Source organism: Perca flavescens, chromosome 12 (genome assembly GCF_004354835.1).
Source record: "Perca flavescens isolate YP-PL-M2 chromosome 12, PFLA_1.0, whole genome shotgun sequence".
In the NCBI taxonomy this organism is placed as follows: Eukaryota; Metazoa; Chordata; class Actinopteri; order Perciformes; family Percidae; genus Perca; species Perca flavescens.
In genome coordinates, this window is record NC_041342.1 from 8,452,999 (window position 1) to 8,578,975 (window position 125,977).

General features: G+C 41.6%; 2 protein-coding genes across 4 annotated transcripts; both read right to left on the reverse strand.

Annotated features, from left to right (window-relative positions):
- Positions 1-2,057: 2,057 nt before the first annotated feature.
- LOC114565806 (choline transporter-like protein 5-A) lies at positions 2,058-46,107 on the reverse strand. 2 transcript variants are annotated; one of them, XM_028594057.1, is made up of 22 exons: positions 45,717-46,107; positions 36,060-36,108; positions 33,969-34,042; positions 30,848-30,932; positions 29,245-29,329; positions 28,811-28,939; positions 27,804-27,864; positions 27,360-27,483; positions 25,522-25,605; positions 24,406-24,518; positions 23,143-23,274; positions 22,644-22,743; positions 22,467-22,559; positions 22,250-22,337; positions 15,914-16,182; positions 15,728-15,822; positions 11,615-11,718; positions 11,440-11,513; positions 4,972-5,042; positions 4,708-4,796; positions 4,406-4,490; positions 2,058-2,694 (listed from the first exon to the last, which is right to left on the reverse strand). In XM_028594057.1, exons 1-22 carry the CDS (start codon positions 45,802-45,804, stop codon positions 2,597-2,599), a joined length of 2,190 nt encoding a protein of 729 aa, XP_028449858.1. In that variant the 5' UTR covers positions 45,805-46,107; the 3' UTR covers positions 2,058-2,596. The 2 variants fall into 2 exon arrangements, with proteins under 2 accessions (XP_028449858.1, XP_028449859.1); XM_028594058.1 differs by lacking the exons at positions 30,848-30,932; positions 33,969-34,042; positions 36,060-36,108; positions 45,717-46,107 and adding an exon at positions 29,814-29,959.
- Positions 46,108-51,576: 5,469 nt separating this feature from the next.
- On the reverse strand, positions 51,577-88,692 carry LOC114565360 (epidermal retinol dehydrogenase 2). 2 transcript variants are annotated; one of them, XM_028593363.1, is made up of 8 exons: positions 88,522-88,691; positions 88,281-88,341; positions 86,604-86,931; positions 81,862-81,993; positions 79,992-80,091; positions 70,988-71,132; positions 66,975-67,100; positions 51,577-51,961 (listed from the first exon to the last, which is right to left on the reverse strand). In XM_028593363.1, the coding sequence occupies exons 3-8, from the start codon at positions 86,922-86,924 to the stop codon at positions 51,865-51,867; spliced, it is 921 nt and encodes a 306-aa protein (XP_028449164.1). In that variant the 5' UTR covers positions 86,925-86,931; positions 88,281-88,341; positions 88,522-88,691; the 3' UTR covers positions 51,577-51,864. The 2 variants fall into 2 exon arrangements, with proteins under 2 accessions (XP_028449164.1, XP_028449163.1); XM_028593362.1 differs by lacking the exon at positions 51,577-51,961 and adding an exon at positions 58,375-58,688 and having other exon boundaries at positions 88,522-88,692.
- Between the last annotated feature and the right edge of the window lie 37,285 nt (positions 88,693-125,977).

Here is a 125,977-nt window from a genome sequence, read left to right on the forward strand (position 1 = left end):
GCACAACAGCTGATCTATACTCAAAAATGCACTGATGCAAGCAGAACACTTGATACACATCTCAGGATCAACTTGTACATTTGTGTCACTCATTAAGCGTTACAGTACGGATCACTATTTTATTTATTTATTGAGCATAAACCATGATTCCATTCCAACAGAAAGAAGTGCTCTTGTTTAATGCATGCATAGTTCTGCCTGACTTTGTAAATCGATTAGATTCGGGTGGCAGTAGCTCAGTCTGTCTGGAGTTGGGTTGGGAACTGGTTCGCTGGTTCAAGTCCCCATACGGACCAAAGTATGGTGGTGGACTGGTAGCTGGAGAGGTGCCATTTCACCTCCTGGGCACTGCCAAGGTGCTCTTGAGCAAGGCACTGAACCTCCACCTGGGCGCCTGTCAATCGACAGCAGCAGCACCCTCACTCTGACATCTCTCCATTAGTGCATGTAGAGGTACTGAGCACGTGTGTGCATTTCAGGCCTGTGTGTAATGTGTATTCTAACAGAGTGAAAACGTAATTTCCCTTGCAGGTTTAATAAAGATATAAATTGAATTAAATTATTATTATAAAATGGGTTTGTATTGTCATGGTTCCCCTGAAAGTGAATACATAATCATCTTTTTCAACTTCAATACCAATACGTACAATATGTTGATATAGGGGTATTCTACTTCTCCTTTGATTGTCAGTGTAGAAACAGTTTTCTGTCAGCTCTGCTGGTTGTTAGACTTCACGTCACTTATTCTGGAACATGTTTAGTGTACATAGCAGCAGTCTATATCCTTGACGTTCCACTTCCGGGATTGCTCCGGTGGTGCAGGAAATACCGCCGGATATCCGTTTCCTTCCGCTTTCTTTGTGTTGGAAATTGTGTTAAATTATGGTGGATTTATGAGGACTGTGGTTAACTGCTCCTCAGATCTCTGCAGGGTAAATTGAGACCGCTGGCTAGACTATCTGTCCAATCTGAGTTTTCTCTCGCACGACTATTTTAAAGCGGCTCCGTGCGAAGATTGTGATTGGTTTAAAGAAATGCCAAAAAACCAGAGCAGGTTTTTCTCCCATCCAGGAATGCTGTGTGGACTAGCCAGACCCTACTTCTCTCCGCAGCATGTGGATGGTCTGGCAAAGTGAGACTAACAGTGAGTGAGAGCTGGATAGGGCTCTATCTTTCTGGGATTAGATCTTAAGAAGTGTAGCGCCTGCTGTGGGTTAGATGTTTACATGCTGAGAGAGATGAGGGTTTGTGGGTGTAGGGTTCAAACTGTGCAGCTGAGAGAAGTTTAGAAAATGTTTCTCTGGTCTAGAAAAGTCCCGTTCCACACTCCAGCAGCTAGTAACATGAATTACTAAACAGCGACTACAAATACTTTTCAGTTAAATTGCTTAGAACTGTAACAGCTGGATTCCAGCTGCAATGATGTCAGAGCAGCAGGCTTTCAGAGTTTAAAAAGGTATGAACTGAGAAATCAGTCCTCTCACAGACTTCTATTATACTCCTGTGATTTTAAAAACTTCATGTAAACTACCAGGAATAACATTTTTTTATACCAAAACATTATAGCCCCCATCTGCTCAATGAGCTGCCCAATTTGATTTTCATTAGAATTTTGTCGTGTGTAGTTTGACGCCAAAGAATAACTAGAAAATGCATTTTCTGCAGGAATTGCGTGTGGATGCTGAAATGAATCACAAGCATTGCTGAAAACGCAGAAATGTGAAATGAATTATATCTGAAAATATCATTCTAAACATTTTGGAAGAAAAAAGGGATTGCTTTAACACTAGCAGCGCCAGGCATTAACCGCCAAGTCTGACGCCTATCTTTGAAGCTGCGTAGTTTGTTTCCTGACACCAAACTGCTCCTGATGATGTTTTTTTTTTTCTTTTACATGTTACAAGATACAATCCAACATGACTATTCACAAATCATCACCACTAAATTCTGGAACTACAAATTATTTTTATCATCATTTATTTCAGTTTACCTTTTAGTTTGACATTGGTGCTGAAGAAAAAGACATGTTTAATATTTTTTTTTACTGTATTTTAATTGAATCAGCTTTACGAATAAAAAAAACAAAGACCCAATACAAAATCAATCCATCTTATAAAAGGAACAGGCTGTATAAATGATTTGAAACTTGAGGTGGAGCATTTGGTACAAAGTGATTTTCACACATTTTAAACATTCATCCAAAAACACACAACACATTAAAAGGTACAATTACAAGTTCATAGCAGGCTTTTTCAAACACATGAACTGAATCTTAATACAAAAGAAGGTTCTTCTCACTGACTCATTTCGGGGCTTAAACATGACTTCAGACCAATGACGGCGCTCAAGCGCTAAACACTGCAGCGGCCTCGCTGGAAGGGAACTTTGAGAAGTCTTTGATTCTGACTTTACTATTGGTTCCATACATGTCTGACATGTGCCTGTCACTGTTGCTGAGTGGTAATCATGAGGAATGCTGCTCCTGCTGCTCCACATGTTGCCTAGCAGCCAGACCTGTCGGCCCTGTGCGGTGTTACAGAGAGCGTGGTCCACTCAGCACACTGGCTGCTCAGGGACGGGACAGGAGGATTGTATATCAACGCGACTGGCTGGATTTCCCCAAAATTCTGTGCAGCTCTGGGGACATGAGGAAAGGTTTTTCTGAACTCCCATCATGCCTCTCCAAGTCATCGCCTTGTTGGACCGATGCATGGATCGCATGGAAGCATGGCAGAAAAAGCAGGGATGGATGGATGATGGTGAACGGGTGGATGGGTGGGTTTGACGGAGGTGGAGGAAGTCAAGGGAGTTAAAGTTTGAGGACAAAGGTCAAATGAAGATGTATGGATGGGAAGTAGATAGCAGGGTGATTTAAAATGAAATAGAGACAAAAAGGGTAAGTTAGTGTTGGTAGAGAGACACATGCATGCAAAGAGCACAGGATTCACGCCAACGATTACAGTTCTACCTGGTGGAAACATTTAACCAAAATATAAACTGAACATGTAGATTGGCAATATTTGGAGAAGAAAAAGGCATTTTAATACATGGTGTTGGATGAGAGAGTGAACCCATTTAAACCCATCACAGTGCATCAGTATATGATTTTTATTGGAGTAATAGTAATGTTGTAGGGGAACAGCAGTGAACGGGAGGGTCCGGCCCTGCAGAGAGAGGTTGGCTGGGCCGAGCATGCCTGAAGGATATCTACACCAGGTGCTGCATCAGTACGGCTCGGGTAATCCCAGCAGCCGGCAGTATGTGTCTAAGGCTCTGTGATCTGATCTGTTAGAAGAAGGGCTCATATCTGGTATTGATTGTTTAAAGCTATAGCGCGTAGTTTCTGTCTCCCCCATGAGGAATTCTCATGTAATGACAACAAAACTGTCAGCGCGTCCACATGATACAGCCTCCTCCACACAGTTGCTAGTAGCCAAGGAGGACACGGAGGATTAACATGATGGACTCTTCAGAAGAGGTCATTATCTTCACTTGAGTTTCTGCGCGGGAAAGTCACCGGACAACACAATTGTCTGAACATAGCCATACTGAGAAATACAGAGAGTTGTGTGGTCTTAATTAACTTTGTAGCAACTCATTTGGCAATAGCTTGAATGTAACGTTTATTAATATCAAAATGTTCCGCACTAAAGCTTTAACTAGATTCATACATAACATAGTCTGGGTCAACGACAGTACCCTTCCAGGATAAAGCCTGACATCCTTCTCTTTCCTCTCTCTGTGGGTTTCCGTTATCAAACTTCATTCTCTTCGGGAAACAACAACAAACTTTGAGCTAGCAAGCTACTCGCTGAAAATGTCAACTTTTAAAGAAAATTTGGATGGTGCAACAAGGCAAGCCTGCTTGGTTCTTTCGGGGAATGATTGTAAAGATTTACAGAGAATATGTTTAGGGCATTTCCTCTCTAACTGGGACATTTTGTGACTGACTGGTGGGATTGCTGTGGACGAAGTACACACATCGATACATTGGTAAGAGCCAAAGAGGTTTAACCATGGCGGGTGCGGGGTGCAAATGTTCCACCAAAACACGTTCCATCCCAAGACTATTTAGCAGTCCACAACGCTGGAGATAGAGCTAATGCAAGACCATAAATGACATACAATTGCTCGTGTCGTGAAATGCTCCACAGTTCGCTTGCTCACTATGCTGTATGTTAACAACTGTCATTCTCACTAAGTGAACACTACAAACCTTGTGGTCCTGATGTGAAGGCATTATATATCTAGAGTATTTTAAGGTAAAACCAAATAATTTCTATGTTTAAATAATGCCTGACCATAGAAGCCTGAACCTGTTTCAGTGCAGAGCATCCCATTCTGAATCACTGTACCTGCACTACTTTATTTCTGTCTAAAAACAGTAATGATGGTGTTCACTTACAGAAGCAGAGGAAGAGCGTGTCAACACACATGGCATAGACGCTGAAGAAACCATGAGCGATCAGGTAGGCACCCATCACCACCGTCTGACAGGGACAACAACACATCATCATTTCCAATTCTTAGTGTTGTTGGCTTATAACATTCTTCTAAAAACTAAAACTGGAATGTCTTAACAATGCACTTTATATATTTAATTATGCTGTATTTCCATGTCCAGGTCATTGCTTGTTCGTATATCATTTATATTCCCGCAGAATACTGGCGTGTTTGTTTTTGTGTGTGTGTGTGTGTGAATCTGACCAGCAGGGGGACCCAGTAGTAGTTGAGGTTGGGCTCCTCCTCCTGGATAACAGGGATCTTCCTAGTGAAGAAGAAGAATGCAACCACACCTGAAACACACACACACACACACACACACACACACACACACACACACACACACACACACACACACACACACACACACACACACACACACACAGACACCCAAAATATAACTATATTTAGAAATGATCTGCAGGTGAAACACTGGTGTGAAACATAGAACATGGCAGGAGAACTTACCAACTCCTCCTGCTATCAGCACTTTGCCCAGAAACAACAGGAAGTCTGTCACTCGGTCCAAAACTGCAACCCTATAGAGACAGAGTCACCATTTCTCTCATTTCAAACAATGGTTTGCCTCCTATCTGTGACAATAGGAAATTGCTCCTCATCCCCTGCTCCCTTTAAATGTTGAATCCCCCAAGTTTCAATATTAGGTCCTCATTTATTTTCCTTGTATATGCTTCCCCTTGGCTCTATTTTTTAGAAAAATAACGCTTTGTATCATTATTACGCAGACGATACACAATTTTACATTACGGTTACTCCTAATGACACCTGCTCTCTAAAAAACCTTTCTGATTGTCTAAGTGACATAAAATGTGGGATAGCTGCAATCTTCCTTCAATTGAATGGAAACAAAACTGAAGTGATTATGTTTAGCTCGCCGTGCTCTGTTGCCAGCTCAACCAAAGTGCTTGGTCCCCTCTCTGCAAACTTAAATTACGTACTTAAACATATTGTTGTCTTCATGGACACTTCACTGAACTTTGACAAACAAGTCAGTTGTGTAGTGAAAGGCAGCTTTTACCAGCTTAGAACCCTAACCAAATGAAAACCACTTGTATCCCGCCAAGACCTGGAAATACTAATTCATGCTTTTATCATCTCTCGGATTGATTATTGTATTTCGCTGTATTTTGGTTTGCCCCACCAGGGTGGACCCTTTCCAGGCTCCAAATGGTCCAAAACACAGCCGCTAGACTTCTAAGTGGTACAAGGAAAAGACAACACATCATAGTACAGGCATTATGCAACATGACCCAATACAAATTGCAACAGAAACTCTTTCAACTGATCTAGTCTCATAGAAGTCTCCCCTATAACTTCTAAAAAGTCCTAAGAAATCCAAGTGGTGGGAAGTATTGAAAAATACTGAATTTCCCATTGCAGCCCTTGTTAAGGGGAGACACTACAGGTGAATATAGAAATATTGAGTATGATATAATGAGAAAATATTTAAACTAACAGATATCTCCATGAAACTTTCCCAGTTGATTACTTACATTAAAGGACAATTCCGGTGCAAAACGAAGCTAGGGGTTATTAACTGATGTGTACCTACTTTGTCACTCTCTGGGACATGTTTCCATGCTAATCGAATGAGTTTGGAGCTTTGACGAGGCTACCGCGGACCGCTGGTTAGCTTACAATGCTAGTATTTGGGGCATGGGGACACTCAAATTAAATTGTTATTTAATACCACTAAAAAGGCTCGAAATTTCACCACACCATAACGTTAGCATAATGAGGGTCCCTAAATGTTAACCGAAGCATTGACAACATTGTAAGTGTACAGATAGTTTATTAAAAAGATAGATTATAAAGACAGTCGCGTTCATGTTTACTTGCGGGAGCCATCTTGGAAACCAGTCATAACTAGTCGAAAAACGAGCGCCGTGCAAATGAGTCTGAGATTGTATGTTGATGTATTGTATTGTCGTATGGTTCTCGGAGGGCAACTGCTCTGCTTAATTGAATGGCGCAGTATGTATCTATCAGTTGTCTGAGCTGACTATAGACAGACTACGGAGCGGACATAAAAAAACAGCTCAAACATTGTACAGCACTGAACACTTTAAAAACAGGCTACTTTTTACTAAAGTCTATCAATAACTTTGTTTGTTGTTGTTCTATGTTTTGCTTTGGCTGGGTGATCAAAAATAAAAATATTACAATGTGAAATAGTATTATGATATGATCTGCTTGCGCGCTTTCATTTCACGCACGAGCAGATTAGTTTCTTCTTCTCATAATAGCAATGTGCCAAGGTACAAACGCGCCTGGCTTTTAAAGGGAATGGGAGATGACACTGATTGGTTTATTGAATGTTACGCCCAAAACACACCTATAATTAATTAAGACACTAAGTAAAACCCTTTTGAACCATGCGGCCGGCGCACAGACCCTTTTTTCCGGCGTCAAACTAGCAAAAGTGGAATTGGACACGCCCTAAACGCACTTGCACCAGCTGCTTCACGTCGTGCACTTAGATCGTTAAAATAGGGTCTGGGGTCTCTGTTTTTGTGTCGCTTTTGTACCAAGCACATTACAAAAGCACTACAGCATTACATTGATTTGTATGAAATGTGCTATACAAAATAAAGTTTGATTGATTGATTGATTTATTGCCATTTCCCTCAAGATCTGGGCACCATGATACCTTTCGTTCAGCACCACTGGGGGAATGCTGTAACCATCAGCCACTAGTTAGTGGCTGATGGTTACAGCGGGCTGCAATGTAACCCTATAGGGCAAAGATTATTCTTCTATTATTATTGTTCTAAGTGTCTGAAAACATTATATAAAGGATCCCTACAGAGAGTAAAGAGTAAGATCCTTTTTGTTTTGTTTTAAACAGAGAAACAGCTCCAAAATCACCATCACCAAACCCACCAGACTACATGTAAATAAACAGTACTTTTAGCGTTTATAGATCCAGCATATTTTCGCGCTAGCATGTCATCTGAAAGTTACAGACCATTACACCATAGACATAAGGGGACACATCCACCATCAGTCTACACAAAACCTGCTTCAATTGAAACCAGTGTGTAGTTTACAGTAGGGCTGTGCAATTAATCAAAACTTTAATTGTGATTACGATTCAGCTCCTTATGATCACAAAAACAGAATTAGAGAAAAACGATTATTTTACACTTAACGTTTTGCAAGTAAACTTTTATTTCGCCTTGTGTTCTGAATGAAAAAGAATGGGAAAAGTATTAAGGAAAATGTTACAGTTTACCATCACCTTATCGTGGTGGAGAGGTTTGTGTGTCTCTGTGAACCTGAGGGCTGTGTTGTCTGGAGCTTTGTGCTCCTGGTAGGGTCTCCCAAGGCAAAGTGGTCTCAGGTGAGGGGCCAGACAAAGAATGGTTCAAAAACCCGAATGCAAAAGCTAAGCAGAGATGGAGTGACCCTGCCCGGAGGAAGCCCGGGGCCCCCGTCTGGAGCCAGGCCCAGACGGCGGGCTAGTCGGCGAGCGCCTGGTGGCCGGGTTTGCCACGGAGCCCGGCCGGGCACAGCCCGAACAAGCTACGTGGCAACTCCCTCTCCATCCCATGGGCCCACCACCTGTGGGAGGAACCGTTGGGGTCGGTTGCGATGCCACATGGGTGGCAGTGAAGGTCAGGGGCCTCGGCGGACCAGACCCGGGCGGCAGACGCTGGCTCTGGGGGCGTGGAACGTCACCTCTCTGTGGGGAAGGAGCCGGAACTGGTGCGGGAGGTGGAGCGCTACCGGTTAGATCTGGTGGGGCTTACCTCTACGCACAGTCTTGGTTCTGGAACCATACTCCTGGATAGGGGTGGACTCTTTTCTTCTCCGGAGTTGCCCAAGGTGTGAGGCGCCGGGCGGGTGTGGGGATACTCACAAGCCCCGGCTGGCGCCGCTGTGTTGGAGTTTACCCGGTGGGCGAGAAGGTCGCCTCCCCACGCCTGCGGGTTGTGGGGGAAAACTCTGACTGTTGTTTGTGCATATGCACCAAACAGGAGTTCGGAGTATTCGGCCTTCTTGGAGACCTTGACTGGAGTCCTGCATGGGGCTCCAGTGGGGACTCCATTGTTCTGCTGGGGGACTTCAACGCACACGTGGGCAATGATGGAGACACCTGGAGGCGTGATTGGGAGGAACGGCCTCCTGATCTAAACCAGAGTGGGTGTTTGTTGTTGGACTTCTGTGCTAGTCATGGATTGTCTATAACGAACACCATGTTCGAACATAGGGATGCTCATAAGTGTACCTGGTACCAGAGCACCCTAGGCCGAAGGTCAATGATCGATTTCATAATCGTTTCATCTGATCTGAGGCCGTATGTTTTGGACACTCGGGTGAAGAGAGGGGCAGAGCTGTCAACCGATCACCATCTGGTGATGAGTTGGGTCAGAGGGTGGGGAAGACTCTGGACAGACCTGGTAAGCCCAAACGTGTAGTGCGGGTAAATTGGGAACGTCTGGAGGAGGCCCCTGTCCAACAGACTTTCAACTCACACCTCCGGGCGGAGCTTTTCGTGCATCCCTGTGGAGGCTGGGGCATTGAACCCGAGTGGACAATGTTCAAAGTTTCCATTGCTGAAGCTGCGGCGAGGAGCTGTGGTCTTAGGGTCTTAGGTGCCTCAAGGGGCGGTAACCCACGAACACCGTGGTGGACACCGGTGGTCAGGGAAGCCGTCCGACTGAAGAAGGAGTCTTTCCGGGATATGTTATCCCGGAGGACTCGGAGGCAGTTGCAGGGTACCGAAGGGCCCGAAGGGCTGCAGCCTCTGCCGTGAAAGAGGCAAAGCAGCGGGTGTGGGAGAAGTTTGGAGAAGACATGGAGAAGGACTTTCGGTCGGCACCAAAGTGCTTCTGGAAAACTGTTCGCCACCTCAGGAGGGGGGGGGAACCATCCAAGCTGTGTACAGTAAGGATGGGACACTGTTGACCTCAACTGAGGAGGTAATAGGGCGGTGGAAGGAGCACTTTGAGGAACTCCTGAATCCGACTAATCGCCCTCTGTATGTATGTTAGAGGCAGAGCTGGAGGATAATGGGGGATTGTCGTCGATTTCCCAGGCGGAAGTCACTGATGTAGTCAAACAACTACACAGTGGCAAAGCCCCGGGATTGATGAGATCCGTCCAGAAATGCTCAAGGCTCTGGGTGTGGAGGGGCTGTCCTGGTTGACACGCCTTTTCAACATTGCGTGGAAGTCTGGGACGGTGCCAAAGGAGTGGCAGACTGGGGTGGTGGTTCCCCTTTTTAAAAGGGGACCAGAGGGTGTGTGCCAATTATAGGGGTATCACACTTCTCAGCCTCCCTGGTAAAGTCTACTCCAAGGTGCTGGAAAGGAGGGTTCGGCCGATAGTCGAATCTCGGGTTGAGGAGGAACAATGCGGATTCCGTCCTGGTCGTGGAACAACGGACCAGCTCTTCACTCTCGCAAGGATCCTGGAGGGAGCCTGGGAGTATGCCCAACCGGTCTACATGTGTTTTGTGGATTTGGAGAAGGCGTATGACCGGGTCTCCCGGGAGATACTGTGGGAGGTGCTGCGGGAGTATGGGGTGAGGGGGTCTCTTCTCAGGGCCATCCAATCTCTGTACAACCAAAGCGAGAGCTGTGTCCGGGTTCTCGGTAGTAAGTCGGACTCGTTTCAGGTGAGGGTTGGCCTCCGCCAGGGCTGCGCTTTGTCACCAATCCTGTTTGTAGTATTTATGGACAGGATATCGAGGCGTAGTCGGGGTGGGGAGGGGTTGCAGTTTGGTGGGCTGGGGATCTCATCGCTGCTCTTTGCAGATGATGTGGTCCTGATGGCATCATCGGCCTGCGACCTTCAGCACTCACTGGATCGGTTCGCAACCGAGTGTGAAGCGGTTGGGATGAGGATCAGCACCTCTAAATCTGAGGCCATGGTTCTCAGCAGGAAACCGATGGAATGCCTTCTCCAGGTAGGGAATGAGTCCTTACCCCAAGTGAAGGAGTTCAAGTACCTTGGGGTTGTGTTCGCGAGTGAGGGGACAATGGAGCGGGAGATTGGTCGGAGAATCGGCGCAGCGGGTGCGGTATTGCATTCAATCTATCGCACCGTTGTGACGAAAAGAGAGCTTAGCCAGAAGGCAAAGCTCTCGATCTACCGGTCAGTTTTCGTTCCTACCCTCACCTATGGTCATGAAGGCTGGGTCATGACCGAAAGAACGAGATCCAGGGTACAAGCGGCTGAAATGGGTTTCCTCAGGAGGGTGGCTGGCATCTCCCTTAAAGATAGGGTGAGAAGCTCAGTCATCCGTGAGGAGCTCGGAGTAGAGCCGCTGCTCCTTTGCGTCGAAAGGAGCCAGTTGAGGTGGTTCGGGCATCTGGTAAGGATGCCCCCTGGGCGCCTCCCTAGGGAGGTGTTCCAGGCACGTCCAGCTGGGAGGAGGCCTCGGGGAAGACCCAGGACTAGGTGGAGGGATTATATCTCCAACCTGGCCTGGGAACGCTCGATCCCCAGTCGGAGCTGGTGAATGTTGCTCGGGAAAGGGAAGTTTGGGGTCCCCTGCTGGAACTGCTCCCCCCGCGACCCGACACCGGATAAGCGGACGAAGATGGATGGATGGATGGTTACAGTTTAAGGTGTTTTCACTGTTGATTTCTTTAACTTTTCCACTGTTTGTTAAGATTAATAATTGCAACATCTTTCCAAAAGTCAGTGAGTAATCGTGTTAAATAATCGTGATTTCAATATTGACCAATATAATTGTGACTATGATTTTTTCCATAATGGAGCAGCCCTAGCCTACAGTCGCAGCCAGAGCCATGTCTATGGGGCCTGTCTCACACACATGTGTGTGTTTACAGAGTTTCATTATCATAAACAGCCTCTCTTATAAAGACCATAATAACTTCACAGAAATGTATCACTAAGAAGCTGTGATCAGAGAGAAGGAGCAAAGGCAGCCAGCCTCCTTACCTGACCACATTCCTCATCAGCAGGAAGAAGGCTTCTCTGGCTGAGCTGCAGAAGTTTTTCCCATAGATGGCCACCTGGTGGAGAAGAGACAGAGGACAGCTGCAGCTGCTGTTCATCAGTGGACAGCTGCTGTTCATACTACTCAGGCTAAAAGGCACTACCTTCACCAACTCACCATGATATAAGCATTACGGTTCATGTAGCGTATGACCTTCTCCAAACACCAGAAACAGCATTTCAGACAGTGCATGATGAACCTGGACAGGCTGTTGTCAATGCCTACATGGAGAAACATGTACAAGATCAGCAGTCGTAGTAGTATTAACCGGTACTTCGGTACCAAAATTCTGAAAACGTGACCGTACTTATTTTTCTACATTACTATAGGTACGGGCAGTATATAAATGCTGAAGAACACCGACCAGCAAGGAAAAACAGCGAATAGCCCTTCATCTTCGTGCACGGTGCTCACTGACGGCTTGGCCGCATTCAGCTTCTGGTTTTACTGTACATCTACAGTGGCAGCATTCCCAAATACACCTGGAACTCCCAAACCACTATGGGTCTGTTTTTCTCTGCTGTTGTCTGTCACAGCTTAGTCTTGCTTTGCCAGACCTTCCACCACAGCGCTGCGGAGGAGGGTCTGGCTAGTCCACACAGCATTCTGGGATGGGATAAAAACGTGAAAATAACATCAGTTCGGTTAACTTTAACCAGCCCAGTTCTGTATGAAAAAACAACGGCAGAGAGAAACAGACTAGCTGAACTTGCTGTCTGGGAGTTCTGGGTGAACTTAACTCCATAAGACTGGTGTTTTCTCCAGATTACATGTAAATGAGGCTCTCCTTGCCCCCTCTACTCCACACCAAAACAGAAAGTTCAAAGTAGGTTGCCTGGTTAGCTCACCTGGTAGAGCAGGTGCCCATATATATAGGTTTACTCCTTGACGCAGCGGCGGAGGGTTCAAATCTGACCTGCAGGCCTTTGCTGCATGTCATTGCCCTTCTCTCTCCCCTTTCAAGTATTATTAGTATTTCTTCTTTTTTTTGTACACGCCATGGTATCGACTTTAGTATTGTGTACTTTTGGTGTTATCGGTAACACAACTAGATTTTTGGTATGGTGACATCCCTAGTAGCAGTGTGTATGTGTCAGACCTCTGACTGAACAATCACTGCTATCTTTATATCCAACTGGGGCTGCAACTACCCATTATTTTCATTATGGATTCATGTGTGGATTATTTTCTAGATTAATGGATTTGTTGTTTGTTCTAAAAAATTTCATAAAATGGTGAAAAATGTCAATCAGTGGGCCAGGCAATATATCCATATTATATCGAAATCATAATATGAGACTAGATATTGTCTTCAATTTTGGATATCGTAATATGGCATTATTGTCTTCCTGGTTTTACAGTACAGGCTGCAATACAGTAAAGTGATGTCATTTTCTAAACTTTGAGACTGTTCTCGCTGTTCTATTATTTGCCTTTACCAACTTAGTCATTGTATCCACATTATTAATAATTATTTATCAACAATCTCATTGTATTAATATTTTGTGAAAGCACCAATAGTCAAGCCTACAATATTGCCTTGTTTTGTCCCTAACTCAAAGATATTCAGTTTACTGTCACAGTAGTCTCGCTTTGCCAGACCTTCCTCCACAGCAGTGTGGAAGAGGGTCTAGCTAGTCCACACAGCATTCTGTGATAGGAGAAAAATGTGCTCTGGTTTACTGGCATTTCTTTAAACCAATCACAATCGTCATCGGACGGAGCCCCGATGCCTCTGCAAAATAGCCTCGGGAAGGAACTTCTTTTGGTGGAAATTGTGTACGGTACGTTCAGAAGTTGTTTTAGTTGTGCAACAGAAAACTCAGATTGGACAGATAGTCTAGCTAACTGTCTGGATTTACACTGCAGAGCGCTGAGGAGCAGTTAACCATAGTCCTCAGAAATCCACCGGAGTTTAGAACGCCAACACAAAGAAAGAGGAAGGTAACGTACATCCGGAAGAAAAGAGTGTCATCCATGGCCATTTTTAGGCCTTTATTTCAACAGGACAGATGAAGACATTAAAGGGGAGAGAGAGGGGGAAAGACATGCAGCAAAGGGCCACAGATCGGAGTAGAACCCGCGGCAGCTGCGTCGAGGCGTAAACCTCTATATATGTGCGCCTGCTCTACTAACTGTGGTAACCCGGTGTGTATGTGTATCTCTCTTTGTGTGTGTGTGTATGTATGTGTGTGTGTGTCTTTCTGTGTGTGTCTGTCTTTGTGTGTGTGTGTGTCTGTGTCCATCTTTGTGTGTGTGTGTGTCTGTGTCCATCTTTGTGTGTCTGTGTCCATCTTTGTGTGTGTGTGTGTGTGTGTGTTTGTGCGTGTTTTTATTATTTTTTGGCCATTTTCAGGCCTTTATTTCAACAGGACAGATGAAGACATTAAAGTGCCCATATTATGCTCATTTTCATGTTCATAATTGTATTTTAAGGTTGTACCAGAATAGGTTTACATGGTTTAATTTTCAAAAAACACCATATTTTTGTTGTACTGCACAGCTCTCTCTCACTGCTGCAGATCCTCTTTTCACCTGGTCTCTGTTTTAGCTACAGAGTGAGACCTCTTTTCTTCTTCTTCTGTACTATCTTTGATTGCACTCGCACATGCACAGTATCTCAGATGTAGATCATGTCAGCTAGCTCCATAGACAGTAAAAGAAAGGCTGTTTCTCCTACTTCGGTCAGTTACAAGGCAGGATTAGCTGGGAGACTTCTAAATGAGGGCACACATGTAAATAGTTCTTTTGTAGATTATGGTGAACTTGTGTGTGTTGTAGCAGTGCTTTGCTATTGAGAATGAGGTAGCATGCTAGCGTTAGCATTAGCGTCAGCATGCTAACGCTATGAGCTAACGGTTGCGGTTAGCCAGCTCGTTTGGGCTTGTGATGTCACAAGCCATGCCGATTTTGAACAGCTCACCGGGAGACTGAAGGCAGGACACATTCAGAAACCGTATATCACTCAAAACAGCATGGATGGATTTTTTTCAGAGTTTGTATGCGTGTGGAAGCACCAGAGACACAAAAGAATACCTCAAATCCCAGAAAAAGTGTTTTTTTCATAATATGGACCAGACAGGTCTCACGGCAGGTCGTTATATAGTTACGTTATTTTAATCTATTAAGTCGTGGACAGGTTACGTAAATACCTTTTTTTTCGTGTGCTGATTACGAAATTGAAAGCAATGCATTTTAATGGGAAGCATATTTCGTGATCCCAGAACGCTGACGGTAGCGAGTAATATTGATAAGGCGAAAGTCCGCATAGGGACGTTGGTCGGGGTGGTGGAGGGTCAGAAAACACAGGACTTTCACCCCGGAGACCAGGGATCGCGTCCCGCGTGTTGCAGTTCCTTTGTCGGTGTGTCCCGCGTGTGATGGTTCCTTTCCCCATTCTTTTTTTTCCTAACCACAACCGTCCAGTTATTGTGGCATTTCATTTCCCCGCTGTGGCATTTCATTTCCCCGTTGTTGTGTGCCCCTTCGCCCGTGGATCGCGTCCTGCGAGTGGCGGCCCACGAGTGGCGGCCCGTTCCGTTGTTGTGGCCGGCGTGTGGCGCCTCATTTCCCTGTTGTTGTGTGCCCCTGGCGGCCCGCGAGTGGCGGCCCGTTCCGTTGTTGTGGCCGGCGTGTTGCGCCTCCTTTCCTCGTTGTCGCATCCCCCAGAGCACAATCGCGTCCTGCGAGTGGCGGCCCGCGAGTGGCGGCCCGTCCCGTTGTTTTGGCCGGCGTGTGGCGCTTCATTTCCCCGTTGTCGCGTCCCCCAGAGCAGGTTCGAAAAGCGTCACCTGTACACGTTCAAAAGTCGTCAAAAAAACCCCGTCAAAATAAGTCGTTGCATATACACGAAAAAAACGTTGAATTCGTAACCTGTACACAAATTTATGAATCAAAATAACGTGACTATTACACGACCTGGCGTGAGACCGGGTTGTATGGACACTTTAAAGGGGCGAGAGAGGGGGAAAGACATGCAGCAAAGGGCCGCAGGTCGGAGTAGAACCCGCGGCCGCTGCGTCGAGGCGTAAACCTCTACATATGTGTGCCTGCTCTACCAACTGAGCTAACCAGGTGTGTGTGTGTGTGTTTGTGTGTCTGTGTCCATCTTTGTGTGTGTGTGTGTGTGTGTGTGTGTGTGTGTGTGTGTGTGTGTGTGTGTGTGTGTGTGTGTGTGCGTGTGTCTGTGTCCATCTTTGTGTGTGTGTGTGTGTGTGTGTGTGTGAGAACCTTTTAGTTTGTTCTCCAGGTATTCCAGTATGATCCGGACCAGTTGTGCGACTGAGAGAATGAGAGCTCCGAAGGCCAGCGAGCCTGTGTGATACCTGCAGACAGACAGAGCAGAGCTGCGCTCATTGGGACTCTATTACTAACTTTGAATAAAAGATGCAGGCTGGGTGTGGAGTGTGTGCTGACCTGATAGCCCTGCTGAAAGATGAGAAGAGTGGGCATGCTGGGATATCCTGAGGCTTTCTCCTGGCCCAGTAGTAGCTAGCAAAGGTCCCAGCCAGGGTGCACTGCTCAAGGGCCAAGCTGAAGTTGAGCAGCCAGAGGAAGATCAGCAGGTTGTAGAGCTGCAGCAGGAAGAGGTGGCGGTGATAGGACGTCTCGCCGCCGTAGAAGGCAAACAGACACTGAGAAGCCTGGCACAGCGCTGACTGGGAGATGTTGCTCCTGTTGAATGTCTGCCAGAGAGGAGAGCAGAGTTATTAGATGAAGATATCAGTAGAGCTGTAACAATTCAAAATGTTGCTGTACAATTAACTGTCTCAGAAATAATTGAGATTATCAATATAATTGTCTCTTTCAGTCAAAGTCAAAAATACTTATTTATTTATTACTTTTTCAAACAAATTAATGTTTTGAATGAATCGTAGATCCATCTTTTAGTAATAACACTTTTATGTGAGCCACATAATGTAATAACACGTGCACGGCCTATGAAGTAAACCATACATATTTTTTCTTAAAGGCACAATATGTAACATTTCTGCTTTAAAATGTCTAAAAACGACCATACCTATGTTATATATTTTTATGAGTTGTGTTCTTACACTATCCCAAATGTTTCCACCAAATGTCAAACCCAGAGAAATCTGTTATTTTATTTTCAGACACGGCACGTTTCCTTTAGTCGCCCGTCAGTGGCGTCATATAACCTTTCACCCTCCAGTTACTCTACCTTCCGTCAGAACACTGGCACCAAGATGATACGTTCAGGAGTAATTGTAAATCATACAATGTCACAGAAAAAAAAATACAGCATCATTTTGTGATTAATTACATCCCACTTTTTATCACAGTAATACAACAGAGACCTTATCTATTTTGTAAGTTCAATATCGATACCAGCTTAACGTTACTACAATGTGCTAACGTTGATGCTAATGCTCTGTGGGTAACATTATGAGGTTACAACATCGTTCAACACGCTAATAGTTATTTTTAGTATGACTGTTTCGACCACTGCTAACAGGACTGAGCTAACCCACAAATAACTTCACTAGTAACGTTAACGTTAGCTGTATAGATAGATGATTAATCTAATGCTAATTTCGCCAGCTAGCACACCCCGGTTTGTCTGCCTCACTCCCCCGGTGCAGAGAGACTCCGTCGGGAGGATGACAGCTGACAACAGTCCCGGGACATATAGCTAGCTAGTTACCGTTAGCCCCCAGTCAGCTATCAGCCAGCTACTTTCATTACAGCAACCCCCCCGGCCAGAACTTATCTCCAGTGCCTGGTGCTTACGACGCTAACGGCAGTTTAGTTAAACGTCGGGAAACAGACTATATCAGACCCAGCACCGAGTCACAACAGCGGCCATCCATAGCGGTAGCTACATGTCCGTAGCGCTACGGTGTATGTGCCGAAAATCTCCTCCCTGCCGAATTTCTCCCCCCTTCGCGTTTAGCTGTCTTTACGGTTAGCTAAATTAACCCGACAAAAGGTGGGTTAAGCACCAAAACGAAAAGTTAAGATTACTGAAAAGAAAAGGGGAGATCCGGCAGCTGGGAGATGTTCTGCTGCTGCACAACAGGCACTGACAATTGCACCTAACTGCAGTACGCAGATCGGGGTTCGGCCAAATGTGGGCGGAGCTAAACGTTTGACTCCGTGGGCGCGCCATCTGGTGGCGGACATCAGGCAGCACATTCTCAAATGTCAATGCAACACATTTATAATATAATATATATTATATATAGATTATAATAAATAATGATATTTGAATTGTAAAAAGGAAAAAAGAGAAGAGTGGCAATCGGGAAAGTCTGGACGGACTAACCTGCCGGCTGCCTGCCCGCGAACGGACGCTGGCTGCCCGCGGACGGACGCTGGCTACCCGCGGACGGACGCTGCCATCCAAAAGGTGACATTGATATGTGAAATATTTTGTGTTTTAGCTGCTGGCTACTGTTAGCTTGCTGGCTCACTAGCTAACTGGTCAGCTACAAATAAAAATTTAATCAAGAAAAACGTAATTATGTTGGGGAAACCAACATTTTATTACAATAACATGAATAAACGTAACGTGAATAAACTTGAATGGGTAAACTCGTCCATGAACTGAAGCATTCTAACCGTAACTCCCATAATTCCACACAACTTCACAACGTCATCAAAAGTCCAGTTTTACTGTCCATTGTTTTGGTTGAGAGACCCCTAGCGGCAGAAAGTTACATATTGTACGTTTAAATGAACATAAAATTGACAATAGTACAGTAATATACAGACCCTTTCCAAAAAATTAGAATATCATGGAAAAGTTTATTTATTTCCATAATTCCATTCAAAACGTTAAACTTCCATAGATTATAGATTCAGGGCCCACAACTTAAACGATTTCAAGTATTTAGTTGTTTATTTGTACAAAATTTGGGCTTCCAGCTCATAAAACCCACGAAAACAGGATTTCAAAAAATTAGAATACTGTGAAAAAATCACCATAAGAAGGACTGGACTGTTGGCCAGTGGTCCAAGATCCTCTTTTCCGATGAAAGTAAAGTGTGCCTTTCATTCGGGAATCAAAGTCCAAGGGTTTGGAGGAAGACGGGTGAGGAACAGAACCCAAGCTGCTTGAGGTCCAGTGTGAAATATCCACAGTCAGTCATGATTTGGGGTGCAATGTCCAGTGCAGGTGTTGGTAAACTCTGCTTTCTTAAATCCAAGGTCACCGCATCAGTCTACCATAAAGTTTTAGAGGACTTCATGATTCCTTCTGCTGAGGATCTGTATGGAGATGCAGATTTCATCTTCCAGCAGGACCTGGCCCCTGCCCATACTGCAAGAAGCACCAAAACCTGGTTTGATGCCCATGCTATCACAGTGCTTGACTGGCCAGCCAACTCACCGGACCTAAACCCCATTGATAATCTATGGGGTATTATCAAGAGGAAAATGAGGGGCACCAGACCCAAAAACAAAGAAGAGCTGACAGCAAGCATCAAGGAAATCTGGGCTTCCATAACTCCCAGGCAATGCCACAGGCTGATTGCCTCAATGCCACGGCGCATCGAGGCAGTGATTAAGGCAAAGGGATTCCCTACCAAGTATTGAAGATTGACGTATCGTTTAAAGTACCATATTTTGATTGATTTGATGTGATCCTAATTTCTTTTTTTTTCTGCAAAAACTGAGAAGTAAATGGTGATTTCTTCACAGTATTCTAATTTTTTGAAATCCTGTTTTCGTGGGTTTTATGAGCTGGAAGCCCAAATTATGTACAAATAAACAACTAAATACTTGAAAGTGAGAGCTGTGTCCGGGTTCTCGGTAGTAAGTCGGACTCGTTTCAGGTGAGGGTTGGCCTCCGCCAGGGCTGCGCTTTGTCACCAATCCTGTTTGTAATATTTATGGACAGGATATCGAGGCGTAGTCGGGGTGGGGAGGGGTTGCAGTTTGGTGGGCTGGGGATCTCATCGCTGCTCTTTGCAGATGATGTGGTCCTGATGGCATCATCGGCCTGCGACCTTCAGCACTCACTGGATCGGTTCGCAACCGAGTGTGAAGCGGTTGGGATGAGGATCAGCACCTCTAAATCTGAGGCCATGGTTCTCAGCAGGAAACTGATGGAATGCCTTCTCCAGGTAGGGAATGAGTCCTTACCCCAAGTGAAGGAGTTCAAGTACCTTGGGGTTTTGTTCGTGAGTGAGGGGACAATGGAGCAGGAGAATGGGTCGAAAATCGGGCGCAGCGGGTGCGGTATTGCATTCAATCTATCGCACCGTTGTGACGAAAAGAGAGCTTAGCCAGAAGGCAAAGCTCTCAATCTACCGGTCAGTTTTCGTTCCTACCCTCACCTATGGTCATGAAGGCTGGGTCATGACCGAAAGAACGAGATCCAGGGTACAAGCGGCTGAAATGGGTTTCCTCAGGAGGGTGGCTGGCGTCTCCCTTAGAGATAGGGTGAGAAGCTCAGTCATCCGTGAGGAGCTCGGAGTAGAGCCGCTGCTCCTTTGCGTCGAAAGGAGCCAGTTGAGGTGGTTCGGGCATCTGGTAAGGATGCCCCCTGGGCGCCTCCCTAGGGAGGTGTTCCAGGCACGTCCAGCTGGGAGGAGGCCTCGGGGAAGACCCAGGACTAGGTGGAGGGATTACATCTCCAACCTGGCCTGGGAACGCCTCGGGATCCCCCAGTCGGAGCTGGTTAATGTTGCTCGGGAAAGGGAAGTTTGGGGTCCCCTGCTGGAGCTGCTCCCCCCGCGACCCGACACCGGATAAGCGGACGAAGATGGATGGATGGATACTTGAAATCGTTTAAGTTCTGGGCCCTGAATCTATAATCTATGGAAGTTTAACGTTTTGAATGGAATTATGGAAATAAATAAACTTTTCCATGATATTCTAATTTTTTGGAAAGGGTCTGTATAGTCCTCCGAAGGGAAATGTGGGGGGTAGTGACGGTGGTTATTTAATTAGAGGGGGTTTGTCAGGCAGATTTTGGGCGAGAAACACGAACATGTTCAATTTCTCTGGCTTGAGACATTAGCAGGTAATTGCGGTTAAACAAAGAAACTGCAATTATGTAAAAAAAAATTGCGATTAGACGATTATGTAATAATTGTTACCAGCTTAGATATCAGCTGACTGGGCTCTGACTGCCTCCGCCCCAATGTTACCTAGCTTAATTATGTCTAATAAAATTTAAAATGAATAAATATAGTTGTCTTCCGTTTGTTTTATAAACATACATTTACATTGAGTCAAATATAGATTTCTTTCTTTTTATACTAAGAATTAAACATGACATGAACGTGACCTGTAAACTCTCTGTGCATCAGGTTCATGCTCTGTTACAGCTCACGTTCACCTTGTTTGATTCTTAGTATAAAAAGAAAGAAATCTATATTTGACTCAATGTAAATGTATGTTTATCTAACAAAACAGAAGACAATATTTATTCATTTTTTAATTTTATTAGACATAATTAATATATTGAAAACGTATACACTGTATAAATGCAACCCTTCACATCAACATACCACACAACCTCAAATGAAGCTCAAATTGCACAAACTGTTAAGGTATGTGTTTGGAACTGTGTAAAACTGCATCATCCCAACCAAATCAAATCAAGTTCAATAAAGTATAATTGTTCAGGAGCACCTAGTCTATATCGATGACATTCCACTTACGGGATCGTTCAGGTGCTGCCGGAAATTCTGCCGCATTATTGTGTGTAAATTAGGTAAATGTCAATGTCTCTCTTCCATATGATACCAAATTACATAGGACAAATATAGTAATACCATCGTTAATTTGCACCATGCTGTCAAAAAAGTTCTAACACTGCTTTAGAAATGAATGAAGTTTGAAGTTAGCCATGGCTTATGTTAGCGTTAGCTTTTTCGCTAGCACTCCATGTACCTAAATACTTGTGATCTTACCATAGTCATATGGCTTTTGGTCACCGAGTCCAGGTGTCTTTATTGTTTATAATAATATTGGAGGGAAAGTGAAACACAGGTTGGATGGGGATGCTGTGCGGCTTTTCACAAGTTTAGACAGCTAACTAACGCTACGCAGACGTTTGCTAACGTTAGCACAACAGCGTTACCCTAGCCTGCTAGGTAAATATTACGACTGCCTTCGGAGTTTCCTATATCTGCGTCCACGTTGTCACCATAAGACCTGTGGTGTTAGTGCTCCTTTTGTACCATAATTTTATTGAATGAAATCGTGAGCTTCGCTCCTCTGAGATGGGTGGGTTTGTGTTACGTTACACACAAAGCTAGCTATAGTTAGCCTGTATGCTAGCGGACATTAGAAAGGTAAACACTGCTCAGAGACTTATTAGGCGACGTGGTCACTCACTACAATGGGCATTTTTTAGAAGCCCATTTACGATATAGAAGGTATACACTGGAACATTTCCGTAAGGGCCTTTTACATATTGAAAAACGTTGATAATAACGTGTATATGCCTGTTTATGGTGAAAATTAAAGATAGCATATTCGCCTCATAGGGTTACACTGTAGAGTCATCTGACGTTGGTATCCAATATGGCGCATCGCTGTGGAGGAAGGTCTGGCAATGCAAGACAAATGACCACCTAACTTTGGGGATATTTACTGAAGACTGAAGATGCTAATGCAACATCCAGCATGCAGACCTCTAGTAAATATCAGCAAATGCAGTTGGACTGTTCAGCATCCTGAAAGGCCATAAAACTCAGTCAACACACTTACTGTACTACAGCATCACTACTTTAGGACTGTCATGAATTCAAAAAGGAGAAAGAAAATCTTTGGTACCTCAGGGTTGCAGGTGCTGTTGGCATAGGGACAGCTGACATCAGGAGACATTACCTTGTAGATAGCCTGACCTGACGATGCCAGGTACCTGGGTCACAGCGCTGGTTAAAGACACAGCTAACATCCTCTGGAAAACATTCATGTATTCAACATGTCTAGGACTTTTTCAAATGAATGTGTCTGCTGTGAACAAGACCTGCACGTATGTGAAGGATACACGGCAGTAACGGCCCAGTAGGAGATGCAAACAGTCACCAAGAGAAAGGTGACGACTGGAAAGAACAGTGTGGACATGATGTAACCGATGGCTCTGCAACAACAGAGACACCATCAGCCAGCATCTTACACCATGCAATAATCACCATACAATAATCAGGGGTTTGGGATTTCATACTTGCTGGCCTCTCTGAGCAGGGCGATTGCCACTCGCACTCTCCTCCTCAAGAAAATCAACATCAACAGGATGGAAGCTTCTGCCAGTCCCAGAGACACCACTGAGTATGCACGCACGCATGCACACACACACACACACACACACACACACACACACACAGTACATGCTCTTCATATTTTCAGTTTAATTTGTTATACTTTTGCCGTGGCTCTAAATCCCCCTCAGATGACTGTATGAAAGTAAGTTGTGCCAAATTTTTTCTGATTCCCCTCAAATAATGTGGTCATCTAGGCTGACTAAGTACTGCTTCATAAAGGCGTCAATGATTAGCACAGCTTTAAAATAGCACCTGAAAAATGCAAAATTACTTTTAAAGTTACAGAAGCCCTTTTAGGTGTTACAGACATCTTCCATTTAAAAACACTGGCACTCAAAGTCCAAATCTGTATTTGACTGGCTTCCTGTGAAATGTCACGAAATTTCAAGCAGACACACTTACATAATATGATCCATGTCTGTGTGAGTTGTAGATAGATGTGCAGGTCAGTGTGCAGGCCGACTTCTACAATGGCAACTTCAGAGCCAGCTGTGTGTCTCAGCTGGGACAGCACCATGGAGCAGTACCACATCCCTGCACACACACACACACACGCACACACGCACACACACACACACGCACACACACACACACACAGTCACACCTCTGCAGGGCCTGACAGATGTGTACACAGACAGATGTGTAGACAGACAGGTGTGTAGACAGACAGATGTGTAGACAGACACAAGTGTAGACAGACAGATGTGTAGATCGACAGATGTGTAGACAGACAGGTGTGTAGAAAGACAGATGTGTAGACTAAGGCATGGATACCCGACCCGAGGCCGATGGGTCCCGACGGTACCCGACGGGCCGGGCCGGGTTTGGACAGATATTTAGAAATTATGGTCGGGGTCGGGTCGGGCTTGGTCACATCAGCGCGATAAGGCATTTGTTGTAAAATGGTGCTGCGGCTCCTTTTAAGCGAGCTCAGTGCATGTGGGTTTGTGTGTGTGTGTGTGTGTGTGTGTGTGTGTGTGTGTGTGTGTGTGTGTGTGTGTGTGTGTGGTAAGTGGCAGAAAAGAGATAGAAAAAGAGGAAGCAGACGTGTTGTAGATATAACCGGAGCAGAGTTAGAGGTTATTCATGTTATAACGTCGGCCCTGGAGGTAATGAGTCTCCCCTGGTTTTCTGATCACGGTCGGAAACGAAGCGATCAGGAGAAGTTAATACACTGAACATTTTAACAGCTTATTAACGTGCGCTTATTGCCCCGTGTGCGCTGATGAGCTCATCTGCTGACATTTCCGAATGCCTTCCTACAGTTGCTTAGTAAAAAAGGGCTTTCCACACAGATAAACGTAGCCTACATGTGTCATTAGTATGAGAGGAAAAAAGATGAGATTTGAACTGTGTCGGGCTCGGGCTCGGTAATAAATTTCTTAATGCCTGTCGGGCTCGGGCCGGGTTCGGACACGGCTCTGTCGGACACGGGCCAGGCTCGGACAGAAAAATTCGGCCCGATCCGGACTCTAGTGTAGACAGACAGGTGTGTAGACAGACAGGTGTATAGACAGATAGACAGATGTATAGACAGACAGATGTGTAGACTGACAGATGTGTAGACAGACAGGTGTGTAGAAAGACAGATGTGTAGAAAGACAGGTGTGTAGACAGACAGATGTGTAGACAGACAGATGTGTAGCCAGACAGGTGTGTACCCACCGTATGCCAGCAGCAGGATGACAGTGATGATGGTAGCCCAGAGCAGAGTGCCAGCTGTGAACCTCAGCAGCAGGATGAAGAGCAGACTAACAGCCAGGGAGACCAGCAGACCTCTGGCAGACATGCACAGATACAGCGCCACGTTAACAAGCCACATCCTGTCACATTTGTTCCCCCAACCTCCACATGCTTCATCATCTTCCTCAGTTTTCCAATTATTTCAGTTTTGTCACAGTGTGTAAAAGTTCAGGAGAAAGTAACAATATTAGCATGCCATGTAAAGCAAGCCTGTGTAACATTTACAGCTACTGTGGCCATAAAGTGAGTGTGTGAAGAGTCATACTGTCAGTGATGTGTGCTAACATTAGCAGCCATACATACCATGATGTTATTTCTTCTTAGTTTCACTTGCTTTAAACATTTCAAACTAAAAGTTATAATCATAAGATTTTCATTAAATCAAACCCCATTTTGGATATTATACATGGTCAGCATTTGTTCTGCAATAACCATTCACTGTCTTTACATTCTACAGTTTTTAATGGTTTAAGGAAGGGATCACCAACATTTTCTAAACCGAGAGCTACTTCATAGGTTTTGAGTCATACTAAGGGCTACCAGTTTGATACACTCTTCTGAAATACCAAATTTGCTCAGTTTGCCTTTAGTTATATAGTATTATTAATGATTAATGATGCTCATCTATGTGAAGACACTGATCATGTTAATGATTTCTCACAATAATTATCAACAATGACTTAAAAAGGTGGGAAACAGGTAATATCAATATTCAATTTTCATTTTTAGAACAGACCTGAGGGCTACTCATGTGGTCCTGGGGGGCTACCTGGTGCCTGTGGGCACCGTGTTGGTGACCCCTGGTTTAAGGTTTACTCTGTGTACATCACTGTAATGCAGGCAATGTGCCAGTGGTGTGCTTTTTTATTGACTATTTTATTAAAACAATGTCAGTTTGTATGGCTGCACTGTAAACAGAGAGAACAGATATACATATTTCTGATTCTTGTAGCCACACACTCGCTCTGATGAACAATGCTGGCACAATGCTGAGTCAATATCTGTTTGTGTGTGTGTGTGTGTGGTTTTTGAAGTTACATGAGTATCCACGGCCATGACTTGGCATAATCCTCCACTATCTTCATTCCTAGCTCCCTGGTGTCCACCAGTCCTGTTATACCCCTGCACAGAGAACACAAGACACAGAGAAATCCATGTACATCAGTTACATGCCGCATCTGCATACCAGCGCCCTGTTCCAAAAAGAGACATAACTTAAACTCTGCTTCTCTTCTATTCTCTGCTTCTCTTCATAGTCATCAGAGTCATCTACCAACCCTTATAGAGCTGGCTCAGGTTTGCCTTGGACCAGCTCTTAATTATGCTGTTGTAGTTTTAGACTGCCGGGGGACTTCCTATGACACACTGAGCTCCTCTCTCCTCTCTCTTTCCACACTTTTCTGCACTCATGTGCCAGAAATGCTTGTTACTAACTTAGCTATGGGGAGCTTCTTCCCAAGGGTCCTTATATTTTCTCGCCTTGCAGTTTTCCTTGGTTTAGGGTGGCACGTAAATCATGGTTGCAGCTGTCGCTGTGGTCCCTGCTACGCCGTGAACTATTACAACTACTATTTCTAGTCATAGTTCCATTATCTTTATTGTGACTATAATTGCCACTGTTCATCGTACCCCCAAACGGCACCGTCAGACACCGCCTACCAAGAGCCTGGGTCTGTCCGAGGTTTCTCCCTAAAAAGAAGTTTCCTCACCACTCAAGGTTTTTTTTCTAAAGGGAAGTTTTCCCTCGCCACTCAAGGTTTTTTTTCTAAAAAGAAGTTTTTCCTCGCCACTGTTGCACTACATGCTTGCTCTTGGGGAAAATTACTGGACTTGTTGGGTCTTTGTCAATTATAGTGTGGTCTACACCTGCTCTTTCTGTAAAGTGTCTAGAGTCTGTAAAGTGTCTCTTGTTATGATTTGATACTATAAATAAAATGAATTGAATTGAAGTTAGTTACTGTGGTAACTGACTCTGTGACCCTGATCTGAACCTTCAGTTTCATGGAGGTCAGAATATATATCCTGGTTGGATATTAGTTTGTTTCTTAGGTGTATCTAAACGCTTTTATGCACTGTCAGTAATTTCTTTGAACATTCCGATATTACACAGGATCCAGTCCCAATCAGCTCAGAATAAAATCTCTGCATGTCCTTCTGTGTGCACACAAACAGCTGTCACTCCAGCAGTTCCACTGAAAGCTTTATCTCAGTTTAAACTGTAAAACATTTTAGACACTTAGGATCAATGAATAATTAAATTTTAATTAAAAATTCCCTACAATATTGAAGATTATATGTTCATATTTCTGAGTGAGCAGTATGGTGGTGCAGCCGCAGAATGGAGTCTGTGGTTAGTCTCAACGTATTTTATTAGCAGTGACTGTTTAAATTGACTACATTTGTCGAGTGAGCTGATATAAAGCCACTGAATCCTGTCGAGCAGAGATCCAAATAGATTTCTAAAATTTTACATCTACCGTATTTTACCAACGCTTTTCCAAGAGCAAATCACTAAACACATTAGTACTGGATCAGATGGTGAGCTTTCAGTCAGTTGTTTTGTCCCAGTCAGATTAAATCTAAAGAAATATGTTTAAAATGTGATGTATCCTACAGTACAGCCCAATTCACAGTCATAAAAACATGTAATATAGGGGCAGTGTTGGCCTTTAAGGTTAGAGAAGCAAGCTTGTGACCAGGAGGTCGTCGGTTCAATCCCCAAACCGACAGGATAAAATCTGGGTGGGGAAAGTGAAAGAGCATTACCACCACTGAGGTGCCCTTGAGCAAAGCCCTTAACCCCAACCACTCCCGTGGAGCTGCTCAGTGGCCAGATAAATAAAGGTTAAATAATAAATAAATAGAGGTTACAGTACTTGGCAGCATGTTGAAGTTCAGTCACACTGTGGGCCATTTCCAGAGCATCTTTAAAGCTGGTTCTGTTAGCTACAGTCACAGTCCCATTCAGAGTGATGAAGTCTGGGAGACATCTCTGGAGAACTGACACACACACACACACCAATCTTTTAATATTCAATATGAGTGCATTATAGTTCCAAATGACATGCTAATACCCATCTGCATAAGCACCATGGTATTCCACTGTCACTTGCATCAAGAGACATTTCAACTGACTATTACAGTATAGCTGCACAATGTGATTCATATGATAGCACTGAGAGGCAGGTTATTGTAAGCAAAAAACATCTAATTTTTGTCACGTGTCGACTTGTAAAATGTGCTTCTTTATAATGTAAACTTTGACATAATGAGTTGAAATGTTCAGTTGGCTGTGGAGGAGAGAGGCGTCTCATCCTTACATGGTCTACTAGGTACAATCATGGAGGGACAGTCCTCGTCTCGCAGAACCTGAGACACTGGCTGGAGAAACAGAAAGGAGGGTTAGAATAACAGCATGGATGAGTGTTCAAACAAAAGCTTCCATGAGGTCATCTTTGTTGGTTTGACAGCAGGATTACATCAAGATGCAGAGGAAATCCTGGGCTAAACTTTGAGATTCTGTCCATTAAAGTTTGAAACAGGATCCACTTTGTGGGCCCTATCTTGCACCCGGCACAGCGCAAAGCCCGACGTAAGTGTCATTGCTAGTTTAAGGCCGACGCAATTGTCAATTTCCCCTCCAGCGCCCGCGTCGTTTAAATAGTGAATGCACCTGCGCCCATCTGTGTGCCCATGGTCTTACAGGGAGGTGTGTTCAGGTGCATTTTTAGCGTATTGCTATTTTGAGGCAGCGGAAAGTGATCACGCCATTGACCAACAAAGACCTGGTCTAAAGTCAATAACACAGAATTTCATTGTTATTTTAACGCCTGCTTCACCTCGTGGAGTTTTGTAGCATAGTGCTCGTGCCATATATGATCTGCTCACGCGCTTTAACTCGTGAAAATCTCTCCTTCCTGCTTAGCAAATCCGCCAATATAATAGCAATGCGCCAAGGTACAAACGCACCTAGCTTTTAAATGGAATGGGAGATGACGCTCTAATTGCATGTTACGCCCAAAACACACCTATGATTAATTAAGACACTAAGTACAACCCTTTTGAACCATGCGCCCGCCTCGTTTTCCGCCATTAAACTAGCAAAAGTGGATTTGTACACACCGTAAACGCACCTGCGCCAGGCGCTTCACGCCATGCGCCTAGATCGTTAAAATAGGGCCCTGAGTCTCACTCTGTACTCTATGCTTTATATTGCTGCATTTACTGTATCTAATCACATCAGGTACTATAGTAATTTCTGCTCAGTGTTCAACAGAGTGTTCAAGTTTCTTAAGAACAAAGGTACATAATATGTCAGTATTGGTACCTTGTCAGGGTTATTAAAGCCAGGCTTACAGAACTGTCTGTAATAGTCCCAGTAACTCTTGCTGAGTTTGTGTTGCAGCTGCATCTCAGTGTAGGTGGCAAACCTGTCTGGGCACTTTGACAAACACATCTGGAAGAAAATTGACACAGACAGTACATTTGTCACTTGATTCACTACAGTTATCGACATATGGCTCTCACCTTTTCAATGCCAACGCAGATTTGTCAGGCAGCTAGTAAACATCAAGCTGCTATAGTAACAAGAACCTTTTATTGACAAATGCAATCTTGTCAAAGTTAATGAGCACCCGTCAATAAGTGTCCCTTTTTGTTGGCATACGGTGTGACACATTCAATGCTGTTTTAATCTGACATGATGAACTGATGCTGTGCTACTGTAGCAGATACACATCATCATTATTGTTCATGGAGTACCTGAGTTGTGGGGCACTGAAGGTTGATGAGTATAGCCGGGTTGGCACATTTCAAGATGTTGAAATAGAATAAGATGGGTTTCTTCCTGCAAAAAAAGTGTTCATGTTATATCACACACATGCAGTATATGATCATTTCACAGTGTTTCTGCTACATACATTTAGTAGGGTTAGACAATTTTTAGACATCGCCCTCCTTATTCACCAGTGTTGGGAACGTTACTTTAAAAAAGTAATTAGTTATAGTTACTCACTACTTGTTCCAAAAAGTAACTGAGTTAGTAACTGAATTACTCTATAATAAAAGTAACTCGTTACCAGGGAAAGTAACTATTTGCGTTACTGTTAAAAAAAAAGTTGCTATATATCAAAGAATTATTTTTTTTAGCAGTTTTCACAAGTCAGTTTAAATGAGTAGAACAGACAGGTGTTTGTACATAACTTTCGATATTTATTGCACGTCGACAGACAGCAACAGGTTTATCCTGCACTTCAAGTATTATCTTTGTACGAAAAGTAAACAGTTACACCATATAAACTTATATGACACATATACTTTTAACAACATACCTGCCTATCATACGGTTGACTTCAGCCTGTGTCATAGGTTTTTGTCGTGAGGCAGAAAGATCTAGCTTTTGCTGCTTGGAGGACTTTGATCCGAGTCCTTGCTAGTGGATGGCGAGCTATCATCTGTGGTGGAGGTATCGGTGTTTTTGGCCACTAGCTTTGTAGATGCGTGTGTTGTTGTTACATGCACGTTCTTGCCTTTGATCACAATGAATTTGAAGTAGTGCTTATATCTCCACCTTGAAAATGCCAACTTTTCATCAGACTGTTCCTGAATCGCCATCTCTGCTGCTTCATCGAATCGCTGTTTAGCTGTTGTGTGTGTGTGTGTGTGTGTGTGTGTGGCGCATGTGCTGGCATGTGTGTAAAAACACTGGCTCTGATAGGCTACCATGAAACATGACTCTGCCTTAGCCAATCATAATTGCTTACCTCGTTATTAACCCACCTCCTCACTAGCTGTGAGCCAGGGGTGCGTTCGGATTACAGTTTATTCAATCAATGCATAGTAACGCACCGCATTTAACGTCCAGTAACGTTAACGGCGTTGTAACGACGGGAAAAGTAATTAGTTAGATTACCCCGTTACTGAAAAAATAACGTTGTTACCTTAACGCCGTTCTTTTAAAACGGCATTATTCCAAACACTGTTCTTCACCCATGGATCTCTGTTTTCTTCCAGTTTTGCGTGAGCGGCCTTTACTTTTCAGTAAACAAACACAACGTGCGAATCTTCTTCACTCGTGGGCATGGTCTTTTAGACATTATTGGCTACATTCATAAACAAACATAATAATATCTTAATCACCTTGTCATATTGGTTATTACTAATTAAATTCAAGTTGGATTTAGTGCCATGATGCCGTCTGCACAGGTAGCTGATGGAGGCTACTTTTTAATTTGCCAGAGTCTGTCATAATGACAAAAGTTCATAGGGTTTGCATAAAAAATAACTGGGTAAAGCTCGTACATGGGGCCAACTCTAGTATCCTGTAAAGAGATCTGGTGTCTAGAGTGTAATAACTGTGACTTACTCATTGGAAGTCCCTTTCTGACCACAAAACTGGCCATAGCTGTCTGTCGGATGGAGCACCTTCCTGGGGTCCCCGTGTAACCAGGCTGGACACACAGACAGACAGACAGACAGACAGACAGATGGGCAGACAGATGGACAGACACACACAGACACACACACACACACACACACACACACAGAGTCAGACAGACAGACAGACACACACACACACACAGACAGATACACAGACACACACACACACACACACACACACACACACACAGAGAGAGACAAACCAATCATTTTACAGAGAAACAATATTCTTGCACTTTAACATTAAACAATAAAGTATGCTAGTATGTAGCTCATTACTACAGTAAATAACAACATAAACTGGGTATTGTTCCTAAGGGTTACGCTAAATCACTCAAAATATAGTTTGAAACATATAATGAATTGTTGAATGTGTAAGAAGTGATTTTTAATTGATACTTCCCACTAACAGTTTAAAATCATTTTGACGTATTTTTGGAAAAGAAGACGTATTCTAAAAATGGACTGATAAATATTGGTTGATTTTTCTATGATATGGAGGATCTGTCACAGATCTCCACACAAAGGAATTAGGACGTCTGCCTTTCCTAACTCGTAAACCTTCTCATCATTTCACATTTATGTGTCTACATTGCAGTAAAAGGCTTCATGTAATGAATGACGTGAGTGTGTGTGGCACTGATGAAAGAAATGGGGGCTTAGTACATGAGACAGAAAGAGAGGGTGATGTCATCGAGAATGATGTCATCAGTAGCAGAGCTGGAGTGGAGTGATTCTGAGTGTGTGCGTGCATGCGTATGTTTGAGTGTGTGTGTGTACCTGTGAGTGTGACATGCTCTTAATACAACCACATACAGTACACAGATGTGTGTGTGTGTGTGTGTGTGTGTGTGTGTGTGTGTGTAGAGCACAGTGGGATTAGTGGAAGCATGTCCTCTTAGGGTGATGTCACCAGTAGCCCCCAGTAATACACTCACCCATCTGTGAGTAGTGAGTAGTGCTAGTAGGAATATGAGTGGTAACTTCAGAAATAGCATTAATAGATTGCATTGGTACTAGCAGGTTAGTATCACCAGAACATTCTAGCTACAGCAGACTTTTAAACCTTTTGCCTTAAACATCTCAAAATGAGAGATATTAATTCTGTCCGTGATGGTTTCAATCCGCTGTTTGAAAAAAATGTCCATACTGACAGGAACTGAATCTTAGTCCTTCAATCGCAAAAATGGGATTGACGGACACAGTTTGGACACAAGATGCAACATATAAACATGCATTCATCTGGGGGTAGAGCTTCTGAAGCCTAGCAAACCGACAATCCTCCAAACCATTCAATAATATTCAGTAAGTCATTTATTCCTACCCTCTAATATGAAAATACATAAATAATTCCGCTTGCAAGCCATGTCATGGTTCTTTCATTGGTATTGTCAGCAAGTTAATAATAACTTTATTTGTATAGTACCTTTAAAAACAACAGCTTACAAAGTGCTATAACAGAAGGAACAAAAGCATAAACAGAACATAAATATGCACTGTGTTCCAAATTATTATGCAAATTATATTTTACACAGATTTTCCTAAATAGTCAATGCAAATTATATAATATATATAAATTATAATATCATTTTCAAGTCACCAACCGTTAGGGTATAAGTCGAATTTCATTGAACCCAATGAAAACAGTATGTTTTCAAATATAAAAAACTCAAAATGCACTGTTCCAAATTATTATGCACAACAGAGTTTCAAAGCATTTTATAGGTTGTAAATAACTGAAAATGGTTATTTGCTGAATTTGCAGCATTAGGTGGTAATTTTTTAGTGAAATCAAAAGCTATTTCAATCAAACACATCTTAACAGGGCAAGTTACATGAAGAGATTTGTGGCTAATGATGAGATTAAGGTTAAAGTGTGGAAGTATTTTGTTATGTTGACAACGTTTGCGTTGTCGACAAAAAAGCCACAGTTTGCAAGCTCTGCTATGTGCATGTACCATATTCTGTGTGTTTACCATTGCACATTAGCCTAGCAGCTAGCGGATATTCCTTCTGATTATAGCTTTATCCCAAAAATAACGCATGTCGTCCGCAAAGAGCTATACTTTATGTTCCTTGTCTCTATGTATACCACAGAGGCTATCGTCCATGCACAAGGCTATAGCAAGGGGCTCTATTGCTATTACAAAGAATAGAGGACTTAAAGGGCATCCCTGCTTAGTACCTCTGCGCAGCTGGAAGGGAGGTGAAATGGTGTTGTTTGTTCGAATTGAGGCCGTTGGAAAGGAGTACAATAATTTGACCCAGGAAATGAAATTATCACCAAAACCAAATTTGTGCAGGATAAAAAACAGGTAATCCCATTTGACGCGATTGAAGGCCTTTTCAGCATTGAATGAGACCACCACCTCTGGGGTTTGAGAGGGCTCGGAATACAAAATATTGAAAAGACGACGGATGTTGAAAAAGAATGCCTCTTTTTAACAAATCCAGCCTGGTCTGGAGAAATATTATATCAGGGAGGACGGTCTCCAAGCGATGGGCAAGGGCCTTAGCCAGTATCTTTATGTCAGCATTGAGGAGCGACATTGGCCGATACAATGCACAGTCAAGGGGATCTTTACCCTTCTTAAGTATAATTGAAGTTGAAGCTTCACATGAAGACGGAGGAACAGAGTGAGCTCTAAATGCCTCGCAAAACATTTCAGCCAATAGCGGTGAGAGGAGGTTTCAGAATGCCCTATAAAATTCCACTGGAAAGCCGTCAGGCCCCGGTGACTTCCCTGTCTGCATGGCTCTAACAGCTTTTGTTATCTCAATTTCAGAAACTGGCTCCTCAAATCTGCCCCCCCATCGCCAAAGACATTTCACAATTCACTTTGTTGTGCACCATGTAATAAATGTGTGTGCGTGTGGCGTGTGTATGTATGAATATTTTCACAAGAGTCTGATCAAAGAGGCTTTTCCCCCACTCCCACACTGTGTTGTGTGCGCGTTTGTTTGTGTGTGTGTGCGCGCATTTGTTTGTGTGTGTGTACGTGTGTGTGTATGTGTGTGTGTGTTTGTGTGTGTGTACAGTCACTCACCCACTATCCCCAAGGCCATATATGAGAAGATGACAATGATGAAGATCAAACAACATAAGATATCAGTGCAGCTTCTGAAAAGAGATAAAGCAATGTGAGAAAAAGCAAAAGAGCTTAGAGTTGAATGACGAAGAGGGAGAGAAGACTTATTCCTTTTTAGGAACAGGTGGGAGATCAATTTTAGATGTAATATGAGAGAAAAACCACAGATTTCCTCAATCACACAGCTAAAAAGATGCAATTATAGATCAAAATGATATGTGTGTCTTTGGGAAAATGTATGTGCGCTAGCACAGTCTTTGTGTTGTGTATGTGAAAGTTAACTTCAGTGAGGACTGTTTCATTCCTCTACAGACCACAGCCTGTACAAACCAGGGGAGTCTTTTCAAAAACCAAGATGCATGGGTGATCGCATTTAACTTTACATAACTATCAAGATAACATTACGTGTATTTGTATGATATAGGCCTAATACTTTCCCCTTTGTAATGTAGCATATGAATTTCCATGAACACAATTCTAAAATGCACGAGACATGAAGGCTTCTGCTATCGGTTAATAACTCAAACTTGCCGAGAACCTAGACACCCGTTTGATTACATGACTCATGCATTAGGCACGGTTACGGTCTTGTTCAGTAGTCTGGTGCACAGTCTCCTGGTGACAGCCTACCTATTACGTAACAAACATTTAACTTAACATAATTCCTAAGATAACATGACGTGCATTTGTATGTGATATCCATCAATAATGTAATCTATTAATTTGTATGTACACAATCATCTAAGATGCACGAGAAAGGCTTCTGCTATCGGTTGATAACTCAAACTTCCCGAGAACCTAGACACCCGTTTGAATATAGACTCACGCAGTACCCTCGGTTACTGTCCTTACGGTCTCATTCATTAGCCTGGTGCGCGGCCTCCCTGTAACAGCCTAGCCTAGCTACCACGTAGCAACATTCACTTCTCTAAAATTTAACTTAACATAACTACCAAAATAACACGACGTGTATTTGTATGTGATGTACTGTACTTCCCCATCGATAATGTGTGAATTGCCGTGAACACAATCCTCTAAGATGCACCAGAAACAAGGCTTGGTTAATAACTCAAACTTGCCGAGAACCAAGACACCGCTTGATTACATTAGACTTGAGCGGGCCGGCCGGTCGCACGGTTACATTAGACTCGAGCGGCCGGCCTGTTGCACGGTTACATTAGACTTGAGTGGGCCAGCAGGTTGCACGGTTACATTAGACTCGAGCGGCCGGCCTGTTCCACCGTTACATTAGACTTGAGCGGCCGGCCGGTTGCACGGTTACATTAGACTCGAGCGGGCCGGCTGGTTGCACGGTTACATTCGGTCTCGTTCGGCATAGGGTCTAGGTAGCTCATTCCCTGATTGATTCTAACACCACCACTCCAGTCCTGTGGAGGCGCTAATGAGCTATTACTACACAGTAGCAGAAGAATACCAGCTACACAACGGCCAACCATTGACATATATATAATGCCAACGGCATGAATGAAGTAAAAGAAAAAAACAGGAGTGAATCGGGTCATTGACGTATGGCACTCGATTCTCCCGGCTCAGTGACACAAGTCGGGTTAATTAACCGGCTCTTTGGTCAGTTTGTCAACACTACTGCACAAGCAATAAGTTAGGTTTGGAAGAAAAACATCTATCAGTCTGTGACTACTTATACATTAAATCATCTTACTATTGGACTTTTGCAAACTTGGGCACATGACAGAATTGTTTGAATGAACATTAAGCCATCGGCTGGGTGTTTTAGTGTGGATGAGGTAATCATGACCTGCCCAGTCAACCCTCTTTGAGATAATTCATTGTAAATGTCAGCACATCTGTGACCTTAACTTGTGTTTATGCTGATTTTGTATTTTATGTATATAAGATTTTTTTCAGTATTACAACACAAAATAGGTGATCAAAGAGTGCAGCTCAGAGGACAGACTGTACGACTGAAGACAAAGAGCTTTAGCTGTTTTCACATTGTGATTTAGTACATAGTAGCTATAATTAGCTATCTCTACCTCTTTGTAAGAAAAGAAGGAAGTATGACGTTACCTTCTGCGGACTGGACCTCTGAAGGAAGGATCAAACTTGTGTGGTTCTCCTGGAAGAAACAAAAATACAGAAAAAAGCTTTAATGGATTTAGACCAAACCAAATCAAACCAGTGCCTTGCAGGTGTTTAAATACTAAGAATTGTTCAAAATGCCTCATGAGTAATTGAGGAAGAGTTTCCCTGCCTGGAGGAAGCACGGGGCCCCCTTCTGGAGCCAGGTACAGATGTAGGGCTTAAACAGCGAGCGCCTGGTGACCGGGTTTGCCACAAGTCCCCAGCCGAGCGCCGCTACGTTGGAGTTTATCCCAGTGTACGAAAGGGTCGCCTCCCAACGCCTACAGGTTGTGGGGGGGGAATACTCTGACTGTTATTTATGCATATGCACTGAGCCTTCTTGGAGACCCTCAATGGAGTCCTTTATGGGTCTCCAGTAGGGGACTCCATAGTTCTGCTGGGAGACTTTAAAGCGCCCATATTATGCTAATTTTCAGGTTCATAACTGTATTTTAAGGTTGTACCTAAATAGGTTTACATGATTTAATTTTCAAAAAACAAGCAGCCTGGTCAGAGCCTCTGAGCATCCCCCTCTCTCAGTCCGGCGACCAAGAAGGGCAAGGCGGGCGTCCTTGAGAAGGAAGGGACCTCCGATGATCCTGGGAGGAAAGCTGAGACCGTAAGTACTAAAGAAAAATCATTGGTTTTAAAGATCCCCTCGGGCAGTGCTTGTCATATACAGGGGGATAAGAGCCCTTGTTTCTGGGGACGTCTGGTGCAGTGTGTATCTAACCTCTTGCCTCGCCTTCGGGTTCCCTGATCCAGGCGAGGGTCTCTCCTTAGACGGAGGGTGTGTGTGTGTCTCTATAAACTAATTAATCAGGGACGCGTCAAAAGCAACTCCTTTCGGTATAGGTCAAAACATCCACCCCGCAGACGGGCAACTGGTGTTTGTCCATATGACAGAAGAGGGCATAAGGGCCGGGGGTTTGCTGAGGGGAAGGCAATAAAAGGGGTTGGCTCGGCCACAGCGAGCGACGCGACGCCTCAGTAAACTGCCACACCAGTCTACATACCGAACCATTTGTGACAAAAAGAGAGAAGAGCTGTAAAGCAAAGCTCTCAATCTACCGGTCTATTTTCTTTCCTACCCTTACCTATCTAGCATGCATTAGCATGCATGTTTAACATCCTCTCCTGGTTCATATCATAACTCTCCTACCGCACCAGTTCAATAGTATCATTGAATCCAATTTCACAGATATAAAAACCTGGATGCAGGATAGCTTCCTCAAACTCAACAGTGACAAATCTGAAATCTGTCACATCCAGTTTTTGTTTTGTTTGCTGCACTGCCTTCCTGTTTTATTTTGTTAACCACTGTCTGTTTCTGTTTCAGGTCACTTGTATTCCCGTCTTTGTCTGCCTTCCTGTCTGTGTGATTACCCTCCCTTCCCTAATGTGTGTCACCTGTGTGTAATCGCATTCCTCTGTCCCAGTGTATGTATACTCATTCATTCATCAGTTGCCAGATTGTTGTAGTACCTTGTGTGTCTCACTCTCCAGCGTTTTTCCTAGTGTTTGTTTCACAGTGTTTTTTTTGTAGACAGTGTTGACTGCCCGGCAAACCCTGAAAGCTCGGTCTGTGCTGGCCCTCTGTTGCGCAAGCGAGTTGTTTATGGCCAGGTTGTGCCCAAAGCAGCTTAACCATGGCTATTTCAACTGCCGGATGGCTGCAATTGTATTCGCCCCATTGTCGGTAGTTATACAGGCAATTTGTTTCTCCTGTAGTTTCCTGTCATTAATTGTCCCGCGCAGTGCTGTATGGCTTTCGGGACTGTGTCCACTCTTTATTCACATAATGCACTGTCACTGACATGTAGGGCATCACATTACAGCTGGACCACACGTCCATTGTCAGGGCCAAATATTCTACATCACCCAGCTCTTTCGTGATGTTACTTCTGACCTCGTTGCAAAGGTTTGGGATAGCAGTCTTGGAGAAATATTTCCGACCTGGCAGCTCGTATTGTTTATCAAAGGTATGCAGCATGGCCTTAAACGACAGCTTCTCCACTGTGTTGAACGACACCATTTCTTTGGCCAGGAAGTGAGTTACCGCATCTGTCAACTGCCTCCATCTGTCACTGTCGGTTTTATATTTAGTGCTTTTTGCAAAAGGCCCAGTTATTGTCTGCTGACCCTGGCTAGCTTTTTTGCTAAGCCCAGCACGTGGAGGCAAGGTGGCATATTCTGCTGGATGGCGCACGCAAGTGGTCATGAAGATTGGTCGTTGGCCCATCTTTTGCGTGGATCACACATGAGCACATCTTGCACACCACTTCAGTTGTGTCCCTTGGCTGTAAACTCTCATCAGGTCGAAATCCAAAATTGCCATATAGGCGAAGTAGTACCCTTTTTAGCAACCAATACCAACGCCATTGTATCAACTCTTCTTAAGTGGAAGCTCCTTTTTTTTTTCCTTACGTACAACCTATTGGAAACCCCGCCCCGGATGATTAATTAGTTGGGTTGGTAAAATAACGAAATTATAGTTTTTAAGTAGAAAAGAAATATTTATGTAAAGAGATATAGTAAAATAAAAATGTCATTATCATTTTGGTGCCACCTAAATGCCTGCGCTGCTCTCTGATACTCTGAAACTGAAGAGGTAACAGAAACATTGCTGCATGTCGCTAGTTATCACTAACGCTACACTTGCAAGCAGGTAACATTAGCTAGTAATTGGCATAAACATGGTAAAAATGCTGACAGCTTAAACAGTGTAAAATTGTGACTGTATTTCACTGTAGAAGATTCCAACACCGGGACCTCAAACAGTCCGCTAAAGATACGAACTAGCTGCACTATGGCCAATGGCTGCCGCTGTCGGACAAACAACACAGCTGGGACAATGGTGCGTTTACTTGAAACTGGTAAGCCTCGTGGTGCATTCAAATTTATTGTAAAATACCCATTTCCCATCTAGTGGTTGTTTTTGTCTTTTACCAGCAATTTACTGTTGAAATAAGTTGTTATAAGTTAGTTATTACATTTTTAATAAATCATTTCAATTGCAAGCAATAAACAAGCTGTTCTTTAATTTCGCAGATTGTTTTAATTTATTTATTTATTTTTTATCTTTTTTTAAAAGTATTGGTTCAGGCACCATTTAGGCACTGGCATCATTCTGAAAGTATCCTTTCAGCACCGGTGTACACACAACCCTAATAATTACATGACAAGAATCACAGATAGCTAGGGTTGGATACCGAAACCCGGTTCCACTATGAAATATTTTCCCTCTGTCGCTCCGGACATCTGCAGACTCTTTTTTTTCTTTCTCACTTTTCTGCCTAGTGGCGCTCGTGCCCGCTCGCGGTGTGAAGCGCTTTTTGTACATGCTCTGAAACGGACGTAAAAATATCACACTTTCTCTGTAGTCTACCGTTAGCTAGCTACCGTAAATGTAGGCTACTTTTAAAATGGCATATTTTCCATCTGGGCTCACCAAAACGGACGTAAAAGCATATTAACCATTCACTGACTGCACGTGATCGCTAGTAAACATATTACACTTGCTCTGCTAGTCTATCGTTCAGGAAAAAACCCTGTAGCCTGGTGGTGGGGGAGGCGGGACAGCCTCCCTAAATTGTCTGCCCTTTCAAACTCCTACCTGTGTGTACAGGCCTCTTGGACACCATCTGAGAGAGTTTTCTCCATGCCATAAGTCAGGAAAGGTGTAGTATCTTGCCAGAGAAGGCAAATATGGTCATTTTTCTGCAAAAGAACTGCTAAAGTTTGAAGCTGGTTGGCATACCAACTCAACATATTTTATTTTGTTGCTACTTGTTAATAGTGTAACTTTTATTTGTTAAATTATTGTAGTTATGTGTTAGGTGACTTAGGCTCACTTATATATTTAAGTAATTTAAAACATATAATATATATAATATATTGTTCAATTTGATGTAATTTTTCAGTTTTTCAAGAATCGGTTTAGGAATCGGAATCGTTTTAAAAGTACCAGTTCGGCATCAGAATCGTAAAAATCCAAACAGTACCCAACCCGACATTTAGCATGACAATACATTGTAAGGTAGGAGCTACTCTTACGCCAAGCTTAATAATGACAAATAAGACAACAAACAACACTAAAAACACCTTACATTTCTAGTGGCATTTGAATTTAAAAGTCAAAAAAAAAAAACTAAACTTCAATCAAATTAAAAAGTTTAAAGTTACATACTGCAACTGTATCGTGCAGCATAGACAGCTGAGGTTTACAGCTGAATATGTAAATTAGTCATTTATTCTGAAATGTGTTTCTTTGTCCTCCGTTCTTCACAGAGACACTGAGTGTTGCAGATGGAAATGAGACTATGCTTGTCAAGATTAAACATCAGCTGCATCATACTTCATAGCCACCCCAGCCCACACAGACAGACAGACAGACAGACAGACAGACAAACACCTAATTGAGAGCGTGTGTTTAGCCAGGTCTAATCAGAGAAGTGTCAGGGTCCCACCGTCACCTGCATTCACTCCTCCCTCTCATTCTCCAGCACACATTCCTCCCACTGATTCATACTCCTCGTCACTCACGCCGGTCTGACGCTCCCAGTCCCCTCAGTACTAATTACACATACCTGCACCTCATCAAGCCACATCCTCAGTTCACCACCTGCAGCTAATCAACTACCACCTACATAAGCAGCACAGACACACACACTCCTTGTCTCGTATTTTTTCTACACGACGCTTTGACTCACTCATGTTAAGCTTAGTCTATCCAAGTTTGCCTTACCAGTACTTCGTATCCTGTTGTCTGCTGCTGCTCTGAACCTGCCTACTCAGCTACCAGATTCCTGCCTGTTGCTTCCTGCTCTTTGTTGGATCATTGTTAAATAAAGATCTGCTTCACTATTCCAGTCTGTCTCCTGGTTGTCTGTGACAAGAAGACTTAACCCCCCCCACACACACACACACACACACGTCTCTATTGGTCAAAATCTTTTAAAATCATTTTGACAAACCAGTGTACAGTTAATGTACAACCAGACAGCATGAGCAGAAGGAAACAGACCTGAGGTCAGCTGATGGCATTAGTGAACAGTAATGCTCAGCTAATCTTTATCCTGCTGCTGACCAAAATAGCCACAGTGTGCTCAGTACAAAGCAGCAACACCTTTGTTGGCGTGGTTGTCATAGGCTAAGTTTAAACTTCTTCTCATTGACCACCTACAGTATCCTCCATGTTCAGACTAGACTGCAACATCTCCATCTGAAGAAGCCTCTTCTGAGATGGAATAAGACTGAGGCTGCGTTCAGACTGCAGGCAGATCTGATTTGTTTCTCAAATCAGCTCTTTGAAACAGACTGGCACTGATCAAATCTCCACAGTGCTGTGGAGTAAGGACTGGTTACACCACAGATGCATTCTGGGACAGGAGAAAAAAAACACTCTGAGTTGTTTGCATTTCTTTAAACCAATCACAATCGTCTTGGGCGGTGCTAAGCTCCAGATGCAGCGACGGTGGTTCTGTTGAATCGTCTCGGGAAGGAACTTGTTTTCGTGGAACATTTGCACTCCGCAAAGGAAAACACCACATACAATATTCAATGAACTGTTAACACAATACAGTAACGTGAGCTATTTAAATTAGCTGGATACATGGTTAAACCTCATTGGCTCTTACCAGTGTATCTCCGTGTGTACTTTGTGCACAGCAATCCCACCAATCGGTCCCAAAACGTCCCTGTTAGAGAGGAAATGCCCTAAACATGTTCTTTGTAAATCTTTACAATCATTCCCCAAAAGAACCAAGCAGGCCTGCCTTGTTGCACCATCCAAATTTTCTTCAAAACTTGACATTTTCTGCGACGTTTGATGTAGTTCGTATGGAAGAGATAAGGAGAACAAACACAACTCTAGTGGAAGGTGAGGGCCAAAGCTTGACAAGACTATACTGCCGTAGATCCGGACTAGTGTGGTAATGATGTGTAGCTTAGCTGCTGCACCATATGAGGAAAATATGCAATAACGTTGTTGAATATCGCGATACCGCAATAAATAAACAGAAATTACAGTGTTCTCAGTTCTGCTGCTTTCAGTGTTCTGCTAAAACACAACAAACTGATTGTGACTGGTTTAAAGAAATGCCAATAAACCAGAGCACGTTTTTCTCCCATCCTGGAATGCTGGGTGGACTCGCCAGACCTTCCTCTGTGGCGCTGTGGAAGAAGGTCTGGCAAAGCGAGACTAGTCTTTCTGAAATCAATATGGATATGCCGAAAAATTTATTTGGGCTGGCAGTCTGAACAAGGCCTAACTTCCCCTTTACAAATAAAAAATCAGAAACCTACTGTACATGAACTGTGTACTGTGCTAACCTGACTCCGCAAGATGGATTGCTTCGCATTTGCTCGGTATATCCATCTAGGAACTTTCCGTGGGAGAACTTTTGTGAAGGGGTGAAAATACTGGTTAGCTGACTGGATAAACCATCTGTCTATCACCACCTATGTTGGTGATCAGGACGGTCTCACGAGGCTAGTACTGTGCAGGAACTACCACAGAGGCGGATTTTGAGGACTTTGTCAGGAAACTCTACAGATGTGTAGTTGAGATTAAAATGAAGGCAGAGTTTGAAGATGGGTGTGGTCCAAGCAAAGGGCCGGATGTAGGGGGGGAGGAAGTACACACTTACGTCCCTGGTGTGATCCTATCGCAGGATGGTCTCTAGTTTGAATGGGTCAGTGGTTAACACAAGCTTAAGAGATTTGCATGTATTGGTCTACAACATAAAAAAAACCATCAGTAAATACCCCACACAGGAATTTTAAAGCTTGTACGTGTCACAAAAAAGGCGGTTGCTGTCAAGTGGCTATCTCAGACTACAAATGTCACGCTAAACACGCAACATCAGTTGGAAGCTAGTGGTGGTGACGTTGTCATGGGGCCGTGCTGTAGTTTGTCTATAGCCTAGTAGCTTTTTACTTCTGGCCATTGCATTTACGCTTCAGACATCAAGTCGGGTTCATTTGTGAAGATTATCTTGCTGAACAAAACGTGTAAGCATCATAAACGTTTGTTAGCCACACATTTTCTGCAACGATCCGAAATCCAATGGAAAAGGCCTGTTGGCTCATTGTCGAGGAAACCAGGCGATGCTAACTTTCGGGTTGGCCTACAAAAGTACGTCGTCCATGCTGCGTTCCAGTATAGTGCATTGTTTTTGCATTGTTTTACACAAAATTTTTATTTTCAAATGCTAGAAATTTACCTTTTAAAGAAATAGTAAATGAGAAAGTAGTGCATCCAGTGAAAGAATGGATCCACAAATACACTAACACCTATAAAGTCAAATACAGTGGGGGAAATAAGTATTTGACCCCTTGCTGATTTTGCAGGTTTGCCCACTTACAAAGAATGCAAAAATCTACAATTTTAATCATATGTACATTCTAACAGTGAAAGACAGAATCCCAAAGAAAATTCCAGAAAATCACATCATATGAATTTATTAAAATTGATAACCGTCTGATGAGGAAAAACAAGTATTTGACCCCCTGGACAAACAGCATGTTAATATTTTGTAGAAAAGCCATTATTGGCCAGCACAGATGTCAAACGGTTTTTATAGTTGGTGACAAGGTTTGTGCACATTTCGGCAGGGATGTTGGCCCACTCCTCCCTGCAGACAGCCTCCAAATCATTCAGGTTCCGAGGTTGTCGCCTGGCAACTCGAATTTTAAGCTCCCTCCAAAGATTTTCAATCGGATTCAGGTCTGGAGACTGGCTAGGCCACTCCAGAACCTTGATGTGCTTCTTCTTCAGCCACTCTTTTGTTGCTTTGGCGGTGTGCTTAGGGTCGTTGTCGTACTGAAACACCCATCCTCGACCCATCTTCAGCTCTCTCACTGAGGGAAGGAGATGTCGGTCCAGAATTCCACGATACATGGCCCCGTCCATCCTCCCCTCAATACGATGGAGTTGTCCCGTCCCCTTGGCTGAAAAGCACCCCCAAAGCATGATGTTGCCACCACCATGCTTGACGGTGGGGATGGTGTTCTTTGGGTTGTACTCAGTGTTCTTTGCCCTCCAAACACGACAAGTTGAGTTGAGGCCAAAAAGTTCTATTTTGGTCTCATCTGACCACATCACCTTCTTCCAGGCCTCTTCTGAGTTGTCCAGGTGGTGAATGGCGAACTTCATGCGGGCCTGTACATGTTTCTTCTTGAGCAGGGGGACCTTGCGTGCGCTGCAGGATTTCAATCCATGACGGCGTAGTGTGTTACCAACCGTTTCTTTTGTAACTGTGGTCCCAGCTGCCTTCAGTTGATTCATCAGTTCCCCCCTTGTGGTTTTGGGATGATTCCTCACCGTTCGCATGATCAGGGACACCCCACGAGGCAAGATCTTGTGTGGAGGCCCAGACCGAGGGAGGTTGGCGGTGGTGTGGTGCTTCTTCCATTTCCTGATAACTGCACCGACAGTTGATCTTTTCTCTCCAGGTTGCTTTCCGATTCTCTTGTAGCCCATCCCAGCCTTGTGCAGATCAACAATCTTGTCCCTGATGTCCGTAGAAAGCTCTTTGGTCTTGCCCATGGTGGTGATGTTGGATGCTGGTTGTTTGGGTGTTGACAGGTGTCTTTTATACAGGTAACGAGGTGAGGCAGGTGTATTTGATGTAGATAATTGGTTCGGAATGGGGCTGTGTCTTAAAGAAAGACTAACTGGCTTGTAGGAGCCAGAATACTTGCTGTTTGTCCAGGGGGTCAAATACTTGTTTTTCCTCATCAGATGGTTATCAATTTTAATAAATTCATATGATGTGATTTTCTGGAATTTTCTTTGGGATTCTGTCTTTCACTGTTAGAATGTACATATGATTAAAATTGTAGATTTTTGCATTCTTTGTAAGTGGGCAAACCTGCAAAATCAGCAAGGGGTCAAATACTTATTTCCCCCACTGTATGATTCTTCTGACATTTCTATAATCCTGTGTATTCGCCACATGGTGCAGCCAGCACACACTGTAACAACAGACTCATTACAGAGATAGGACATTCTAGACAGGACTCTTTTATTATGTCAATCCAATTAGTCAAAGCATAGGCGTAGATTTCAAGGGGATGCAGGGGATATGTCCCCCCTGCCCTCCCAATATTTACACCAAGTAGATTTAATTATAATTATAATAATTAATTATACTGTTTATTGATCCCCAGTGGGGAAATTACAATTTACACTTATTTACACTATTTGTTTGTTGTTGAGAGGTACACAATTCCTAATAAAACATCACAAAACGTGTGAATATGCAGAAAGTTTTGAGGAAAACAGGATAATTATTTCTTTTACATATATAAAGATATTTGCAGCATAAATTGTTGCTGAAAAAGTGATTTGTAGAGTCAAGCATGTGACAACTGTCCCCCTGACCCTCACCATAAGTTTCGTGGTTTCTAGGCTAATAATATTACTCCTTAATGTAAAAATGAATATCCAGCTATTAGTTTAATTAAATTACTAATTATAATGCTCTATTATTGCATGCCTATCTATGCCTTATGGTCATAACACTGCCAACCAATAATGATATTCTAACTGTTGTTTCAGACGGTAACGGACACGGTCCAGCCTGCTCCGGGACTCACCGTAGTGGCGAGCCGGCGGTGCTGCTCCAACGGCGGTGTCGCTGTGCACGGCGGCGGGGCTGCTCGGGCTGTACCGGCGGGGCGCCATGGCGCGCTGCTGGCGGTTGGACAAAGGAAGAGAGGAATAAAGAAGCGTCTCGCTGCCTGCGGAGGTAACGGTAGTTCATTCAGTGCTCCTCAGCTTCTCTCCTCTCCTCTCCCTCCCTCCCTTCTCCTCAAGACCACCTGCAGGCTCCGATACGCTCGCGCTCTCTCTCTAGAGACGTCACGCCAACGTGTGTTTAAAACGCTGATGGGACTATCTAGGCTACTTAAACGAACACATTTGTAATCCCTACTTTTGTGGTTCACACTCATAGACTGTTAGTCAATGTTCCTACTGCTGTATCTGGATGGTTCCAGACTGATGATCACTGATGATCACAGTATATTACGGGCTCCGATTAAGTAAGAAAATAAGTCTGAAACCCTGGTAGTCTATTACTAAAACAAACTAATGGTAAAGAAAAATCCACTTATCCAGCCATTCATTTATTTAGTAAACACTGATTTCACAGAGATTGGCATCATTCGATTTTCATTTCATTACGTATTAAAAAACAAAAAAACAATGGTTTGATTTTCGTTTTAAAATACAAATTTTGAAATTGAAATACAAGGCGTTTTTTTCTTTTCATGGTCAAAAGGGGATGAGAGATATTTAAAAAATAGGCTTTGATATTCATTTTTTATTTCACATAACAAAAATAATACAGTAACTCGAAAATAGAAATAACAAAAATAATACAGTAACTCGAAAATAGAAATGACAAAAAGGCCTGTTTTCAGGGACCGGATGTCGTCATTTCCAAGGCAACAGCGTCAGTGTACCAGTGTTGCTTTCAGCAAAGGCTAAAATGACTTTGAACATAGACTGTTAATATTAATATTTACAGTCTATGCTTTGGAACCCTACTCTGATGATGCTTGAGCGGACTTTTATTTCAAAATGTCACATTTATTTATTTCCCTCTCCCTGCCTCCAGGCATTATGCAACATGACCCCACACAAATTGCAACAGAAACTCTTTCTACTTGATCTAGTCTCATAAAAGTCCCCTCTATAACATAAAAAGTCCTAAGAAATCCAAGTGGTGGAAAGTATTGAAAAATACGGAAATCAGTAATGCCAGTTTCCCATTGTAGCCTATAGAGACACAGGGAACATATTTTAACTAACAGATATCTCCATTAAACTTCCCCAGTTGATTATTTACATTAAGACAATAATCTCTTGTATTACAAGTATTCTGAACGTGTATGCTGAATTATGCAAATGACTGAGGCATTGTCTAATTAAATATGTGCTAATTTGCATAAATAAGGGTGTTTCAGTATTTTTCAACTTGGACTTGAACTTATATGTTATCAAATCAAAGCATATTTTAAATTTCTGTCATCCCCTTTTGACCATGAAAGGGAAAAAACGCCTTGTATTTCAATTTTCAAATTTTGTATTTTAAAACGGAAATCAAACAACCATTCGTTTTTTTAATACCTGTTTATGAAAGGAAATTTGAATGACCAAAAGATACACCGACTGAGATGGATGGATCCAATCTTTTGTATCATCATCATCATCATCATCATCATGCCTTATTGTGATGATACAGTTACATTAAAGTCCCAGACTGGAGCACTAGCTCCTCAGCTCAGCCTTGAAGCATGACTGGCACTGCACCACTGCCCCCTGCAGGCAGAATAGCAGTAACACACTCAGTCATGTTGTGAACAGTCATGCCTTTCCTGTTTATCAGGAAATTCTGTGCTTGGAAACATTCAGAGTCTGTGGATATAGACCATAGAAGGGGATGAAAAACTGCCATCTGAAAATTAACTAAAGCTGTCAGATAAATGTAGTTTAGTAAAAAGTACAATATTTCCTTCTGACATGTAATGGAGTACAAGCATAAAGTAGCAGAAAATGGAAATAATCAAGTCAAGTAGCTCAGATTTGTACTTAAGTTACTTAGTTACTTGCGATCACTGTATTGGGCTTTATAAATACAATTGACTTGACTTGTCAAGGGATGTCATGCCAAGATCTTCCACGAGATGGCTGTGTGTGTGTGTGTGTGTGTGTGTGTGTGTGTGTGTGTGTGTGTGTGTCTGTGTGTGTCTGTGTGTATGTATTTGCTCATGTTTAAGTTTCTATTATTCTAATTATTTGCTTTTATTAATGGACAGACACACTTCACTGCAAAGCCCTCTGTGTCATGGTTTTGGGTTTGAGTTCTGTTGGTTTTGAGGTTCTGTTCTTGTTTCCTGTTTTTGTTGTGTATTTGTTCTGTTTTCTGTTGTAACCCGTGTTTCCTCCCTTGTCTTGCCTAGCTGTAGTCCCTGTCTTGTTTTGCCTTGTGTCTGTATGTTCTGTTTCCTGTTTTATTTTGACGGTCAGGTTTTCTGTCTTGTCTGATTTACTTCCTGTGTTTTTCCCTCCTCTGTGATTGCCTTAATGTGTTTCACCTGTTTCCCAGCCCTAGTGTCACCTGTTGCTTGTTTTCTCATTACCCTCTGTATTTAGTCTTTGTGTTCCCCTTGTCCAGTGTCCAATTATTTTGTGTGTTTGTGTGTGCCTGTCGTGTCTCCCAGTGTTTTGTTCATGTCTGGTCTTTGCTCCCTGGATTCCTTTTGTTCATTTTTGGTATTGGTTTTTTGCCTGCTGCTGCGCTCAGGACTTCCTTGGTTCATTTTGTGTTTCTTCAATAAATCCTCGTCTTCTACATACTCCTGCCTGCCTGCTCTCTGCACTTTGGGTCCTCAACTTCCCTCATCCCTAACACTCTGAACTCAAGAGCTGAGCCCAGAAAAGAGTCCCCTATGTCAGTTGGTACTAACCCCGCCCCCCCCCGAGCAGCTTTTTGTTTACATTCAACATGACGGCTACTGTCGCTGCTACGTCACCCGGATCGTTGGTCTGATTGGTTGAAGGACTATCCAGTTGCGCCCAGAGGCATTTGAGCGCCGTCCTTTGGAAATGAGCTGTGACTGACCCTTCCCAGACCCACTCTCAGTTACAACTGAGAAGGATCTGGTGTCAACCAGGCTACTAACATACTCTATTTCTGTATGTTTTTAAGCTACTGAGCAGGTGCCCTGTTCTTGAGAAAAGCAGTTGTTTGTGTGTCAGCAGTAGCTGCGCAGCAAAAAGGGTTGTTTTTACCATTGTCTCGCTTTGCCAGATCTTCCTCCAAAGCTTGCTGGAGGAGAGTCTCGCTACTCCACACAGCAGTCAATGGATGGGAGGAAAACATGCTCTGGTTTATTGGCATTTCTTTAAACCAATCACAATCATCTTGGGCAGATTTCCGGCGGCAATGGAGCAATCCCGGAAGTGGAACTATTTTTACCGTAACGTAACCATTGACATATATAAAATGGACCAACAGATCCCGTTGCTCTGGACGGAGACCAGTGAAGGCTATTAGAAGCACTTTTCCGGTGATGGCTGAGCGTTACTGCGCAGCCTCCAACTGAGAGAGACGAAGTAGATGTGACGTGAGCAACCTGTCTAAAAGTTGGAAGTCTTCTGGTAGCTGTGCCAAGAGAAATCTCAATCATTCCCAATCTTACAGAGACTGAGAGCTTAGGTATATGTAAGGAGATAACATAGGCACAGGCTAATTATTGCTAACTAAAATGCTAGCTAACATAATTAATTCATTAAACTTAAACAGCTAATGTAAGTCCAAACTCCCTGCGAGCTTCTCCTGTACTGTACAGTAATTTCTCTACTGTACGACAGTAAGTCACGTGATTATGACACAATCGTTAGCCTATTTTTACAAAAACGTCTGCTACGGAGCCATAACGTGAGACACAATGTAATGGAGCCTTTTATACATTGTCGTGTTTCTCTAGAAATAAACAATGGACAAATAGTCTTTAAACGCTTCAGATGTAAAGTTATTCGCTGTCAAAGTGGCGCCAAAATGAATGGAGGTGATGGCTTGTTAGCATCAAAATGGCGCCATAGGAGGTACAGTATGCATTTCCGAGGAAACGCTTACCCTCTTGAACATGACCAATAAGTAAAATAAAGTCATGTAATGTAAAACAAAAGTTGGAAAAATGGAAAAACAGGTTGGACATTTTTGAAATAGAAGACTTTGCTGTACAGGAAAGTTTACTATTAAATTCACAAAACACACTGGGGTGACGTCTATTCTCTGGTTCCGTGCGTGAACGAAAGAACCGAAGTTAATGCCTACTACTGACATTCTGAAGTGGATTTAATACAAGGTTTGGTTTAGCCACTTAATGGGCTTTGTGAAAATCCAAGGAAAACTGAAGTTAAATGACATTTAACAGGGAAAACAGTCACTCAATTCACCAGTAGTCTATACTTCAAACTCATATTCTTAGCATTATAGTGTAAATGACTATCAAATTGTAAATAATTTTTTGTGTTTGTGAGAGAAAGGGGGGGGTGACGTTGCAGTTATACATTCAGCTACCAAGGCTCTCCATCCATTTTTATCATTCAGCGGTGAATTGAATCAAGTCTTTACACTCCTCAGATAAAGGGATGGGACTGTAAGGGAACTCGCTTTAGTCATGATGGCAAACAAGACACTCAAAACTGAAATCAAACATTAAAATGTGAATTTATTGATCAGAATTTTCACTTCCAGGTAGTTTGCACTTAAAAGTTCTGAAAACATATGACATGTAGTAAAATGTACCTTAAGATACATTTCTCTAAACTCCGGACATTACTATCTTTCTTTAGCACTCATTGAACGGGTAGCATGTTTAAGACAACAGGTGCGTAATATCTCCTAATGAAGATAAATCAGTAAAGATGACTGTTACTTGTGTTCCATATAAAAAAAATATCAAATGACACACATTCAAATGATGGCAATTCATTACACATTACATATTAACAATGGCACTGTTAAATAAAAACTAATGAGTGGATTGGATGAGTGTATTATAATCTTTATAATATAACCATTACAGACTGAGGCTTGTGTGGTAGTAAATGTGCTTAATAAGTGTAATGACTGAGTGCAAATACATGCATATTACTTCAAAAAAAGACTTCTGAGAATGTTTTCATCCACAGGAGACATACACAGACTGTATACAAGCCCCCTATGATGTCACCATCCTCAACATTTTGGAACGTTAAAGCACAGCTGGGAGTGTTGCTAGGAAACCATCGAGTAAACTAGATGAAACAAGGGATAAAGGGCTGACGTTCACCTTACTCATTGAAGATGACAAACCAAGAAGAAAAGTAGAGGTCTCCTCTCACACTCCAGCTAGCTGTAGCATGCTAGTACGCGCTGCTACAGTGCTAGCTAATTACAGCTATGTCTTAGCAGTCCGTACATTTGCTGTTTGCAAAAAAAATATATACTTCATAAACAAAAGCTTTCAAACTCAACACTTTTTTTTCAGTCTGAACACACAAGAGCTTCAAGTGGTCACTGTTCCGGAGTATGAGCACTTGCTTTTTTTTAATGGGAAATGATTTAGACTGAAAAACCCTGAGCCAGATTAACAACAAAAGTGTGCCCAAAACCCTTTAGAGATGATTATTATGGCTCCACTCACAACAGTGCTAATATATCAGAATAAAGCAGTGTCAGCATTTTTACTGTAATCAAAACTTATCCAGCTTTAGTAAGAAGTATAAATTGATAAGTTAGATTTATTACCTCTGATGCATCTGTGTATTACGGATGAGCATCATTTACAGTGAACAAGGTTTTTATGTGTATATATATATATATATATATATATATATATATATATATATATATATATATATATATATATATATATATATATATATATATATATACACACACACAATTACAAACTGTTATTAAGATTACAATTAAAATTTTACTAAGAATCATGCCATTTAAAAACAGGTACGTTAAGGATATTAAGGATTAAAACAGAGAGATATAAAGAGACTAACGGGCATTCAATGCTTGAATACATGAACCATTGAAATGAGAGGAGCAATCAAGTCCAACCTTCACGACTACTGTTCTGTCTTATTATAGCAATACACAATAGGTAGATAGCTTTAATATTTGCATGTCTCCTTCCATATTACTCATCCTTAACTTCTCTTCTCTTTCTTCATTTACTCCTGTTTTGTGGAGCGTCCCCTGAATGTGTCCATGAGGTTGAAGGCTCCCAGGTACTGGCCCAGCATAATGCCCTGCTTCATGGGGAGGACACTGCGGAGAGAAACACAACAAAGAAATCAGCTAGCCATCGACACCTTTTGGCTGGTCCTCATGTCTGAGTTACATTTAAAAACAACTAAGTGTGAGAGGTAGAAAAAATGCAGCACAGTAAGATCAGGCCTGTACTGTATCTCTAAAGATTCCAGGCCTCAATCCGTAGGCATTTTTTTTAAATTTACATTTAATTTGAATAAAATGCAAATAAAAAAGGATTATTTATTTTTTTATTTCCCTTGCTCAGTCACCAATGTTTCAACAGATTCACTTAAAATATCAGTAAAAAAAAAAAAGAAAAAAAAAGTAAAAGATAAGCTAAAGAGGCAGAACGATTGTGCTTAGACTGGATGTTAAAGAGCCGGTGTGACTGTAAAGTAGAGCTGGGCAATATATCAATATTATATCGATATCGTGATATGAGACTAGATATTGTCTAGTGTCACTTTTCCTGGTTTTAAAGGCTCCATTACAGTAAAGTGATGTCATTTTGTGAACTTACCAGACTGTTGTAACTGTTCTATTATTTTCCTTTAGCCACTTAGTCATTATATCCACATTACTGATCATTATCAAAAATCTCATTGTGTAAATATTTTGTGAAAGCACCAATAGTCAACACTACAATATCGTTGCGGTATCGATTTGGAGGTATTTGGTAAAAAATAACGTGATATGTCGCCCAGATGGCTCAGTTGGTAGAGCGGGCGGCCACGTGTAGAGGTTTACACCTCGACGCAGCGGACCCGGGTTCGATTCCAGCCTGCGGACCTTTGCTGCATGTCATTCCCCCTCTCTCTCCCCTTTCACTTCTTCAGCTGTCCTGTAATTAAAGGCCTAAAATGCCCAAAAAAAATAATCTTTTTAAAAAAAAAAAATAACGTGATATTTGATTTTCTCCATATCGCCCAGCTCTACTGTAAAGTGCTAGCATGCTGGGGCTCACTTTGTAAAGTGAAACTGTGCTAACTGCCAGTAATGTAAGCTGTTCACTCTGGTGCTGTAGCGAAAGCAAAGACTGGAAAAAAAGCCCCAGCAGAGGATGTACTTCCTGTGGCAGCTGAAGAAGTTCAAACTGTCAAAGACTATGATGGTTCACTTCTACACTGGAATCATTGGGCCTCATTCACCAATATCTTCCTAAGCTTTCTCTTAAATATGTTCTTAAGAAGGTTCCTAAGAAAAGTCTACGTCGGATTCATGACGTGTTCTTAAACAGCAGATTTGTTCGCACCTGTGTTCTTAGGATTGATGAATCCCACATCTTCGTAACTGAAAGCGCGTGCCATTTGTTCCTAATTAGCATAAAAAAATGCCGCAAATTCCCATATAAGGACATGACACTTCCTGTGCACCTCCTGGGAGACATGTTTTTGGAGATTACTGAATGTCAGTACTTAAATAAAAGTACAAATAACAAGAGACACATTCACTTTAGTAAAAGTATAAGGTGTCCACTACCAAAAACAAGGCCTGGCTTTTTAAAAAAAAGTTCCTATCCTAACCAGCATAAAACGGAAATGTGTTGTTAGAATCGGAATGCGGTTGGTTTTATTCATGGATGTATTTTAAGACAGTTTTATTTTCTTTAACCATGCAAGTAAGCAAATAAAGTGTGTGAAGCAGCGCAAATGGGGAGATGTGAAGAGGTCCAGCCAAATAAATAAGATATGACTTATGCAGCCTGGCGGAGGAGTAAACAACGCTGTGGAGAGAAATAGATATAGCAACTTTGATTTAAAAACGGGAATAATAAAAACAAAAGTTTTCATTTTCACTTTTACTGGAGGTTGTATTACCGAGGGTCAGCGGCGCTGCGCCCGGGCTCTGCAGCACCGGAGCCGGCTTGGATCAGCGGTACCCCATACAGTATCTACGGCAACCAAACTTTACTGGTGAGACAAACGTGTGACGGTCAGGAAGACGTTTTGGCAGGGGGGAAACTGATCAGAAAATGTAACGGAACATTGTAGAAATGTAGTGGAGTAGAAAGTATAGATAATTGCTGCAAAATGTAACAAAGTAAAAGTCAAAAGTAGGCTATGCACTATTGAGTCTACTTAAGTAAAGTACAGATAAGTGAAAAATGTACTTAAGTACAGTTAGGACGAATTTGTACATTCTACCACTGCATTTTGGCTTATAAATAGCGTTCAATCACCAAATAACGCAGGATTTAAGCTGTTTAATTGCTGATGTAAATTGCATTGTTTTTTTTTGCATAATATGATTTCTTTTTCAACAAATGATCAGAAATACATTACAGTACAATACTATCATTGTAAACGACTGTAGAATTAAATGAAATGCAGTAAGCAATCATTTGGAGCAAATTGTCATCACTCAAATGTGCGTAAGAGTGCTTTTCAGTGTTCGAAGATTTTGTTCTTAGCTAAGAACAAATCCAAGTTAAGAAAACATTAGTGAATGCCAGAATCTTGTTAAAAAAGTTCGTAAGAAGGGTTTAAGAACACATTTCTTCGTAAGAACGGTTGGTGAATGCGGCCCATTGAGTCCATCCTCAAATGCTCCATCGCCATCTGGTACGCTGCTGCCACCGCCAAGGACATGGGCAGACTGCAGCGTAACATCTGCTCTACTGAGACCTCTCCAGGATTTAGACATCTCGAGGACGCTGTGGCTGATCCCTCTCACCCCGGGCATGAACTGTTTGAACCTCTCCCCTCTGGCAGGAGGCTGTGTTCCATCAGGACTAAAACCTCACGATATAAAAACGGTTTCTTCTGCTCTGCAGTTAGCTTCGTTACCAAGAACCCGGACCCCACTGATATTGAATCTTAATCCTTTATCCTGTACTCCTCTCTGCACAGTCTAGCTGTCCTGAACTTTTGCACATCCCTCAACATTTTTGCACATCCTGCACTAATACATACAGCCTCTTTTTTTTTCTTAATGTTAAATATTTATGTTTGTTTTATTTGTTTCTGTATTTATTGTTAGTTTATTTTATACTAATGTTTAATGTTTATGTATGCACCAGCAGCCAAGGCAAATTCCTCTAAAGTGCTAATTACTTGGTTATAAATCCTTTTCTGATTCTGATAATGGAACTCTAAATTCAAACAGTCAAATTATTGATGTTAAATTATCATTTAAAGGGCATATCCTACAATTCATCACACACATTTTAGAGTTTATTTTTTACCATGCTTGTTAATATAATCATCTAGAGCAATTTGTGGTGAAATGTTATCAATATCAGGGATGATATCATTTAGTCCTTCTATCTGAGCATTTAAGTCGCCACATATTTAGAAAGCTTCTATTTCTGCCACACAAAACCGTTTTTACTTGTATTTTTTTGAAATATGTTAGGTCCGTATGTGTTTGTGTTATGTGGTGAATGTGAAAATGAACTGCTACCTCCTCTGTCAGCTCTAGCCACTGGAAAGAAATAAGCAGAGAAATCAGGCCAATTACAAAAGCTGGTCAGTCTGACGTAGTGTTGCCTGAGCTCATTACTATTCATGAGCTCGCCCAGTTGCGCTGGTCAAAGTCTCTCATTGGCTAGCTGTTAGCCAATCAGAGTCAAGCAGCTTAGCTCGGTGAATATTAATGAGAACTGGCACAAATCAAGCTGAGTCTTCCGGCAGGCTTTCTATACCACGCTACATGCTTGATACAAGGTAACCAAGGTATTTTTTCCACAATAAATGTTAGAGTCCATGATAGAACTTCAGACAAAGTAATGAAATACGTGTGGCAGGGCACCTTTAACAAATGACAGAAAAATGAGAATGTATCCCCCAAGTGGATAGCTCTGGATGAAAATCAGAATGATTGAAAATGTTACAAAATGTATTTTTCAAAATTTTCCATTCATAGATTTGTCCATTAATTCAATTTTATGTTCAGAAAATATTGATTCCACAAGGATGCCCACTCCACTCAATAGGTGCTCTCACATGTGTTCTATTACTTCCAAACCATACACACCCCTCAATGCCTATACTGCTCTCTCTCCCCCCAGGTGAGTTTCATTCACAGGAATATCTGTGACCAGTGATTGCAGAAGATCTGCTCTGAGCTCGTGAATACAGGCTGTCCAGAATCAGAATCACATAAAAGATTTATTGCCAGGTAAGTAGCACTTACTAAGAATTTACAATGGATCCTTGTTACACTCCTCTCCTTGTCTTATTTCCAGCCTTGACCCTCAGAAAAAAAAAATAGATCAATCTTCTCCGGTATGCTTTTCATCTTTTCCAGTTGTAGCCCATATATTATGAATGATGCTACTGGGTCAAAACGTGAGACGGCCTTTCCTCCTGTTAGCTTTTCCTTGTAGCCGCCCAATCTCCAGGTCAAGCCCCTCTTTTATTTCTTTCCGACATCCCTCCATTTCTGTCATAAGCAACTTCTGGTTTCTGTGGTTGTCCAATGATTTCATCAACCTTACTGTTAAACCTCTTATTGAAGCTACTCTACATATTTACAGACAATTTTTCGGTTTCTTTTTTGAGCTCTTCCATTACTTGCAAATTCGTCATGTCAGCTGCGTATGTATAGAGCTTGCTGCTGCGTAAAGCCCAATTTATCGTCCTGTAACTGTGATTGGTCCGCTTAACCGAGGCTTGGTAGTGTCACATTTCCCTTACCTGGTTCTCCTTCTTCATTAACAACATTAAATCAAGGAGGGTTAACTTTTCCTGCTACAGCTTTCCCACCTTGGTCAGAAAGCACAGGGGAGACACTTTCTTTCTATGTCTCCACCACCGGAATCGCTACTCGCTCCGAAGCTAATACCCATCACTCTCTCAACTAGTGGTGTGCGATACTGCAAAATTTGGTATTGATCTAATACCAAGTAAATACAGGGCCAGTATCGTCGATACCGATATTTTTTAATAATTAAGGTGGATGCATCATGAAATTGCTAAATCTGAATGAATTCTCATGACCTTTAAGTGGTTTTGTGATTTTTCCTTTGGATTATTAATAAGGTAAAACCCATTGTATTTGATGTCTTTTTTCTCATGTGTGAGGCATTTTTTTTTATACAATTAAATAAAATATCTTACAGCCTTTTTACAAATTATGCAGCTTGGCGTGGTTTCATTTTTGGACTTAAAATATAGCCACACAGCGCTCCTCTTCCTCTCTGCCATTCTTCTGCTCAGTCTCTTTCCTGCTTGTGTGTGTGTGCGCGCTGCTGGCCACCACCGAGCATAGCACTGCTGAGTCACGTGACGGTACAAAGTCAAATCACAAGAGTGATTCTCCTAAAGACATACGCTAGAACGACGCAGGCACACCAGCGCAAATTTAAACCTCAAGCCACTTACAGTATCTCACAAAAGTGAGTACACCCCTAACATTTTAGTAAATATTTCATTATACCTTTTAATGGGACAACACTGAAGAAATTACACTTTGCTACAATGTAAAGTATTAAGTGTACAGCTTGTATAACAGTGTAAATGTGCTGTCCCCTCAAAATAACTCCACACACCATTAATGTCTAAACCGCTGGCAACAAAAGTGAGAACACCCCTATGTTAAATTCCCATAGAGGTAGGCCGATTTTTATTTTTAAAGGCCAGTTATTTCATGGATCCAGGATACTATGCATCCTGATAAAGTTCCCTTGGCCTTTAGCCCCACATTATCACATAGCCTTCACCATACCTACAGATTGACATGTTTTTTTTTTTTCCAGTTAGCCTAATAGCTGGTTTGATTTGCATTGAGAGATGATCTTATGGAAAGTACCCCATGCCAATCTGTAATTTCTTCAGTGTTGTCCCATTAAAAGATAAAATGAAATATTTACTAAAATGTGAGGGGTGTACTCACTTTTATGAGATACTGTACATAGGCTTAGACATAAGCTCTGCGTTGAGCCTCCGCAGAACCATAAATCACACCTTAAGTTCTTTCCAAGCCAAACAGCTGACGGCTCTATTGTTTGATAGAGTTGGGGACACTGAGGCTGTTTCAAATGTCTCTTCATGCCCTTATATGGAACGGATCCAGGGGATAAAACAGCTGGATCAGGATTTTTCTAGATCGATTAACTGTTTAACCTCCTTAAAACTATATTTTGACTTTAACAGTCGATCAACGTCGCTGGCATTGGAACCGGATGCCTGTGCATACAATTCTACAATAAAAAAAATAATTTTGCGACCTGACCTCCGTCAATCCTCAGCCGGTCTCCTGACCATCCCCAGCTCACGCCTCAGCACCCTGGGTGCTGCACTGCTCCCGGGCTCTGGACCTCTCGGTTGTCAGTTTTTAATGCATTGAAACCGTGGGTGTCCTAAAGGCACCCCTAAAATAAAAATAAAAACCCTACTTTTGTGAGCTTTGGCTTTATTATGAACACACATAATTCAGATTCATGACAAAAATCAACAATCTTTATTAAACACGTTCAATATCAATTGACCGACCGGGCATTGTAGTGCCGAAATCTTTGTTTACTCAAAGTGACTCAATTGATATTGGATATGAAAAATAACATATTTCATCAAAACATGTACAAGCTGTGTGCAGAGTCCTGATGATATGGAGCCTGGAGCTACTCCACAGACACACAGAGCACACAGCTGACTGGACAGTATCTCTGAATATGCAAGCTTTAACACTCTATGTGTGCTAGTGCAGTTTGTAGTGCAGATTGGTGTTAGTGTGGCAGTCTACTTGGACTGATGATCCCAGGTAAGAGCCAAGGAGGGAGGCCTGCTTCCACTGCACAACACTGAAGAGGATGATGGAGGCACATGATGAGGGCAGGGAACAAATATACAACACGTTCATCTACTTCTGCTGCTTTCAGAGCTGCAGGCAGTTGTGGTGTCTCTGTCTCTATCAGACTGGTACCTTTTATCTTCTGCCACAGGTAATGCTTGTGTTAGTTTTTCTGAAAATTACTATAAAAAGTGCAATTCCGGCGCAAAATGAACCTAAAGGGTTAATAACACATGATTACCAAGTTCACTGTTATCTGGGATGTGTTTTCATGCTAATCGAATGTCACCAGTTGTAGCTCAAACCGCAAATTAGCTTATAACGTTAGTTGTCGGGGCACGGGTAAAGTAAAAAGACTAGAAAACTATTTCTACACCACTAACAAGGCTCAAAAAGATAGAAAAAAATAGCACCACAATTCCATGGTAGCATAATGATGTAAAAGTGAAGCATTGAGAACTTTGTAAGTGTACAGACCGTTTATTAAAAAGATCGATTATAAAGACAATACCGTTCATGTATACTTCTTAGGAAAGCAGTCACAACCAGTCGAACAACGAATTGTCTTTCTAAACTATTTTTTTTTGAGCCTTGTTAGTGGTGTAGAAATAGTGATTCCTTTTTACTTTACCCGTGCCCCGACAACTAGCGTTATAAGCTAATTAGCGGTTTGAGCTAACACTGGTCATATTCGATTAGCATGAAAACACATCCCAGAGAACGGTCAAACTCGGACACGCGTTATTAACACCTAGGTGCATTTTGCGCCGGAATTGTCCTTTAAAGCTTTAGTGCATAACTTTTTTATATTAATTAGAAAATGGGGTCATATGATGACTTTCACGCGCAGAAACTCTAGTGAAGATAATGACCTCTTGACCTTTTATAAATCATCCGTATCCTCCTTGGTTACAAGCAATTGCGCCATTACGGAAGATTTGTCATGTGGAAGTAGTACAACAACAGTGTTGTTGTCATTACTTTGAGTTCTCTATGGGGGGAGACAGAAACTACTTGCTATAGACTTAAGAAGAAAAATCACATACAGCCTCTAGAGGACTTTGGTTTCCGTCTGGCCTCTCAGTATCTCATGTCTTTTCACGTCATGATTGACGATAAATATTTATCCCGTCTGAATCCTTTAGCTGATTTTGCACCTAAAAACGTGGTTCCCATGCAGTTTACAGGCCAGCGGAGGCTGAACCTGTTCCCAGAGATGACACCTGTAAAATGTGACAACTAGAGCAGGATGCAGGGAACTGGAAACATTCACCAGATGACCTGTGTGATGGGTTTATATTTCATATTTGGTCTAGATGGAAACCAAATATGCATGTAATGTACCATAGATATGCATGGTGCCCAGAACTTCCCCTCATGTTTCTCTATCCAAACATTGGTTTTCTTAATGATGAACATTACAGTGTCACTGAGCTGCTACCACAGCCCACCTGATTAAGACTCGTCAGAACACTTTCTACTGAGAGTCACTTTGGCAGCACCAATTGCTAGGCATTTCTCCAATGAGTGATTTAAAGAGTCCTTACAGATATTTCCCATTATATTAACGGGACACAAATATCAAAGCTGTGAACAAGATTTACAACGTGAAGCAGGGACGGACTGGGACCAAAAATCGGCCCTGGCATGTTGGGCCAGAAAAATACCACCCGTCCTTGTGCTCCACTGAATACCAACTCCTACTCCTTAAAACTACTAACGCCATGTAATGAGTAAGCAAGAATCAGTGAGAGTTGACACATTAAATACTTCAAAAAAGTGCCATTTATTAATACAATAAAACGGTATAGGCTACTTCTAATGAATTTTAATAGACTCCGATCCGCTACACATAATTACGGCATTCTTACTGTGATTATCAAAATAATGTTTTCACAATAATATAACGGATCATCATCATATATTAAAAAAAACTTTTACTTAGCCAGGAAGATATAAATGAACTAGCTTCAAGGTCAACTGATTCTTGTTAACTAGCTGATCCGAACTTTTGTAACACTGACGTTATGGCTTTCGTAGGTTAGGTAACTAGCCTAGCCTACACCTGCGCACTTAGCCAAATTAATGCAATCATACAGTATAGCAGTGGCGTAGCCAGAAATAGTATTTTGGGCGGGCCAGTACAAAAGTAAGTGGGCCATTTTCAAAAAGACGTAGAAGTAGCAAAAAGGACAAACTGAAAAAAACAGCAGCAATTTTACCTTCCAACGGCAATAGCAGTACTGTCTAAAACATGCTCAACCAACAAAGCTCAGTCTAAAAAGTTTGTACACAACGATATAGACAAAAAAACGGTCGATTTTAACTAGGGCTGCACGATTATGGCCAAAATGATAATCACGATTATTTTGATCAATATTGAGATCACGATTAATTATCACGATTATTTGTTGATTTAACCAAAACAATTTTTATTGTCACATAGGCCAATTATAACTGCTTTTACATCCATATTGTGCTACATTCCTCCTTTATTGAAGGATACTGTGAAGGAGTATGCCATTTCAGCTGTTGTACATGCAGGTTTGCTGTATGGTATCTACCTGACGAAATAGCAACGCGGATTTCATTGGCTCATTACACTGCCACTTACATGTCTGCGTTGTGCTCTGATGCTACGAAACCCACGTTAGGGGCAACATAAACATTGCTGCATGTCACGCTAGTAAACACTAATAACACGTTACACAGCAGGTAGCGTTAGCCTACCGTTAGCTACAGTAAACACTAATAACACGTTACACAGCAGGTAACGTTAGCCTACCGTTAGCTACAGTAAACACTAATAACACGTTACACAGCAGGTAACGTTAGCCTACTGTTAGCCACAGTAGTAACTGGATTAAACACAGCTAAAAAGCTGACAGCTAAACGGTGTAGTGTGAATGTATTTCCAACAACGGGACGTCCAACAGTCTGCTGCTAAAGCTATGAGCTAACAGACACAAACTGGCACTATAGTCACTGCTGTAGTCTGAAAAACAAAACATACGGGACATAATGTTGCGTTTACTGGTAAACATTGTGACCGGCTTATAATGACCGACTGCTACCTGTTGTGGAATTTTCCTCCCGTTACTCCTCTGTCCTGTGACGGTCCACATCTAGAAACTAAGCTGCGCGGTGCAGGGAACAACTCTGATTGGCTCACAGAGGCACGTGATCAGAGAGTGGTTTATGGAGTGCTAGAGTGGCTTTGCAAAAACTTTGATAATGAGCGTTCTATGACGCATTTTAAATATCGCTCGATCGCGCAAATTTGATCGTGGGAAGCCAAAATCTTGATCATGATTAAAATTTGATTAATTGTGCAGCCCTAATTTTAACCTATTCAGGCTAAAATATATTTGGACCGGCAGAACCAGCAGCATTGGCATGCATAGCACGGTTATAAAATTAACCATTTCATTGCACAAAGTGGCAACTAAACATGAACCCAAACAGCAGAGAAGGCGTTTACATACTGCATGACATAAAATAGCCTACAACAGACAGAAATCGCACATGTATCCTTTGTGCATTCATAACAGCACTGTTGCTTCAGGACTATGGTCAGATCATGAGCAGCAAATGCTACCAGCAGTAAAAGAAAATCAAAGAATGAAAACTTCCAGCCAAGCATTGTTTGAATTACTAAAGATATTTAAGGAAAAGTTACAAATTTTAGACATTGTATCGAGTCCACGGCAGTGACAGGACCAAAGAAAACTAAAAACTACGTCACTCACAGATAGGTTATCTTCTTATTTAAAAGGTCCTATGACATGGTGCTCTTTGGATGCTTTTATATAGGCCTTAGTGGTCCCCTAATACTGTATCTGGTCCCCTTGACCAACTGCCACTTTGCTCATTTGAAAGCCATGATGCTCTCTCATGGGTGGACCAAATTCTCTGGGCGGGCAAAGCAGAGAAAGGGGAGGTAACCTTGCTCCTTATGACCTCATAAGGAGAAGATTCCAGATCGCCCCATCTGAGCTTTCATTTTCTCAAAGGCAGAGCAGGATACCCAGGGCTCGGTTTACACCTATCACCATTTCTAGCCAGTGGGGGACCATAGGCAGGCTGAGGGAATGCATATTAATGTTAAAAAACCTCATAAAGTGAAATTTTCATGCCATGGGACCTTTTAATGTGGGCAAAACACAAACACGTTTCACCATTTCTTACTAAATAGGAAGGTTACTAGTAAGAAGCAAGCAAATAACGCAAGAAGCATGAAACACATTTGACTTAATGTTACCTCTGTGAGAGCCAGCACTCAAACAAACTCCTCTCTCACTGATGGGCTGTCATGGGGAAATGTCAGCACATGTTGCAGAAAAGCTCGTCCTTATTTACACTGTATTCCATCCAAGAAAACTGTCCATACCACTTTAAAGAGAAGCCGTTGTTGTTGCAGTACTTTTTAACAGTACATTGCTTAACACATCCATGGTACATTGTCTAAAAAGCCAGCTAGCTAAAGTTAGCTGCTGAAGGCAGCCCGGAGAGTCTGCCTGTTGTTACCACACCAACCAACTATGTTCCAAAGGCTTCCTAATTGTTTGATCCTTATTCTATGGTTTAATTTTAATCAGAAGAGAAGACCCATTAAAACACACAGAACTAGTTCTGTTACTATTTCTTTCTCTCTCTCTTTTAAAAAAAAAAAAAAAAAAAAAAACATACATTTGGATATTTTTCATAACAAAACGTATTTTGATCAAACTTGGCTGGACGGGCCAGTGAGTAAAGTGGGCGGGCCAGTGCCGCCCTGGCCCATTACTGACTATGTGACTGCAGTATAGCATGCCTACTTCTTTTATTCTTGTAGCGTTATCATCAACAGTGTGTCCACCACTTGTTTTTGGCTCAGTTTTATCAAGGGGCAAAGTGTTTTAAGGGGGAGTTCTGCTTACCGCAGGTTCTACCCTCACTCCCTGATCTCTGTCCCTCTCCTCCTGAGTCTCCTCCTCGCTGTACATGTCACTGCCGCCGATACCACCATCATCAGACACGGGAGCTGATGGTCCTGCTACTGCCGAAAACATGTCTGTCAATTTGACACATTTGGCAGCATCTGCCTGAAGGGCCCGTTTCTTTTTCTCACGCAGCTTCTCTGCACCTCCTTTGTATTTCTACTCCATGAGCTCTATCACTATTCTAGCACACTGAAACTGCATACAGGCAGAAATCCCAAAGAGGGTGCTGTTTAAAACATATGATTGGGCCAGTCCAGTGTCAATTAAGAAAACAACCAACCTAGCCTATGTGATATTTTTGACTAAAGTGTTTTGGGCCAGCCCAGTGTCATTGCAAAACAATGGGCCGCCGATCTAGGCCTACTACTTTTATGGGCCGGTTTAATTTTTTTTTTTTTAAGTGTCAGCAGTCGGCCCAAAAAGCATGTCGGCCCACCGAGAAAGTGCCCGGTATGCCAGATGGCCAGTCCGCCCTTGACCTGAAGGCCAAATGCTTCAGAGCACCTGCTGTAGTCAGGCTGACCTCTGACCCTTCATGTGACTCACAGCCAAGCAAGGCTGTGAGTCACAAAGCAAGAACATACCAGTCAGTACTATACAGTCACTATGGCCCAACCATCAGTAATATCGATCAAGTACTAATTATATAACCACTATCACAACTATCCAACACTAGCAAAGCAACCACAGACTGTGACTGAAACTCGAGCTGCAACTAACGATTATAGTCATCGTGGATTAATGCGTGGATTCTGTTCTGAATGAATGGATTAGATGGTTGGTCTCGAAAATGTCAGAAAATTGTGAAACATGTCCATCAAAGCCCAAGATGACCTCTTCAAATGTCTTGTTTTGTCCACGACTCAAAATAATTCAGTTTACGGTCACCGAGGAGAGAAGAAACTAGAAAATATTCACATTTAACAAGCTGACATCACACAAGTTTGACTATTTTTTCCCATAAAGAATTACTTAAACCAATTAATCGTTTTCGAAGCTCTATATGAAGCTGCCAATCAGATTATTTACTCATTAATCCAAGGTGCCTGTGTGCAAATCCAGATTGTTCAGGCCAACTTTAATCAACCACCCGACCCCGACCGATGACTATAGCCGACTACAGCTCTGAGAATGGTGACAAAGGTAAGTTAAGCCCTGGAACTCACTTAAATGTCCAACTGTCGTGTGGCCAGGTTAGCTCAGTTGGTAGAACAGGCACACATATATAAAGATGTATGCCTCGACGCAGAAGGTCCAGGGTTTCGAGTCCGACCTAGACGAGTTTCCTGCATGTCTTCCCCCTCTCTCTCCCCTTTCATATCTTACTGTCCTTTCCATTAAAGGCTGAAATGCCCCCAAAAATGTCTAACTGTCACGGAATTCACTATATTGACATCTATCAACATTACTGAGTCTCCAAGACTGACATGACACCATCATAATTATGACATGACACCTGTCATCTCCGTTATGACAACTTGACATTAAACAAGACAAAACAACCTGTCAATGTCTTTGTAACGACAACTTGACATTAACCTAGATAACATAACAAATATGTCACGACAGGCCCAATAATCAAACTTTAACAAACTTTTGTACTATTGTATAATGTGTTAACATTACATTAACCTGTCATGAAGAGGTTGTTTTTTACATTGGCTGTCATGAGAGAATTATGAGTATGTCATGAATGTACCACCAACTAGTGGGCTTGCTGGTCTTACAGGGAGGTGTGTTCAGGTGAATTCTTGGTGTATTGCCATCTTGAGGCAGCGGGAAGTGATTGCACCATTAGCCTCTTTCCGACCAAGTAGTTACAGGAACGTAGTTGAACAGTCCACTTCTAAACAGATCTACTAACTACTCCCACCCAAAACCATTTTTTTCCATTTGCATTCGCACTGGCCAAGTGGCCATAGGAACTGGTAGGAGGGGTAAGGGAGTGACGCAAGCACGGCAACGGTCTTTATAGCGCTGTCACTTGACTTTAGCACCACATACATAATATGATCCTAATTAATATGATGGAGGAAGATAGAAGAGCAGAGCGCAACAGGCAAACGAAACAACGGGTAAGTTTAACTAGCATTAACAATTAGCTGGTTGAATGCGTGAAGTCTTATGAGTTAGCATACGTAGGCGAATTGCAAACGACAGTGAAAAATATGTACTGTTTGTGTTTCAGACGCTACTAGGTCACTAAGGGTTCCTACCTCGAAAAGGGAAAAGACCCTGCCCTGAAGTAGGAGCTAAAAGAGTTACAGGAACTGCAGTCAGAGGAACTTAATAATCCCCAAAGTGGTTGAGTCAAAAAAGAAAAAAAGGATTCTAGGAACGTTATATTCTAGGAACTGTAAAAATCCCTCCGGTCGGAAAGGGACTATTGACCAACAGAAACCTGGTCTAAAGTCAACAGCGCAGCATTTCATTGTTATTTTTAACAGCAAATTAGTCAAATGCCCTGAATGTGCTCTACATTATCCCTATGCGTAGCCCACACACAGCAACTTTTATAGTACGACAGAAAGTGTGGTTAGTTTCACTTCTATTTCTGATATTCTACAACATATGATAAAATGAATACTGTGGGCCTACATACCTTGGTGTGATTGTAAGTGATAATGATGCATGTGAGTGAATATAGGCCTGCAAATTAGTTTGTGTGTCCCATTCAGGTGTTAATCGGCGCTGCTTCTGGTAAAATAAAAGGGGGGGGTTTGGTGTAAAGCAACACCAAAACCCATAGTAACCCATCTTTTTAGTTTTCTAAAGGTTATTCTGTTATGTCAACATAGGAATGTGAAGAATAGGTATTCAGGAAAAATCCACGCAGGATAGAAACACAGCAATAACAATGACGGAATAATTCCTCTTTTTAAGTCCCAACATTAAATGGCCTGGGCTCTGGCTGTTGTAGTGGTAGTGATTATGACCTGTGATTCAGAAACTTAACATAACAGATCTGAAATCAAAAACATACAGACCGCTGAATGACAACATTTGGCTCTTTTTGAAACCCAATATTAACCTGCTGAGACTGAGCAGAGCGTTTGGCCATGTCTGTGTAACTGTGTTTCTGTGAGGACAGAAAGCTTTTAGAGTCTGACAATAGTGGTGATTTATATTTATCCATTAGTGTATGCCTATTAAAAATAACAGGCACTAGACTTTAAGGCTTGACATAAAGGTTTAAAAAGTAGAAATGATGGACATACTTTAGATCTAAAAGGCCGGCACTATTGATTCAGAGGATATGAACTACTCTGTAGAGAGAGGTTCTGTGGAAGAGAACAGAGAAGGTAGACACTAACTTCTTGAGAGCAGTGATGAGGTACATGCTCTTGGGCATCAGCAGGAAGACCTGGTCTGTGAGCACAGCATTGATGATCTTCTTGGCTACATAGTCTGGATCCAGGATTGGCAGCAGTCTTGGCCACCTGAAGAACACAAGAAAAAAGATTCAGAGAAAAAACTACGACTGCTAACAGCACTGAACCACTCACCAACTGTTCCCCATTTGCCCTGCGAGAGATGACTTGTGGCTCGGAATATCCCTTTAAAATGTCATTTCTTAACAATATGTAGAAGTTTACTGATTTTTCTCAGTGGAATATTATTTGTTTTGTTTGATTGTTTACTCAGGTACACAGGATGCAGATGTAACCTAACAATAAAGCACAGAATCTCTCGGTGTGTGTGTGTGTGTGTGTGTGTGTGTGTGTGTGTGTGTGTGTGTGTGATTGGGAAATTTGACAATGCTAACAACTGCAACAATCACAGAATTAGTCTATGCACCAGCTGAAATGTCCAATTAGAATCAAATTCTCTTAAAGGGGCGGTGTGTTTTTGAGTTCCACTTTTTCATGGTCACGTGTTCTGGTGCTGGGATATGTGCTGTAGGTGTGTGTGTGTGTGTGTGTGTGTGTGTGTGTGTGTGTGTGTGTGTGTGTGTCTGAGTCTGATGATATTGTGATTTTGAGAATGACATGGACCCTTCTCTGTACCACACTGAGATAAGACACCATCACATGGTGTGACACTAAGCATCTCATTCTAAATGTCAGAGAAACACAGGGGATGGTCCCTGACCTGAGGCAAGTCAAACCAGACCAGAGATCAGGTGTCCTGGTTCAAATACTTAGGTGTCCACATGAAAAACACACATTATTAACCTGCGCTATTTAATTTTTTGTATGTGACGACTCTATGGAAACGCCAACCTGGAGGGCAATAAGAAGCTGCCCCTTCACTGTCCATGAACCAGTCAGCTCAGCTTTAACCACCCTGTATTGTGGAACCAACGACTGTGGTCAAGCTAACCCATAGACTGTATAAAAGAGCTGACTGCGTCTCCCATCTTCACCAGCTCATTTCATTTAAGTTACGTCTGCTCCGTCCTGGATTTTACAAAATATATTGCTAACGTTATGTAGCTAAACATCGCTAAAGTAGCCTACAGCTCCGGCAACTCAACTCCTTGATCATAACGGAGTATAGTAAAAAAAAACGTGTAGATTATCAAACAGACAATGGATGTTTGTTTCTGACTGCCGGTGTGCGGGGGAGGTTTGGGTGTATATACATAAATACACATACATACATACCAGTGTGTTTTGCCCTCTGATTGTCACATGGCTGTAAACTATGAATAGACTGCAGCAGAGCCTTTACTTGTCTAAGGCGATTGAAGAAGAGGGTGATTTACATGAAAATGTCTAACTGGAGAAACGCTGAGATTCAGGAACTTCTGTCGGTAGACTATGTCGGGACTTAATTCTTCGGAAAATAGTTCATATGTGAAAATGGCTCTAGAGAGCATCCTTAGACCTGGAATTACAGCGTGGTTTGACAACCTAACAGTGCAACTGAAAGTGGGCTTGCCATCATGCACAAAACAGCTATAAGGGTAAAAGGGAAGAAAGACTATGAGCGCATACAGAGTCTGTAAGGACAGGCAGTCAACATCCCCTCTTCTCTAAATAACCTCTGCCATTAGGAAGAAATGCAAAAGTGTAGAGCAAACCTCTTTAAGGTTGTTAAGGTGGTTACAGCTATCAGGGGAACAATAAAGTGTGTGTGTTAGTAACACAAATGTTGGCAACGTGCGATACTGAACCTGCATCACATTACCAAATCTGTATCACTTTACAAGCTACATGTATAGAACATGTTTATCTTTAATTTACTGCAGGTCTGGTCGCGGTTATGATGCGGAATAAAGAAGAGACTTGAATACAGGTTAATGAAAAAATAAAGTGCTCCTTGCTTGAGATAATGTTAAATTATTAATGACTAATTACTAGGCGTGTACACAGTACACAGACGTCACGTTTCAATTTGTTACAGGGGAAAAAAAACTAATGGAGCATCAGTTTCTTTAAATTTATTTTGAACAGACAGATAAAAAAAATATAATCAAAGACAGACGTAATCTTCTTGCTGGGGACTGAGGCAGCATTTTGCCCACTGGCATCTTTGATAAACTGTTGTTTTTTTTGTTTTTTTTAAAAAGGAACATTTCAACACTGGGACTGTATAATGACCTCATCCACACAGTCTAAATCATTTAAATATTGAGCCATGGCACTGAAAATCTTTTAGATCACATTAACCTTTAATTTCTGTAGCCTACTCCAAAACCACAGAATCCCGGAAAGCCTTTCTCCCAACTCACGTTCCACACTCCACACCGCTGTCTTCAGACAAGACGTCACCTCGTGAGATCAATAATGTTGCCAGACGCTATTAGTAACAATCTGAACCTGTCAGTGGCAAAAATAACCATTTTAAGTGGACAAAAATCGAGGGTGCATAATTATCCCATTAGGTTACATAATTATCCCATTAGGTTACATTCCAGCCCAGTTCACGCCGGCAGATCACTGTGTTCAAGCTCAATACTGGACCAATTTTAAAAAAATGTGTTCACATCAGTCTATTAGGCACTAATGCATTGGGAAATGGGGTCCAGGTTGAAAGAAAAAAAAAACTAAATACACACAGCCACAATGGCACACTAATACATGTTTGCTGCTGGATGAGGATTTTGTTAACGATGAAATTAATGACAAAATGAATCATACACAAACACGTTGGATGAACACCCAGGCTCTTGGGCTCTCCAGCACGTAGTTTTGTTGCCAGCGGTTGCCACATTTCTTTGGCTGTTTATGTGTGTGAACACAATACAGTCCGTGCCCCTCGCCTGGCATCACAGCGGTGCCGAAAGTTGGCAGAAAGCGGCAGAGTCCTATTTGACTGTGTCAGATAAAAGCAAGTGTCTTGCAGTGGAAGGTGGTAAAATATGTGGACAATTTATTAAAAAGGGAAAAATCCCACAAATTTGAAACTACATTTGAAAAGAGTGCACAAGGAGGCTAACCTAGTTTACCATAACAAGGTAAAGGAGAACGCCAAGCCCCCTTTCCCCAAAACAGAAGCTAACCCCGGTACAGGGCCAGGCAGCATGACAGAGACAACAGCAGGACAGAGAACACTACAGGAGGGCTTTCACCCTCCTGTAGTGTTCTCTGTCCTGCTGGTAGCTGCTGGTTAGTAAATACACAGAAACACCAAAAGCTGGAGGAAGCGCAGGTCAATATTAAGGGTGTCACGATTTCGATTTTAATTCGAAATCGCCTGAAATTAAGTCACAATTTGGAACTTCGAATTAAAAAATGGAATCGTCGATGCTGCCACGCCCCCATGTCACGTCCGGTCGGCTTGTCAAGCGGGAAAAAAAAACACGTGTTGAAGTGCTGCGACTAGTCAACCTCCTCTAATTTAGCTACAGCAAGTCAAAAGATAGCATGGCAACGGCAGATGCAGAAGACCCATCGACAGAACCTGAGCCCCCTCCTCTTTCACTGAAGTCGCCGGTGTGGAAGTATTTTGGATTTCCAGCGAGTTATGTTGACAACGTTCGCGTTGTCGACAAAAAAGCCAGTTTGCGAGCTCTGCTATGTGTGTGTACCACATTCTTCCACTGGCAGCACGCCTAACATGGCAGCTGTATTTTCAGTAACGGGACAATCTGCAAGAAACAGGTTCACTTATAAATCACTAAAATAGCAGTGACAGCACCGTTTGGCTTAGTTATCGATGCCGTTAGCATTGTGGCTAACACTTTTGTTACTTTATTTTTTAGAGAAAATCCCGCACACTGACCATTACGCAAGCAATAATTTATTTAGAAGAAAAATACAACGTTTCGGTCTCAGACCTCAGAACTTGATGAAGGTCTGAGACCGAAACGTTGTATTTTTGTCTGTTGAAATAAAAATAAAAAAAAAAAAAAAAAAAAAAAAAAAAACAGTCAACTTACTTAGTTTGACATCCATTGAACATTCCAGTGTTGATGAAGTACGGGCACACAATGGTGGTCTTGACGCCATCTTTCCCAGTTGCCAGCAGCTCCAGACCCACAGACTCTGCGAAACCTACTGCTGCAAACTTACTGGCACAGTAGTCTTCAGGGAGAAGAGGAGAAAAAAATAAAAAATAAAACATGTGAAAAGGATGATCAGGGACCACCGAACAAGACACCAACCAATCTGGCATAAACCTTTACACCCACAGGACAACAATGATGATGTATAGACTTAAAACTATACCTTTAAAGGTATATTCAATATCTCCAGATCAATGCAGAGTAGAGGCTTTGTACTCCAACTGGAACTTCTATTAACTTTTATTTTTCAGTCCTATCCCTGCTCTCTCTCTGAAGACACAATGCAGCATGAGTGATGGTAAGATGAACCATCGCCTGGAGTGTAATGATGCTCATCACAGCCCTGTTTAGATTTGGCAGATGTGTAATACGCATCTTTATTGGCAGCATATCCACATCTAGTTTCATACATTCTCTTTTCCTCCATCCATCCATCCATCCATCCATCCATCAATCATCCATCTTCGTCCGCTTATCCGGTGTCGGGTCGCGGGAGGAGCAGCTCCAGCAGGGGACCCCAAACTTCCCTTTCCCGAGCAACATTAACCAGCTCCGACTGGGGGATCCCGAGGCGTTCCCAGGCCAGGTTGGAGATATAATCCCTCCACCTAGTCCTGGGTCTTCCCCGAGGCCTCCTCCCAGCTGGACGTGCCTGGAACACCTCCCTAGGGAGGCGCCCAGGGGGCATCCTTACCAGATGCCCGAACCACCTCAACTGGCTCCTTTCGACGCAAAGGAGCAGCGGCTCTACTCCGAGCTCCTCACGGATGACTGAGCTTCTCACCCTATCTCTAAGGGAGACGCCAGTGAGTGCTGAAGGTCACAGGCCGATGATGCCATCAGGACCACATCATCTGCTAAGAGCAGCGATGAGATCCCCAGCCCACCGAACTGCAACCCCTCCCCTCCCCACCCCGACTACGCCTCGATATCCTGTCCATAAATATTACAAACAGGATTGGTGACAAAGCGCAGCCCTGGCGGAGGCCAACCCTCACCTGAAACGAGTCCGACTTACTGCCGAGAACCCGGACACAGCTCTCGCTTTGGTCTTACAGAGATTGGATGGCCCTGAGTAGAGACCCACTCACCCCATACTCCCGCAGCACCTCCCACAGTATCTCCCGGGGGACCCGGTCATACGCCTTCTCCAAATTCTCTTTTCCTTAGAATCATAAATCTTTCCTGCTGTGTCTAACGGATATTGTTTTCAGTTAAAAAGAGAATTCCGGCCGATTTTTACCTGAATCTTGATCGCTATATACTGTATCTCCGAGTACTGTCGATAGGAAAAAAACAAGTAAAATCGGTGCTAGCAAAATGGAGTTGCTGCAGCTACGTCCAGAGCTCCCAGTTAGCTAAAATGCCAGTTGTCAGGGCAACAGAGTGCCTTTGTGCCTCTTAACAGACACAAATGCAATTAAAATGTCTGTGCAAAATGAACAGGGCCCTTACGTGACAACGTGATACATTTTCAACTCAAAAATAAAAAATAAAAATGTAATTCAAAGTTTGTACTGTCACCTGTTTCGATCCTGCCGGTAGCGATCAAGATTCAGGAAAAAAAAGAAGAAAAAATAAAAATTGGCCGGAATTCTCCTTTAACAAATTCAGGATTTTTCCCCTTCATTTTGTATGAAGATTAAGTTACTTTTACAAAGTAACATCAGGCATTTATAGTTTATTGTAGCAAGGTTAAGCGCTGACGGCACATTACCATACCGTTTTCATATCACACAGAGCAATGGTTCTAACCATGTCAAATTCTTCAATGGTGTTTGTTTTCAATATATTAAACCAAGTATAAGCTGTGTCTAAACCGTTCAATTAACTTGTCGACTTTAAAATAGGGTCCCCATAACAAGTCATTTCATATTGAGTATCAACAAATACAAAGTCTAATGCAATATTGATATCATTCAAATATATTTATAATACAGCTACAGTGCACATTTAGTGGTAGGCAGACATAAAATATAACCAGTGTTCTATAAATATATTGATAGAAGTTGGGCTGTATGTTTAACCCCTTAACGCCGACTGTCACTAATTTGCATCAAACCCCTTCCATTCCGACTGCAGGCGAGATAGCGTGTGTATTCCCCCCAATGCCGGTTTGTTTACATGCGATACATACCTAGGAACCTTTTGCATGCACTGGTTTCTCGTAGGACCGGTCGGAGTGGGAGATACATCCGGTTCACATAAGCGAAATTAACCCTAATCCTACCCCTAACCCTACCGCTACACCTAATCCTACCCCTAAACCTAACCCTACCCCTAACCCTAAAGAAACTACTGTCAATGTTAGGGAGTCGGAGAGTGTTTTCTTTCTTTCTTGCCGTTGTCAAGATCCATGTATTTGTCATTTACAGTTTAGAAGTTCTAACAACTTTGTGACATGAAGGAAATCTACTATGTGTATTATTAATTTTACCATTTTGTAAAGAATTTTACCATAATGCCTGTTGTTGCTAATTTGCATCATACCTAAATGTATATCTATTCCATATGCTATAGACAAATTAACAATCTCAACTTAATTTAGCATACGCTTGGAGCCAGAAACACACATAATATTTTGTTTATATAATTGTGAATAAATTCAGGCGTCAAGGGGTTAATGTTTTCCTTAATGTGTTTCCCCATTCATGACCAATTAAGTTTAAAGGGTAACTACTGTTTTTTTTTTTTTCAACCTTGACCCTAGTTTCCTATGTTTGTGTGTGTAAGTGACTGATGGGAACAACAATCTTTGACATCCGTACAGTATTAAGCGAGATCGTTGCAGTCAGCAATAGGGCAATTGTCCAGCTTGTATTTACCTTCACAAAAGTGCTTGTTTTGCCACTGAAAGGTTCAGATTAATATTCTAAGTGTATGACAACATTATGGAAAGGATTTCTAAGGAGGTCGACCTTTCTGTTAAAGAGTAAGATACTTTTTTTAAACATAACATCCTCAAAATTGCGTTCGCTAAACCCACCAGACTCCATGTAAATCAACAGTAATTTTAGCATAGTAAAATACACTTCATTCAAAGTCAACAGAAACTAAATAAAACTATGAAAAGCCGTTTTGGGTCGTCTTTCCACTTTTCCAACAATCACAACTCTAGTTTTGGTTAACATAAACCAATGTAATTGGCTCTATACATGCTAAAAGTATTGCTTTTTTAAATGGAGTCTGGTGGGTTTAGCATTAGTGACTTCAGAGCTGTTTCTGGTTAAACAGAAAGGTCTCAAAGAGGTTTTAAAAGGTCTATCTCTGAAGGGATCCTTTCCATAAGTTTGTCAGAGAAACTCTTTTGTGAAGGTAAATACAAGCTGGACAATTGCCCCATTAACTTACATTGTAGCTTGTTTTGCTGCTGCCGACTGCAGCGATCTCGCTTAATACTGGACCAATGTCAAAGATTGTTGTTCCCATCAATCACTTAGACACAAAAACATAGGAAAATAGGGTCCAGGTTGAAAAATACAAACGGTAGTTACCCTTTAACACTTTAAATGTTTATAGTTATAGATGAGCTGAAACTGCCTGAGACAAACAAACATGTGGAGGAAGTCAACCGCAAAAAGCTACTGGTGCCATCATTCCACAAGGTGGGATTCCTTGTTTACAGAATCCCCCAAATTCCCATGAACGAGCTGAAAAGCCTGTGCATCAAACTGGGAATTAAGTCCCTCATTCACCAGCCATACCAGTTCCTGCGGGAGTACTGCACAATCATGAAGCCACTTACAGCAGCATTGGACAGCTTACAAGTGGACAACTGTTGTTATGGGACCTTGTTACCAACCCCCCCAAGCCCTGCTGCAAAGGAAACCTGCCCTGTCAGGATGACAGATGGCCTCCCAGATGTCCTTGTGAAGGAAGGCCTATATTCCCAAACCTCTCGTGTATTTTGGACAGATTTGTTGAATTGCACCATTAATGAACAGAAGGAACAGATCTTACTGCTACTACAATTATCGAAACAATAGAAGTCAACGTAAGAAACAGAAGATTAAAACACAAAACGAGGTCCAATTAAAAATCTATCAAAGGTGCAATATGTAATATTGTGTGTAATACTGGCAGCTAGCGGTTAAAATAGTTACTTCACTACCAATTCAAAATACTGGAGAGTCGTTTCCCCCGCCCCCTCCTGCCCAGACTCGAAGTTCACGGGGGTTGCCAGGCTGAGACCGCAGCATTCACAACAATGTTGCTAGACGCTTTTCTCACATAGTCAGACGTTGGTTAAGGTTTACAGCGAACAGCCTACATCATTTAAATGATTAAATAGCAATTATACAACCATAATAAACGGATGAAATTATATTTTTCAGGCAATCCAGACTCATTTAGCTGCTGTACTGGATAGCAAAGATGCACTTTTTGCAGCGTTTTCTGAATATCAAACTGCGATGGCTTGGAGAGGAGTCTGCCCGTGTCCACGACGACCCCCACTATGATGAAATGGCATTTTGAATTTTAAACAGAGCCCAAGGACAGCTGCTCGGCCAAAAAAGAATTGTTGGGCTATTTGAGGTCATGGGGCATGAGGTTGGCACTCTGAACTAGTTCTCCAACGTCAAAAACATTTACATAAAGTACAACCCTCCGTGTATTGCAGGAGGATCTAAAGGCCGTGACACACCAAGCCGACGGCCAGGAATTAGTGGCAACAAAGGTTGACTGTGGCCTCTTTGTCGGCCCTCATTGCCTTAGTCTTGGCCAAAAATTAGCACTGGAACACACCGTAGAGACTACAGCCGACGGCCAAGTACCACATACGGCTAACCACACTGTCCCCCTCCCGGGCTGTCGTCCGTTCTCTCAAGGAATTCTCCCTTCGGTGGGAGATGATGGACCTAGCCTGAACGGCCCGCTGCTGGCTCCTAAGCTAACGTTAGCTTGCTAATTCCACCCTAACATGCCTTCATCCTAAAGTGGTTACAGAAAACTCACTCACTCATCTGGCGATAGCAATGTGCTTTCCCACGATGTGACAAGAGCGTGTGAACATTAAGTTCTTACATTTTACTAAATTAATGGCGTTTTTCCATTACGTGGTACTTGGTCGACTCGCCTTGACTCTACTCGCCTTTTTTGTTTTCCCATTATGAAAACAAGTACCTGGTACTAGCTAACAGGTACAAGAATCAAAAACAACACACCTTTGTTGTGTGAAGCGTGTGTGTCACGTTATGTCACGGCGGTTTCCTGCAGCATCGCTATGACGATCAGCCACACTCGCCTCACGCATGAGGCGGTACTAAATCTGCAACGGAAAACGGAGGATGGGGCACCGCGGCCGAGTCGAGCAGAGCTGGTACTAGCAGTGAGTAAGCGCCATTAGATGCCGTCCGGCTAGCTGGTAAGCTAGCTTGCTTGCCAGGGGGCTAATTGTTTAGCGGTGCAGAGGGTGCAGAGAGAGAGAAGTCTATTATGGTCTTTATATTAAATATCACGGTATAGGATATTAGTTTATTAACGTTAGTTTATTTTGTAATGTGTATGTATGTAGATATCTTTTAAAAAGACATGTTATTGTTGGAATAAATATACCTACACTGGTTGTACTTATCTTATGGACATAATGGTGCAAACATTTTTATTCTAATGTTCAAACCTGTGTTTTTAGAAGGAACATTCAAACTTAATTATTGGCTTGTTTTGACAGCAATGTGTGTGTTGGATTGATCAGATGAGATGAAAAACACAAGGAGCCTTGTGTGCATCTCACTGTCCTTTGTGTGCTTTCCTCACTACCGTTTTCAAGCTGAACAGCCAAATCAGGTGGATTGACTTGGACCGATCGCCGACAGCACCTTAAATCACACTGGACAACACAATGGTAAACCAACTAACATGCCACACACGCCAAAACAGTTCATCACAATGGGTAAGATCATGTTTTTGCACAAATTCCAGCAAGACTATAGACTTATTTACTAGTTATTTTTTAAAAAGGTACAATCATGAAGTACATTCTCCTTAGATATTATTGTAGCTAAAGTAGAGTATGCTGAATACAAAAAAGTGTGACTTTGAAAATACTGCTTACATTCGTTCAAATTGAGAGCATGCCAGACTTCTCTCCACAGCGCTTTGTAAGCACTGGAGTGGGGTCTGGCTACACCACCATCTATTCTGGGAAAGGGAAAATGGACGGCATTTCTTCCGTGTTTATTACCAGACTAAGAGCTTTACAATTTTCCTCTCACTGGCCTTAAAGCAATCCAATGAAAATAAATAATAATATAATATTAAAGTGTTCATATTATGTTTTTTTTTTTTTTTTTTTTTTGCCTTTTTTCCCCCTTTCCTTTATTGTGTTATATATCTTTTTGTGCACGTTATAGGTTTACAAAGTGAAAAAGCACAAAGTCCATCCCAAAGGGACTTACATCTTCAAGTTCACAAACTGCTCCAAACAGCTCTGTTGTAGTCCAGCCTACACTGGACTTCCGTGACTAACGTGCGTCACTTTGTAACACACGTTATAATGCTCGCCTAGCTGCTAGCGTGGCACGCCCTCATACTCTGCAACTGACTAGCTAGCAGTGAGCTGAGCATGCGCAACTCCCAACAAAGATGGAACAGAAGTGCGATGCCTCACTCTGTAGCTAAAACAGAGAGCACAACACACAGGGTGATAAGAGGAGCTGCAGCAATATGCAGTACAACTAAAATATAGTGTTTTTTGAAAATTAAACCACATAAACCTATTCTGGTACAACCTCTAAATACAATTATGAACCAGAAAATGAGCATAATATGAGCACTTTAAGATTTTAAAAACCGTCACATTTGACCAGAATACAACACAAGGGTTAATTGTTTACCATATCTTCTGTGGTATCCTACAGTTTTATGTAAAATATCTGTGGAGAAGTGAGTCCGCCTTCTCCTTAAACCCAGCATGATCAAAATGCTAAACTTTAAAATGCAGTTTTGAACACTAACAGCAGGGCGTAAGAGACCTGGTTCATGTCATTTATTTAGAGAAGGGTTTTGTTAATTGGGCGTTTGCGTCCGTGTGAATATTTCATTGAGGCAGAGGCAGACAACACTTCTACTGGTTTAAAGACCACCAGGAGGACTTTTCTATGATCGGCCCGGACTCTAAGCATGCATGTTCTGTACCTGTTTTTTCCACCGGGACCAGAGAAACACCCATCCATTCCTCTGTGTACTGTACTGCATTGTATATAGATGGATGATGACAAAAGCCGTCTGTATGCATTCTGTCTATCTTAGCTTGCCACATATCGTAAAATTTGGGAAATTCTTGTAAACTTTGCTGCTGGCTGAGCCAAAACCAGCTCCTCCCCCCTCCTTCAGCGGGAAATCCACATGGCTAATAATCATGCACGTCAATGACGCCATCGGATGTTGGCGTGAAGGTGTGAGGACCTGATTCACCTCAGCAGAGGTAGGAGGACAGAGGACAGGATAAATGACTGATACTGACTGTCTGTGGCAAATAAACTTGACTCTGTATTTTAATGTAAGGAATATTTCCTATCTTGCTGTGAGGCCACAGTGCTAACCCCGTGCCACCAAGAATGTGGACAGAGCTAGCTCAATCCAATGGTCACAACATGGTAACAAGCATGAAAGCAGCTGTACAGGTGTTTTAACTTGACTTACAAATAAACATACACTATCGGTCAAAAGTTTGGGGTCACTTATAAATTTCCATTCCAGACAGAATACCAGCTGAGATCAGTTGCACTGTTTTTTTTAATCAGGGCAGCAGTTTTCAGATTACATTATGTGCTTACATAATGTGAAAAGGGTTCTCGACTGTTGTAGACAGAAGTGGCTGAAGAAACGCTTGAAATTGCATGCTTTTTGGTCTAAACGTCATACCCAAATTTAAAAGTGGTACAGCTCCCATATACTTTGACACTCTGGGTGTGCCTGATATAATTGGAAAGGTGATTGATGTGGGTGTGTTTGTGTATTTGAGAGTGTTGTATTTTGTAGTTTTTCGGCTTTTTTCTTTGCACTTTTCAAATGGAAATAAAAAATAGCACAGACATATTGGTAGAAAAAAAATCATATAAAATCCATTTTGAGTCTTTTGGCTTCTGGATATTTTCTGTAGTAAGCGGAGACATGTGGCTAATGCCCTGTGTTGTCGGTCACCGGTCAGATGGGTTTACAGCAGTGTATTCTAATCATTGTACAGATGTATGAATTGGACAGAAATAAAAAACCTCCATTCTAGCCTCTGTAACTCTGTCAGTAAGGCCTAGAATCACCCTGACACTTGTAACAAAAACTTGAGTGTGTTAACTTTCCAATTATATCCGGCACACCCCAGAGGTCAAAGTATATGGGAGCTGTACCACTTTTAAATTTGGGTATGACGTTTAGACCAAAAAAGCATGGAATTTCAAGCCTTTCTTCAGCCACTTCTGTCTACAACAGTCGAGAACCCTTTTCACATTATGTAAGCACATAATGTAATCTGAAAACTGCTGCCCTGATTAAAAAAAACAATGCAACTGATCTCAGCTGGTATTCTGTCTGGAATGGAAATTTATAAGTGACCCCAAACTTTTGACCGGTACTGTATATCTTTAAATGGCATGAAAGATGTTAAGTTTACTGGTCCTAGCAACTGCTACCAGCTACAGCTTCTGCGTCCACTGAGACTTGCTACCGATTGGTTAGGACAAAACTCAACTAAATGACATCTGAACCAAACAGAAATTGGCTAACATGAACACGGTGTCACGCCGAATGAAGGAAGGAGGTGGCAGTCCGACCATTAGACTACCAATTTTCACCAGAATTTTTCTACAAACAAACTTTGAATTTGAAAGCTGCTGTAACATTAGTGACATGCATAGGATGAGGAGGAGAAAACACACACCTGCCAATCCATTGACTCCTATGAGTCCAGCAGAACTAGCAATGCTGACAAGATGGCCGTGATTGTTGGCAATCATGGCAGGAAGGAAGGCCTTGTAGGTCTGAGCAGAAAGAGACAGAAAACACACAAACCATCAAACTAAATATAGAAACCTAAACAGGGATTTCATTGACAACCACTTTCAAAGTATGTCATTTAAATACACGGAAAGTTGATTCATTATCTTGATTATTTTGACCAAAAAAAGAAAAAAGGTCAAATAAAACTTCAAATGAAAAAACTTCTAGAGCTTTCACCTGCATCTCACTGTCTTTATGAGCAGATGAAGTTTGGTAGTTGTCGTCATGTTACCTAAGTAGAGATGCACCAATTGCAATTTTCTTGTCCTATTTACGATTTATTTTTTAAATCTGCCCTGCATACACAAACATTTTGTAATTTCTTCCTTTAAAAACGTACAATATGTAATTTTCTGCCACTAGAGGTCATTGTAGGCCTTTATTGTTGATAGGACAGCTTAGACATGAAAGAAGAGAGAGGGGGGGGGGGGGAATGACATGCAGCAAAGAGCCGGCCGCTGCGGCAAGGGCTGAGCCTCTGTATATGGGCGCACGCTTTACCAAGTGAGCTACCAGGCACCCTGTATAGTCGTTTTTAAAGCAACACTAGAGAACTTTTCCCGCTTCAGTCCTCCTACAGGTTGTCTCATTGGAACTACAGCTTGCGCTACCCGATCTGGCAAACTTGCATAATGTAATGTAATGGACAATTCCACTTCCAACCTGTAGGGGGACCGAAGCGGGAAAAGTCCTCTAGTGTTGCTTTAAGCATTTTAATGCAAATTCTATTATATTTTCATAATTAAAAACATTGTCCATTTAAAACGTTGACATTTTTCTCCAAAACTGCAGCAGGTTACAGGACCTTCTCTCACTCAAACAAATAAAAAAAAAAAAAAAAAAAAAAAAAAAGGTTCCAGGTTACTGGTCATGTTTTACTTTCCCAGAAGATATCAGGTGTATGTAGGCCAATTATACAGTCAACATTTATAATCTATCCTACGGATTTATACAATCCTATTTATGAATCAGTGTCTTTTTACAAGAATGTAATGTGTGTGTGTGTGTGTGTGTGTGTGTGTGTGTGTGTGTGTGTGTGTGTGTGTGTGTATTATATTATATCAGCTCTCACTCCTGGGGCCAGCAGCGTCCTGCTGCCTGCCCAACAACTACTTCTGACTGAGGAGAGTGATCCTGTACTGTTAGCAGAAGAGCTGGACACTGCCATTCCTCCGAGTAATATGCATGGGAATAAAGTATAAAATAACATTTAGATATAGAATATATTTATATATAATAAATATATATAAATCTAGCGAGAAGTAGTCTCCAGTTATCAACCCTGTGTGTGTGGCTGTAACAATAGAAAGTTATGGGTCCGATTCAGTTAGTTGGTCCACGTTTTTAAAGGTTGCTCCTCCACGGTTTGTTTTGGACCTGCAGGTGTTACAAATTGTGAGCTTTATGTCTTCACTGGCGCTGAAGAACTTCCACACAGGAGAGTATGTATGTGTGGCTATACTGTGTGCCGCAGCTGCCACTGTGTCAGATATAGGAGACTGATCGGCCAATCAGCTGGCAACCGGTCCGTTTAGACGGGTGGCTGATCACCGATTGATTGCTCGATGGAACGGTGCATCTCTACACCTAAGGATAGAACTTTATCTTTGAAGAGATAATGAAGAGATGCTAAGTGGGGAGACAACTGGAGAAAATAACTCTACAATATTGACTGACCTGCCTCTAAATCTGTGTCTAAGAAATGACAAGGATCCAAAGCTTAGCTGTGTGGTCTGCTGTGTGTGACTGACCCAGAAGTGAGCCATGGTGTTGACCTCCACCGTCTTCTCAATCAGGGAATCAGGGGCATCCATGAACTTCTTTCCGGTCACGATCCCAGCATTGTTGACCAGAATGCTGACGTCACCCACCTCTCGCTTTACCTGCAGGAGGGAAAGTCTGTCATGTATGATGCAATCCCATTTAGTAAAAGATATCCCCAAGGGCAGACAGAGCTCCCAAATATGCCCAATTTTGATTGATTAAAAGATTAATCATCTTTCAAAATGTATATGCAGAGGCATCTATCTGGCATGCAGATGAAAGATTGAATACAGGAAACTGTATAAGTCTTGTATGATTCTTATAGTTACATAATTATTCTTAATTATACTTATATATTATATAATTATTCATGTTTTATAATTGTTTTTCTATAAAAAAAAAATATCTTTGTTCTGTGCTGTGTTTTAGATTGTGGGTTATTTATAGTGTGGGGTTATTTAAAATTAGGGATGCACCGAACCCAGAGTTCGGTTCGGAATTCGGCTGAACGGCTGGCTGCTGCTAGTTAGCTAACGGTAGCTTTCTAATTCCACCCACCCAACATGCCTTCATCATACACTGGTTAGCGAAAGTTTGCAAAACAAAATTGTCACTCATCTGGCGATAGCGATGTACTTTCCTACGATGTGAATAGAGCGTGGGGGTAGCCTACTTTATGGGATTATAAATCTAAAAGGCTAATATTTTGGATATTGGTTGGATCTTGAGATAGGGTAAACATAGGCCTTGTCAAAAATAGTTTTTCCCACTTGTGTGCCAGGCATAATGTTGCCTATTCTTTTTTATTTTTTACAGTTAAAATACAATGGAAAATGCACTGCTGTGGACGTTGTTTGTGTTTACTGTGTTAAGAATGGGAGTAGGGTTCGGTTCGGCAGAATCTTAACCAGTGGGTTCGGTATTCGGCAGAACCCCAAAACTCTGGGTTCGGTGCATCCCCATTTAAAATGTGACAGTTACTGAGTGCGGCTGTTAGTTTGATCTGTTGTTTATGGGAAATGTACAGTATGTGTGTGAAAGTTGGGGGTATACACATGCATGTGTATGTATGTGGGCGTGGGTAAGTGTATTGCATGTTGATGTGATTTTACATATACTCTTGTAATGGAATGTCTGTGATGTAATGGGCATGTATTGTGTGTCTAGTGTGGACCCCGGGTTGTTTACATTGTACATGAAATGTCCCAACACAAAGCTATAAGTTCCTTCCTATATCAAGCAGACCGATTATTTGCTCATCCTAGTTTGGACCAATCAATAACATGTCTGCTGCTTTTTCACCATTTGCAAACCCCCTTTAAAAAAGACAGTAGAATGGCATCAAGCCCTTCTGGTCTTCACTAGTCTTAATGGTTAACAGGTAGCTTTTTCTCAAATACAAATACTGTGTTATGCTTCTTCAATGGCCTTCACTAAACACAGAAGAACTGTGTAAACAATGCCTACCATACACTAGAAGACTCGAAAAGACTAAAATCTGACACCACCTCACATCTAAAACACAATCATCTCACATCTAACGTTAAAGACTGTGCATGTGAATAGCACGGACATGCGCTTCACACCGCGAGGGGGCACGCGCGCCACTCGGCGGAGGATAATTAGCCAGTTGAGACCGCGTGTGTGCGTCCTTGAGAAGTGTAAGTCGTATAACTTATGTTGTCAGTTCTTTTAAGCCTGTTATTGTATTAGTTTATAGTTCTTGCAAATTTAAATTAAGTTAACTGGTGATTTTCGTTGTTTGTATTCTTCACCTGCCAGCTAAATTGCACGTGGCTGTTGAGTTGACAGAATAGCGATTGATGAACGCCCTTGCTCACGATTGTATTTTAGGTGCATTATTTACATGTTGAAGTAGTTACACTGTATTAAGATAATGTAACTAATAGTGGGTTTATTGTTATTATTTGCTATATATAATTCCTATGCATTGTGTGTATGGTCACGGTCACACACACACACACACACACACACACACACACACACACACACACACACACACACACACACACACACACACACACACACACACACACACACACACACACGGCAAAGTTGGAAACCAGAATCAAGGGACATTTAGAATAGATGAAAATGTGAGATTAATTGCGAGTTAACTATGACATTAATGAGATTAAATATTTTAATCGATTGACAGCACTAATTAAAATGGTAAGTGAGTCAGTGTAATATTTAATTTTATACTTTGGGTTTTGGTTTCCCTATGAAGAATGTCTTGTAAAAATCATTTTGTACACCTTGTAGATGTTAAGTGCCCTATAGTTCCTCAAAAAAATACAGTTGAATTCCAACTGAAAATAGGCCTCATTGTGTGTGAACAGGGGCGTCAGACTGGGGGGGAAAAGGGGACCGAGTACCCAGGGCCCTCATGTGAGGAGGGCCCAAAAGATGGTAGAATGAATAGCTGTGGATGCGGGGAGGGGCCCATAGAAAATCGGTTGTTGTTCGGACAGACCACTAAAAAAAAAAAAAAATCGTAAAGGAAACACTGTTTACTTGTAAACATTGGTGGCAGACGAGGTGCCTGCTGACACAGGTCAACTGATGTTTGCAGAGATAATGTTGGCTGGAAGCCATCTGTCCCAAGCACAGGATCCTGTTCACCATCTAACAGTTAGCTTGTCAGGTTGAGACATGGTGTGCTGCTGAGGAGTCTGTTCAATAGCTCTTTTTCTTATTGATTATTTGAGTTATTCATTGTTCATTAATTTGGTTTTCAGCTGGTGAATCAGTGCTGTGGTCTCAGTAGTTTTTCCTAGTGATAGGCCATTTTGAGATGATCGGCTGACGCCTCTGCTCACAATGCTGCTTAACAAAAACTGTCTGCAGCAATTATGTGTCTCGTATTATTAAATAGTTATATTTTATCAGATAAAAAAAAAAAAAAGACATTGCCATTATTTGTGAGACGCCAGCCACCCTGCTGTCTGAATATCAGCATTAGCAAATGAAAAACCCAAACGTTATACATTAATATATAATACATAATTATACATATAGTACAAAAACAGTCATGACAAAGAAACAAGTTTTATGATGTCCTCCAGATCTTAACTGGTAGCCCACAACCGGATAGACTGATGTATGAAAGACTTTTTGAGCCTGTTGTGTCTGTCTGTTAGAAGGCAAAACTTTTCCCCATTAATAAAAAACTAATTTCTACTTGTGGCAACCCTTTTTATTAAATCACCACTAGGGTTGCAGAGAGGCGGACATTTTCCGGTAAATTTCCGGAAACTATCCATGGAAAGTTTAGCTGAGGAATTTTGGAAACATTCCAATTTGGAAACTTTCATGGGAATTAATGGAAATTATGGGAATTTGGATGGGATGTAGTCCTTGGGCTCAAATGCTGTCTTCAATCATCTTCAATCTGCTCTATAATGTTGGACTCTGGAAATGATCTGTGCAGTGGGTGTGGCCTCAATAGCCCTGCAGTAGGCTAAGTAGTAGCCCAAAGCATTGACCTTTAGCTTAACATATGAAGGTAGCTAGCATGCTGCCTTTGATTTACTATGGTTATATGGGTGCTAAGCTAACCATCAGCGCTGTCTATGGTGTCCAGCCTATCAAGAACAAGTGGGCTATACAATTAACACACATAGGTTAATAGCAATGGGTTATGTTGTACCACCCCCCGCCCCTCCCCCCCCAAAAAAAGACTCCCATATTTTAAAAACTAAATGTTGGCAAGTATGTAGTAGCCTATGCTGATTACTGCATGCGTGCATGTCATTGACGAATATAGTGAGGACATTCAACTGAAGTTGCATTAAATCAGGTTGTTTTAACCAAGATTATGCTGCAAGAGGTTTGTTTTTTTCCAAGTACATTTAAGTTCCCTGTTATTACAAACAGTATTATAACAAGTAATATTAAAAATATTCAGTTTATTGCCATTAATTCCTGTTTACTCCCATGGAAAGTTTCCAACTTTGAAAATTCCTAATCACCACACTCTTTAGCAGATAGAATTGCAGCCAGGTACTGACACACTGCACTGTTTGATATTCCTGTGTTTGATGAATGAATCATAATTCTAAGTTGCCATCTCACCTATGTGTTGTGACAAGCCTGGGCCATGTAACAGAGCGCTGATGAAAATAAAGTGTCTGTTTGCACAATAATCGTGGGTTAACCAATAGTTCCAAACACTGAATATGACCTGCATTTATTGCTGCCGTTTCCTGAGCAGTAAGCCTCCTACACATAATCAGAAGTAAAACCGCCAGGTAGCTCGCACAGCCTAGTGCCGGCGCTTCGGCAAAGCACAGGTACACGTCCGCGACAATGAGGTCAAAGTTGAAATAATTTGAACTGTCAGGGCAGCGCTCGGCGGCAATTTCAAGCTCTGCCCCACGCCGAGGGTGGCGCTTCCTCCTAGTTGTCTCCACCGCTCTCCCCCATAGGAAAACAACAGCACAGCCAGCACAGAGCAGTTTTACCAAAAATATATTTATATATAAATACTAAATAATGGAGTAGATTTATCAGACTTGGCGCAAGTACAATGTTATTCTAACCTATACCAAATTACCGCCAAAATGACTTTTTTGCACAGCAACGGGTTGCAATAAACCACTGAGGCTAGCCAAGTACAGCAAGCTGTGCATGGTACTTGGAGAAAAGATAGAGTTGTAAATAGTGTCATGGGTGCCCTGTTGTTCAGATTTTTGAGGAACCTTACCTGGTCAGCCACTCTGTAAACCTCGTTCTTGTCGCTGCAGTCACACAGATAGTAGTGGACTCTGCTGGCCCCGCTCTGCTTAGCCAGTCTAGCAGTTTCCTTCATCCCGTCCTGGTTAATATCCCACAACACCAGCACAGTGCCACGAGCCGCAAACTCCTGAGCCATGAGGCGGCCGATCCCGCTACCTGACCCCGTGATCAGCACCACCTCACCAGTGATGTTCTTCTTCTTCGTGGGCACAAAGATGTGGATGAAAGATTCCACATTGTACCAGATGGACAGCAGGAAGACTTTGATCGTTTCCAGGAAAAAATTCATGATGGATCTAGGAAGGAAGGACGGAAAAGAAAAGAGGGCACAGAAAGAAAAATACACAGTGAACGCAAGTAATAAGGGGGTGATTGGGACAGTTTTTGAATTTCTGCCTTGTGTAGGTTTTCTTGCCATAGATTTAAAGAATTTGCCCTATGTAATACTGAAAAAAAAAAGTTTTTACTTTCACTTATCAGGGGAAAAAAATAAACCCTATACAGTTAAACTGTCCCAATTGCCCTTAATTCACCCCAAAGAAAGTAAAAAGTCCCCTGAAATAAATAATGTGACATTATGAAATAAAAATCCCCCATTAATAAATAAAAGTTATTTATTTATTATAATTTTTACAGTAAACATATTTATAAAATCAAAGGATGGTTTTCTTTTGCAAAAAGAAGCTTTGTGCAAGGTGTAGGAGAGTTAGCGGAGTTCACCAAAAGTGGTTTGACATTAATAGGTCAAAAGGGCAAGCTGCATAATAGATTTATAGCATTATTTACATTAAAAAAAATATTTATAAAATCAAAAGATGTTTTTTTTGGTAAAAGAAGCTTTGTGCAAGGTCTAGGGGAGTTAGCGGAGTTCACCAAAAGTGGTTTGACATTAATAGGTCAAAAGGGCAAGCTGCATAATAGATTTATAGCATTATTTACATTAAAAAAAATATTTATAAAATCAAAAGATGTTTTTTTTGGTAAAAGAAGCTTTGTGCAAGGTGTAGGGGAGTTAGCTGAGTTCACCAAAAGTGGTTTGACATGAATCGGTCAAAAGGTCAAGCTGCATAATAGATTTTTCGAATGTGTCGAATATCCAACGTCCAATATAAAACCAACTTTACCACGGTGCAACGGTCTCAACCGCGTGACGTCTGTTTACAATGTTTAGTGCGTTTGACAACGTGCAGTGTGAAAGCAAACCGAACCAAATGAAAAACGCAACAATGTTGCAACTTCACCCCGAATCGCACCGAGTCCACCGAACTATAGATGTGAAAGCGCCCGTACGTCATACCACAGAGACCAAGCAAACAACCCAGTCCTAACGGTTCGGAACACACGTTTGAACGGGCACTGCACTAGTAAGACTACAACCAAAACTGTGTGAAGAGTAGGAAAAGCACAGTTATGTCCACTACAACAGGTTTCTGTGAATAACGTTAGGGGTAATGGTTTAAAAAAATAACATTACATGTTCTAATAGCCCAGATTAACCTGGTTAAGACATTTTACTTTAAAAGCAAGCCATCAATACCTTTACCGGTTATAACGTTATCATGCTGAGCGATACACTAAAGACAACGACTTATTAGGACTCAGCTTAATAATGCGTCTGTTTAATCGAAATGAGCGTTTAACTTACCAAGACAGAAGTCCTACTGAGCGAGTGAGTTTAACAGCCCGTCTGTCCCTGCTTGCTCCCACTGTAAGTTAACGTTATCAGCTTTAACCTTTGCTCACCACATCCACAGGTTACGACACACACACACACACACACACACACACATATATATATATATATATATTCTGCTCCAACCAAACGTACGTTATCAGGTTAAAGTTGATAAAAGCAACATTAAAGCTCGTGGAGCCGCTGAACGTACCGTGGTGTGTCTGTTTAGCGAAGTTGCGGCACGTCTGTCTGGCTGTGTTCGGGCTACTTTCTGGGGGGAGGCTCGACCGTTGATTATGTAGACACGGGAGATGTATTTACGTATCCTACTATGGTCACGCCATAAGAAGCAGCTCGATTGGTTTGGGGTTAGGCATTGACCTCTAGTGGTTAAGGTTAGGATAGTCGATTGGTCAGGGGATAGGACCTGTACAAATCGGGTTACGTTACCTTGCAGCATGGACGCCTGGCCAATAGTAGAGTGTGAATGCTGTTGAAGGGCGGGTCTTGGTGTGGCCATAGTAGGATTCGTAAATACCATATGTCAATGGTAAATACGCCCCCGGGAGAGAAAAAGCAGTTTCTCTTCTGCTTCTTCGTGTGAAATGGTGGCGGTTTAGACAATACTAGGCGTATCACTGCCCTCCTCGGGAAGTCACTTTAACCTACATGTTCTTTAACCCTGTGTCATGTAGGCTAATGATCAAGTGATGGTTTTCTTTTGGCACAATAAAGATTAAATTAAAATGACAGAACTCCGAATATAAGTCTGACAATCTCTTATATAAAATTTTCCTTTCTATATTAGCCTATATTTGTTACATTCTACTAAAACATACTTAATGATTTTGGAACTCCCCCGCTCACAAAGCCCATTAGGATGTTTTCCTAAGGACTGATTCAGCCCACAGTGGTCAAGCCTACACATTTTAACAAAATCTCCTCTGGATTTTTTAACCTGTGGTTGCAGAGAATAATAGTGTCTCTCTTTGATCTCATTTTCCCATATACTAGTGCCCTTTATATAGAGAGTGTGGCCAACTAGGGAATCACATTTTCGGAGTTGTCCCTTTAGGCTATGCGATTGGTTCCAAGGTGATCACGTGTTTGTGTGGACTCCATGTTGGATACCAACATTCATCCGATTCCCATTGACACAGTGCAGGGAATAGTGGAAACATGTAATAAATTATTTAAAAAATGACATAAAACACTGAAAAAATGCCCAACTGTTGCACAATTGGCAGCAATGAAAGACAGGGAAGCTGCAAAAGATTTCTCAAGTCCCCCTGTGAACCAAAAAGGTGAAAAGTATGGAAGCTGTTCATTATTGTGTGAGGTAAATGTCAATTTCTCTCTTTGATATGATAAGAAATTACAGGACAAATATAGTAATACCATCGTTAATGTGTAGGGTACAACCGGGACGATTAAAACGGAGGACGAATGAAACATTGCAGTTATTCCGAAAACTATACATGTTGCAAATGTCAAATTTCGTCAGCATGTACAGCACACAAGATCTACCAGACCCAGTAAAGTTAGCGTCATGACGTCATGCAGCTACAAAGTTAGACCTGCGAACCCAATTTGAGTGCGGTAACTAAAATGTTTGATGCTGTCATTTTTTTTTAATGACAGGTTGTATTTATTGTTTCATGTACCGTTGTCATGGTCATACGACAGATGAATTAGTGTTTTAAAATGTCATACAGTGTGGAATATCAGAGTTTTTTAGTTTAGGAGCAAAATAGGTTTAAATGTCAGTTGTTGCTGTCGGGACGATTGAAACAGCTGTTTCAATCATCCCGACCAGACAATAAACCTCATGTATTCTAAGTAATTGCACACATATCTGTATATTTTATACAGGTGAGACATGGCAAAGTGGTGTTAGAAAGATGTAAATATATTTGGGGCTATCAGGTAGGGGGTCAAGTTTTGCCATGTTATCCTATGGAGACTGATGGGCTGTGGGTCATGAAGCACACTTATTTGGATGTGCGGTGGCCTTACGCACATAAGAACAGAGTGAAATAACATTTTGTACTATAGAAACATTATATAATTGGAAACATGTATTATTCTAGCTATATAAATGTCATAGTGCATGGTATTTCCATAACTGCGAGATATGCGCTTCACGATGACGGCAACAAGTTATAAACAGACATTTACCAAGACGTATAGCCCTGCAGCAATCTATCTGAAATAACACCTATCTGAAGTACCATTCATGATATGTTGGCAGATATTGAAGTTGTGGGAAGTGTACATAGCTTAAACTGTATGTTTCTTTCGTCCCCCATGCCTGTTTCATTTGTCCAGGCCAGGAGGGACGAATGAAACAAAACACACGTCAGACTAATGCTTAAATAACTCCTGAGCGGTTTCGTTCAGAGCTGAAAATGCAACTGTACAAACAAAATATTAGCTTTCAGTGTTTTACGATGTCTTTGTAAATGACGTTTAATTAAAAACTGTTTCGTTCGTCCCAATTCTCCCCTACCATGCTGTCAAAAAAGTTCTAACAGCTTTAGAAATGAATTAAGATTGAAGTTAGCCATGCCTTATGCTAGCGTTAGCTTTTTCGCTAGCATTCGATGTACCTAAATGCTTGTGATCTTGCCACAGTCATATGGCTTTTGGTCTCAACCAAGTCCAGGTGTCTTTATTATGTTCATAATAATATTGGAGGGAAAGTGAAACACAGGTTGGACGGAGATGTTGTTACTACGCCGATGTTTGCTAACGTTAGCGCAACAGCGTTAGCCTAGCCTGCTAGGTAAATATTACAATGCCTTGGAAGTTTCCTATATCTGCGTCCATGTTGTCAACATAAGACCTGTGGCGTTAGTGCTCCTTTGTAACATAATTTTATTGAATAAAAAATTAAGCTTCACTCCTACGAGATGGGTGGGTTTTTGTTACGTTACACACAAAGCTAAATGGCTATAGTTAGCCTGTACGTATGCTAGCAGACAATAGAAAGGTAAACTGGTCACTCACTACGATGGGCATTTTTTTAGAGGCCCATTTATGATATAGAAGGTAAATGTACACTGAAATATTTCCGTAAGGGCCTTTTACATATTGATAAACGTTGATAATAACATGTATATGCCTGTTTATGGTGAAAATAAGCGATTTATTTCAAGATAGCATATTCGCCCCATAGGGTTACACTGTAGAGTCATCTGACGTTGGTCTCCAATATGGCGCCCATGATTTGAGCAGTCTGAGCAAGGCTAGACAGATAGCGAACAGAAACTCCAATAAACCATGTTTCGAAAAGAGGTTTGACTTTATTAATGGCTGTGAAGTGTTTTCAGCAGATAAGCAAAAGAACAAGCAAGATAATCTGCTCATTACAGTAACGTCACATACCCGGTACGATACACACAGACATCGTAGCTTAAGTGAGACGTCATCCATGAGACATTGAAGTGTGTAGTCTTTCTACATGATCATGGTAAAATAGAATGTCTTTCTCATCACATGAATTATCAACAGGTAAGTAAGTTGACATGAAGAGGATTTTTTTTCTGTCTTGGTCTTGACTTGGACTCGAACCTCTTTAGTCTCAGACTTGACTTCTCAGTCTCGACTAGTCCTGGTTTTGGACTTGTCTTGGACTCGACAAAGGTGGTCGTGACAACAGCACTGACGATCCCATAACATTATTCAGATAAGATTCCAATTTTGAAGCCACCGTTATTCTTTTCTTGCATTTAAGTAAAATCAATGTCCAGTTATTGTGTTAACCAGTAAGGAATAGGTATCTGAGTTATGTGATTTGCTGTGCTTTCTTGCTCCAGTCTCAATTCCCTGGTCCACTGATTTATACAGTGAAAAATACTGGTTGTTTCTTTGCTGCAATCCCATGACCCTTGCGGAAACCCCTAGCTGGGAGTGCTAAGTTAGAACCACGTAATTTTACCCAATACTGCACATTCAGAGTCCCATCCAGCCAGACTTAGCACTTTATCACATTTTGACATTTTCCGTACATGAACAAACCAAGTCATAAGTTCATCAAACCAAAACCAAAAAAATTGAATTATTTCACTCTCAAAGGGGATCCATACATTTGTAAGTCAGGTCACTTTCGTCTGTAACCAAAAATCATAAATCTAGACTTTGCAGCTGATAGTTTAAAGCACTTTTTGTTTGTCCAATCCTCTACATAAACTAAAGCCTTTTGAATTTGTTTTAAAAATAAACTCTGTATTTCTACCTTGTTTACAAATGGTTCCATCATCTGCAAATAAAGACTGCCTCTTCCAATATTACTAAATATGTAATTTATATAATTAAATAAGACTGGACTTATGACACTTCCTTGTGGGGTACCATTTTCTATTTTGACGTTGTTGTCCAACCACGTGTAATATATTGTTGTGTTCAATAATAAATCTTTAATCCAGTTAAACATTCTGTATCTAACTAGATCGTACATTTTATTTATTAGTCCCTCCTTACACAAACAATCATAAGCTCTCTCAAAAACAAAATTACATTTTCCACTTTGTTGATAAATGCCATCTTAATAACTTGATCTAAAACAGCTACTGACTGTATTTTTGATAATCCATTTATGCGTTCAAAATGTTTTTATTTGGTATTCCAGCAGAAGATCATTTGCAACTACACTTTTGTTTTTGGAAACAGATAAAACTGACAACTTAACAAAAATACATAAAAAATCAAATGAAATAAAAACACACATCTCCAACCCCACCCAAAAGTGCTATCCAGTGGTAAAAGCAGGTAATGAAGGCATACAAATTAATCACTAGCTTGCAAAAAAGAAATAAAAAGGGACCACATTTTTTCAAATGACAAAATCTTGTCTTTTAGATTATACCTAATTCTTTCTAAATGTAGTGTACCAGTCAACTCTGTCCGCCACAGTTTAAGAGTTGGAACTTCCTTTTTCTTCCAAAACAAAAGAATAGGTTTTTTAGCAGAAATTAAACCATATGAAACAAAATGTTGTTGCACCAGTGTAAGTCTCAAAAACTCCTAAGAAACTACAAGTATAATTAAAATAGGATATGGTTCAAAAGGTATGCCCAATGCATCTGAAAAAAACTGGAAAATCTTATTCCAGAAACTTTGTAATTTTGGACACATAACATAGCAATGAGACAGGCTGGCATCTATGATTTGACATTTGTCACATAAAGGAGACACTTATGGAAAAATTTTGTTCAGTTTACACTTAGAATAATGAAGCCTATGAAGCACTTTAAACTGAATGAGAGATAATCCATTTCGAAAAACATTTTTGAAAGTCAGCAAAAAAGTCCTTTACTTTCTAAAAAGTAAACTAGTCTATGTGTATTCTTTCTATAATTTTACAAAATACTGATGCTGTGCAGTAGCTGGATATGAGCTAGGATCAGATGCAGACTGAGCCAGCAACAGGCTGAATATCATTGTTCAACACCAGCGCTAGCTGGTTAGCACACAGTTTGAGTTGCCCACTGACACCATCAGGTCCCGCTGCTTTCTTGGTGTTCACATGTTTGAAAGTACTCCTGACGTCTTGCATAGAAAGGGAGATAGGTGTGAGAGGTGCACCCACACATCCATTAACCTCTGCTCCAGCTGTTTTTGTTTATGGCCTCAAAGCGAGCAGAAAATGTATTTAGCACACTTGCTGTAGACACAGCAGCAGTTGATAAGTAAGAGGGGCTTGGACTTGTTATCTGTCCTAGTTGGACTTGGACCTTGCCACATCCACATCCTTCTGGGGTTGCCCTCCTGGAATTGTAGTTCCACTTTCTTCCCATAGTCTGTTTTTACCACCTCTCCTGCTCTTCTCACATTGTAGGCTGCTGTTTTGTTGATGATGTTAAATGTTGGCCACACTCTCTATATAAAGGGCACTAGTATATGGGAATTGTTTTGTTTCCAGACTGCAGTCCTAATTTGTAGGCTGCATTGTGTGTGTATTCATGCCTCCAGAATGGTTTTGGTAATCAATGGTTTGTGGTTGTGGAATAATTGAACTTTCGTTTTGGGTACAGCTTTATTGTTTTACAAATTAATCTACCATAGACTGAATGAATCCTTAGATGTCTTCAGTGACTTTGACAGTGGTGTCCTAGAATGTCCAAGCAGAGAGAAAAAAACATTGCTGGTTTATTGTTCACATTAAAGGTCCAACATGTAATATACAGTACAGGCCAAAAGTTTGGACACACCTTCTCATTCAATGTGTTCCTTTATTTTCATGACTATTTACATTGTGGATTCTCACTAAAGGCATCAAAACTATGAATGAACACATATGGAATTATGTACTTAACAAAAAAGTGTGAAATAACTAAAAACATGTCTTATATTTTAGATTCTTCAAAGTAGCCACCCTTTGCTTTTTTTGATAACTCTGCAAACCCTTGGTGTACTCTCAATGAGCTTCATGAGGTAGTCACCTGAAATGGATTTCACTTCACAGGTGTGCTTTGTCAGTGTTAATTTGTGGAATTGTTTCCCTTATTAATAAAAAAGCAAAGGGTGGCTACTTTGAAGAATCTAAAATATAAGACATGTTTTCAGTTATTTCACACTTTTTTGTTAAGTACATAATTCCACGTGTTCATTCAAAGTTTTGATGCTTTCAGTGAGAATCTACAATGTAAATAGTCATGAAAATAAAAAGGAAACGCATTTGAATGAGAAGGTGTGTCCAAACTTTTGGCCTGTACTGTATTTACTGTAATAAATCCAAAAATGACCCCAATGCGCCATCAGATATTAAGGAGACATAATAAGTTGAAATACTATCTTTTCTGACAACAATGCTAATGCCAATATTTTCTCCTTTTGAAATTTCCGTTCCGTGACAGAATTTCTGTTTTGGCCTGTGTCAAACTGCCCAGTTTGATAGACATATAAAAACGTAAAACCAGTGTGCTACAGCTGTCAACAAACAAACAGGATCAACAGAGATAGATTCTACCCAACCTGAAAAAAACTGCATATTTCTAACAATTGCGTGACCAGAGATTTAACAAAACCCCGCGTAAATATTGGAGATGTATTTGAAAGACGGAGACAGCTTAGAGCCCAAAAGGATGCTGAGTTGGCTAATTTCCTCCTGAACAGGTAGCTAAGCATTAGCTTCAGGCAAATGTATCACAGCTCCAAGGGAAGGGCATTTTATGTCATTTCAACATTCGTATACTCACATTGAATTATATGGCTAGAGTACCCAAGTTGGTCACTTGCAAAAACAATTGAGACACAGCCAGTAAAGTGATCCCGACTGGTCCTGGCTAACGCTGCCATGCTTATCCTGCTAACTGCTAACGTTACCGGAGGACCAGGCAAGCGAGCCATGGCTGTTTACAACGTGTAGTCTGTTCAGCTGCCGTAGCCAACAACGGTGAGTTATTTTAAGCCACGAGAGGTGGGCTATAAATCAAGAAGAGATTGTTACCATAATTCTAAGCAGTGTTAAGTTGGGTGGAGAGGACGGTAAGGTAGTGTTATTTTTAGCGGTTCTTACCGTAATTCTAAGCTGAGGAATTGTGTCTGTCTGTCAGGTGGAGAGGACAGCGAGATTCTTGTTTTTAGCAGTTCTAACAGTAATTCTAAGCCTGAAAAGTGTGTCTGTCAGTTGGGTACAGAGCTCTGCGTAAGCATTGGCTTTTATATCAATATAGCCAGCATCTAACGTTAGTTAGCAAAATTGTTGCAGAGTCTGCGTTCTCAGCCTGGCAACCAACGTGAATTTCAGATCTGGGGAGGAGGGGGACGGGGGAGACGCCTCTCTCCAGTATTTTGAATTGTTACTGCAGTAACTATTTTAAACACTAGAATCAGAATCGGAAAGGGTTTTATTGCCAAGTACGTTTTTTAACACATACTGGAATTTTTGTTGGTGTTGTTGGTGCACGTCACACATTCTCTAAATGGAATATTAAACAATATAAGTATAGGTATAAACAATATAAGTATGAGTAAATGTATACAGTATGTATTAAATTAAAAATAAAAATAGAAATAAAAAGAGCTGTCAGTATTACATATTGCACCTTTAAAGTAAAGTACAGGTAGCTCAGATTTGTACTTAAGTTACTTAGTTACTTTCCATCACTGTATTGGGCTATAAAAATACAATGGACCTTTTTCACAGCAGACATTTTGACTTGTCCCAGTAGGAAAAGCACAGTTGAAATTGATAATCTTAACGGTGGCTCAATTCCATCAAGTGTCCCAGTAAGCTATTTCAGTGAGTCAGCATGCACAATACCAGGGCCTCTCCTAAGTGGAATGCAGCCATCATTAATGGGTTTGAATACACCTGTGCTTTTCCTACTATGACATGTCAACATGTCTGCCGTGAAAAAGGTCTATTGACTTGCCTTGTTCTTAAGACGATCAAGGGATGTCATGACAAGAGCTTCCACAAGATGGCAATAGCAGTACAGACAATACAAATATTGTTTATTCATTTAACACATTTTCACTAAATGAGTGTTCATTTGTACTAGTCATGTTTTATTTTTGGTGATCAAAATGAAATGTGTTTTTTTCATTACTTTCAGTAAGTTCATTGTCTAAATCATTCCATACTGCATGGTACCCTTTCAGACATAAAGTTTTAGTAGTCTGGTACAGTTCAGGCATAATGCCTAAAGAAGTGGTGACAGACAGACAAGTTAAATCCCAATTGTTTGGGGCCACATACCACATTTTCCAAATATGTAGCTTTTCATTTGTTACTCAATGAATGAAATTGAAATGAATGAACATGACCACTGCTCATAAAAGAAGGAAGCTGCGCAAGTATAGTAGACTGAGGAAGGCACACATGACCACTTTATTTATTCAATTCAATTTATTTAATTTTGTTGAATGTTAAATGTATTCAGTGAGTTATGGCTTTTGTGAAAACAATTAAAATGGCGGGCTGCACACATAAATTGACATGATTACATTTTGTATAACTTGTTTCACACAGTTCTCTTTAAAGTGACTTGCTGCGTGGAAAGATTAACTCAACTCAGAAGCCAGAGTTGCTAACTTCCAAGTTAGGTCATTGACACGCTACCCAGAGGCCATTCATCTGCACTTTAACCTCAAGCCTTTGTATTTGTGCTGAATTTGTGCCTTTAGTGGAGCTATCATGTCGTAGCCCAAAATAGGGCTGTTCTTTAAAACAAGTCCGTCACTGGTCTGACCCAAGAGAAATGTTTTAGCAAATGGTTGTTATTCAAAAAGGTTCCATAGGATGGCAGTAGCAGTCCAGAGACAAACTGTGCCACCGTTCACCTCTTCATCTGTTCTCAGTCAGCAGGGACCACAATATGGATACCTCCTGATGAGAAAAACTTCAGCTCTGAAATAAAGCTCCATAACGTTATTAAACAGAAGCTGCTACAGAGCCATATTTACAGAGCCATATTTACAGAGCCTATTTGGCCCCATGCATGGAGCCAAATAGGCTCCCTGCTCCAGTACCAGGTGTACACTGGAGTTCTATCACTTAGCATTACACCCATCACATATACATTTCTATCAACTGTTCCACTTCAAGCAATGTTTGTCAGTGTCCGAAATAGATGGATTAAGCTTTTGATCTAGAAGTATTCACATTCTTTAAGTTCTTATTTAAAAGGTTAGTTTGTAAAATGTCTTCAATGTGTACACTCAACACTTTCTATTTATTTAACATTATACAATCAGATTCACTTACACGTACATTTCAACATGGTGATCTTGGTGGTCAGCCGAGGCCGAGGCCCACATGGTCCAAGGCCCTTGCTGATGTCCTAATTTATCCCTACCAGCTCAAGGACATTCCTGGAATAGTCTGCAGATGCTATTCTGTGTGCGTAGCCAGCCGGGATGTATTGTTCTTTATTCCTTGTTTTGCCCTGAAGTCAGCAGTGCAGGTAATGCTTTCTCCTGCATTGTGTAGCACTCCTAACAAGCTCAAATGAATCGTCAGGATGACGTAACGATGAATCATGGTTAAGGCATGGTAGAAGGTTCAAGATAGTGTAACTAGTTGGAGTAAGGGGCCTAAGAAGATGACTCATGTGTTTTGGTTTGGTCTTCGTATGTGGATAACTAATTATCCAGAGTATGTTGAGGATTTGACACAAGTCTTGATTTTATGGTACTTTGAAGCTGGTTTAAAATGTACCTGGAACAGTTGCTATAGCAACAAGTCCTAAAACTCAAACCAGCAAAAGTGCATGTAGCTGGATGATTACCCCGACAGTTGAGAGTGAATCCCATTTATGAGCTCATTGTGGAGCACAGTGCAGAACAAAACAACACCAATAGAACAAAAAACAGGCCGTACAATGCCCTATATGACCAATTAGAATTGAGAATTTAACAAAGCTGTGTAATAAAATAAAATAATTAAACATAGGGTATATGATGGTTTAACTGTGTAGTTGTATTGAGTAAAACTTCAATAATTGAACAGAAAAAATTTTTTACTTCTCAGTTTTTATAGTAAATAAAAATAATTTGACATGGTCTAAAGATTAGCACCATACAAACAGGGAGAACATTACATACACAGAGAAAGAGGGGTTTAGTGGATCAATCTTTTCCACTTTTCTTTTTAAAAGCAGTCATGGCGAGCAGGCGTTATTTCTAAAGTCTAACACAACGGCTGTCAAAATAATGCTGTGAGCATTTGGATCACAGAGAGCCTGTGGAACCTGCAGTGTTGTGTGTGTGGGAACAGCTCAATGACTGACTGAGAGCATCTTTCACAATTTTGATATATTACTTGGCCGAATCAAATTCATCAGCTGGCCATCTGTCATTCTCAATTGCATTGCACGAACTGGACCACACTCCGGCCAGAAATGGCTGTACTTTTACAGTACAGCACAGCAAAATCTTACAGAATAATACTGTATTATAACAGTGATTCTTGAAACCTTGGCAAAAACATGTCCCACTAAGAAAAGTGCCAATTCTGTTGGAAATTAATAACATTTTCATGAATAAAAAGAATCAAGGTTATAATCAAGGGCTCCTTTGCACATATGTAAGGTTCTTTTATAGTTTAATTTTTAATTTTTATTAATTTAATGATTATTTGCTGGCCCATTGCCTACAAAATCATTTGTCCTCGGATAGGAGATAATCATTTCAACTTGATTAAAAAAACATAAAGTAATAATGAAATTGAATTGTACATTGTAATATGTTTTAAAAACTACAAACAGTGAGTTTTTAACAATTTTTACTATTATTTTGTGGTTGCTCAAAATGTGTCCCACATATTCGTCACCACCGTCAGATATTTATAAAAAGCAATAAAGTCAGGCAACTAAAAGGTCAACTACATTCCTGAGAACCCCATTTTCAAACCTTCAGCTCTACTGCATGCTTCAAGATCACTCAAGCTCCCTTAAATTTGTTATTTTCTCTTAAACTTGTTCATATTTTTGGACACTGCTACTGTCGCCACCATAACATGTCAACACCGTCTCTTTTGTATAAAAAAATTAGATTAGATTATGACATAAATGTATACTTTTTAAGAAGAGGTCTGAAGTAGCTAGCAATAGAGGGGAAACAAGATGGCTAATGTGAACAACTCATGCATATCATGTGAAAGAGTAGTTTTTGTCACCACCGTCAGACGTCACCACCGTCAGGTTTTCGTGGATATCCTCACGGCTGTGGTTTGGGCCTTGAGGCTGCGGCCAAACCACAGCCATGAGCCCGTATTTATTGTGATCAACAATTATATTCTAGCCTCCGTTAAGGACTATTTGGAGGTTTTTGTCACCACCGTCAGACTGTACGTCACAAAAAACCTGACGGTGGTGATGTCTGACGGTGGTGACAAAAACCTACTCTTTCATATGATATGCATGCTCAGGATTGTTATTTTTTGGACCCAATAGTTAAATGAATTTGTTAAGAAAGAAGCCATCTTGTGTGGTATACATTTTGGAATTGTATATATTTATGAGGCCACTGTCACCAGATTAGTGTCACCACCGTCAGTTCTAAAGTCACCACCGTCAGAGGGAGTTTTATTTGTTTTAAATGAATATGCTTACAATATGTTTCTTCAGTGCTGTTGAGTTATTAAAGTAAAAGTTTCTTTTAATACAAATATATGTTTGTTAAATAAAAAACATTACTTTTTTCTATTTAGGCTTAAAGTAAACGTTGTATGATGTTAGATCTTTTAAAGGAGTACACGTGAAATAGTATAAAAAATGAACAAAAGTGAATATTCAACATTTAACAGCATATCTGTGTACGACAAATGTCAGATAATGATTTAAAAACTCTAAATACATATTAGACCAAATAAATAATACATAATATGCTTTTTATTGTGTCTGACGGTGTTGACAAAAACAAAGTAATAACTGGAAAAACGTCTATTTTATGAAAAAAATACAAAATGAGGAGGTTGCACCAGTACATTGCTGAACAGCCAACACTTTGGTCTATAATGATATACCTTCAGATTTTGTAATTTAACTAACTTTTTATTTTCAAAATTAAAACCTGTTTTATCCAAATTCCCAAGAATCAATGATACCATTACAGCATGGTACTGGAGGTAATATTGCATTCTGGGTAATATTCGTGAAGCGGGAATCTTGTACAGTATCCTAGAGTAAATGTCTTACTTCTGCTGCTACCTTGCCGAAATATACTTCCCCTCTACTGTAAGTTACTGTAAGTTCAGCCACCTGACGTCATGACACGCCTCCTCCTCGGAGATAGTAGCAGGAACTTGAAGACTAACCGTTACATCGGTCGTGGAGAGACCAGAGATGTTGTAGTTGTAGTTCTAGTAGGTGAGTTTCATTTTTTCATTACCATTCATCAAGGCTTAATGGGATATTGTGCAATGGTACGCTCAAGTTTACACCAGTAGCATTTCAGTATGTGAGAAGGCGAATATAGCCAGCAAGCAGACCATTCTTCAGTAGCGCTAACACTACCTAGCAGGGAACAGAAGCTAGCAGCTAAGCTAGAACCGCATAGGCTACTTGCAGTGTAGAACTAGTATAATACTCCTTCTTTTACCCTCTATGGAATCTTGATGTTGCAGTGATAAATCCTTAGTAAAAAGTCGAGTGTAGTCAGTTCGCTAACACAATTAGCTTTCTCTTATGTAGCTAACCAAAGCTAGCTTGAGAACATTCTCAATTTATTGAATTGTAATGATTACGGGTTAACGTGTAAAATAACCAAGGTTTGTAACGGCGGCTTTATCTCGCTCTAGTTTATCACGAATTAGCCTAGTCGTCTGACTGCTGACAGATTATTAAACCGTTAAATAAATGCATAAAGTGCTTATCACAGCCAGAGAGAATTAATTACGCATAAAGTTAAACTTGAAGCATTTCTCTGTCGATAGTTAGGCTACTTGCCTTCTGCTCGCGATGCATTGAAATTTAATACAGGTGAGGTTAGGTTGAAGTTACAGGTCGCAAGTTAACGTTCTTCCAGTGTCTGTGTGTGTGTGTGTGTGTGTACTCTTTTAATTTCTTTGCGTCAATGAAAAGTACACTGAATACGATAGTGTTTTTAACTATGCCTATTATATATTTCTCACGTCTTTGATAGTAAAACATGATGTTTAGTGCTCATAATTAATGCGCGTAGGAAGCGCAAATCCTTACAGAGAGGCCAAATATTAAATAGCCTTTTTTTTTTTCAATGCATGTGAGTGGTCCAAGGCTAACAGTGACTGAAAGGTGTGTATCACCAATTCTACCTGGTTATACTACAGCGTGAAGATGTTGGAAGCTACTAAAACCTCTTCTAGAGATAGCTCACTTTTCTCGTGACCCACCCTCTTGAGCCTCTTGTAACTACTGTAGCCAACAGTAGGCTATTGGGCCACTATAGGCTTCACAAGGCTTGTTCAAAATTCTGTTGCCACTTACCAGATTCAATTAAATCGAATAAGTTCACAATCATTCTTTACTATTTAGACTTCAAATTCAATTAATTTAATAATTTTTTTTTTTTTAAATAAAGTCTATTCATAGCCAGCTGCCCATTATTGCCATTTCTAACTATTCTGGATATGTACACCTGTTTCATTAAGGGGAGACACGGCAGGCAAAAACAATTTTTTTTTTCACTGGTCAATTTTGAGATTTTGGGCTATTTGTCTTCAATAACATGTCTTCTTTCAGACATGTGGTGAAAAAAAGTGCAAAATACACATTTAGGTCTTTATTTTACTACACTTTTTCTGTTTGCATCTGTAGATTTCACCTAAATTCATCAAAAGTTGGCGTTACATGCTGCTTCGCAATCGCTATCTGCACCTTCATCACATATACCGTTAGAAATCTCTCTCTCTCTCTCTCTCTCGCTCTCTCGTGCAATGCTGTCTGATCCAAATATGGTCATTTCCTTTTCGTTAGCAACCAATCGTGAAAGTAAAATGGGGGATTTAACTCTAAATGCGCAATCTCATTGGCTGATGGCAATTTCTGACAACGTGATTCATTCAGAATCGTCACGTGACGTGCTCTGACATTTCTGTCAGAATGTCAAAATGTCAAAAGAAGTGCGTCGAAAATCATCTCAGAGAAGACGAAAACAGTTGTCATTAGCAAGAAGACACGGGATTACAAACTAAGACAGGAGATGATGAAATGCCATCGCATAGTGCGACGATGTGTAAACTGCCGTTCGTAAAACACAAGTGTTCAGACAGCGGAGGTAATCAAGAGCGCTGCACAGCAGTGACTGATAATTCATGTAGCGCATTTGAATGAACTGATTGGTGGTTTAATTTGTCCTATTTGTGCAGGGACAGGGCTTAAAGTTAGCATCGATTCACGGAATCATGGGTTCTGTAGCAGTTTACTACTAGAGTGCAGTCTCTGCAAAGAAGTTGTGTACAGGCAAAGTCTCTACACATCTACGCGTCTTCAGGAACGATGTAGTGTTTGATGTGAACGTGTGAATGGTGCTGTTAGCGCATGAGTTAGGCTTGGAATATGCAGCTATCAAAGAAAATCAGCAGTGTTGGGGATTCCTGGCCTTCATGTTAAATCATATCAGAGACACCAAAGGAGAGTAACAGGTTCTCTCTCTCTCTCTCTCCTGATCCCAATACAACACACTTTATTACAAAACAATTACACAACACGTTACCGTTTTTGTAAGATAATTATATAATTATATATAATTACTATACAATACTAAACAGATCTGTAATTTGTGGTTGTGAGTCCCTCAGGCTGTGGCAGGCAGATACATATTTAGCTGCCAGTGGAGCTGCTGTCACCTCTCCTAGGAGAACTTCCAGCTTCTTTTCTGGTGTTAACTTTGGTAAGTTTTCGGAGGAAGTGCATCTCTGTCTGACCCAGTTGGTGGTCACTGAGCCTGATGCGTCTCTTCTTCGTATCTGTGATAGTGTGCTGATACTTTGTCAAATAACAATTTAGTCTACTTTATTTGCTTTCTCCAATGTTCTAAATATTGATCCTTTGGATGATTCATAATTAGTTTTGTTCTGTTTTGTTGTTTTGAACCCGTGCTGATGGAAGCCTGGTTAGTTAGCTTCACCATCAGCTGACTGAGGGGACTGTTTTGTGGGGAAAAGCTAAGCTTGAGGCAGCAGCAAGTATGGCCATCTCCACCTTCAATGAAGGTGCCTCTGCCATGCTTGCTGTTATGGAGAAGTTGTGGCTTCAGAGCACAGTTGTGATGGTCAATTCAATAAGAGAAACTGATATGCTCAGGATCTCGAAAGCTGAGGCCATCACAACGGCCAGTGGAAAATATAGGAGCAAGAGTCTAAGCACAGCTAAAATAAATATGGTGCTGGAATGGACAATTAGACTTTAGAAAGCTGTGACATCTACTGTTGGTCTTGTTCTGTGTCCATACAACTGTCTAGCGTGGTTTTTGTCAGCAACTTTGTGCATGATACGCCAAGGTTAATTCATTGAGTTACTGCAGTTGTAGGCCTTATATGCCTGCCATGTTATTAAATAATCAATTTTCATGACTTTGAAATATTTATATATTATTATTATTATTATTATTATTATTATTATTATTATTATTAAGGCCCTGAGCATTTTTTCCGATAGAAATGTATTAAATTCCCCTATTTAAATCTTTAAATTATGTTTTCTCAAAATGAGTTTTTTGTCATTCTCCAGTATAAATATCTCAGGCTATGTAGCACCTATGTACACCAAACTTTCCAATTAATACAGTTAATTAGTACAATCTGCGTGCATAGGGTGACGCAAAAGTGTGTGAAATTCGATGTAGTATGCACGCCAGGCAGCTAGGTGGCACTGCCACACAACACCACCAAATCCGTGTGCCTGCGTAGAACCAAAGAATTTCTAATAAGGGCAGAAGTTCCACTCTCTCATTACTTCTGGCTTCTGAACTGGTTGCAGTTCCACCAGAGTTCCATATAGGGGGCGCTCACAGGCCATGCAGAATGAATGGGACTCTCTGGCGCTATACCCCTTTTCTCAGGATATCATTTTTTGTCTAGTAATTTGAATGTTGCATTCGAAAGGGGAGGCTAAGAAAATACACACTGCTGGGTGTTACATTTTTTAAAATGTCAATGACTTCATACACATATACGGCCAGAGATACTGCTTTACGGCAAGCTCTGAGTCGCTTCCTTTTTTCTCTTGAGGCATCAACAACACAGCTGACAGGTAAGGCTCTCCCTGTCAATACACGTGCTAGAAAGAAGTTTGCTCATGTTTTAAAGACCACGCCAAAATATTCACTCTGACATTCTGGTTCTGCTTCGGATGCCGTCAAGCGTGACCTCCGATCGTAATCAGTCCTTTACTGACCAATCAGCATTCATTAGCAGAATGCTAGCGTGTTATAGTGTGTTACAACAACGACTCAACCTGTAGTAAATAGAAAGGACACAAGTACTCCTTCATTCAACTTTTGACCTATAATCCATGTTGAACTTGCAAAAACTACAATCAAATATGAGATTTCTCAACGACAATCCGTCGTTCAACCCCAGGATGTTGTAACGTCATGCCAGGTTGCAGGTTGCACATTTCATTGTACGGATTTTTCAAGTCTATATGCACACTTGAGATGGCATATTGCAGATGGTAGAATTATTTATTGTCCCTACATAGGTTGTACCAAATACTTCAGAATTAGGTCAAGTTTTTCCTCTCATTTGAGTAGGTACCATAAATTAGTTCACCGTGGAACAGGAAGTCACAGTACACCTGCTAGCCAACAAGAGGAGCTCTTGCATGTTGTCTGATGAAGTGGTCAATGAGGTTCTTGTAGATGCGCTAGATGTTGAAGAGGATGTAACTAACTAACTAAATTCAGATGTGCTTAAAAGAAAATGTTAACGGAGAGACCTCAGCACCCATGATATGGGATGCGGCAAAAGCCGTTTTACGGGGTAAGATCATAGCTGTGTCCTCGCTCAAAAAAAGCTACAGCAAAGAAAACTGCTCGGATTACACAACCAACTAAAGCGATTGGAAGGCTCTCACGCACAGAATCAGGATGCAGGGACACTGCAACAAATAAAAAAAAAACTAGAAATGAAATTAATCTAATGTATACTCAAAAAGTTGAGAAAAAATTGCTATTTACTAGACAAAGATATTATGAAAATGGCTCTAAATTTACAAAATGATTGGCTAGGAAACTGAAAAAGCAATATGCAAACAGTACAATACATACAATTTGGGACCCTGTAAAAAACATTATTGTAAGCAAACAAGAATGGATTCAAGAGACTTTTGAGTCATTCTATAAACGACTTTATTCTAGGACAGTAGAAGTCCGAGAAGATCAAATTGATTCATTTTTGGAAACCCTAAATTTACCAGCCATGACCGAGGAACAGAACAAAGCTCTAAGCAAAGAAATAACACCAGAAGAATTAACTGAGGCAATAAATAGACTAAAAACTAACAAATCACCAGGAAGTGATGGTTTTACAACAAAATGGTACAAGGGATTTAAAGTGGAGCTTCTGCCCATAGTGCTGAATACATGTTATTGGGCACTGAAAAAAGCAGAGACCCCACCCTCCTAGAAAGAGGCTATCATTACTCTTATACATAAAGAGGGGAAAGACAAGACTGAATGCGGGTAATACAGGCCGATTTCAATACTTAATGTTGATTACCGTATATGTACACATCTATAATGGCCAAAAGAATGGAAAAATTACTCCGCAACTTAATCCATAATGACCAGACGGGGTTTATACATATGCGGCAAACGCAAGACAACACAAGACGCACTCTGCACATTATGGACCACATTAAACAACTTAAGATGAGGGCTTTAATTTTAAGCCTTTGACTCTGTCAGCTGGCAGTACCTTTTTAAAGTCTTATTCAAATTTGGCTTCAGTGAGATAATAATAAATGCCATTAAAGCTATCTATGAAAACCCCACGGCGGGAATCAAAATAAACGGTCACTTATCCGAACCACTTATGTTAGAAAGGGGAGTGAGACAAGGCTGTGCTTGGTCCCCGCTTCTCTTTGCAATGTTTTTAGAACCACTGGCCCAGCATATTCGACAGAATGACAAAACTGAGGGAATACAAATTAACAAGGTAGAACATAAAATACAACGTCCTCCTGTACCTTAGAAGCCCTGAGGAAGTCACAATGTTCTTAAAAAACTTTGGTTCTATATCAGGATATAAACTGAACGTCAATAAAACTGAAACTCTTACATATAATTTTAGTCCAAGTGAAAATTTAAAGTAATCGTACCCTCTGAGATGGAAGACCGAATCTTTCAAATACTTGGGGGTGATTTTACCTAAGGATCGGTCAAAATTACATGAGAAAAACTATCACCCCCTGAGCTATAAAATCAAAGAGGATCTTATAAGGTGGAATCTCATACGCTTCCTGAGTCTAAGCTCGAGAATTGAAAAACTCCCAGTTATGATTACTCAAAACCAATTCGCTGAATGGGACAAAATGATATCGAGATTCATATGTCAAGGGAAAAAACCTTGAATCCGATATAAAACGCTACAACTATCAAAACAGAAAGGCAGCTGGGGTCTTCCATCTCTGAGGAAATATTACATCTCAGCACAGATGAGAGTGCTACTCTGCTGGTGTAATCCCACCTACAAAGCAGAATGGAAGGATATTGAATGCAGTGTGATATCGGATTTTCATATACAAGCTGCATTACTGGATAAAAACTTGTGGATAAAATCCTCTCTCAAGGTTTGGAGATCATTAATTAGAAAACACAAATTGGTTGAAGATATTAAAATTTTGAGCTGGTGTGCCTATGATTCAGATTTCACACCGAATGAATTTGACAATAGATTCAAGGTTTGGATTAAAAAAGGCATTACATTTCTATGTAGCATTACACAGAAGGAGGCTATCTTGGGTTTCCAAACTCTATTGGACAATTTTTCACTACAAAAACAAGATTTCTATAGATACCTTCAACTCCGACATTACTTCAATCACAAAATAAAAAACAAGGATCCCAGAGAAGCCAGTAAACTTTTTGTCCAGCTATTTATTGATGCATATAAATCAAACATTAAAAGACGGGCTATTTCCCGATTGTATAAAAGTCTGCAAAATTTAGAAACTTCCTCAACAAAATACATACAGGACAAATGGGAACAGGAAGGGGGTCTAACAATAATGGACAATGAATGGGAGGACATCTGTGTATCACAATGGAAAACTACAAAATCCCATGCATGGAAGGAATTTTGCTGGAAAAATTTAGCTCGATATTTCATCACTCCACTCATGAAGGTACATCAAAGTAATGGTAATCCCCAGTGCTGGCGGAATTGTGGATGTCAGGCTGCAGGTCATTACCATGTGTTCTGGGAATGTCCAAACATACCAAGTTACTGGAAAGATATACATACAAGATGTTTTTAACACAAATATACCATTTGATTTCAAAATCATGTACTTAGGGTATATCCCCTCAGAACTAAGTGCTATTGACAAATATTTAATGGGTGCACTACTGGCAGCAGGAAAAAAGGTAACTAACTAACTAAAAGATGAATTTTGCAGACTGGACCTACAATTAATAATTGGACAGATGTGACAATAGATATATATACTATGGAGAAGGTTACTTTTTCTCTCAACCTAAAGACAGACATATTCATGAAACACTGGGAAAAATGGGTACAATTCATCAGACCTTTAAGACCAGATTTCATCAAGGTAACGAGCTGAAGGAACGTCCACTTTTTATCTGATTTCTTTTTTTTGGGTTTCCCAATGTACCTCAGTGATGTGAACACAACTGAATGATGCCAAACTGCTACAGACATTTCTATTTATTCTTTCATTTTATGTATTTACTTTTTGCTTCTATACCCCTCTGGATGTAAAAAGATAAATTGTATGTTTATATATATATATATATATATATATATATATATATATATATATATATATATATATATATATATATATATATATATACATACATATATATACACACACACACACACACACACACACACACACATATATATACATACACACACGTATACATATTACTAAAAGGGAATGGACATTGGACATCTGGAACAAGAGACTATTGATACAAAACCTTTGGTTCTGTACAATTCTAATGTTAACAGCTGTACTTGTCAATTGATGTGAAATTTCCTAATAAAAAACTAATAATAAAAAAAGGATGGTGGAAAATTACAGGGAAAGTGTTTTGCAACTCAGAGATGGGTAATCTATAGTCAACAGAATAAAATTTGATTCTGTCTTCAATAGCCTGAAACACTTCCATGTCTGTAATCCTGGTCTCCATCCTTGTTTGGGGCATTATGTGTTTGAGGGGGTTGCTCCTTATATATGCTTCCTCTTGGTAATATTATTAGGAAACACTCAATTAACTTTCACTGTAATGCGGATGACACCCAATTATACTTGTCAATCAAACCAGATGAAACTAGTCAGCTAGCTAAACTTCAAGCGTGCATTAAAGATATAAAATCCTGGATGCCCTATAATTTTCTGATGTTAAACTCTAACAAAACTGAAGTTATTGTGCTGGGCCCTAAATACCTCCGAACCTCATTATCTAAAGACATAGCTACTCTGGATGGTATTGCCCTGGCCTCCAGCACTACTGTCAGAAATCTAGGGGTTATTTTTGATCAGGATATATCCTTTAACGCCCATCTAAAACAAACCTCAAGAACAGCCTTTTTTCATCTTCGTAACATTGCCAAAATTAGGAATATCCTGTCTCAAAACAATGCTGAAAAACTAGTCCATGCATTTGTTACGTCCAGGCTGGACTATTGTAATTCCCTACTGTCAGGTTGCTCAAATAAGTCCCTTAAGACTCTCCAGCTGATCCAGAATGCTGCAGCGCATGTTCTCACAAGAACTAAGAAAAGAGATCATATTTCTCCTGTATTAGCTTCTCTGCATTGGCTTCCTGTAAAATACAGGATTGATTTTAAAATCCTTCTCCTGACCTACAAAGCTCTAAATGGTCTAGCACCATCATATCTAGAAGAGCTCCTAATACCTTATTGTCCACTAGAGCACTGTACTCCCAGAATGCAGAGTTACTTGTGGTACCTAAAGTCTCTAAAAGTAGAATGGGAGCCAGAGCCTTTAGTTATCAGGCTCCTCTCCTACGGAACCAGCTCCCAATCTGGGTTAGGGTGGCAGAAACTGTCACCTCATTCAAGAATGAACTTAAAACTCTCCTATTTGATAAAGCTTATAGTTAGGGAGTGAGGAGTTGCAGTGTCCACCTAACTGGCCCACCTGCTTCTCTTCATAATTGTTAGATTAATAACATAACAAAAGTAGAGGGAGGCAGGCCAGCAAAGCCCGATCCGGCAGGGGAGAGTTCAAAGCCCAGTAGGCTACCTCTCCTTATGACCTGTCTCTCTTATTTACGCTGTTACAGTTTTAGACTGCTGGGGGACTTCCTTCCTTCGACACACTGAGCTGCTCTCTCCTCTCGCTTTCTATTACCATTTGTGTGCATCCCGTCCCAGAAATGCTTGTTACTAATCCTAGCTTCTGGGGAGTTTACTACCCAGATTCCTTATGCTTTTTCACCCAGCGTATTTCCTTGGAGAACGTTGGCACCAAGATCCTGGTTGCAGCTGTCGCCGTGGTCCTGCTGCACTCCCTGCTGAGCTCAGCAGTGCCCTGCTGCTTCCTGCAACGTCCATCCATGCTCTGCTGGGCCACGCTACATCCTGTAACGCCCTGCAGCGCCCTGATATGACAGGCTGCTATGACATTTGAAGTCACTGTTCAATTATTAATTTGACTATTATCACCTTATTTCCTCGCCACTGTCGCACTGCTTGCTCTTGAGGGAATTACTGGAATTGTTGGAATTGTTGGGGCTTTGTATTATTATTGTATTATAGAGTGTGGTCTAGACCTACTCTATCTGTAAAGTGTCTCTTGTTATGATTTGATACTATAAATAAAATTTAATTGAATTGTGTCATATGACTTGGGAGTTTACATTTGACATCTAGTGAAAGTTAAAAACAGGCCATGTGAGGTGAAAGAAGGTGGAGAGAAACTCGGGGGCCATGCAGCACAGAACTGGGGCTTTTTACGCTTGCTTCCTGTTTACATTGGAGATTGTATTAAGAATCCAGTAGACAGCGAAGTGTGGCAATTGTGCTTAAAATTGAGAGAAATTGTTGAGCTGGTGTAGCAGTGAAAATCAGCCACGGACAGATTGCTTATCTAAAAGTTCTTATTGAAGAATACATTCACTTCAGGCACAGCTTGTTCCCTTAACATTCGCTAAAACCCAAACAGCATTATTTAATGCACTATCCAGACCTTATTCTCCACTTTGGTCCTCTCATTCGATTGTGGACCCTACGCTTTGAAAGCAAACACTGCCATTTTAAACACTGTGCAAGGAGGCTGCACTATTTCAAAAATGTGTGCAGCTCATTGGCACAACGACATCAGTTGTTGCAAGCATACTTAAGCACACGGCAACTGTTTTCTCCAGATATTCAAGTGGTAGGTCCAACAACCAATTTTGAGGAGAAGCTCTACAGTCCCTTGATTCAGCAGGCATTTCACAGGACGTTTGTTTTAAAAAAAAACACAACAGAGGTGACTGCAGTAGTGTACAAGAACACAAAATACTGTAAGGGACTGGTTGTGGCTGTTGCACATGATGATAATGGAATTCTGTTATGGAAAATTGTGTTGATTTTGCTTCATCAGAGCAGAGTGCATTTGATATTGGAAAAATTTGAGTCGGTTTTGCTCATTGATGTGAAATGTGATGGGTTCATTGCCTGACTGTGCAAGGGGAATACATGTGTGTGGACATAGACAGTCTAGCTGATTACTATCCATTACCAATCTATCAGGTGATGTTTAAGTGGTTGCGCTACATCACTCTATTTTTATCTAATTTTGCAAAATGTCAGGATGCCAGAAACCATTGATGATGCTGTGACCTCAGTGCTTCCAAGGATAGACGGGGAGCGGTTGCAACATTTAGTTGAGAGTTTACTGATAGTTGTTGGCATAGAGGACGTTGAGGATCTTCGTTACATTAAGGAGGATGATGTGAAGGGCATCCTGACACCCTGTCAATACCAGAAACTTCTAGATCCCTTTCAAAGAAGAGGTATGTAAAATAATTCAATTGAGTTGAAGGTGCATTTCCTTGTGCAATTTTGTGTTATACTGTATTATGCTGTGTTACATGTTCAAATCAGACCATTGCTTTAGTTTCAGACTCATGTCATGACATTATGCGCATGCATACACATGCGACCTGCCCTTACACAGGCACATTCACTCGCCACACGTCTCTCTCTCTCTCTCTCTCTCCACACACACATCATTCAACAGAGACACCCAACATATATGCTCCACATCACACTCAAATGCAGCCCACACACACACAAAGGTGACACCCACATGCACACATCACTGTACTCTCTACACCCTACACACATACAATCCCCTCATCCCCACAGCATTCACAGACCTATCACACACACACAGCCCACTCCACAACACTCCACACTAACCCCATTACATATAGTCCACACAAAGTCCAATACCGACACCCAACACTCACACACTCAACACACACCATTGCACCCGTACCCACCATACACATACCCCCCTACCCCAGAAACACCATACAAACATACGCAGACAGCCAGACGCCGACCCCTCCCAACAACACACACAAACACAACATAATGGTCATGGTTGAAGCTGTGGGCAGAGCTGTCGGAACTCAAATTGTGACTTTGAACACCATGAGCCACAAATTGGATACTATGATCACCATGGGCCAAAAATTGGATACCATCTTGGAGAGACTGTCAGCTCTGGATAGGCTGGACAACATCTTGGGGAAACTCACGGTTTTGGCAAGGAAATTTGATCGATACGGAGACCAGAGGGGACATTTCAGAGAAGTCGAGAGTGACTAACTGCGGCTCCTGGCCCGAAGACAAAACAAATTCCAATCTTATCTTTTTCGGCTCCCTGAACCAGCACTGGCCTTGGCCGAGGCCAGTGTTGAATAATCCCCTCCCCCTGGAGCACTGCAGCGAGGTACACTCTTGCGTTCCCTACCCGATTCCCACAGACACCTGTTGATTGTTGACTCGGACTGGGTCCTGTTTCAAGGCTGACTCCATGGCAACCGGCTGTGTATCGCAATGACAATCGTGCGGACTGAGAAAACCAGATTACGGGGGCCAGACGTAGCTTGACTACTCAGGCCTACATACACACAAACTCTTACATATATACAGATATGCAAACACCCCCCACCCCCAATCCAGTGCCTTCACCGCTTCTACCCCCAGTGAGGCGGGCGGGTCTGTGACCAGCGCCTTTGTTTGGCTGCAGGACCAGATGTCTGCTTGCCTGTGCTGGACTACCTGCACCCCAACACCCCCCCTCCCCCATGCCCCCCAAGACTCCCCTCACCCATTGCGTGTCTTGTGTGCCCTTGTATTGGTTATGTGCTTATGTTGCTGAGGTGTTTTTTTCCTGTTCCCACACTGTGCTCCTAGTGGGGGCATAGTCTGGGAGTTGACTTTTTCTCCTCGTCTTTCCTCATGTCATGCTGTATTTTCATTACCCAATGTATGTTTGTATGTACCTTGTAAAGCGCTTTGTTGGTTTCTTATCTGTGAAATGCGCTCTATAAATAAAATTGGATTGGATTGGATAAAATAAAATATCCTAACTAAAGCCAATTTTTAACTTGTTCTAATTTTCTTTACTCCCAAGATTCTAACACGCAGCCACATCCTAGTTCTGCAATACTGCCAACTACTACACCCCCCGCATCGCCTGCACCATCTTCTCCTCTCTCCGCTGTCTTTTCTTCCCAATGGGTCCGTGACTTTCAAGTCCCTTTGGAGAAAATGCCGGTAGGACTCAGAGATGCCATGGTGAGAGAACAAAGGGCGGCCCACTCTGACCGACTTCAGATGATCGGGGTTAACTTATCCGTTTCACTGGATAAGTTTCAAGGCTACAGGGACAACCAAACTGCAGGCCGGGGAAATGTGTTAAATCAAATGAACCGTGACGCCATGGACTATTCATTTATTGAAAGGAATCGGGACCATCTAAAAGTTGTTTTAGACGTGCTGTTTTGTGCCAAGCAGGACATCCCCCTACGTGAACACAGGGAAAATGAAGATGCTCTCAATAAAAGGAAACTTTATAGAACTGTTCAAGTTCATGTGCAAATTTGATCCACAGATCCAAAATCGTCTAGCGCAGCGGCCCAGAAAAGGAACTTTGAGCCCAGATATACAAAATGAGCTGCTGGAGTCCGCAGCCTCCTTGCTGTTGCATAAAATCAAAGCAGAAGTCTGTGAAACACCGGGCACCTATTATGCTCTTATGGCAGATGAATATAAGGATGAGTCAAAGCGTGAACTGGTGGCTGTTTGTGTGAGATCTGTTCACGCAGGGAAAATAAAAGAACGAGCAATCGGGTTCATGGACACAAGTTACATGAGCGCAAGTGGTATTTCAGAAAAGATACCACTGCAACTTGACCCATCTCTGTGCGTTGGCTTCAGTTTCGACGGAGCCTCGGTTATGTCAGGAAACAAGGGAGGTGTGCATGTGATTTTGAAAAAAACGTTTCCTCAAGCGATGTATGTTCATTGCAATTTTCACCGACTGAATCTTGTACTCTGTGCAGCCTCAAAGGTGTCTGGTCACGTCAGCACATTTTTTGATACGCTGAACAATATTCACAGTTTCATGACAGGCAGCAGCAGACACGCAAAGTTTGTGGCAGCGCAAAAGGAGCTTCATCCAGAACGCCCGTGCTTGGAACTTGAGAGATCCACAGACACGCGCTGGAGCTCCAAATCCGGAGCAGTAAGCAAAGTACTGACGTTACTCGACGTGATATTAGAAGTGCTTGCTGAGTATGCTGAAAGCAGCGGCCAATCGAAGGTTGAGGCGCAGTCACTGCTGCAACAAATACAAAATTTTTTTTTTATTATTTTTACTCGTCACATTTGGAAAATTATTTCAGACGAGCGATTTTGCCACACGTGGTTTACAAAGCCCAACATTGTCAGTCTCTGAGTGCATCGACCTAATTGAGGGACTAAAAGAGAGCTTTGCTCGATTTAGAGACAATTCAGGGTGTGATTTTGAGCAAATAATGAAGCTAACAGAAGAGTTGATGCAGAAAAATGAAATCACGAGCTGGGACATCACAGCTGGGACCAGAGTGAGAAAGCTCCCTGCAAGGCTTGCAGGATCAGTGGTCACAACTAGTTTGGGGAAAGCAACAAGTGTGAGAAATGATGATGACCTAAGACACATATGGAACGACATCCTTGACAGACAGCTTACAGAGCTGGACAATCGTTTCCAAGAGGATCAGTATGGAATAATGAGGGCAGCAGCAACTTTACTCCCACAGTCTAAGACTTTTGCAGAGAAGGATTCTTTGCGGGCCCCGTATGATCACTTTCATATATTGGTTGAGGATGCTGAACTAACAGTATTCATTGAGCAACTGCGTCGGAAAGTAGCCAATGGCCTGGAATTTCCATCCCCTATTGGAAGTATTGGACATTTGTGTCCTGACATATTTCCAAACCTCAACAAACTACTTCAAGTCATCATCACCCATGACTTCTTGTAGTGTTGGGATACGGTTCTCCACTGCAGGTAGGATAAAAACGGCCCTCAGAGCAGCCGTGAGTACTACCCGCCTCAACAACCTGTGCCTTTTGTCCTTTGAAAAAAAAAATCTGTGACTCTTTGGACTATGATGAGATCATTTCGGTTTTCAACACTAAACCCAGGCGCTTGCGTCGTTTTGTAGAATGAAAACAACAAAGGTAGGCATGTTGTTTAACTAATTTCCTTAATTTATGTCCGTGAAGTGATTTAACTAAGTGCTGTGTTGTGTATAGCTATATGCCTTATAGGCTACATTGTTTAGTTTAAATGAGTTGCTATTTTTTTGGCACAAAAGCTTAATTTCCACCAGGCTGATTGCATTGTATATGGTTGATTTAACAGAAATTAGGGAGTGTGTGTGAGAGTTTTCATTATTTCAATTTCTTTTAGCCTATTTTTAGCCACTATTTTCGGGTGAATTGTCTTTGCACTGCTGACTAGCCTGAATAAAATAGACATGTTATTGTCTATGCTGGTTTGTCCAGCCTTTATTGAGCTCTGTTGGTTGAACATGATGTTTAGACAGTGTTTTGTTATTGCTTTTGCCGAATATTCAGCCCGGTCTCATGGCAGTTTGTGTAAATGTGACGTTATTTGAATCTATTGATACGTGTTCACAGAGACATTTTTGTCGGTTTTTACGTGTCAGACAACACGAAAATGTGAAGTAATGTATTTCAATGGTAATACATTACTTCACGCTCACCCGAGCGAGCGGGAGCGCGTCCCGCGTGTGGCACTTTGTTTCCCGGGGATGGCGTCCCTGCGTGTGGCGTTTTGTCCCGCGTGTTACTGTGGCGCGTCTCCCGGCGTTTAAGGCGCCCTTTCCCCGTAAGTCTTTTCCTAAACCCAACCTCCACCATCCCGTATTGTGGCGCGTCCCCAGCGGGCCACCTTGCGGGCACCTCCCGGATTATGGAGCGTCCTTTTCGGCCGCCTCATCCAGCGGGTCGCCTCGGGGCGCCTCCCGGCAGCCTCATCCAGCGGGTCCCCAGCGGGCCGCGTCGCGGGCACCTCCCGGCTTATGGAGCGACCTTTTTGGCCGCCTCCCGCCGTCCTTTCCCTGAGAAAATAACATGACATTTACACGTAAAAAACGAGAAAAACGTCTCCGTGAACACGTATCAATAGATTAAGAATAATGTGGACATTTACACGAACTGCCGTGAGTCTGTGATTGAAGATGAACATTGACTTTTAATCGTTCATTTTTTGGTCCAAAAATGATCACCTCTGTTTTATCTTCATTTAATTTTAGGAAATTCTGGCACATCCATTCGTTGATTTGTTCAATGCACCTGGCCAGGTGTTGTATTGGACTGTAGTCTCCAGGTGACAATGTTATATAAATCTGTGTGTCGTCCGCAATTTAGCTATTCTCTTTTCTACTCTCTAAGGTTTAGTTATTATTTAAGTCATTTTTTTTCAAACTATAGGCCCACTCACTTTTTCACTGGCCCGCCAAAAATACAATTTCTGCCTACGCCCCTGGTGGGTACACATCCCTACTGAACCAGATAAAAACCAGAGTTGAGCATGTCAACCGGAACTATACTCTAAGATCCGCAAACCCAAGAGACCAAACTCTGACAGCACCCCCCCAGAGGAACACCTTTAATCAACTGGACAGTTATGGGTGTGTACATTGGCAGCCTCAAGACCTTGCCGGAAGGAGAAACCCTGGATTCTCTTGAAGTGAAACGGCAAATGCTGATTACTCTGTACACAAGTGAAGGTCCTAGACGGGTGGACATGAGCGGAGTTGATGAGCTCATGAAAATTACATACTGAAAGCAACGTGAACTCATAAACTCCAGTCCCCCTCCTCAAGTGTCGACCATAGGAGAAGAGTGGCCCTTTTCGGTTCGAGAAAAGATGGCTGTGTTCCCATTTTTGAAAATTCACCGGGATTGACGTTCTCTCAAGATTGACAGAGGCCTTCCTGAGTAAGGGCAGGCGAGTCACCAACTTCTTTCTGCAACAGAGGTTGAAATGGAAAGAGAGTATCCATTCCTTGTTGACAGAGAAGGAGAACGACCCCAGGACACCAACCTGATGGCGACTTCAGCAATCCTACTTTTGATGGCCTTCTTCCAAGAGCCGACAGAATCCCTTTTCATTCTGGCTGATGTAAATATTGTTCCATCACAAACACATCTAACATTAAAATACACAAGCTAGAGCAGGGTTCTCAAACTTTATGGGGGTAGGGACTCTTCACTTGGCAGAAACATTTCTAAGGACCCCCTCTTTGCCACTCAGTAGGAGTAACTGCCACTGTGACATCACATGTGCATACCTTCGATAGGTTGTCCTCTCTAGCAGCAGTTAATTGGATTGGATTTAACTTAACTTTCAATAAACATTTTCTGTGGCCACCAATCCTCCTCTTGTCTAATTTAAATAATTGCTGCTCAAGGAGATGCCACAAACTATTGATTTCAAAGGTTGATTTACATTTGTAAATGTTAATTATTTGTATTTCTGAAAGGTGCTCTTTGAAATTGTGTGTTTTGTAAACATGTAATACAAAACATTTAAACAGCTAATGTCTCCTCATGACCTGCTAGCTCTCCACGCCCCTCAATATTTTGTAAATGAACTGTGCTCATCTCTTTTCTAAGATGTCTGGCTCTATCTCTGCTAATTCTTTGCGTCTTACTTTTGTTTTTTGATACAAGTCTCGGCAACCACGGCAGACATTGAGGCGCAAGAGTCAATTCCAAACACTCCCAGACTCATTATGCTTGGTAAATTTATGTTTTTCCTCTTCATTCACACACAGAGAGAACTGTGGTGTGAGCATTTTTATCCATGGAACAGATCAAGTCCATCATTTACATTCATGGACATTTGTATTGGCACCCCTCTGGAAATGTTTTTTAAGCAAAATGTACACACTTTTGGATGTTTTTTGATAAAACCAACAAACCAGGACAATTTCAATAGCTCAACACAACTAAAACAACAATTGATTTCCCCAAATTCAACACAAAATATCACAAAAATGCTGCAGGAAATTATTACTGCATGGTCAAAAGTATGGGCACCCCTTCACAACAAGTGTCTTTTATACTGATAAAAACACACTTCTCAGTATTATAATCTAGTGCTAATGTTATGGGTAGTCAGTCAGCTCAGGTAGCATTCATGACAAATATCAGTCAATTACTAAAGGACAATAGGCTCCAGTTGACTAATATTACAGGTCAATGGATTTCAATGGAGGGTATGATATTTTGTAAATATTACAATAGATCAATATTCTCCTTCACATTTTACTAATTTACAGCACCAGAGGAAGCAAAATAGCCTGGAGCATCACCTGGTCAAAATGGAGGTAAAAGTATCTCAATGACTTGTCTTGTCTTTTTCAGGATGCTCACTGATGGCATCAGGCAGATGGATAGTGTCCATTGAAGGACACGTTGCCATCTACCTCGGTGATGGTGATTTTGTCGCTGCCTTCGCAGCAGTTTTTGCGGTGTAGTATCTACTTAACATTGAGTACCAGGAATATGCTGCATGCACCCTGGAAGAAGTCCAGAGGCAAGTTATTCTCTATATTTTCAGTATTTTAATCAGGAGAAGATGGTGAGAGATGGTATCAAAGGCTGCACTGAGATCAAGGAGTATCAGAATGGAAATAAGTCCATCATCTGCACAGAGGAGGTCATTAGTGATCTTAATCTTTCAGTACTGTGCATAGGACGAAATCCAGAAGAGATCATTGTCCTTCAGGTGATCCTGGAGTTGAGTTGCCACTATTTTCTCAAGAACTTTGGAGAGAAAAGGCAAATTGGAAATAGGCCTGTAGTTGTTGAAGTTGTCAGAATCCAATTCAGCGTTGGTCGGACAATAGCAGTTTTAAAGGATGGTGGTACAGTGCCAGAGAGAAAAGAGGTGTTGAGTATTGATGTAATCATCGGAGCAATAGATGGCAGGCAGCTCTTAACCAGGCTTGTTGGAAGAGGGTCCAGCTGACAGGTGGAGGAATAGACAGGATTATTTTTGCCATCCTTGCGAGCCATGTAGATTTTGTTGCGACGAGATTCTCGGTGGACTTTGGGCATCCTCCGGTCATCATGGTATCCAACAATCATACATAGAGTAAAATGAAATTCTGAAAATCAAAATAAACCGACACTAATTTGGAAATAGAGAAAGAAAATACATAAATTACTCATTTAGTGATTCATTTTAAATTGTGTTAATCTCCATTACACACACACACACACACACACACACACACACACACACACACACACACACACACACACACACACACACACACACACACACACACACACACACACACACACACACACACACACACACACAGCTGGTATAGAGTTGTGTGGATGTCTAACAGCGTGCAAACGGAAATCTTCGCCAGTCTATTTGCGTCGATTTACATGATAAAAAAGGACCTCCTTCAAAATAGCAAAACCGGCGGTTGATCAGCCAAGCCCACTCACCGGTTTCTCGCCTTCCATAGCTTAAGATATGGTAATGTTGAATCGTGTTAGGATATTGAGAAAAAAGTTATGAGAAGTTATGCTTGACGCAATGCTAGCTAACCGCAATGCTAGCTAACCAACAGCAAGTAAAGTCAAGGGCAATATTTCTAGACGTTAACCATAGTAAATCCATGGGCATGCACCATTTGAAAATAACAGTTTGTCACTCACTTACGTTTAAATACTTCTCAGTGGCATCATTGAAAAGCCGGGAGCATCAAAACATTACAGACAGAGACAGAGAGAGAGAGAGAGAGAGAGAGAGAGAGACTCTCAGAGTCAGAGCGGTACCGGTATGTTCTGAGTTCAGCAAGCTGCTAGCCTCAAACTAGCACAAGCCCTAATCTAACATTAAAGCATAACTGTCACCTAAATGAATGTGCCCGAGTCAAACTTTAGTTTAAAAGAATAATTAGGATGGAAGCGGCACTTTTAAGATTCACCGTATTTTCATTTTTTGGTCAAATGGCCTTTTGAATGGGAGTGCTAGGGGCACTACTATGATAGCATCAAAATCACTATTTTTAAAACACTAAGAAGGCTCGACAACATGAAACTTTGCTCTAGGTATCACCAGGGGCTCTACACATGAACTCAGCATTGAGAACATTGTTTGTATACAATGACTCACTTTAGCTGTTGGTGTTTCCGGTCGCTGACCATCTCGCCAGTCAAAGAGTGTTGATGACAGTGTCAAGACCATAGATCGTTAGGGCCTACTATATTTGTTGTGCTCACCGCCGGGCTCAGCGCAAATTTACGTCATACATGAGCCAATATTTTAATGCATGTCACGTCTGCGTCCGGTGTTTACATCAGACGCTGCAGTAGGCTACATGCGACGTGTAGGATACACAGAAGTGATTTGGTGGAGACAATGTTTCTGTCTTTGAAACAAAAGAAAGTCTTGGCACTTGCCCTGGTTGTGAGGAGAAGACGGAGGAAGGCAGCCGCAGCAAGAAGGGTGTGGGTGCACGAGACCCTCATGTCCAGAGAGCAGTTGGGGGAATTCCAGCTGGTGAAGGAGCTCCGCTTTCATTGTGACCGGTTCCAGGGGTACTTTCGGCTCAACAGGGAGCAATTTGACGGTTTGCTGACGAGTGTCCGGCCTACGATTTCCCGGATGCGAACAACATTCCAAAAGCCCATTTCTCCAACGGAGCGTCTGTCAATTTGTCTGAGGTGAAGTACATGGCAATATCTGTCAACTGTAGCAACATTAGCATCAGCTGAGTGATAACGTACGCATGAATGGAATGTTGTTGCCAAGGTTCTCTCGTTTAGTAGGCCTGCGCTAGCTTGTGGTGATTACATTTCTGTCTATGTTATTAATTGTGTCGATAGAAATAAGCTAGCATGGATAATAAAGATTATTAATGATAGACTGTTGCACAGAACAGACGGATAAAGGACACATTGCATTGTTGTGCCTGCGTTACATCTTCCAATTTGAATGATGAACTAATGTCCTGTAGCACTACCTACATCTAGCATAGCTAGCTAATTCTAGCACTTATCACCTGACTATAACTAACTTCACTTTATAGAAATAGCACTCACTGATGCACTAACTTGTACTTATCGTACTCTACCTTGATTGTTTCCTTGTTGGGAGTCACTGTGCTTGAAAGGCGTCAGCCAAATGTAATGTAATGTAATTTCAGATACCAGGCCACAGGTGACTCCTACAAGACCATTGCCAGTAGTTACCGGGTGGGCATATCCACTGTGGCAGGCATTGTGCCAGAGGTGTGTGGAGCCATTTGGGATAGCCTGGTGGAGGAATTCATGGCTGTTCCAACGGCTGCCCATTGGAAGGAGATAGCTCAGAGCTTCTGGGAAATGTGGCAGTTCCCCAACTGTGTGGGGGCAATAGATCCTAAGCATGTGGTCATCCAGGCACCACCTCATTCCGGCTCCCAGTATTTCAATTATAAAGGAGGGTACCTTCTCCATAGTGCTGCTGGCAGTCGTGGATGCAAGATACCTTTTCACGGTGGTGGATGCACCTTCTGCGTTTGGAGCAGCCTTGCGAGGAGATAAGCTGGGTCTTCCAGAGGATGCCCTCATCCCTGGCGCTGAACACCTGGGGCCCATGCCTCATGTGTTTGTGGGGATGAGGCTTTTCTCTTGAGGTAAGTGTTCTATTTGATTTGTATGAAGTGCATGTACTGATTTAACAGCGTCATTCACATTGTCATTATGTATTGTAGGATTTTGAACAGCACTGTGTTAAACTATAATGTATTATTGGATTGTGATGTCAACAATGTATTTTGTAGAAATTGTAATCTATATGTACATAGTCACATGTCTTTACATCATCATTTTGTGTAGGAGGAATTTGCTGAGACCCTATCCTGGAAGGGACCTCACCAAGCCAAGGAGGACCTTCAACAGCCGCAAGTCACGTGCTAGGAGAGTGGTTGAGAATGCCTTTGGCCTCCTTGCTGCACAGTGGAGGATTTACCTAGCTCCCTTGTGGCGTGGCTAGTGTGCAGGGTTGGGTTAGGTCTTGGGGAATTCTGCTGTGTAGGCGAGGTGCAGTAGAGGGGCTCACCAGTGAAGTTGGGCAAGGAGGGGACAGGAGACCTCAAGTTCCAGTGGAGATTGAAGATTCATTCGGCTCCAGTCGTCCTTGGCTTGATTTACGGGCTTTCTGGGTGCAGGAAACAGAGCAGTGGTTAGCTTGAGTTGCAAACACAGAATGGGGTTCCTCAGGGATCAGTCCTGGGTCCCTTCCTCTTTTCTCTGTACACCAACTCTCTCGGGTATGTCATTCACTCGCACGGCTTTTTTTGTCACAGCTACGCAGATGACACCCAACTAATTCTCTCCTTTCCGGAGTCTGAAACTCAAGTAGCAGCACGTATCTCGGCCTGTCTGACTGATATCTCTTCTTGGATGTCCACACATCTTCTGAAACTCAACCTCGACAAGACTGAGCTCCTTTTCCTTCCAGGTAAGGGCTCTCCTACCCGGGACCTGACTATAACAACAGACAACTCTGTGGTAGTCCCTACCCAGACTGCTAGAAACCTGGATGTGACACTTGACGACCAACTCTCCTTCACTGCTAACATTGCTGCAACTACCCAATTGTGTAGATACATGCTGCATAACATTAGACGGATACGTCCCCTTCTAACGCAGAAGGAGGCTCAGGTTCTGGCTCTAGTCATCTCACATCTAGACTACTGCAACTCCCTCCTGATTTGTCTGCCTGCATGTGCCATCCGATCCCTGCAGCTCATTCAGAACGCAGCAGCTCGGCTTGTCTCCAACCTCCCCAAGTTCTCTCACACTACACCACTCCTCCGCTCTCTTCACTGGTTACCAATTGCTGCCCCCATCCGCTTAAAGACACTTGTACTTACATACAAGGCCACGAACGGATCAGCCCCAGCTTACATCCAGGACATGGTCAAACCATACACCCCAACCCACCCACTTCGCTCTGCATTAGCCAAACTGCTTGCTGCCCCCTCACAGCAAGAGAGAACTAATCACTCAACAAAATCCCGACTGTTCACTGTCCTGGCTCTCAAATGGTGGAACGAGCTCCCCATCGACATCAGGATGGCCAAAAGCCTACACATCTTCCGCCCGAAGGCTAAGAACACATCTCTTCCGACCACACCTCGGATAAATAAAAAAAAAAAATAAATAAAAAAACATTCTTGAACCTGCACTTTCATATGTCTCTTTGTAGCTTTGCTTATTTAAAGCTAATGTACTTGCACTTACTACTTGTTGTCTGGAGTTTGAACCTTCACAGTTGAAAGCACTTAATTGTAAGCCTCTTTGGATAAAAGCGTCAGCTAAATGACACATAACGTAATGTAATGATTAACCTGCCTTGGTTGGTGTGGCTCCTTTTGTCCTGGCCTAACGAGGGCAAACGAGAGGCAGCTGGAGGTGGTGATTAGTGGTTGCCAGCCATGCCTTGTTGTAGACTGGCTTCTTGGCCATGTGTTTGTTTTGCCAAACACAATGAGAGACCTTTGAAGGCGTGTACCCGGCATGGCATTTGGCGACAACGTTCAAATATATGCATTATGAACAAAGAACCATCATTATCTCCAAGCAATGCAGTGCTTGCTAGCTAGCTAGCTAACATTAGTGTGTTCTTGCCTTGGAGCAAACGTTAGTGGTGGGCAGATTGAGGCTTCGTGAAACAATGAAACAGTTGAAGCAAATGTGTCATATTGTGTCGAGGCTTCGAAACAATCCGACACCCATCTCAACGATGACACCTAGTGGTCACTTGCAGGTGTTGATCTGAAACAACCTTGACAATGAGCCATTAAAAAAAAAAATGATTATTGTATTTTTCTAATATGTGAAGCTTGTAGGCTCCTCATTGTGCATAATGTTATTTTGGTCATGAAAAATGAATATTAATAAAAGAAATCCAGCCACAATGTCTCACTTTTCTATAGATTTTTATTCAAAAATATTAATTTCTCTGCTGTGGAAGGACTTAGCCTACTTCTTTTTTTAAAGATAATTTCTCCAGCCTTTGAAAAAATCCCCTCACAAGGGACACTTGTTGCTGGCATGCAAAGATATCTTTTAGCAAGGACATACAAATGAGGAAAGATTACTGCTCTCTCTTTCCAGTAAGCAAAAAATGCATAGTTGAGGTATTTTTTCACAGCATTGTGTATCATCTGGGTTTTACGGATACGATCATCCCATAAACTGTCCTGTGTTTCTACTGGTGTTGATGTTGATTATGATGGGCCTGATGTTGACATTTGTGGCTCTGAATGAAAATGAAACGGAGCTTCTATATCTATCTATCTATCTATATATGTATCTATCTATTAATGTGTCACTGTATGTATACTCTGTCTCTAGCCTATCAGTCAATCTGTAAATTTAAATGTAAGCCTAAATATAACTAAACAAATCGCACTATAAATGTCACTATATCACCAAAAATCCGCTATCTCAAAATCAAACTCCTCTCACAAAAACCCAAGAGGTCAAGATGTATTGACTTCACTTTATACAGATGTGCGATTGTGTGATCTGTTCCCTGTCATTCAAACTCTGATTTGGCGGACCATGCCACCTGTCGAAACACTTGTGAAACACTCCGAAGCTTCATTTAGCCGTAGTCACGTGACATGGGTGTTTTGAATCACGCTTCGGATCGTGTTTCGAAACATCTGCGCTTCGGGATCTCGACAAAGCTTTGGAACGTCAGTTTTGCGTCAGCCATCCCTAGAAAACTAACGTAGGTGCTTTTGTTAATCTGTCGACATTAAGCTAGTTGTGAATGGGGCCTCCCACGCTGCTTTTTCTGCATTTCTCCCCTTGGGTTTTAGGTTTCGGGAAGGGAAAAAATTCCACCACCCCGTCCAAACTTTTAGGATACCGGGTATCAGATTTGCACAATCCATACGCACAACACTTCGGCATGTTTCCCTCGCTTGAAAGCTTCACAGACCTCCCGCGCTTAGTTACAGTTGCTAAGCCACGATTAGCCTGTGGCGGTTCTGGGGCGTGGCTTAGCGGGGGGTCAATTGTCTCATTATGTTAAATTGCAGTCCCGCCCCTAAGGGCCGGTCACTGCTTTCTCGCTCATTACTGGATCAATTTCAATGATTTTGTGGACATCAGTCTATTAGACACAAATGCATGGGGAAATGGGGTCCAGGTTGAAATAAACCGAAATTTCCCGACAAGACACCAATGGGTGACGTCACAGATGTTTATCTAAAATGTTTTTTGCTCCCAACGGTGCCTTCCTGCCTGGAAGGCACCGTCGGGAGGCACTGGTTATGGTTAGGTTTGGGTTAAAACGTAGTGAGTTGGTCCCCAAGGCACTGGCAGTGGTTAGGTTTGGGTTAAAACGTAGTGAGTTGGTCCCCAAGGCACTGGCAGGGGTTAGGTAGGGTTAGGGTTAAGGTTAGGGTTAGGT

Bases quoted from the DNA above. Each gene is read 5' to 3' on its own strand.
- LOC114565806 (XM_028594057.1), bottom strand. From the start codon at position 45,804: ATGGCGCCCCGCCGGTACAGCCCGAGCAGCCCCGCCGCCGTGCACAGC. The intron at 27,484-27,803 runs GTAAGGATGAGA...TGTGTGTGTCAG, and splicing joins GATTGTACCTAGTAGACCAT to TTCTCCAGAGATGTCTCCCA. The intron at 11,719-15,727 runs GTTCTCACACAC...TTCTCCATGTAG, and splicing joins CCTGGAGAACAAACTAAAAG to GCATTGACAACAGCCTGTCC.
- LOC114565360 (XM_028593362.1), bottom strand. From the start codon at position 86,924: ATGAATTTTTTCCTGGAAACGATCAAAGTCTTCCTGCTGTCCATCTGG. The intron at 71,133-79,991 runs GTGTGTGTTTTC...TTCTCCCTGAAG, and splicing joins AGGAGTCAATGGATTGGCAG to ACTACTGTGCCAGTAAGTTT. The intron at 67,101-70,987 runs GTAAGTTGACTG...TGTGTTCTTCAG, and splicing joins TTCAATGGATGTCAAACTAA to GTGGCCAAGACTGCTGCCAA.